Raw genomic sequence first — 141,529 nt, forward strand, 5'->3', positions numbered from 1 at the left:
TATGTTGGCTCTTTTTTTGCCAAATCAACAATCATGTCATGATAAATGGCTCTTACCCTGACTGTTGGATGAACTCTTGCCCAAATTGCAACACACAGTGCCAGAACGCAACTTTCTCAGAGGAGGATCACAAAAACCTAAACATGATTCCATAAAGGCCCTGCAACATGTTTTTTTTTTTTCTGCGAAATCATCTCCCATAAATCACTCCCCTCCCCCATCCCTTAAACCCCCCCTTCTTTGGCGCTTTTCTGAAAACGTGAAAGAGTCATCACATGCATCTCACGTCTGCAAAGTGGTCCTGTGTAAGGTAATAATTAGCCTATTCTGAGCAGTAAACAAATTGAGGTTGCCCTGATACTTGAGAGCTTCATTATTGAGTCTGGTGGCAGGCTGGCCACATTGACCCCGAGTCCCTGATAGATCTGAAGCCTTTACTGCAGTCCAATGAAAACACTGCCCTGTTGTTAACACCAGAGGCATAATGTGTAGCTTGGGAAACTTAATCAAAGGTTTTCATTTTCCTCTGTCTAGCAAACTGGGAAAAGCTTTCTAGAATCTACATAGTTGACCACACTATGGCTGCTGCTAAACCACACAAAGTCGTCAGCATGCACAAGGATTTTAAATTTCCTAAATCACAAGCACACCAGAGGCATTGGCTTATATGGACAGAATCCTGATTACATATGATAGGGCTTCAAAAAGATTAATTAATTCTTTACAAAATGAATACTATAAGTCTAGCCCACAAGCAGCAAATACTTCACTGGTTGGAATTACACCTTGATTCTGATAAAAACAGAAAAACAGAACTTCATGAACCAGAGGAAGGCTAAGAGAGATGTAGGACAAAAGGGAGTGAGGCTTTTCTGTGATCTTCTGTGAATCTTCAATTACAGTATCCCGTATCTTGGCACTAGGGGGCAGATGACTGCAAATAATAGGGAGTACTGCATGCCATTATTATCAATTCTTGAGTAATGTTGCCTGAGACACAATACATATTCTCTCAAAGGACATTTCTTTGGATATTATTTTTTTTGTTTTGTGATTTGAGTAGTGCATTACTGATTAAGAACCAATGTGCTATAAAAGCCCAAATAGTGCTACCAGCTAGTGATCCCTGTAGAGAACCAAATGGCTAAATGGAGTTTCTAGAGTTACTGCCATTCACCAGTAACTCTAGCAACATAAAGCACTGTAATAGTAACATTTAGGACTGTTATTGGTCCTGCATACGCCATTTTTTTCTCCATGAGCTATTTAATAACACTGATGGCGATCCAAGAATGACGTTGGCTACTAATGGTCTTCGGTCAAACCCTATACTGTCCAAACAGTAGCTGAGAAATAAAAGTAAAAAGACATTTGGCTTTCAGATAAAGTACCTTATGAGGGCGTTTCTATACATATTATATATTTAATGGCACAGTAAAAATGTTTAAATGGTACTGTAAATTACGGTTACGCAATCGTATTATCTTTGTATAACGGGGGCTGTGCAGTAGATTATAGAACAGTCAAGGCTACACATTTCAGACAGTCACGTGACATTTCTGCTTGTGTAAGCTGTGAGGGCGAATCAGAGCCAAGAAGCATTATATGAGCCCCGAAAAATGTGTCCTCCGTCCAAAGCGTCTTAGATGTGTCAAATTCCCAGAGATAAATTGGACACATTTGATACAGATAGTGGTCGAAACTGCCAGTGACTCAAGACCCAGTAATCCAGACAAATGCTCAGATGCATCTGTGTAAAAACCAAGACTCGGTTTCACAATCAAGATTTTAAATGAAAATGACTTTCTTGGACTTTGCTAAAAAAATAAATAAAAAAAAAATAAAAAAAAAGTAAGAAAGAAAAAAAGACAGCCTGTTACAAATTTGTTTTCAAATAGAATCATACCAGCTTCAACAAAGAATGTAATTTTCTGTTTTCAAAGAGATGTCCTCAACTGTGAGAGCATTTACTGCAAAAATGAACATCTAGACAGGTTTTTCACATGAGCCATAGCCTATATAACTCATGTACCTTCACAGCATCAAAAGGGAACAGGGATATGCTCACTCTAAACCAGCTATGGATGCACTTAACTCTTGGCCAAGACTGCGTGTGTTTGCTTTGAGGATGACTGGGTTATACTCCTGTGATTCTGCATACCACCGGTTCCTCCGGAGAGTGAAAGTATGTGCACGTGTTCCCGCTGCCTCCGCTCACTTCCACGGAACTCCAGGCAGACAGAACCGGCTGTACTGGGTCACCATTGTTTTTCGCTCGTAATTCATTGAACCCGCTCCATGCAGACTCCAGTTCTCTCCAGCGAGGGCAGTACAGTGTTTCCCCTCAGACAGCGCGAGCCACATCTGCAAGGAATTAGCCCAGTTCTTTTGTCCACGTTGCTGGAATTCTCCCCCGCTTCTGATTTTGGGCACTCGCTGCTCGGCTAGAAGAGCATTTAAATCAGTCCACATCTGAATTGGAGGATGAGGGGAAAAAAGTGACAAACGCCTTCCTGAATAAGAAACTTCATTCAGCCCAAAAAAAAAAAGAAAAGAAAAAGAAAGACCTAGCTGTGCCTCTTCTCATCCTCATCCTTTCATGATGCTAAATTTACCATAAAATCAACCCTGTTTTTCAGTGCCGTCACTGACTCAACATCTGGCAGAGGTTTGCCAGTAACCTAAAGCCTACCCTTAAGCATGAGCAGCAGCCAACTCTGCAGCTTAGGCAGATAGACATTATTATTATAGTGATAGTATATTGTATTAGATATTTTTATAAGCGTAAAGTCTATCGCTGCTCTCGCTGAGAAGCCACATTACTGCAAATTTGGTGGTTTTCTTTTTCTTAATTGAATTGAAAGTTTTCATATTTATGGTGAGTGAGTTCCATGACACTTGAAACCTGAAATGGTCCTTGAAACCTGTTGGTAACCCATAGTACACTTTCAAAAATATATATGTGGTCATTAGTTTGAAAGTAAGCATGCTCAAGTCTTGCTATTTGCAGACGGTGGTTTTCATCCACCAGCACCACATTTTCAGGAGCATGACCTCACCACAGTGAAGCAGGACCACACACACATCCTCCAACACATCTATGGCCCGGCCTGCTTCCGCTTAGCGACTCGGTTAACTCGGTCACTCTTGTCCCCACACTAACACTATCCCATAACATCATACCTTCTCCTAATCCCCCTTTACAATTTGCACGCTCTGAGATGCTCTTAGATTTCCTTCTAGTAATTTGTAATAGTTTCCCCACCCACACACTCAACTCAGCCTTCTCAAATAAGGTCAGGTTCAGCTCAGCTCGAAAAACTACGACAGAAACAGACAGTTCAAATATTTTTTCCTCTTTCATAAATAGTAGGTTTCCATTACTCTAGAAGCAAAGCTTGAGCTACACACACACACACACAGACACACACACACACACACACACACACAGAGTCTGGTGGACTACGTGGCACTCTGCACATGTAGACTCAGCAACCAGGAGGAGGAGCGCTTCACTAAGACACAACCCAGCAGACTTTACATTGCTCAGTGAGTCAGACTTACTTCTCCCACTCCCAGTATCACTCCTCAGCCCTCAGTCACAGGGATGGAAGGGCAGATTCCACACACAAAAAAAACAGAGGTTTATTGAGTCTGCTGCGGCTTGTACCATTGCGTATTATTAATCATTTTCAGTATAGTGATTTATTTCTCTCTCTTTGGCAGGACAATAACAGAATACAGGTGTGGGACACTGTTGTTAGGTGAAAGCCTTGAATCTGAAATTATAATTGATTTTGACTTGAATTGAGCAGCAAAGAGACTTTGATACTGCGCCTGTGGTGGTAGTTGAAATTCAGAATGTTTTGATTTTCATTCAGCCAGTGTAAAGGCCTAATCAGCAGTGACAGCGGACTAACTGGTTGCACCTTTGTCTCCTAACAGCATATTTCCTGGAGTATGTTCTTGTCAACAACATTGAGAAGAGTCTAGTCATGCCTGAATAAAAGACAGATTTTTGTATTAAGCTCAGACTGATTCATGGAGGTTTTTTGGAACCACTGTACATGGCGTGCAGGTTGCTCCATACCTAGATTTGAACTGAAGCATTACATGCTCTTCTGAAACAGAAATTTCATGAACCATAGGCTTATAAAACCCCTACAAAAACCTAAAGACATGCTCATCAATACGCTCAGTGGTTAGTACTGTCGCCTCACAGCAAGAAGGTCCTGGGTTTGAATCTCATCTCATCTCCTGGTCCTTTCTGTGTGGAGTTTGCATGTTCTCCTCATGTTCGCCTTGGTTTCCTCCCACCGTCCAAAGACATGCAGGTCAGATGGATTAGAGACTCTAAATTGCCCATAGGTGTGAATGAAAGAGTGAGTGTGTTTGTCCGTCTGTCTGTGTTCGCCCTGTGATGAACTGACAACCTGTCCAGGGTGTTTCCCTGCCGTCTGCCCAGTGCATGCTGGGATTGGCTCTAGCCCCCTGTAACCCTGAATAAGAATAGACAGGTAAAGAAAATGAATGAATGAATGTTCATCAATAACTACACTAGGCTGTTAATTCTTATATCCTCAAAAGCTGACATGTTTTCCACCAAACAACGGCTCTACAACTCTGCAACTGTACATTTGATGGAAATATTGTCTTTTCAAATACAATGTATTCAAGGCCTAGTTGTCATAAAATCTTTTATAAACACCTGTTGATGTCATTACAGTAGTTCAGTCTCATAAATTTCATTTGTTTAAAACAGAACAATGGCTCCATCTACAGGAGGTATACGTTCAAATTGTTTTTACAGGAGATTACACGTTGGCTAATGTTGCTCCATTTGGATTACTGAGAGCTGTGTCAAAGCAAAGCCAGTTGACCAGGTTCACCCTCTAGTTTGAGTCAAATGAGTCAAAATGTTTCCACAAATCAAAGCATCTAGGCTTGATCCACTTCAGTTCAAACCCTCAGACTGAGAGGAAGGGGGAAGTACTGAGTGAGCAGTTCACTGTGAATGAGCCTGGAGGATTTAACAAAAGGAACTCACTTAGCTAAAAGCATCAGAAGTAACGCCAGGGGAATTAACTGAAGCAAACTGTGTTCATATGTCAGGCTCACATAACAGATCATGTGAGTTCTCATCTAAAAAAACTGATGATGGTCAAACCAGGCACTTTGTTGCAGATGTAGCTTAAAGCTTGAGAAAATCAAGAAGTCATTTTCTTCTGGTAAGTAGATCACAAACATCTCCGCAGCAGATGATAATCTTAACATGCAGTAGTTTTGTATATATTTAAAATGATTTCCCAATTTTTGCACTTCTGCACTTGCCTTCAATGTATTTTTTGCATGGATGGAACTTAAGGCCATAATGCGCTATATCTTTGCTCTGATGTACTTTGATGCTGCCTTGAAACGCTCTTGTTTTTTGGTGTTTCTGGTCTGCATATAAAGCCAAATTTTACACTATGTTCATGTTTGCTTCTGCTTTCTTGTGCTGTTAAATTTTGTTGGCAATTTTCCCCTCTCTCTTTTTGTATTTCAGGGTGGATATGATGTCAACCAGGCAATTCATAATGCCTTGTGAATAAAAGAAATAAAACAAAAAACACCTTTCTTGTTGCTTAGTTTCTTTTTTAATTACTGAGTGCAAAATAAAACAGATTTAGAAAGTTACAGTAATATAAGCCACGCAGACAAAGCATAACGCACAGAATATTCAAGGCATGCCTAAAAATTTTATCAATGCATAAAACGTTTGTTCAAAACAATCGAGTCGAATAAACTATTTCATATAATACTGGTAAATGCCGTCATCAAAGTAGGCCATTACTGCTGAAGTAACTTGATGAAATTTTGGTTCAGTAGACTGCGTGATGTAACAGTGTTCAGTAATTAATATCACAGGTTTGCTACAATGACATTTCATGTTCATTATGTATTCCAAGTGTGACGATTCGTTCATATTCCAGGAAAATGTAAAACATATAAAACGTGTGTACAGCTTTGTGGTTTGCCCTAGTCTGGTCTACTGACTGAAAAAATGATAGCAAATGAAAAAAAAATGAATATCTGATATGACCTGATTCACTGAAAATTAACTAGTTTACAGATCCTAAAGCAGACAGACCACTACTGTGTTGCTGGAGGGAGGGAGGCGGTCCGGAGAGGTAGAGTTTGTGCACACAGAGTCACACAGAGAAGAGCAGGTGTCCAGAGAAGAAGCTGCTGGTGCTCAGGCCGTTGGTCCCTTCGCTGGCCTCCAGCCACACCCTGTCCCCCTGCTCCAGCTGCAGCACTGTGTCTCCCGTTGACGTTTGGCGACCGCCCTGGAAAACCCTGTAGCTGTGCAGCACCAGCTCGCCGTTGCGCCACAGGTCCACGCTTCCCACGGTGATGAAGGACGTGCAGACGAAGCTGAACTGATAGACGCCGGGGATGGCGCAGGTGAACTGCCCCGACCTTGTGCTGTAGTGGTTCTGTCCGTTGTAGATGATCTGACGGAAATGTATGATTTTATCTGAAGAGGGATTGTAATCGCCCAGTCGGACAGAAAAGGCAGAGTGTAGCTGCGTTGCATTGACGGTGGCGGATGCTGGTCCAGGGGGGCCTCTCATTCCTGTGGCACCTGGGGAGAAACACACAGGCAACGTCACATTCAGACTGAAGGATGGATTATGATTTTGTCGTATACTGTTGAATTTGAATCTTTTGGGGGTTTTTTTGGGTGCTTTATATGTTGCGTCTGGTCTGGTTTTTGAAAAATTGAAAAGAAAAAGAAAAAATTGATATAAAAATAAAAAAAATGATGACACAAAGTATAAAAAAAGAAAGATAGATTACAAAAGACTGTTAGAAGTAAGATGCCGTTGTTATGTAAGCTGATGTCATCCCGCCTTTATTACTGTAATGCCCTGTTCTCCTGTCCCAATCAGAAAGCCATAGTACTGACCCAGATTCTACAGTACTCAGATGAAAACTAAAATATAAATCTCTGGACCATATTGCCCCAATTTGTTAGTTTTAGAATTGACTTCACCCCTCGGTCTGGATCCGAGCTATACTGCAGGTCTTTTAACCCCTTCTGAGCTGGAGTGAGCTGATCAGGCCTTTGCTCTCCAGCCCCTCTTTAGCAAAGTGTCATATTTTCACAAATCACCTCTTTTACAGACAGGCTTTTATAGTTTGTTTTTAATCATTTTTCAACTTAGATTCTTTTTGTTGTTTTATTTTTCTTCAACCCTGTGTGATTAATTAACATCTGGCAAATTTCACGTTTCTAAACTTTTGTTTATTATTGTTGTGTTGTCTGTAAAGCACTTCATAGCTCTGTTCTGAAAAATGCTAACAAAATAAAGTTTATTATTATTATTATTCAATATCATCATTCATTCATGTTCAATCTCTGTGACTTCATATCATTTGTATTATTTGGAAGTTTGGAGCCATTTAAAAGACATTCAGTATATGTACAGTGCATATACATCTTTTAAATAGATAAATAAATACTAACATAAATAAAACATAACATATTTGAATTGACTACCTCGTTCTCCTGGGGGTCCTGGTGGTCCTGAGGGTCCTGCTGGTCCAGGAATGAGTTCACAATCTGCATAGCAAGAGGATGCAGAAGTTTAGGTTATTTAACGTCATACTTAAAAGGAATTATATTTAAAAAATAAAAAATGTGCTGGAATGAATGAACCAGTTCTTATTTGGAGCAAAGACACCTTCCACCAAGATGACAGAATTTGAGGAAAACAGAGACTGTATGATTTGAGTGTGTAAATTTGGTCCATTACATGACAATTACCAGTAGGTGTGATTTCATTATTAAATTATTATTAAAAGTTGATCATAGCATTGTACCAATTAGGACCATATAACGTAGAAAAAGCAGCACTGAATCTGACCTCATTTCCACTGACTTCATCACAGTTAGAACCTGGGCCTGCAAGACCAAACACCACATATGAAGCATGATTTTCATACAAGTGATTGGTAAAGAAATCAATTGACCAATTTAGTGAAACATATACTGTGTGAATGTAAAATCAAAATAGTTTCATGCAGTGCTGTTTCACCTGAGTTCTCTGTGCAGGGTCTCTCTCTCCAGGCCGACAGGTCCAGGCGCCGGATGTCGGTGCAGCGGACGCGCCTGTTCCTTCTTGACAAGGCATTGAAGGGGTTTTGGGGGACGTTGTTGATGCCAGTGTTGTCACAGATGATCTTGGACAGGCTGGCGGAGGACAGTGCGGACCTCTGTCTGGGGGTGAAGATGCCTCGGTTCTCATACCACATCCTGCAAAGTGCAAAGAAGAGTAGAGCGGAAAGAGATTAGTGCCAGCAGAGATTGCATGAATGAATTACATACATTTAATTTAGTGATATTGTCACAATTAGAAATTGAATGCGACTTTTAGTGAATTTAACTTTCTAAACTGAATAAAAATTAATTTCAAATTCAGATTTCTCAATTCAGTTTCAGTTTTCTCAATTCAGATTCTGCTTCCGGAGACACACGGCCAACAGCACACACTGCTCACTTAGCCAACCACAAGCCATGTGGCACTGTGGCTTGTTCATCTCCTCAGCCAATGAGTGAGTCTTATTCTCCTCACTTGGTGAAAAACGCTACAAATTGTGTCCTAGCTAATGTACTGGGCAGCAGAGAAGAGTGAGTCAAAACCCAAGGAATAAAGTCCCATGTGTCCGGATGTGTGTCTAATGAGACACAAAAATGAATATTATTCCATAGAGTAGGACTGATAAAATGCATATATTATGTCTGCATGTATGTATTCTCTTTCCCTCTCACACACACAAACACACACACACACACACACACACACACACACACACACACACACACACACACACAGGTTTAATCACCTGTCACCCTGGCGGATCTTCTGGAACTGGGTTCCGATGAGGCAGGCGAACAGAGGCCCGACGCGGCCACCGCGGACGAAAGGCTCCGCTACACCTCCCAGCCAGACGTCGATGTTGGCAGGCGTGCCATAGAGCTGCAGCAGCCTACGGGCCAGGAGTGTGTTGTTCAGGACCCGGCCCAGCTCCGCCTCATTCCTAGGCTCAGACAGCCTGCAGAACTTGCGCCATGCATTGTAGCCTAGTGGAGTAAACAACAAACATTACATAAATATACAACGAAGAAAAGAGATGAAACATCTGGCAGGATTAACAGATGTTTATGCACTGTTAAATGTCTGAGTGAGGCATGTACCAAGCAGGCCATGGTCACGTCCCCTCTGCATGTTGAGAGAGCCCAGGTCCAAAGCCAGGTGCTGGACGAACTCAAAGAGCCGCTCCCTCAGAGCATCGACCATCATGTGATCCTGAGTGTTCAGTTTAGCTGGTCGACCAATCAAACCACGGAGCAGAGGGTCAATGCCACCTACACATGGAGAGACAGAAGAGCATGTTAGGTGACAGTTTTATACTGAGTAACAGAAAGACGTGCAGTTATCACTTTACCACTCACCCTCAAAGACAATTCTCCAGGGGGCGAAGAAGGCCTTGAACAAGGGGACACTGGGAAACTGAGTATTCTCTCTGTAGTTTGCATCCAGACGGGACAACATAGGCTGGATGGCCAAGTGGGCGAAGCGGTATGCTGCTGTTGCAAACACATTGGAAATGCTGGGGTCAACGTTGGGATTATAGCCGGGGTAGCGGCCGAGCTGTGTGCGTATCACTTCGTCGCCCACAATATGCGGCAGATAGTCCCGGAACACAAACACCTAGGGGAAGAGATGTTTTTGGTGTTAAGTCATTAAGGTGCAGTAGTACAGCATCAGACACACATTGGAGATTTAGATGTAAATATGAGTGCTGATAGAGCTGGTTCTGTTACCTGTGTGTAAGCACCCATGATCTTGCGAGCCTCCTGGTAGAGTGTCTCACTGTCCCACTGTGGGTTGAGTCTCCGCAGTTCACGGGCCAAGCGGTTGTGCTCACGCATAAACAGTGTGTGAATAGACGTCAGGGCGATGTTCTCATCCACGCGGACATCACCTGAAAGACGGAAACACACATAAAGCAAACAATGGCAAACAGCTGTTTTCACAAGAAAGCTGCCATCAATCATTACAACCCATTTGCATCCTGCCAACAAGTCAACAATAGTATACTTTATTTGTGGTGTTAATTTCTTCTTCAGATTAAAAGGTTTTATTTTCAATCTCAGGCACAAGCAGAGCTCACACTAACCTGCAATGAAACAGGGCACTTCTTGCGCATTTGAGTTGTTGGTGACTCTTGCGCGTGTGGCGCACATGTTCGCCTGGAGAGTGCTGAAGGGCAGCAGCTCTCGTCCAGAGTCTCTGAACTTCTCGTTGACACGCAGCAGGCCTTCATCGCTGGTGAGATTGCGAAGGTTAAGCGCTAGCTGTTCCTCGGAGCCATACACCTGGCCAAGATCCAGGAAGGCTGTCAGAGCGTTGATCTGCTCCCTCTTGTTGGCCTCTCCACCAAAATTAAAGGCTGAGAATCCGGTTCCACAAACGGGTGCTGATCTGAATGTGGGGATGCAGCTGTCCGGGCCAGTGGGCAAGCGGGGGTCGCCGGGAGGAATCTGTTTGTATAAAAAACAAAAGCCAGAGGTTAGGGACAGGATCTTTTACTGAAAACACAGTGGGGGAACGTAATGGAAAGTGTCTGAGCTTGGCTGTGAGCCGTGTCACCAACCGGAATGGGGAAGCAAGGCTCAGTGCGCTCGCAGCTCTCGTCACAGTTCACACCGTTGCTGAAGGAGCGGATGCTGGGTGAGAAGGGTGTGAAGGTGAGATCGTGGTCGTTCCACTGGCCGAACAGGGTCACCATGTGAGTGAACTCTCCGTCGCTGACCACGCCCGTATCCGTTGTGCTTAGGATGTTGTTGGAGACCTGTCTGACCTGGAGGAGAATTGGTTGGTTATATTCTCGATAGTCAAAATGTATTTTACTCAAGGCGATAGTCAGGTATTTCAAGCGTACCAGGGGGAGCATGAAGTTGTTGAACGTCCGGTTCCTGTCCCACCCTATTGGTTCGGAGATTCCATCATCATACTTTGCAGGCAGCCAGCGGGTGAAAGGGGTGTTGGAGGCTCCAAGACGAGGTTTCTTTCTAAAAGCAAACATGAAAGATCGACATTTGGAAACTTCACTTGAGAAACCTGAGGGAAATGTACACATCTTCTGCGGTGTGTGGCCCAAGATGTTTAGATCTATTGCACAAACATTTCCTCTGATTGTAAGCACCACTCAGCCTCCCTGACTCTCAGTCATGAACAGTGTTGGGGGTAGCGGGTTACATTTCATACGGTACTCAGATTACATTTTTGTGGTAACAGGTAACTTGATGCGTTCATTTTTCAATTTATGCAATCAGTTATGAGTTACCTTCTAAAACTTGCATTTCATTACTTTTATTATCCTTTAAAATGGTTACATTTTCAGGTCAAATCAAAAAGAAAAAAAAATTTAAGTATTGCACTACATGACCAGCAACACAACAATAAACTTCATAACTTGAAATATTTGCATTACTTTGAACTGATCGAAGAAAAGGAACATTAGGAACATTATTGCTAACTGTAAGCTGTGCATTGGAGAATTGAAGTGTGTTGTGTTGTGAGCGCTATCTGCTGTTTAGTTTGAGACCAGGCAAGATCAAGGCTCTGCTTCACTAGTTCATCGTATATCAGTGGTGCCCAAATAAATGAAAGCTCCCTTGCCTTTCAGAGGTTGATGTTTTCTTTAGATAACAATAGATTGTGTACTCAGTTCTGCACAATAAGAGTGAGGTCATCAGCAGAAGGTATTTTAAAGTCACATTTTTAAGTGAGTAACTTGAAAGTACTCCAATAAGTTAGTTTTAATAAAGACTAACTTAGTAAAGTAACTAGTTACTATTTAGGACAAGTAACAAAGTAAAGTAACTAGTTAGTTAGTTTCAAAAGTAACTTTCCCCAACACTAGTCATGAAATAAACAGATTCTAGCCAAGTTTCCATTAATCCAACATGAATTATAATAAAAACACTGCATGCATGTTTAAAAATGTGCTTTTTTTGTTTCCTTTTTTTTTTTTAAATGTGTGCTTGCTTTTTAAAAAAAACTGAAAGTGAGCAAAAGATATTAAAGAAATATTAAGTAAATTCAAATGTAATATACCGCCCAAGAAAGTTAGAATAACGTGCTTGGTCAAAAGGGAGTGTTTTGAGAAAAGGACCACTTTAGATTTCATATTATATAAAAATGCCATAAAAAGTTTTGCTCATTCATCTAAATAAAAGCTATACAGGTTTTCATTGATCAATATGTTGTCCATATAATGAAGCTACTGACGTTATAGGAACAAAATATCAAAAACTGATACTTGGATTAAAAAATCTTAAAAATGTAAGCCTGTCTCATGTCATAATAACATTGTTGCTCTTACAGGTTGTTGCAGACGCTGGTGGCTGTGCGATACTTGTCAAGGTTTTGGGTTGTGCGGCAGGATGGGATCCTGATCCGACCTGCACATCCGGTGATGGTGGTAAGGCTCTTCAGCTGCTCAGCCGTGAGTAAATCTGAACGTGAGAGACAGATTTAGAGGATTCAGTTTGTGCGTGTCTGTTTTCATTTTTATGTCAAGTCAAGTCAGTTTTTATTTGGCTCACACATTACGAAACCGACACCTCCAACCTTTGACCCTCAATGAGAACAAGGAAAAATTCCCACAAAAACAATGTGTGTGTGTCTGCCCCTGAGTGTGTATGTATTATGCTGGTGTGCGCATGCTTGTACTAAATTCACTCCTGACCTGTCGCATTGAGGGAGCGTTTGTGCACGCGGTGGACCTTGTCGTGCAGCAGTCGGAGGGTTTGTGCCATGTAGTCTGCAGACCTCACTGCTGAGCGCGTGTCTCCACGGGGCTGCTTCATGAGACGGAGGATGTCGTGAGGCTTCACCACCTCCCTGCGCACTCTGCTGAGACTCCTGACAGAGGAAGAGTTACATACGTGGACACATGGTTAAGGTCCCAGAAATAGTGGGGGGATTCTTTCTTTTGTTTTTCTGAGAAACTGACACCAGCCTTTTGTGAGCATTTGTTACCAATGCTGGCACAAATCAATTGGCTATGAATGGGTCAAAATTGCATACAAGACCTTTCAAACAGTTCTATTATTCTTGCAATTACTAAAGCTAAGGAATTATACTGATACTATATATACTATGTGGGATGAAGTAAGCTATAAGGTTGACTCACTCTTCTCTGGAGTACTTGTACGCATCATCGACAATTCTCTTTGCTTCCTCAAAACAACTTTTGAGGTAAGGACTGCCGAGAGTTTCCCCTGCAAATGAAAAGAAACAGAGATATGAAGTTGATCATCATATGACAAAAGGATTTGAAACTTTAAAGTTGGGTATGTCATGGTTAAGGTCAAGACCAGAGCAGGTTGATATGCAGTGATATAACTTTACAAATTCAGGCATGATTGGGAATAACAATTTTAGAAACCTGTCAATTGCATAAAGGATGTACCTGATGGTTTGGAGTGACTGGGCACCAGGCAGAGGCCCAGAGTGAGAAGGACACAGAGCAGAAGCTTCATCTCTGAAACATATAATGAAAGATTATTCAGCATCAAAAATCAATTCACTGCATTTGTTGTCAAGAGTTATACAAAAATAACAATTTATCCTAAGTACTATCTAAATGTGCAGCATAACATTTAAAAACCAGAGACTGAAATTAAAAAAAAGAGACAAAGAGAAAGAGAGAAATATAAAAATCTTCTTACCAGTGCCTTTGAAGATTCTCTATGAACTTCAAAATCTGAAGTAGTTGGTGTTGTGCCTGCTGTAAGTGATGCAGGTTATTTATAGACAGCCTGAGGCCTCGCCCCCCAGTGCTGTTGTTCAGGTGAGGCTAATATCAGTAAATAACAGTTCCTACTTCCTTCTCACTGTCCTAAAGGAAATTGGTTGAACTTATCATCTTATCTTTGGTCTACTGATAGGTTTTTTTTTTGGGAGTTTTTTTTTTTTTTTTTTTTTGGGGGGGGGGGGGGGGGTTATTTGGATGACTAATAATAATAATAAATAGTGGTAGTGATAGCAACAGTAGTAATAGTAGCAGCATTAGTGGTATTACTATTATTATTTGAATGAAGAATTTTCTTCAACTTTGGCAGCGATATTGATAAAGTTCATTTGTCTACTCAAAAAATAAACTGTAGAACTAATTTTGTCTCCTGTTTTTTGACATTCATCTTTTATATTTGACAGAAATTGTTTTTTTTTGTCTTTTCTAACTAATTATTGGTGGTGCTTACTGATGTTGCCATGCTCTGGCTGATGGCCTACAGTGTTGCCACACTTAAACTGATGAACTTGAGAAAGCAGCTGTAAAGAGGAAGTGATTTAAACTTATACTGATAAGGAACACTTCAAATTCATTTTGAAAACCAATACTGTTTGATATTGATCAAATAAAAAGTTTGCCTATGTCAGAGAATTCTACATTGTATTTATATAGGAGGGTTTTGGGTAATTCTTGTACTTCCAGGTGACAGGCCATCCCCATATTAACTTAGGGAGTTAGCCACCAATCAATTCATAGTTTGTCTGCAGAGAGGTTTGTACAATAGGGAAAAGAAAGACAAAGTGAAATCCAACATATTTTTTGTCTTGAAACTGACTGTGTGTGTATTTGTGTGTGCATGCATGTGCATGTGTGCACGTGTGTGTGTGTGTGTGTGTGTACAGGTGGTTGGAGGGGGGTTGTCTTTTTTTTTTAGTTACTGCATCATCAAAGAAATGATGTGAAACAATGCAAAACATATACAATGGCTGTTTTGGTGACTTATGGTGGTTCAATGCTCTCAGACATTTCATACTATTGTTCCTTTTATTTTAGGCATCACCTGTGGTTTAGGGCTTTTAGCCAAATGTTTGTCTTTTTTTACGTTTCCAGGAGTAATGTAATATTCCCTGTACGTAATACAAGGAGCAGAAGTGTAAGAAAAGTACATAGGCCTAGTCAATGCGGCTTGCCTTACAGTGGCCAAGTGGCCTTGACTGCCGTGTATATAGTGAATAGCATACTGTATGTTTGTGAAGTTTTACATAAACAGGCTACTTAAATAAAATGAACTTGTATTGTCCAGACATGCAGTTCACTGGGTGTCTGTCAGGTTTTGATCAACTCTCAGTAGACCTAAACCTCAGCTTTCCTCCAGTTATCTTTTTGACCAAGCTGACAACAAGGAAAGTTGAGAGCAGCAAATTATTTAAGTGTTTGAGAAAGTCTGTTTAATTGATTGATTGATTGTTGCTCATCATTTCAAAGCGAGAGTTCAATTTGCCTGCTACTTGCTGAACTTTTGTGACACGTTTCCACCAACACAAAATCTGAGCGGTATATGTTTGCAACACGCACAGGAAAGTTGCATGTCTAGTTCCCCTTAAAGAAAGTCAAAATGCAGAAATTAACAGCATTTGTTGAAACACAGTTAGTCAACACCTTGACACAGCAAGAAAGTGGCATTTCACCAGCGTGATAGTCAGTGGGGATCTCAACTCTGCTTGGGTGCATTGTGGGCTGGCAGCAGAACAGGGTTCAGTTAGGTATTTCCACTTTTACAATCAAGCTAAGATTCTGCATGCGAGTGAGGAGCACAAATATTTAATGATTAAAAACAGACTGAAACTGAAAACCCCATATTGAATTTAGGATCACCCAGTGAACCTGACACCAGCCTCAACAATGCCACATAGTTATTTTAATGATCATTGTAATTCCCCTGCACTCCAGGAAATAGAGCTGTATAGTACAATGCATGACTCATTTATCACATTTGCAGGCAAACCCATATTTATCTCCTCTGGGTGTGAACAATAAGTTACTATACAAGGCAGATTACTGCAGACCTCACCTTTTACCTGCATATAATAAGGAAACACTGTAGTTGGTAATATAGACAATACATTCAAAGAACGGTATATTTTATCGCCTCTTCCCAAACAGCTTACATAAAAGGAATTTGGAACATGCAAACAGTGTCACACACATTTTTATTCACCTTTAAACCCACTTTTATAAATGGGGCACATGCAGATGGCTCAACAGCTTGCACGCACGCACGCACGCACGCACGCACGCACGCACGCACGCACACACACACACACACACACACACGCGGGTTGGTGAGACCTCAGATCTGAAGTTACTACCTTTATTGTTTTTTTTTTTACTGCATTAGTATGAAAGTAATAGCTTCCAGGAAGATTTTAACCTTTGCCAGCAGAAGCACAAAAGTTCATCCAGAGTTTTTGGATGTTTTGCTTCTGGCTGAGCAATTGCCAGACATTGAAGGAATCATTATATAGTTACACTACTTACTCAAGTTATTTACTGAAATGTAAAGTGACTTTTCCAAAGATATCTCACTTATCAGGTTGAAAACTTTACAGTACTCAGGTATAGACACATGGCACTTCTTTGCATCTGAATGAAATTCTATGATAGCTCTATGAATGTATATTTAAGGTAGCATGTTCATAGTCTCTGCACCACCTCAATATAGGCATCTTTATTTTACTTTGAATGAAAAAACGATTTGTATCCGTTTGCTTCTGTGTTTTTGCATGTGTCTAAATGAATGCCACGAGGTCACGTGAAACAAAACCTCAAGCTGAGAATGTTCCTTTCCCATTAATCATAATGATTGTGATAACATTGACACTGAAATACGACAGTAATATGCTACATACATTCTGATCACTGAAAATTATTGGATTTTCCCTGATACTTCAACTTGATATGGCCTTGTTTTTGCAATATAGAAATGATTTGAACTCCTTATGTGCCTATTCAATCTACCATAATTTTACAAAATTGCTAGCACATTGATAAAAGCTTTCTCCTTAGCATGATTAAACATCAAATGATAAATACTTAATACATGTTTAATTGAATTTCATCATAAGTTATATCTTATGAGGTCAAATGACCCGGAGGAGATAAGATAAGATGAAGTGAATAATCCCTGGGGTGAAATTGGGTCACCGCAACAACAAAGAGTAGGACAGTAGATAAGAATACAACCAATAGAACTGAAGATTAAAGATGCAGTGTGTGTCATACTAACACTGAGCTCCTATTGGCTTGGAAGAATTCTCACTACGTTGACTGTTGTCGCCGGACTTCCAGGTTAACAGATGTTTGAAGTTCAGAAAATCAGAATCAGTTTTATTGGCCAGTTAAGTTTGCACATACAAGGAATTCATCTTGGTGGATTGCTCCTGTGGTCACATTAGACAAAGACAACACAAACCTTTAAGTTGAAACAAGTAGTATAAAAAAGCTACATAAAGTATAGAAAACTAAAAATTACTAAACATGCACATGGTTCTGTGTAGGAACCTGACTAATTGCACTGGTGGGATGCTATTGAAGTCGGTGGTAGAGAATAATAATAATAATAGCAAGCAGGAGTGGTCTAGGGAATATTGGGATATACTAGGATATACTGAGTATATATTTATACCTATATATAACTATACAGCCAGAGCAGAACTGAGTAGTAGAGTGCTATTGTCCCTTTGGTGTTGTTGGTCCATTTCGGTGCCATTATCCAGAGTGGCTGTGCAGTGAGTGCAGTTCAGTTGTTGATGAGGGCCACAGAGCAGATGTGCAAATGTTCATCATTAGCCATTCATACTACCAGATTTGATTACTAGATGGTAGTAACATATGTACAGAAATGTGTGCAGAATATCCGCCAGCTTATGTACAATGATCAGATTGTGCCCAGCATGGCAGATGTACAGTGTTGTCCAGAGGTTAAGAACAGAGCAGTAGCCAACAACAATGCATAGGGACATAGAGACAGTGGATGGCAGTCGGCACAACTGGACACTGAGGGCTCATTGGTACACCTCGAAGGGGTCCGGATCCTAAAGATGTTTTGTAGCTGTATGGTATAGTGTAGCAAAGTCATCAACAGGAGGAAGCACATTATATACCAAAGCAATTTCTCAAGCTAAGGAAAGCGAAGAGGAAGAAGTTTAGTTGGAATGTACTAATATGTTGTCACCAAACTCCACCTACTCCCTCACAGCTATGGTAACGGCAGGTACTTGGATCCCTCAACCACACACACACGCACAGATGGTTGCATAAACAGTCCCAACTTTATCAGTTGTCTGTGTCTACTCAGCCCACCCAACTAGGTCTGTGTTTCTTCCCGTAAAAGACTATTACTGCTCCCGACGCCATGCCCAACAGGAAGTACAATTTACTGTTATAAAAGTGCTTGAACAACCCCATAAAAGTAGCAATACAAATCATCCTTGTTCACTCGAAGCTGGTTCATATAATGCAATAATTCAGATACACACACCAGTCTGAAACCTGCTATAGACTTTTGAATTACTAGAATTACTTCATTACTTCTGAATTAAAATCAGCTTATTCTGTGATATTTTCAAGTCAAGAATCAAGTCTCAATGATACAAATGCATTTAAGGTTTCCATTAATATGGGTCAAATTTTAGTAATATTGCAAATATGGTATAATGCAGTTTTTGTAATGTCCTTGATGATCAAATGTAATGCCAAGATTTTTGATAGCAGCACTCAAAATCACACAATTATTCAAAATTAGAGTCGTGTCCTCAAACAGATATTTGTGTCTAGCTGTTCTAGTAACCAACATCTCTGTTTTGTTGGCATTTAGGAGCAGGAAGTTCAGGAAAGTTCAGCTAATGTTTGACTCAGATAAGTACTAGTGAGTTGAGTTGAGTGTCGTGAGAGTAGCAAGGAAAGTTAATGCCAAATTTATGGATAATTTTGTGTGTGGTTTCAGTAAAATGATAAGATCTAAAACCTTAAAGAAATGGTTCAGTGAAATTGTTGTCAGACAGGTAATTGATGAGTTGGTTGACTACAATCCTTTTGAATATTTTGGAAAAAAAGGAGAGGTTTGAAATCCGTCCATAGTTCTTAAGGATAAGCATCACATGCTCTTTAAGGTTCCCCAATGGAAGTTTGCCAAGCAATATTCTTTGTTTTCTTGGCTATAGACTTTATGCATCTAACATGTACACACACACCTATCACACACATGCTCTCCCTCTCTCACACAAAGACACACACACACACACACACCTCTCTCTCTCTCTCTCTCACTCACACACACACGCTTTGATTCCATAATTAAAATACACTTCTGCACAGTTTCCCCCTTCACACACTGATCACAATGCTGATTGAAGAGTGCTTTGTTAGCTTTGTGTGTTATATTGAGTTAATCTCTCTTCTTTCAAGGGGAGAGGCAAAAGGGAAGGAGGTTTAGTTCCAGGCCTGGTGTGGTTTGGTGGGGATCTATGCTACACATTAAGATGATCTCTGAGATTGGCACTTCAAGAGCCTGGCGATGTAAAATTGTGTGAGGTTCCACCCCTTGCAAAATCCTTCAACAGCCCCTCGCCGGCATTTTTCATCCCAGGACTCACTCATTTTATTGAGTTTGTCAATAGTGTGCTGTGTTGAGATGCAGATTCTGAGCCTGGAAAGGCGATAAAACAACCCACTTTATTTTTGCTCCACAGTGATACATAATGAATGCATTGTGGACCAATGGTGCACATATCCTAATTGATCATGCTATGAACAGGATAACACCTGCCATTGCCATTGAGCATTTTGTGGTGATGTTGGAGGGTTTATTGGAGGAGTATGTGCTGACACGTTCCAACAATTTAAGTAATATAGGAGCCCTCTTCTTCCAGTAGACATTGTCCCAGTTAAACACCTGAACAGATACATGTGAAGTATGCTGCAGGACAGAAGACCCTTTTTTTTGTTAACAAGACAGACATTCCTCATCCAGTTCAACACCTAGTTAACTAACAGCTGCTTCAATCATGGCACTTTCATGAGTAACTTTGGCAAGAGGTGTGCCCTGCCGTCCTGTAGGCAAAGTCCAATTTTTTCAAAAGGTCCCTTCAGTATCCTGGTCCTTACATACATTGCAGTGCTGACACTACCCTAAAGGCAAATGCAATATTAGTATACGCCTGTTTGAACAGTTTACACACAACAATACTTAGACACTTACAGATATGAACTTGAATTCTATCATTCACCTACTGTTCAAGTTGTCCTAATCATCATCTGTGCTACACCAGTGCCTTATATTGGTCACTAGGCCAAAGAAAGGATGATGTGTGACTCATGAACTCGTGAACAACATGCCTGCATTATTAAGGACTTTACATGTTATAATAATACCTTGACCAACCTTGACTACCTTGGAAATTGGTTAAGGGATTATTGATCTTATGCTGTCCTGCTGTTGAGAGACAAGACTTGTAGAACTGGTCATCCTGTCTGCCGCTTTAGATGGATACAATTGCAAAAGGCATTTTTGCAAAGAAAATACGTCTTCATCTTGGGGTTTGCCTTCTGATTTCCTTTTTGTCTGCTTTTAAGTAGTTGACAGGGCACATCAAAGATGGGACTTGCCTAATAAGATGCCTTTTTGAACACCCTCTCCACTCATTTTATATCACAAGTTTGCAACAGCAGATACTGATAGCTACCACACATTCCTTGGGTAAGCCGTCGTCATAAGAGACGGGTCCTGTCAGCTCCTCCAAAGCTAAAGCATAGTCTGGCCTCAAACATGCCCTACCAATAAGGTTACGTTTGTTTTTCTTAGAAGAGTATCGCTCCTGGCAGCATCGACAAACATCTCCAACTGAACTCCCTCATTCAGGTCTACGCTCCCTCCCGCTCATGCTCTGCCAAGGAGCGGCGCCTGGTGCTGCCACCACAACAAGGCCCTAAGTCTCTATCCAGACTCTTCTCTTCTGTGGTTCCTTGGTGAGGTTTTGGTAGTTCTTGGTGGTAAGGTGAGAGAAATAATTTTGTCTAGCTAAATTGAATTCTATCATTAATTCCTTCAAATTGGAGCGAAAAGGTGTTTTCTGCACAACAAACATGAATATTGAAATCTCCAAGGATAATACACCTGTCAAATTTGACTGTGATCAATGATAACAATTCTGAGAAATCTGTAATAAAGCTCTTATCAAATTAGGGGGGGTAGTAAAGCACTACACATAAAATGGGATTTTTCCTATCAAAAGAAAAAGACAATGATTCACAAGAATTAAAATCCCCCATTTTGGGGTACTAGTATGAATGACGGCTACAGCACCACCATGCCCACTTACTCTGGCATATGTAGATAGGAGACGCCAGGTGTTGTTGCCTCATTTAGTGCGAAATGGCATTTAAGAGCATTTAGGAACAATCTGTAATATGGACTCTTAGGTAACATCTAATAGCAGCTATAGGAACTACAACAACATCGGCAAACGTGTCCTCCTCCGCAAGTCTTGTTTTGTTATGATTTGGTTCCTCCATGCCCAGAAGAAGATTGGCAGTATCACCCAGGGGTGCCTTCCAGTCTTCTGAGGCACATGTAGGGTTGCTATTGCTAGCTAACGTAAACAGTACTTCTCACTGTGTCTCACTGTCCATTTTCACCACTGTGGTCCTCTGGGGGTTGACCCTGCGTTTTGTTGTACTATAGTAATGTAATCGGTATGGAGTTGTATTAAATGTGGCGATTACGGCCGATCAAGCTGGCAGAAGGCAGGACACATGAACCGGAACCAGAAAGGAAAATGCGGACTAAAGGACGCGATTACAATCTGCACACAGAAGGATTATCTGCTGACAAATGTAAGTGGCTATGATAGTTTCTTTCCCTTCTGTACCCCCACTCTCTGTCGGCAGCCGGCTATGTACCGACTGCAGTGAAGCTAATTTGCTAGGCTAGTTTACATAGCTTAGTAGCTGTACAGACATAACCGCATATATAAACTACACGGGTCCTAAAAAATAGTTAAAAGCTTCGGTAACACAATTTGAGACCCTTATTGATATTTCACTTACATGTGTAGGAGAAAGAAAGCCAGCTGTGTCGGTCTTAAACCTGGAGCTCCGGGTCTCGCGCTGCCCTCCCTCTCCCTATTAGCTCTTTTAGCCTCTTCTGTTATAGGCTTCTTGTTTTGTTTTGTTGCAGAGGGTCCAGCAGTTACAGTCCTGTCTTCCATGTTACCACTATCTGCCATATTGATTAGCTTCACGCTGTTCAATCTAAGGAACTAGTCTGCATTCAAACTGCGTCCGTTTTCTTCCTGGTTTGGTTTGACTTTCTGCCGTAAGTCAGTACGGCACTTCGCGCCAGTTCGTACCCCCGGACACAGAGAATGGACAGACTGAAAGCGACACAACCAATTTTCTCCGCGATGGTCTAATTTTTCTACTGACAAACTTTTATGGTATCAAAATGAATTGGAGGATGATATAATCAGATACAAATTCTACACATAGGGGCTGTAACCATGACCAAAGCCTTTCCCCAACCTTAACCAAGTTGTTTTAGTTGCCTAAACCTTAACCTTAACCCAAACCTTAACCAAAGTTGTTTTAGTTGCCTAAACGTAACTATAACCTTAACCACAGTTGTTTTAGTTGCCTAAACTGTCTGATTACCATTCAGTGGTGCATCAGAAGCTCTGGCAGGGAACTCTAAGGTCTAATTTATTAAAGACGAGATGAAATGAAAAATGCCTTTTTAACCCTTTTAGATCACATCCCCGGTCATACTGTGCACCTATTTAACAATATATGCCAAAAAAAATACAAAAAATCAATTTCATATTCATATTCGTATTCTTATATCAAAATTCAATCATGTTTTCTTCCTGTAAAACAAAATATGCCGTGTGCTTATGTAAGCATGCCCGTAACTAATTTCAACCAATAATATCATGACATCCACCCATCAATCAATCTTCAACTTTTAGCGCACAGAGCTAAGAGGCTAAGATTCATTAGTTAGCTAGCTAGCAACAGCACGGTGCTTCGGTGTGTCTTCGGGTGTTATGACACACCCACTTTTCAACGTTCAAATCAAATTCCTCCCAACGTTATGTCCCGCCTGTCTTTCCTGTTTCACTCGGAAATACGTCACGATACGGAAATTAGATACTCTCGAAATGCCGTTTCATCTCGACTTTAAGGTTCTTTTCTAGACCGGACCTCGCGGACCCGGAATCGCGACCCGTCCACTCTTCAGATTTAGTAGATTCAGAGTCTGGTGTTGCTCTATTCAAAGGCGATTTCTCGATCGGAAAAACGATCGGGCCAATCAGTGCCTTTGTGTTGACTCTAGACTTCATTGGAATGCCCGGAGTTTTGGTTATACAGTCTTGGCAACCACACAATGGTCACACTCCTGATAATTTTGACTTTCTATATTGCCTCTCATGAATGGACCTCCTCTGCCTCACTAGACTAGTAGTACGTTTGATGCCTTGATCACCATGGTCATCAAGGTTTTTAAGGACTGTCCTCTAGACGCTGGATTTGGTGACACCGTCCTAGGACTGTCCTCTAGACACTGGATTTGGTGACACTGTCCTTTAGTCTAATCTTGGCCCACTTCTGCACCACCTTCTTTAATCCTTTACACTCATGTGCTGCCATTTCATGTTTAGATGGAGGTTTTACTCTCAGATCGGCTTTATGCCATAATAGCATTGTGGGCTAGTGGGCATGTGTTTCCTGTTTGCTCTTGAATTTTTAGAAGGGAATTTCCTCGCAGTTCCCGTTCAGATAAAAGATTAGGCCAAGATTGACTGGAAATATATATGGGAGTATCACTGCACGCTGTCACCTCTTGTATCTGATGTTGCTGAAGGCAGTGGTTCTATCACATACAGTTCACTTCGGCTTCAGCCACACATCGTCAGAGCCTACATTTTCCACAGGGATTTCAACAATACCCTGGTGAACAGAAAGCAGAGCCTTAGACACAAAAACACCTACGGGAAGAGGACTCCCAGTTGCACGGGGTTCAAGTAGTACTGAGGGGAGAGTGGCTCTGGCGGTGCAGGGACAGGAAGTGCGAATCCACTTCAAGGAACCGGCACGGACACTGAGCCATGCTGTACACTCCAGAGGGGGCATGCCATAAAACTGTTGGGTGCAGCATGCACCGCAATATAGCACTTTGCTACGGAATGCCTGTGTTGGAGTGTGAGGATGAGGACGATGGAGGCCGACCTCTCCAGACCGGGTGTGGATGGCGTACAAGGGAATGAGTAATTAGTGATTTCTGTCTATATGAGCCTATATGATTTGAAATAAAACTGATCATTGAAATAGTCTGTCTAGTTATCTTTGAGCACAAGGTACTAAAATAGGCTGCAAAAAGGGACTTGGAAGGTAAAATGTGATTGTTCAACATTTAGCTTACACAGAATTCATTAGTGGCTTTTAGTAATTGGTTTTAGCATTTTTTTTTTTTTTTATCGCAAAAGAGGTGAAATTTTCCCCTCTGGCTAACAAATCTTATTTTAGATGTTTTATGCAGGCTACATCTCAAGTTCAATCACAAGTTCAATGAAACAGTTGTTGATCTTCCAATGCACAGTCTTTATTTTTGCATAATTAATTAGCCTATACTGGGCACTGTCATCATTTTCAGCGATTCAGCGATTGTTGAGGGACACACAGAACAGAGATGCAAGATAATTTGTCCCATACCCTGCATCAGAGTATGGTTAGCCTCCCTCTGTGAGGGAGAGCAGGAAAGGACCTAGTCATGGTGGCGAGGTCTCCTGCAAGTTTGTTTTGCATCTCCTCCAGGACCAAAACTTCAATATTTGTGGCTTCATTTACAGGCCTTGCTTTTGGAGGTGAAGAGATAGGTCTGTTTGGAGATGAAGGTGATGATCTCTGTTGTTGAGGACTGGAATCTTGAGCTGAGTCAAGAATCAATGTAAAGATAACGAAGACAAAGATAGATAGAGTATGCTGACACCATGCCCAAAATTAGGTTGGCAGTGAGGTCAGCACAGACTTTTCAAAATGCATGAAGAAGCATTGAGAAGACACTGAGAAGCGTTGTGTGTGTTCATGTATACACAATGCATTAGGCCAAATTGAGAGGAATGTGGCGTTGAGTGTGGCTGGTCTATTAGCTGAAATCGCACACACACACACACACACACACACACACACACACACACACACACACACACCATTGTTGATTGTGAATGACCAGTGTTTAGTGACAGACAGTTGATAGTTATGTGGGCTTAAATGGTGTTGACTGCACAGCTAGGTCTCTGACGTTTGGTGTTACTATTTGAACACATTGCAGGGAGTTAATTAGCCGTAGAGGGTTGCTCCACCTCCATTTGGTAATAATTGACTTGCTCAGCATCTGTTGAGAGAAGGAACAGATAAGCCTGTCAAGAGCAGCCTGATGTTGTAACACACAATCTAAACCACCTGAAGCTCATACCTTTAGAAGACTCATCCAAAATGTTAAGTGTGTTGATCTCCTTCACTGAGTCTGGGGAGCCACCACCAGGAATTGGTGATAGCTTGTTATTAAAAGCCACTTTGTGTTTTCCTTGTTTTAAATCTTGCCATCTCTGTTTTACCTATGCTTTTGTTGCCTTTCATTGCATTTATTTTTGTAAATGGACTGCATTTATATAGCGCTTCTCTAGTCTACCGACCACTCAAAGTGCTTTACAACAATGCCTACATTCACCCATTCATACACCGATGGCATCAAGCTACCACACAGGGTGCTGGCGCAACCATCGGGAGCAATTTGGGGTTCAGTATCTTGCCCAAGGACACTTCGACATGCGGACTGGAGGAGCCGGGATCGAACCACCGACCTTCTGATTAGTGGACGACCCGCTCTAGCTCCTGAGCCACAGCCGCCCCAATAGCAATATTAACCTAAAATGAGGAAGGCATTCAAGGAATTTTTTTTTGCACCAATGTCTATATACTGATCTTGCCCAAAAACATAGCATAGCATGTAATATAGCATGTAAAATTTTTAAGAACAAAATTACAATACAAAAGTTTAAAATGTAGCAAAACAGGACATCAATACTCTACACATCGAAATACAAATGCATCATTCAAAGTTGAATTTGAATGCTTGAACTAATGTTTGAGTAAAATCTAAAAAAGCACTGCACAATAGGCTGGAACTGAAGAACTGAAGCGATAAAGGTGAGACTGCAGGAGTCAATATGTCCATTACGGACAGACAAAATGAAATGACAAGCTGTACAAACGCCTACAAACAAACAAAACATGCAGGAGTCAATATGTCCATTATGGACAGACAAAATATTTAAAATGAAATGACAAGCTGTACAAACGCCTACAAACAAGCACAAAACATTTATGCCATGACAAGGCCTCTCCTGGCCCCCAGCATGTTCTCTTTCTTCTACTTCCTGTCTTCCTTCTGCTTTGTCCTCCTTTCCTCCCTTGTCTGGACTTGGTGCTATTTGTAATTTTTCTGATGCGAGTGTCAGACCATATCCCTTTATGAAATGGAGACATTGCGAGCTTGTAGGAACTTGTCAACCTTTTTTGCCTCATCCACAAGCACTTCTAATTCATTTTGGGAGAACTTTCTTCCTCATAGGTGATACCATTTGAGATGTCAAGTGGCTAGGCGCAATCCCAAGACTTAAAGTCACAATGAAACTGCATTTTGAGAGCATCTTGCTTCCTTGATGTAGGCCTATTTCCTGTTGAGCGAGGATACTGGGGCAGGACATAACACAGGGAGGGATCATGGTGAAATCTGTGATGGTTTTACTGGTTGAAATGTTTATGTACGCCTCCCGGTACACCATTAAGTAACCACTAAAGATTTTCTGTTTTCCAGGGTTAGGCTAAGTAAAAGTAATAAGATTTTGATATAAAAATACATATAATACAAATTTTTGTCATCCAGTTGATAGTAAATCACTTGCTAAACTGGAAACAGTTGCGCCGGTTATTTTTTTCCCAGGCACTACTGATTTGCATGTGTCTGTAAATTTAAGTGTTAGTGTTAATTTATGCTTTTTGCAAAATGTGCAGCATTAGCAGCATCAACAGCAATATGATGCAATTGCAGCCTCTGCGACCATGTGTGTGGGGTCCATTCAGTGTCTGAGCAGAGTCACACACCTCCAAAATCACATTGTGATGATTGGCTGGCTAGCACTATCTGGAATTGCATAGTTGTTCATCGCTATGGTTACAGAATACACACTGAGTTCTTTGAGACCATTGGACTGCATTAATTGCCTGAAATAAAGTATGATCCAGCTATGTAGTGCTCTAGCTGGAATAGCATCCTCTGAAGTATAGGAGGGGTTTTCCCCAAAAGCTTTTGTATGAGTATTTTCCTGCGGTTTGTGGTCAGACTGAACGCCACACTCTGTATGTTTACATTTTGGTGGAGCCTAAGATAAGATAAGATAGCACTTTATTAATCCCCTTGGGGAAATTCAGGTGCCACAGCAGAAACTGGCAGAACAGTGCCTGTTGACAGAAGTAGTAACTGTTCAACAGGATTTGTCTCCAATTCCCATGAATTCTTCCCCATTGCTTTATAGTAACGTTGCCAAGCTACAGAAACAGACCGAGAAACAGGGGAATGTCATCAAGACCAGTTAACTTTGTGCTATTTTTTCATTCTCAAATGTCAAAATAGCTGTCTTATTAAAATTAGAAACGTGGCTAGCACTGAAAATGAATGTTGCATGGAACAAAGCAATACCATTAGAAAAGAGGAAGCTAGTGCTGGACCAAAGACGTCACCAGGAAGCCAAAAGCAGTCTCTCAAGCTGGGCAGGGACAATGAACGAACTGGTAGATGAGTCATATGAGAGGAAGAAGCTTAGATACACTGAGCTGGCAGCCGAGGCTGGAAAGTCAGGGTTTGCTCTGTGGAAGTTTGGTGCCACAAATGTTTAGCCACATCCACTACTGATTTACTCAGGGAAGTAACGATTCGTGATCAGGAAATACCAGGCACAACTCAAAAAGGTTCAAATGTCAAATTAAAGGAACACTTTGCCAATTCTCTATCTATCCGAAATCGGGATATAGTGTGAAAAACAACAACAGGTTTTTTTAATGTTCTCTGTGTCTCTGGGGCGCAGCTTCAAAATCTGTTGTACTTCTGCGAACCAGTGACGTCATTGGTTCTCGGAAGAACAACAGATTTTGAAGCTGCGCCAGCTCACATGGCTGTTATTCGAACTCATTTTTGTGTGCCCGCATCCACGGACAGTCGGATCGAGAGCCATACGAGCCGGCAAAACTCTTCTGCTGGCAAATGAACGGGGAGCTCTCGGTGCAGGCAACATGGAGGGAAGGTTGAAAATCGGCAAAGTGTTCCTTTAATATATACAGTATATATAATAATAATGATAATAATAATAATAATAATAATAATAACTTTATTTGTATAGCACTTTTCTAAAAGCAAAGTTTACAAAGTGCTTTACATACAATAAAAACCCCAAAAAACAATGATGCAGAATTTACCACAATCAAATAAATAAAACAGTTGAATAATAAACATAAATAAATAAAAAATACCAAAAAAAGGAATAAAAGGTAATACAGGGGATAAATGGATACAACTAGAAAACGAACAGACATGCAACTAAACACAGATGCAAACAGATAAAAGTGAACGTGAAGAAGAAACACAATAACAAAATAAACGATAAAAAGGAGATACACTGCCATTCAAAAGTTCAAAAGTTTAAAAATTCCATACCCCCGAAAGGAACCAATGACTCCACCCGCCAAGGCAGCACCAAACCAATCAAAAAAGGCACAGCCAAGACACCGACAATGCCACAAACCACTGCCTCCACTCCAAACAACTGCTCCACTCCCCAAACCCCCCGCCCATCAAGAATACCCCACGCACAGCAATGACAGCCCCGCAGACCCCAGGCACTCCAGCCTCCAAGCCCCCGGGACATCCAGGGGAAGCCCCACCCCATGTCCCCTGCAGCACCCGACACAGGCACAACCGGCCCGCAGGGCAACCCCCACGGGCCCCACGATCAAGCCGCCCCCACAAAAGCCCGACAGGACCCAGATCAGGCAACCGCACTGGCCAATCCACCAGAGCAGAGCCATATACAGCTATGTTTCTCTTCGCTGAAGGAAACATGATTGCACAACTCTCGTCACTTGACCATCAAAGGAAAGGTCAGAATCCAAAAGCACTCCCAAATTACTGGCGGTATGTTTAATGTTGACAGATAAGCTTCCAAGATGACTCTGAGAAAAACTGATGGAATTTGGGGGGCCGATTAAAATGATCTCAGATTTAGCATCATTTAGCTGGAGGAAATTCTGTGTCATCCAGCATTTAATGTCATTGAGACAAGCCATAATTTGGGGTAAGTTACCTGCTTCACCGGGTTTAAGTGGTACATAGAGCTGGGTATCATCTGCATAGCAATGGAACTGGATATTATGATGACGAATAATTTTACCAAGAGGGAGCATGTACATAGAAAACAATAGAGGACCTAAGATTGACCCTTGAGGAACACCACAAGTGAAAGGGGCAACAGAGGAAGAGGCCTCTTCAACTACAACCGAGAAAGTTCTGTCAGAAAGGTATGAGCGAAGCCAATCCAGAGTCAAGTCCCTAATGCCAACCCATTTTTCTAAACGGTTGAGTAAGATGTTATGGTCAACCGTATCAAAAGCCGAGCTCAAATCAAGGAGGATTAAAACTGAACAGGCACCTGAATCAACAGCAAGCAATAGGTCATTAGTGACCTTTACAAGAGCTGTTTCTGTGCTGTGCAGGGCCCGGAAGCCTGACTGAAATTCCTCAAAAATGTCATTTCTATTCATAAAAGTAATCAATTGTGAGGAAACAATCTTTTCAATAATTTTTGATAGAAAGGGTTACTTAGAAATTGGTCTAAAATGTTTTAGAACAAGAGGGTCCAAGGATGATTTCTTTAGTAAGGGTTGAACTATTGCATGTTTCAGGCTGGAGGGGAAAGAACCGGTGGATAGTGAGCTGTTGACAAACGAAAGAATATTAGGGCCGACAGTCTGGAAAACTTCTTTCAAGAACCTAGTAGGGATAATGTCAAGTGAGCAGGAAGAGGATTTCATGCCCACAATGGTTTCCTCTGAGGTCAGCAGAGAGATTTGATTAAAATGGGTCAACAAGGCAGAGGGTTCAAAACAGATACAGTGATCTCTAGGAATAGGGGAAATCTTGAGCCGGATTTCCTCTATTTTATTAATAAAATGGAGAAGAAACTCTTCACATTTTTCCGGAGTGGCCTCAATCGGTTGAGAAGGAGGGGGGCTGATCACTGAATTAATGGTCTGAAATAGGACCCTGGGATTGTGCCCGTTGCTCACTATAAGGTTGGAGAAATAAGAAGTTCTTGCTTCCTTTACTGCACTTTGATAAGCGGACAATGCACCTTTAAGAGCGTCAAAAGACACCTTAAGGTTATCTTTTTTCCATTTGCGTTCTGCTTTCCTGCATTGCCTTTTGATGTATCTGGTATGGTCATTAAGCCAGGGCAAGGCATTGGGTTTGACAAGTTTTTCTTTAAAAGGGGCAATGTCATCCAGAATATTCAGACAAATTCTGTTAAAATCAGAGACTAAGGCGTCAGCAGTAGACTGATGCTGCTCAGAGGTATGGGGAGAGGACGCAGTTAAAAATATAGTAATATACAGTAATAATAATAATATATCTAGTCAAATATGACTGCAAGGTCCAACGGATACTGAAAGCATCCTAACCATAATTCTTCATTTAAACCCCTAGGGTGTTCAGTTTGCAGGTTGTGTATCTGAAATGCCTCTTTGCAGAAGCACTCTATCTCGACCACCTCCCTGTTTCAAAGGCTTCATCAATTCTGTACCTTGAAACCTTAAGGAACAAATCACATATCCTCACAGAATTAAAATGTCTTGCGACTGATTTTACATATTTACTTTTATCATAGCATTACAATTCATACAATTATTGCATGGGAGACTAGACAAGAAATATTGATGATCCACTTGACAATCTGTTCTTACCAAACTGTCCCTCAAATTTCTGGCACATTTATGTGCAAATTGTAAGAAATAAAATGAATACTGTGCCTTTTGTATTAATAATATACTCTGTCCTTTTCTCTTTTGTCCTGCATAGTGGAGTGCCCTTTGTCCTACATACCATAGTGATGTAATCAGTGCCTGTATGTATGCATGTTTACTATATATGGTTATGTGTGGTTTTGAGTGATCCTATAGGTGGACACATATACTGAACAAAAATATAAACGCAACACTTTTGTTTTTGCTCCCATTTTTCATGAGTTGAAATAAAAGATCCAAGACCTTTTCTATGCACACAAAAGGCTTATTTCTCTCAAATTTTGTTCACAAATTTGTTTAAATCCGTGTTAGTGAGCACTTCTCCTTTGCCAATATCATGTTTCTTTGTCTATAAAGAACATGATATTGTACGGCATTGTTCAAACCTTGGAGTGAATCAATACCAATAAACATTCAAATATGATATTTCCCTACCCTAAGAGGAACATAAATGACAGTGTCAGTTTCTCTTTCCATCATTCTCTGGGACCCAGGATGGAAGATCCCTCTCATTAGAAACTGAAAGACAGCAAGAGGGCCACCAACACCCTGGGGACCTCCACTTCAAAAACACATCTATCCAATACACTTATTGCAGCACATATAATGTTAGAACGGCAGATGAATCAAGCCAAGCTGCCTGTGTCAAAACATTTTTACTACATTCAGCTACTGTATCTCATCCCCAGCCCAATAAGGAGTTTACCACCAGTCAGACAGGGACAGACTTTACTACCAAGCGTCTCTGCTTGCCATGTGTAACACGTGAACCACTAAGACATTTTCCAAAGTTGATTGCTTTTTCCATAACGTCAGCCCAAGCGTTAACGACGCGGCATACATTGTTTGTAACATAATACAATACAATGTGGAGATGACGGCCGATCCACGTGGTTAGTTCAAGCATTTTGCTGTGTTTACCCTCGTGTCAGCTGAGTAAATCGAATGTGTATTTTTATCTACAATTGTATGTATCGGCCTGCTTCACTTCCCATGCCTACAAAGTGTTCCTCCGTGAAATTGACACAAGATGTTAATCATTTGCACATTCCACATTTTTGAACTACTTGCTATCAATTCTCTATCAGGTACAGGAGATGTTGATTGTGGAACACATGCTACAATATTGTTTTAATTCATTCATTCATTCTTCTTCCCTCAACAACTTCAAATATAGGCTTAGGATCTGTCTGATGAACCATACTGTTACTTGAATTGTGCACTTTTGTCTACTATCTCTCTCTCTCTCTCTCTGTTGTTTCACACTCCTTGCTGATACACACACACACACACACACACACACACACACACACACACACACACACACACACACACACACACCACTAATGAGTTATTATGTAGTCAACACACTGATATTGTTTAGTTTATTTAATTCATTTTATAATTTTATTTTATTTTACTTTGTTTATTTTATTGATGTGAAGTGCTTTATTATTGCTTTCTTTTGTCTGTCTTGTTTAGGTGAGACGCCCTCACAAGCCACTAGTGTTTTTTTGTTTTATCTCACCTGCACAATTTTTTCACTTGTGTGTTCTGTTTTGTAGAACGAAAATAAAAATGTTTTTGTTGAATAAAGTTCAAAAAATAACACAAAGCCTCTAATCCCTCATGTTGAGGCATGGTAGTGTACAAGCTTGCAGCATCCAGAGTATATAAGAAGTCTTTATCCTGAATATCTTTGATAGCACTGATTTTAATCAAGGAATCAATGGTGTCTCTTAAATAAGAAGGCAACCCAAACTCCAGAGATTTAATATGGCTACCAATCTACCGGGAAATTGGCTTCGTAACAGACTGAATACCAGCCACTAGCCTATTTGGCGCCTGGGGACAGGTTCAACGCATCACTTAGGAATTTTTGGCAATTTGTGTGACCTACTAACTTTTAACATGTTTGTGCTTTTGTATCTGTTTATTCAGATTGGAGGTTTAGGTGGACCTGTGAATATTGTATGGCAAATATGTATTCTCGGGTTCATATATTGTGTGGTAACAGAGAAGGTTGGATATTCAATGCAAGACAGACAATATGTAGATCTGGGTAAATTGCCATATTCACATTGCAGAGATGTCTCATATGTCTCATATGTCATATGTCTATAGGCCGAGGGCTGAAATGCTTTCTTCTGTTGCTACTGCTGTGTTTTAAGAATAAATTAAGAGATATTAGTCCATACACTTGGAGTGCTGGACATTTCTTTTTAAATTCAGGTAGGGATTCATGGCCAGAGAGCTGCAGGCCACAAAGGCAGTTTCTGAAGCAGCCGAAAAGAGCAGCCAGTGGCTCTGACTGAAAAGGATACCAGTTGAAACCGAAAGTATGTAAATCTATCTCATGACTAAGACATAAGTTATATGATGACATGATGACATATCTATGGCAGCAGAGTGATTAGTCATACACCACTCTCAGCTCTTTGTGTAATTGTCTTACATATTCAGGCTTACTATTTGCTATACTATACAATTCAGTTTCTGAACTTACAAAGACAGGACAGGACTATGCCCTTTCAAGCCAGACGGGTCACCTGTCCCGTCAGCCTATTGTTTTTGAGACCAATACAGAGATTAGGAATCATTGTATGTAATGTTGTGAAACAGGTATAAATGCCTCTGTGTAGGTGCATTGTAGGTGAGAATAGTTTTAAATAGTGTTGAGAGAGGGTGTGGAGGCGTGTGGTTTCTTCTGGAGGAAACACCAACTCAGTGTCCTGAGATTTAATCCAGTGGATGCTGTTGGTGGAGAGGGTAATATTATACAGAAAAAAACACTACAGGTATGGATTGAGCTGTGAAGGGAATGAGTCCTTAATGTGGACATCCTGAGCAGCCAAGGCTCTCAGCGGACAATCCCCGCCATATAAAAAAAACTCAAAATATGACTCATTGTTTTACAGATGTAATCAGACAAACTTCAAAGCCCCCAAAGCTTTTTATAAAGTGTGTAAAACTATATTTTGTTGACATGAACCATAACATGCACTTATTGCATATTGTATAATATAGAACTACATCTCAACACACAACTGAGTCTAGCAAATACCCAAAAAGGAATGTGTATTCTTTACACTTTGGAATGAGGAACTAAACACGAAACCTGATAAATGACTAATATTAGCATCCCATTTGATAAAAAAAAACGGTTCTGCTATGCTGAAAACAAATAGCTTATCATACTAGCCTGTGGTTTTCTCTTAAAATCTGATTGGGGTGGGCTATAGGAGGCAGGTGGCCCCTGTCAAATGCATGCTGTACTCTTTGCTTGTCCCACAGTCCTGAGCAGAGAAGTAAAAAGTCTGATGAAAAGACAGCTGATGATGGACCCACTCAAGTTTGCATTGCTTCTCTTCATTGGTCTCCAGAGCTCAGGTAAGACATGGGAAATTGTTTAATGACACATCTTTATGTCGCTTGTTTAGCCTTGCTATTATTCACTTTGCTGTAATGAGCGGATGAAACTAACTGTGCAGCTATTTTCTCTAGTGCACAGTGACATAATCATGTAATGGGATTACAATGATGATTATCCACGTTAATTTTCCTCCGCAGCTTCGACAACGGTTTTTAATGTTGAGGGTTTGCAAAAGGTTCCGGATGCTCTGAGTGCAGTAAGTGATTCATTTTTTTTTTTTAAACCAAACTGTGTTTTCCCTACTAAACATAAACAGAAAACAGGATTACAATGGAGGTTTACAATGCAACATGTTGTATACCCATCAAGAACTCAAGAAGAGCTGTATACAGTAAGACAGAAACAATAGTGTTACAGTTATTATTATGATTACCATGAGACAAAACCATATCAAGATAGCCATCATGACAAACCATAACAACAAATGTTATTACAAGAAACAAATTCATATAAAGCAACTATAGAAACTGTAAACAATATTAGCACCTGAAAGCAAACTAAAGATGAAGTCTAAGCTATCTGACAAATGTAAGGAAAAAAGTGTAAAAAGTGTTAACACATTAATTACAGAGGGAACTGAGAGCTGATTTGAATTCTTCAAAATCAGGAAGAAACACCATCACGCGTGACACCCTAATAAAGTTTAAAATGAAAACTACCCCAAGATTTCACTTCTGTTTTTCTGATGTTTCAGTTTTGACTCCAGTAGAACTGATACAGTCATAAATAAGAGTTTATTCATTATAAAATAAACTCTGGATGTACAATAAACACATTTATTTCAACACAAAAATGATTAACAGGTAACCTACATACATGCACATCATGCGTGTATAACATCAGCTTAGAGTAGATATCTGGTATATGTATGTGTTGTTGTTTTTTTTAAGTCAATATATTAATTTTAATTTCAGTATGTTGCTTAAAGCTTATTCTCTCTTCTATCCAGACTGGGAATAGCTGCCAGGACTGCACCCAAATATTTGAACTCCTCGCTGACCTGCTTTCCAATGCAGACCTCCAGGTGAGCACAACAGTCAGCTGAGCAGCAAACAAAACATTAATTACTGTTTGCCTGTTGATATTATTTGTGTATAACCACATTCGCTCTTCAAGATTACCATTCACACTGCTTTATATGAAGCTCTTTTTAAGATCTGTGCTTCACTTTCAATTCCTGAAAATGACCTGTTATTCTCAGCTGCACTTCTGTCAGTTGAAACACGTGCTTATAGAGATGCAGATGCATGGGTGTAATCACAGACTTGCATACACCCCGACCCCCCACACCCACACACACACCCACACACACACACACACACACACACACACACACACACAGAATGAGGGTTATGGCTGTTTTTGGTTGTGTGCTAAACCACTTCCTACTTTCTCTCTTGTACAAAAGCTGAAATGAAATTTCACAGGCTGTTTCTGACCTCAAAGATCCTCTTTCCTCTGAGCCAGAGTTAACATCTGAGATATTAAAAAAGAACTTGAATTTCTTCATCTCTATCACCTTAATTGGTTACTTTCAAAAACACATCTTTCATTTCACCACTCAGCTGGAGGACTGTTTCGGTGAAGACTGTGGGTAACTGGGACCAGCGATGTAGCGTTTAATAACAAAAGCGGGAAAACTATGACCTCCAGTCAGTGATTATCATAAGGAGAATATCCACCAGTATAAACAAATATCAATTAAACTTTCACAAAAGCATTCATTTATGCTTTTTTCCTGTTAAAAGACTATGTGTACTATGAATTTGGATCATTAAGATTTATATCAGCCTAAATAAACTCTATTCTGCAAATTAAAAGATGAGTAATTTGAATTTACCAAACTACATCGCTGGGTGGAACTCCCTGGAATAGCTGTTTGGCCTCAGCATGACAAGAAAACCAGTCTGCTTTAATGAGACTTGGTCTGAGGTTAATACTAAATATCTAAAATGTATTCCCAAGCTGAAAAGGTTTAAGAACCCCTGCTCTAGATGACAAAACCCAAAACCTGCACCCCTCTATTCCAGAGAAAGATGATGGATGGCCTTGAGAGTCTGTGCGACCGCCTGCCTGGGCCGAGCGGCAAAATCTGCAAAGACGAGGTGGAGAAGATGTTTCCGCTGGCCATCACCTTCCTGACTGCAGCTCTTGTAAGTTGGCGGGCTGGAGTGATTTTCCCCTGGGCTGGGATTCCCAGAGCAATATAAGGAGTTAAATAATCAGTGTTCCTTGTTCTCTGCACTTCCTGCGTGTTTACAACGCTTTTGAGAAGTCTGTCATAAAAAAAGATAAATGGCCCTATTGGTTCAATCTCCTTCTCTATAGAAACCAGGCCAGGTCTGCACCATCCTCGGGCTTTGTGGCTCCCACTCATTTGACAAGCAGGAGGAACAGCTGATCCGATACGTCCAGGAGCGACTTAAGGCCGCTATGGTAGTTCAAGAGGTCAGTTAAGTAGCAGCTGTAAAGAAGAAAAAAAACAGAAAAGGACAATATCGTATATGTGGCATGGCCCCAACTTTCTCCTGCTTTTTTTTTATCTATGTTTTGAATTCAGATAAAATCTTCTGCTGTTGTCTGTCTCTGATCTGTATTTTGTTTCACGATACGTTTATCTCTTCACCTCTGCCCCCGACTCCCACTGCTGCTCGTGCCTGTCAAGCAGGTGCAACCCACATCACAATGTACCTTCTGCATATTTCTCATCAAGACACTGGAGAGCATGCTGCCAAAAGAGAGGACAGAGGTGAGTCATACTCGTACAATGAAGACACACGCAAACAAACAGTGTCTCTTTGTCCCGTTGCACACCCACACAGACACAAACACATAATTGCCACCAGACAGTATTGCGTGTTTGTCACAGACTTGCACGCTCACTGTCCTCCCTACTTTACATCCTGCTGTTTTGCAGAGTGCTGTGATTGAGCTGCTGGAGGAGATCTGTGCCATTTTGCCCTCCTCCTACCGACAGGAGTGTGAGACCGTGATTGACAAGTTTGGTAAGACGCTGCTGGACCAGCTCCTGAGCTACGCCACCCCCAAGACCATCTGTGCCCTCATCCACATGTGTAAGGGGCAGGAAGCGGCTCTCATTGGTGAGTCAGCTCGGCTGCTTCCCCCCCGCTTTCAGACTCTGCCAGTCAAAAGTTTAAACACACCACATTTTACGTTATTTTTACTATTTTCCACATTTTAGAATAATAGTAGAGACATCAAAACTATGAAATAACACAAATTGAATTATGCAGTGGCCAAAAAAGTGTTAAACAAATCAAAACTATCTTGCCTTGATGGAAAGGCAAAGGCTTTGGAAAGAAATTCATATATCAACTTTACTATTTATATTATATTATGTCTTAAAAAAACTAATTTCAAGCATTTAAGCATAAGCCTTTAGATCACAATGGCTTTAAGAAAATGAAAAACAAAGTACATTCAATCAGGTGCATTTAAGAGTCTGTTACAAATAAGCATGAAAAGAACCCCACACATAGTATCGGCACTGTTTCATTCAAACAGCTTTCTTTTTATTTCTTTCTCAGACAAAGCTCTGCAGGACCCTTGCACTTTGACAAACTACAGGTGCAGAGACTTCAAGACGGCCCTCAGGTGCAGGGTAAGCAACAGCAATTTGGTTGTGAAATTGCGTTAAGCTTTAAGAAGTAGCTCAGTAGCAATGGATTTTTTTTTTTACCTATGCCAACTATGTTCTATGCAGACTGTGTCCTACTGTCAGAGATTTGCCTGGAAGGCGCTCCCTGCTTTGAAACTTTAAGGTAGGTGGAATTTGTATGATAGGATTGTGACAAATTAAATCAATGAAATAAATAAAAATGTATGCATTACTATATAAAATAATTTGTTTCCTGAAACTCCTCTTTTTAGGGTGGGAATGAAAAGCCTCAGTGCCCCTGTGGATGACCCAGGACATTCAACATCCAACTGCAAATATTATTCGAGCTGCTCAACATCAGCGGCGTTCTGTCCGATAGCATTTCTTTCACGCTTGAGTTGGTGCTGATTTGATATCAATCTGTCTTTTGTGATTTTGCGTTTGTATACACAGTCTGCCAAGACTGAAGAAAACCAAGAGTTACCTTGAATATATATAATGGGCAAGCAGATAATCTTCAGCTGCAAAAGGAATGCAAAAAAAAATATATATATATATATATCTGAAATCTTTGCCTGTAGGGCTAAAACAATCTGTCTTGGTGAACGTATCTCTGACAAAACAAATTGTGTTTAAATGATTCTTCTGTACGCTTGGTCAGATTTAAACTTATACTTTTTTACTTATACTTATTATTGTGATTATGTAACCTAATTTCATTTCCTTGCTTAAATGTGTAGTCATTACAGAATTATTAAATTGCATCACAACAAGGTTTATATTTCATGTAGAAATAGTTTCCTTTAGATTTAAGGACGTCAACTGTAACATAACCCTTCATGCGTTTGCATACCCACCTTGAGTTACTCGTATTTTGACGCCAAACTCTCATAACTATTTAAGAGGTCATATGACAAGTACATCTCTAGTAGGAGACAGTATCAAATGACAGAAGCGTGTGTCTGGTAAATATACTGAGTCAGTGGAGGACTTGGTGCATCTCCATGTGTGGTATTTATTTACCTAGGAAAGTCAATTAAGAACAAATTCTTGTTTACAGTGTCGGCCTGGAAAGACAAAATGCCTCTTAGGTACGATGGGCCATACTTTATTTTAAAACAACAAAATAAAGTAATAATAATAACTAGAAAATTGAGTGGTCTGAGCACACCTTGAAAAAGAGAACAATAATTCACAGAATACATTTTGTGAATATTTAAATAAAAATGCATCAAGTAGCCAAAGTCTAATAGCATACAATCTGATTACAGATTCAGGAAATTATTTCCCATGACAACCTAGTTGATTCCAAACAAGTTGCTGTTGGACAAACTGAATACATTTAACTTATGCATGAAGTTGGGAGGAAAAACCATATTAACTGTGTTTTGAACCACTGATATTGTTATTGTTACGCAATGCGTCTAACCACTATAGGCTACTGGACAGAAAAAAACAAGGAAAGAGATTGTTGACTTATGGTGTGGAAATTATGGCCTTTGAAAGAAGTGTGATGTAAATCATATTCAAGTCATTCACAATGGATTCACCTATTGTTCTTGACATGGTTAACATGGATGACTTCAGAAAAGACGGGCTGGGCTTCTGCTTGAGAGGCAGATGCTTTCCTTGTTGAGTCAAACCTGACAGCTTCCGTGAGAACAAAAGAACTAAAGGAAGAAACATTGTGATTCTGCAGCCTATGGTTGAAAGGTCTTAAAACTCTAATCGGGTTCCCCATTAATCAATTTCATCGTGGCTTTACAAACATCATCTTGAGAGTATTGACACAGTTATTGATTAGTTTAATGAAGACTGGTCAATCTATATTGAACATTTGACAGTGTGAAGTCATCAGGCCAATTGCAGCTGTACATTTTGATCTACCGTGCGCTCAGTTTTTAAGTTATAACAATTTTTTTGTCTGTTTAGTAATGAAGGTATGACGGTTTCAAAAATTTACTTCAGAACCGGCGTTGGTACCAGTGCTTTTAGATTTATTTTATCTCACTTCAGCTGACATGTCCTGAAAATTGCCGCTCTCTAAGCCAAAGTGTTAAGATTTTCTACCGTATTTTCCATTTTGAGTTTGAAAGGCAATTATAGCGCCACCTTTTGACCAATCACATTCATATTCAATTAATTTGTGTTTTTTGCTATTTTCTAGCTTTAACAAGCTCAGGGGAAACGACTGTGGCGCCCCCTTTTGACCGTTTTTAATGAAACTTTAGGTTTACATGTCTACCGAGTTGCCATGGAGTTCTGGCAAATTTTGTAGTTGGTCACGAATATTTGCAAATTAATTTGTTAGCGGCCAAACGGTTCATGCGATTGGGCTGGTTTATAGTAGGTTTGTGTTATCTCAGTCCCCTGAAGCTGTCTACTGATTTTGGCACAAATAGGACAAAAACTGAAAAAGCTTTGAGGAAAAACTGTTTCACATAAAATACAAAATCATGGAAAATCAAGATGGCTGACATGGGTAGTCCCAATGGCAAAGTTTTAGATCTAGAACTCCCGGACATGTGTAAGACGTTTGGCATCAATTGGACTTGTGGTATGAGAGTTACAAACCAACAGATAAATATATGTATGTTATAGTGCCAACATGGGCTACCTTGCCAGAGAGAGAGAGAGAGAGAGAGAGAGAGAGAGAGAGAGAGAGAGAGAGAGAGAGAGAGAGAGAGAGAGAGAGAGAGAGAGAGAGAGAGAGAGAGAGAGAGAGAGAGAGGTATGTACTCAATGTATTGAGTTCTGAAAAATAGAATTACTTCGCTCTAACACTCCTTTATGCAGCTACAACCCTAACTCTGACATAAAGTACATGTATGGGCAAATAAAAAGAAGAAATCCGAACTTGATGAGGCTTGAATACCAAGCACAAAGCATTGTTGAAGTGCTCTATGACAATTTAACTACTGTGTATGCTTCGTCATGAAGGGTTTAAAAAGAAAAGACAAACAAATCTATAGTCAAAGCATGTGATGTAATTATTCAATAGGACAAATTTAAAACTTTGGGGTAGAATCTTTATTCAAATACTGACCATGTAGGACAGTAATTCAACTTCTGAGTTGTGGCCGAGGAGTTCAGGAGTTTGAAGGAAGTCATACAGCTACTGTAGTTCACAGGTGAGGTAAGTAGGGAAGGAGGCAGGTGAAGGCAGGGGATATGGGAAGGGCAGAAAATTAGAAAAGGCACTTTTACACTTTCAGTAACTGGACTGACAGACCCACTTGTCATGTTTTCTAAATTATTGAGCATAGAGATAATAAATTGAACTGCTCCTCAAAAGGCCCACAGGAGAGCATGTAAACAGGCTGGTTTCTCTGTACAACACCAGCCAAACGTTTGCCCCCATCTGTGGGCAAGCTGGAAGATTCAAACTTATTTTAAAAAATATCTTTTGGGAGGCCCAGTCATGTCACCAGATCATCACCCAAACATGAATACATCTAGGATGCTCTCAGCACCACTCTGTGGCTGCAACCTGAAGTTTTTCTGTATTACACTCTAGGAGCCACAAGGTGATGCCAAGAGAGGCAAACTATAAAAGGAGGGTTATCATTGCTATCCGAGTAAAAAAACATCTCTCTCCATCCAGTTAAATATTGTATGGGGACTTGGCGCCACCTGGCTACGTGATGTGGACAATTCGTTAAGACACACCAGCTGTGCACAGTCCATATAAGGGACAAACTTGCGTAGAAAACCTTGACTGTAACGAGTCTCAGAGCGACGTCAAACTGGAGAGATACTCTCTTCTGGCAGCAAGCAATGGCTACTTCTTAATCTTCTCCACCGCATCAAGACCATCTCTCCACCCAGTTACATAATCCATGTATGCAGGACTCTTAAGGCACAGAGCAAAGAGACTGTGCAGGTCCAGAAGCAAGACAACCATGCATGCCGGTAAATTACAGACAATGACAGCAGGGCACTAGAGCCCATGGCAAATGAGCTGTATAAAATATGCACTGTTTACACACCCTTTGGCTGACAGACACCATGTCTCGTTTGCCCAAGCCTGGGGCCGGACGCTTCAGGCCCCGACGGCTCAGCCAGACACTCAGACAAGCTTGGAAGGAGTGGAAAGGTTGCTCAAATCAGCCCAAAGATGCTAGGCTGCTAGGCAACATTGTCTAGATGTTCCAACTGAGGCTTCTGCGCGCACAGCTACAGACCCAGGAGACGCCTCTAGGGTTCATGTACATGAGGGACAACAGATCTACAGATATTGCTGCCACCATTAGGCTAAGGAGGCAGAGACACAGAGAACTCCTCCTGAGTCCCTCAGATGGCAACGGGAGAGGGAAGACAGAAGGGATTTCTGACGAGAACTCATGTATTCTGGTGTATATTATTTACGCTGCCACTAATGCTAGACTAAATGGTAAATGTTCTCCTTCTTTTGGTGAGCAGTTTGTCAGGCTTATTTCTCACCAAAGCAGCCGCCACACACTGGTAGCACATCTCAGCATCACCCTACAGCAAAAAAGATATATTCCTCTTCTTAAGCTACAAACCCAGCAGTCATAGGAAACTACCTGTAGCACTGCAAGACTAAGAGTCTAACAGCCATCATCCATAGAAAACTACTAACTCCACTGAGAAGACAAATGCAACAATCCAGGGAAGTGCAAACCATGATTTACACTCACAAAGTTGACTGTTCCCTGCCCATTCTCTCAATCTGTGTTGCTCCAATAGCTCTGCTCTTCATTCTCGGCAGGAACATAAAAATGATCGATAATTCTGTACAAGCCGGCCGCTTATATGGGGTGTATGTGAGTCGGTGCACAGCTGGTGTATCTTCTGCGAAAGCTATCCATGTCAAATACACAGGAGAGGTCAGGTCCCTATACATGTGCAACTTGAGTGGAAAGACAGATTTTCAGACACAAAAAGTGACTCATGACTCACATTTTCTCACAGTCGTCCTTCCTTGCTTGTCAAACTTTGTAAGGTCCCAAAAGACAGCCGAACATAACACGTCAATTTCAAGTAAGGTGTTTTCGTGGGATAAAGGCAGCCCCTGCCCAGGAGCAACAGAGCCCGGGTTTCTCTGTAGCTACACCCAGTGTCACCGCCTGAGGAGGGGGAGTGCCTTGCCTTTATCTTGGTCAGTAGAACAAGACAAACTGAACATCATCTGGAACATTCACATGGTGTTTTAACCAACAAAATAAATACTACAGTAACGGAGGTGTCACTTCATTGTGCAGCCCAACATAACCACAAGGTCATTAGCAGCTTCTGACTTCTCTGTAACACGTCAGAAAACCGTGGTCTGGAGGGACGGCACAGATAAGAAAACGACTTAAAAGTATCTTACTTGTCAAGTATTTGCCTAGTTGGACAATTGGCATACTGTATATCATACTCTGATATAAATCAAAAAGTTTTAAGGGGAGGGCAGCTGTGGCTCAGGAGGTAGAGCGGGTCGTCCACTAATCAGAAGGTCGGTGGTTCGATCCCGGCTCCTCCAGTCCACATGTCGAAGTGTCCTTGGGCAAGATACTGAACCCCAAATTGCTCCCGATGGTTGCGCCAGCACCCTGCGCCAGCACCCTGTGTGCTGCCATCGGTGTGTGAATGGGTGAATGTAGGCATATTGTAAAGCGCTTTAGATAAAAGCGCTATATAAATGCAGTCCATTTACCAAGGGGAATAGATTTACATCCTGTTATGTGCAGCGGCTTAAAGCAATCTTCAACCCTATTTGTGCCATTAAATTCTCAAAACAGAGAAAGATAGGGTGAGGTTTGTGGAGAGAATAGAGCTGACATTTCTGTGATGGTAAACCATCATTAACACAAGAAAGTCAGGTAGTGAAAGACTGCAGTTTATATTTAAGGAGAGTGCAAGCCATCAAAGAGAAAGCAACAGAAAATACCAACCACTGAAGACTTCTAAAGCCAATTTCTGTACAGTGATTCTGAATTTAAAAGCTGGAAAGTATTGGAAATATACAGAAATGTCATAAAATGAAGATATAGTCATTTACCTCCAATGTCATTTTGGAAATCTGAGTAATAAATATGGTCTGCAAACATATTGCTTATTATCATTAATTTACCATGGTTAATTATTACGGTAAAAGTAAGTTACCAATGTTGTCAGGAATTTGGAATTACATTAGTGAAAAATGAGACAAGCCGCCTGAATGAAGATCAGTAAAAGCTGGCACGTTCTTTTTGGTTTATGATGATGCATTACATAAGAAAGGAACCATTCCTTCATCTCAGTTGTTATCTTGGCATCTAAGTTTCTGTTGTTTTCTCTTTAAGGATGAGTACAGTACAGGTGGGGAAGGGGCAGGGGAGGACATCTTTCCATTTAGGAGAGGCTGTGGCGGTGTGGGGTGGGGTGGGGTGGGGTGGGGTGGGGGGCACGCAGGTTTCTCTGTAGTACACCTACGGCCCACTGGGAGATTAGATGGGGGGGGGGGTTCAGTATTTGAGCTTCTTGGGCGCCTCCCATGAAAAGACCTCACGGCCGAAGTGGCCATAAGCTGCTGTGCACTGGTAGATGGGCTTCTTCAGGTCAAGCTCCCTGGGGGAGAGAAACAATGACTCAGTGGTAAAATTGGAAAATTGAAACACAAGTTTGTTACCAAAACTGTGAAATTTGATACTGCACGATACCTGACGATGACTCCTGGACGGAGGTCGAAGTTCTTCTTCACAATGTCCAGCAGCTCCCTCTCACTCCTCTGGGACGTCCCATAGTGGAAGATGGAGATAGAGAGGGGATGGGCAACTCCAATGGCATATGACACCTAAAACAATTTTCAAAGTTTATCCACAAACATAATAAAATTTAGGGCTGGGTAAGGGGAAAATAAATAAAAATCAATACACCAACAATTATATCTCCCCACCCCGAACAGAGGAAACATAACCAAGTTGCAAGCCAGCACCATTTGCTTAACACAGTGACATGATCTTTAATCCTCACCTGGACCAGAACCCGCTTGCAGAGCCCAGCTTTCACCAGAGACTTGGCCACCCAGCGGGCAGCATAGGCAGCGGAGCGGTCTACCTTTGTGTAGTCCTTCCCAGAAAACGCTCCCCCACCATGGGCCCCCCACCCCCCGTAAGTATCCACAATGATCTTACGACCCGTCAAACCGGCATCACCCTGTGGGAAGGGAGAGACATATTAAGCAAAGGAGCCAAATATATTTTGCATAATTTTGTTCCTTTTTCATGGTTCAGTGTAAGCATTTTTCCACAGCTCCCTGAACTTTTTTCATGGGAATATAACTTGGTTACAAGAACTCAAAACTCTCAAGTGCTAAGTCCAGTGGTCTTTAGGTAAGGCCCTTAGCGACATGTGTTCACTGGAATTCCAATCCAAATCCCCAAGACTTGTCCGTTATGAAATGTGACCTGTTGAAACTGTAAATCCTCTTGTTGCGACTGCATGGTGTGCAGGGCAATTGAAGTGGAACAGATCTTTGGAAGGGGCTCGGGTCTCACCTGCGGTCCTCCAATGACAAAGCGGCCGCTGGGCTGCAGGTGGTATATGGTGTCATCATCCAGGTAGGCACTGGGAACCACAGCTTTCACCACTTGTTCCTTCAGAGAGTCACGCATCTCGTCCAAACGAACAACCTCATCATGCTGCACAGAGACCACAATGGTGTGCACACGCAAAGGGAGCATGGCGCCGCGATCCTGTCTGTACTGAACAGTCACCTGAAAAAAAAAAGAAGAAACGGGGAAGAGGAGGTTTACTATAATGTCACGTTAAGTAATGTAGACAGACTGGGGCGAGGTGCGGGTGCCGTTTCACTGCCTAACCTGAGTTTTGGAGTCTGGTCGGAGCCATGGCAGCGTTCCATTACGCCGCAATTCGGCCATCTTGGCATTGAGCTTGTGAGCCAGGACAATGGTGAGTGGCATACACTCCTCAGTCTCATCAGTGGCATATCCAAACATCAGACCCTGTCACAGAGATGCAAAACGACCAGTCACAAACCATGTCATGAATAAAGCTCAAACGAAATCACAAACTACGTTACCACCACATTTCTGGCTCCATCACCCAGCAGTGGACCATACACAAATGCAAAATATTCACGACTAAGAACCCTCCGACCTGGTCACCAGCCCCAACATCCTCCTCCTTGCGGTCCAGGTGAACGCCCTGAGCAATGTCAGGGGACTGCTGCTCCAAAGCCACCAGCACATTGCAGGTCTTATAGTCAAAGCCTGTGAATGAGAAGAATTGAGCCTCAGTTAATCTTTTTACAATTACACACCTCACCATGGCATTTTAGCCCCATGCACAGGTAGAACCAATAAGACTGCCGTGTTAAGTTTCCCAGCAGCACTACCTGTTCATACTCTTTGTAACATTTCTGTGTAGAATGCATTCACACATGACACGACGGTCGCGGATAGGTGAGGAGAGGCCGGATGTTGCATTTAAGGTACACCAGGGAAAACATCACTTGTTCATTTTAGAAAAATGGTAAATGAGCAGCTCCTGCGGCCGGGTGCCAGGTTTCTCCTACTATTATTAATGTGCACAGTAATCTCTTCCTCCACTCAGATGGCTAGTAGTTTCCTTGTCTCTCAGAGACTGTCCAATTTCCATACATTTTGGAGAAAAAAATAAATAAAATAAATATCGCTCACTTTACCAGTTTTGGTTCACTCGCTCTACCTGAAAGCGCATTATGTAAGACTGTGCTTGCTTAACCCAGGAATCTTGTGGCTTTTGTTCACAAGATTCCTTGGAATTTCCCTAGGTCTTGATGGGGGAAATTGCCAAATCAATGTTTCTGCAATATTGCCTCGGGCTTCCGTTGACACATCGCCCTGAAACAGACACTTTGCAGAAGATTTCTGGGTGAAGCTGCATTTGTGAAAGGGGATTTAGATGCACATACACTACCAGCTTTACTTGACACAGCCATCGCACAAAGCTCGCGCCCACTCACTGTCATTGCCATACCTTTGGAGGAGTCGTCATAGCCGATGTGCTTGATCGTCTCCCTCACGATCTTCTGGTAGTCAACGTTGGCCCTGGAGGTGACCTCCCCTGCCAGCAGGATCATCCCCGTCTTAGCAACAGTCTCTGAGGACACAGAGACATACAGTGTGACAGGAGTTACAGCTACATGAGAGTAAGGCTGGAGTAGAATTAAACTGAGAATTAAGCACAAGTAGGTGAAAGGGGATTGAGCACACTGGGTGGTACACTGCAAACAACACATTGTAGGTTTTATGTTTTGAATAATAGGATTGAAGACTTTCAAACATTGAAACCGATTAACTGAGCTTTTGTTACAGGGGTTGACAGCATGTGAATTTAAATGTATTTTGAGGCTGTAAGAGGTTGACATTGATAAAGTTTGCAAACATTTACAGCTACAATATGCAATTTTTCGCCTTGAGGCAGGAGTGTATTAGTCCCACCTTCCTCCACCCCAACACCTGTCACTCATCTTGGTAAGCCATCTACTTTGAAACAGCATCTAGCCTGAGGCTGAGGTAACCATCATCTGTAAAGCCCACAACAGGTATTGAAGAAGCAAAAAGTGAACAGAGGCAATCTGCAATTAAAAACAATGTCCATGTTCACCCGTGTTTTCGAACAGGTCTTGTCTGCCGCACGTTTACCTTCGCTGTTCTTTAGTTTCTTACTGCTTTCCACCATCGTTGTTGTTGCTATGATTTCCCTGTTCTTCTACTAACTAACACAACCCAGCTCACCGCTGCCTCATATGACACACACTCACAGAAAATAGTATATGCCAATTTCAGGCAAATGAAATTGGCTCACAAAGGGTCACAGACGGACACAGACTGATCATGTATAATATATCCTATTTATTGATTATTTTCATGTGAAAAAAGTTGCATATTGCAGGTTTTACTACATGACCAGCATTATAAGTTGGTATGGTATTTTCTTCTTTAAAATCATGCTTACCATCTGCTTGTCAGAATCTATGTTAATCTACCCAAACATATCCGAAAATTACAGATTCTGAGTCTGAAGGAGGTATTTCGTACTCTTCACTTTTCAGCAAGACTGAAAAAAGTCTATTAAAATAAAAGTACATAGATATCAACACAGAGCATAAAACCCCTCACTGATTAGTCCACAAAACAGAGTGCACAGTTTATTTAAAGATGGGCCACATCAGCTGCAAAAAATCCTTAGGATAGTTTCTCATCTTAAAAATCCACATACGTACCACATGCTACTTTGGCATCAGGGTCCTGCTTGAGGTGGGCATCCAGCACAGCATCACTGATCTGGTCACAAATCTTATCTGTGGAGTGAAACAAAAGCAGGTTTAATGCATTTTATTTTTCAGAACTCCTACTGTGTTAGAGGCATCGTTTCCACATTTGTAATAAGTCAGAGGACTTGGAAGATAGTATGAGCAGCAGCTGCAAAATACTCGACTGGCAAAATTCCATTTTCACTGTAACACTCACAGCCCCGGGAGTAGTGGCACCAGTGGCCTTACTAGACGCCTCAAACCATGTTACCTTCTACTGTTGCTAATGGACAAACCACAGACTGTAGAATATAATGGATAAAGTGACTGCGACGTCACCCACTGACTTTCGACTGAACTGTTTGACACCCAGGAAGTTTGGTTTCTGGGTGCCGTAATGTTTTATTTTTGGAACCAGAGTTTGCGCAGTGGAGTAAAAGGGTCGAACAGGTGAAGCAGACAACTGCAGACAAGTCAGCCCAATTGGTCCCACAAGATAGGCCCATATAAGTGCCATCTTCTGTTGAGAGAACATCACACCAAACTTCATTCAAAAATCTGGCTATTTAATGTGTTGTTGATTATCTGCAAAGGTACATAGCCCTTAGAATATGACTTAAGACCTTTTCTGACGCATAGGGCCCCACTCTTCAATTTGGCATATAGACACCATGCAGAACTTTATTTCAATCAAATCTCAACTTTTATAACTGGTTCTCACTGCTTGCTAGTGCCCAAGCTATGATTTATTTTGATGTTACCTAACCAGAGTAGCACCAAAATCTGTATTGTACTCTAGTTTACGGCTCTTTATCACAGAGTTGGTTAACGTTAACTTGCTCATGTATTCAATGCCAACAATGCGGACATGCCGGCTTGCATGAACTGAAATTCACAATATCTTCCTAATGGCATAATTATTAAAATAAAAAAAACAAAAAAACACACCATATGCAGGGACATTAGAACAAAATGAAATAAGCTATTCCGAGTGTAACTTCTAGTAGAAAAGAAAAATACTGACTGTATTTCTACATAGAAAGTGGGCCTCGGTCCCACTGACTTGTATTGAGGTGGGTGGAGTTTCAGTTTGTACTGCAGCCAGCCAGTAGGGGGAAAAGAGGGATTGTCTCTCCCTGGACGCATTGGCTTCAAAAAACATAAGAGGGCTTGTTTTGGACCCTTGAGATAAAAATATTCTGAAGTGCCAAGTGTAAATGAACACTTTAAAGCATACCATTAATAGCCTACACTCAGTACTGTACTGGTTTTTAATTTTAGGGCTTGAGGCTAACCAGAGACCGGAATGATTCAAGTGTCCTGAATGTGACTACCTACACTCACAGTTGAAACGCAGCCCCTGCTGTACCTATATTTAGGATGGTGGTAAGCCTATAATCTGTTGTATTGGAGCTGTCCCCACTCGCTACGATGAATAAGACTGAAAACTGCATTGTAATGTACTACAATGTTCCTCAATATTTTCTGTAATCAAATTTGATGCCGTTATCGACCTTTACATGGCAAGGTGCAATTTGTAAGCCCAATTTAACTTTTGTTAAATAGCTTATTTTGAATTACTACTACTACTTACTTTGGCTCACTGTCACTTATTAGGACAATCAATAAACTGAAATATTAATTGCAACTACATCAACTAGCAACCAAGCTTACTGGTTAGCACTTAAAATTCCCATAAATTTTCCAAACCGGCAAAAGATTATTTTGAAATTCCATGCCATTTCCATTTTCACCACAACAATTTTGCTTCCAATTGTCAAACCACCGAGTAGGCTAATGTAATACAGACGACGTTACATTTTGATGTCTTCCCGGGAAACTGGGTCATTCAATACATTACTGGAGATGATGTAACCGAGCGACCAGATAACAACAAACCAAGTCAGACGCTCCTGCACCTGCCGACCACATGTTACAGTAACACGCAAACTGTAATGATGCAACACCGCTAACGGTTTGCTAGCTCACCAACTTGTCTGTGTTTAGGCAACAAAAACAATCATTGCGTTAGCCGTGTTTGTGACTATCTTGTTAGCTACCTAGATATGTAATGTTAATCAGATGTATATGGACGAAACATTCCTCAGTTTTAAAATGCAGCTAAGTTAACAGCCTTCCGTTGGGCTACATTATGTGACTGACAACCATGCGTGGCCTGAGCCTGACGCGTTTAGCAAGCCCGTAATACCATACGGCCGCTCAGTTTGACTAGTTTGACTACAAGACCGGCTTTAAGGGTCTGTTGATGTTAGCATATAAGTTAGTTATGAATCACAAAGGGAAGTGAAGTAGCTATTCTTTAAGCGGAGTTAACAGAGGAACAGGAGGGGAGTGAGGACAGAGACCAGCTGACGGACAGCGGCACGCCGATGCTCTGGTACTACAGTTAGCTAGCTAGTGAGCTAACCTCGCAGAGTAACAAGCCATGACCTTGTATGAGAGGCTAACGTGTGCTGTAAAGCTAATTGTTATGGTCGGGGAAAACAATCTGGCCAAACAGGCACAAAATAAACTCACCTGGATGTCCCTCTCCGACAGATTCAGAAGTAAAGAGGAAACAGTCTTCATCAATGAGCGAGTTATGGAACCCGTTCAACTGGCCGTTCATCTTAACGAATAAAACCGCTGGAGAAGACACTAGCTAGCAAACTAGCCGATTAGTTATGCGATCTCGGTGTGTGCGGCTGATTCAGTTGCCTAACCAGATGTGTGTTTGTGTGTTTGTAAGGCTCCTTTGGATCATAAACAAAGTCACCACGCCGGGGTTGGTTTTTAAGTCGCCAGGTAAAATGCGGACTAAGTGGGACGGCCGATGTTTGGCTGAACTTAATTCAGGCCGTCCAAGTGTTTTCTCTGCAGCCAATGGTCTTGCTGAAGAGAGACCATATGGTGCAGAGGGGAGGGATCTCAAGACACAAGTCCCTGGACCAAATGTATTGTAAATATGCGACCAATGATTATCATAACGTCAGACTTCATTGATACAAAGAGAGGTGTATATTGTTTTTCTTTGCACTAGGTTTCATTGCAACTTATTTGGCGAACACAAGCCCACCAGATGTCTTATTTTCTCCTTATGTCAGTCTGATTTTCGAAAACTTGAGCACACCCAGTTTTGTAATATCAGCAGATCTCAGAGTATAGTCTAAATAATGTGTTGTTCTAGAGGAGAGCCAAACAGCAGGGAAGGGTAATTAGTGAAATTGCAAAGCCTAATAACACTTGGTAAAAATTTGTATGGAGGTTGCCTTGTCTGGTTGTTTGGTGAAGGACCGTGATCTTTATAGTGATATTTCACTTTGGCAGAACATCTACATTTGATTTGTTAGTAGACATACATCAGATAACATATTGCTCCACACTTACCACCAGTTTTCTTGTACCTTCATTTGAAAACCTCATTGTAAAATCATACAGCTAACATATTTACAAACCAGGAAAGGCAGGCCCAGGTAATATAAGTGTGTCAGACTTTCTATGAGGTAATTAGGCCTGTTTCCAATTAACATTGATATGAGGAGGAAACAAAATGCTGCATGCCAGTTGTTACAGTGGATCTGTAATGAAGGAACTGTTGGAGGTCTGCACATGTGCTTTCTGAACAGTGAAGTGGTCTATAAAGCTCTTTAAGGACAGACTGTTTGGGCAGCCAGGGTAACAGAGGCCCAGTACAACTGTTAACTGTTTACAACTGTTTTAGGATCACTATCAGCACTCCTGAATTAAATCAACCAACACAAGACATGTTTACAGTGGTAGATTTGACATTAGATGCCTTATTTTTGGCTGTCAATCAGACTGACAAACTATTACTCTGGTGCTTATTCTACAAGAATATCCTTTCTGTTTGTGCACCTTCTTACGCCTCCACTCGCTTGTGTCTAGCTTTGGTTTTAGAACGGCTTGCTAATCCAAAGAGTAATTATCTTTATTACCAACATCAGGACAACTCCCTATAAGCTGTGTGCACCGATCTGTGTCAAGGTAGAAACCTCAACTATCTACTTTGTCAACACACCCACACAACAATTTATGGGTGTGACATGTAGACTGACTGTTTTTTTTGTTTGTTTGTTTTTTTTATTTGGACTATTGGCAGATTCTATCATGGTATTTGTCTGTATGCAGCACCTCAGCATATCAAGGATTTCCCTGCTGGATAAGCTGCTTTCTATCAGCTCCTGTCCTGTCTCAAATCCACTGCTTATAAAGACTTTTTTTTTTCTCTCTGACAACACTTTCACCCCAGCATGTAGGCCACACACACACACACACACGCACACACACACACACACACACACACACACACACACACACACACACACACACACAAAATATACACTTCTCCCTGCCAGTGTGAGGTGGTGTTCATCCAGTAAACAGGAAATGTTTTTCTGATACTTTGAGGGTTGTTTGTTTTTATTTTGTTCTCACACTCTCACACAATTAAAAGAGCAATGACTGCTTTGAGACCAAAGCAAAACCCGAAACAACCACAATAGTCTAGACATCAACTCACTGAGCTCTATAGACCAGGGGCTGTATTCAAAAAGCTGCTAAGAATAAGAGCACTGATCTAGGATTACTGGTCGAGTCACATGGCCATACACAAACTTTAGGATGACTGCAGTGGTAAAATGGCCTATCACTATTCTTAGATATATTGTTTATTTTATGAATACAGACCGAGAACTATAGAGTGTAAATTTAAAACTCTCACCTGGTCCAAAATGTATGTTTCACACATTTAATTTCAAACATGTTTTTTTACACATAGGGCTACACACACACACACACACACACGCACACACACACACACACACACACAAAACAATAGGTGAACTATGATACCATCAATACTTCTGAGGTGTTACACAACATCGCAGTCCAGGGTCCTGATTTTGATACAAGATTATTTACATGGATCCACTTCTGTCAATAATAACGATAATGTCCATCACAGATTTACTCTGACTTTGGTTTCACATTCAGTATGTTTGTTTACATATGATATAGATTATGAGTCTATAAAAGCACTTGTTGGGAGTCTGGACAAATCTCTGTCTCCAAAGTACACATAGTGTATGAGATGGAGTCACTGATGGTAGTAAGTTCAGAAATAGAGAACCGGCGGGCTACAATGCGGAATGTTGCGGAACTACATTACAAGTCATAAAATGTGCTGCTTCTATGAGCACAGTGACAGTGTGGGGTCAGATCAGCCTCTGGATGCATGGATATTGCCTGAATCATCACCGCCATTGCTGGGAGCGCTCTCATAAACTCGTTTCCCCTGCTCTTCCTATCTGTCTGCTCCCTGTGGGGCTAACCTGAGCTGGTCTGTGTTCACCCAGGATTGCGGCGATCAAGGCCTCGGGGGCCGTCACCCCGCTGCCTGGAGACACGGGGCTGCGGGGACTGAGGGGGCTGATGGAGGGCGACGGGATGGTGTCGGGGGAGACCAGCCGCTCCTTCTTAGCGGCGGAGCAGGGTGAGCGGCTACACGTCTGGCCTTCTTTGGGGCGAGGACAGAGGCTGAGGCCCTGCAGGGAGGGAAGGGGGTTAGAGGAAAGAGCAGGGACGGCGGGGCTGCGGCTGCGCCGGTGGCGGTGGTGCTGTTTTCCGATTTTAGGGCTCGGGCTGCGGGAGCATGGAGCCAGCAGGACCAGGGTGCTGTCATCTTCTGAGCTGACGTCAGAGCTGTCGGAGCGACACACCGTGGGGCTGTGGACTGGAATCTGGATCTGTGGAGGATTTGAGAGGACATGGTCATATGAGAGAGGGCAGTGAAGAGGTATATTCATTCATTGAGACTTCAAAAGTGGGAGTAAGAGTCCTATTTCTTTGGCAGTTGGCAGTTTTTACCTGGATGGGTAATGACACTCCAACAATAGTGTTCATGTTATTACTGTAGTAACCCAGGATGTATTCCCCATCATCCCTTGGCAAGTCCTCTTCTGTAAATGTCACCTGAGAGGAGAGAGGAAGAGAAAGAAATGAACTGTGAGTTGTGGCACAAAATAGAGAAAGACCTTCTGAATTTGTGAAAGAGTATCCGGCACACCTGTGTCACATGCTCTCCCTTGGCCCACACATATGCTACATAATCCTTGTGATGTCTGAATCCAACCTGCGTAGACAGATGACAGATGGCAATAATTATGAATATTGATACTGGCCACCAAATGATAAGAATTCATCAGGAGGGTGTTGAGCTAATCTAAAGCAAATCGCCCTGCAGATGTGAATTCTGTCTACAACAAAATCAGAATTACCTTGTATATTGCTACCCAGTCCCATGAGCTGCGCTGATAGGTTGATGCCACAGTGAATCTGACTGTAGCGTCGGAGACTTTAGTCCATTCCTTGGTTATCTGCAGTTCCACCAGGGGCATATCCACCTTGAATGGGAACTAGAGGAAAGAACGGAAAAGATAAGTAAAACCTAAGAAAACAAACCAAGCAAACAGAGAGGTGTCAACATATAAGACACTGGGTTACAGTGTGATAGACACTGTAAATGAAAATTAATTGATATTAAACTCACATGCAGTGAAAACAGGGCAGAAACAGGCTTATGGTCACTGATAGTGTAGCCCATGTGACTGCGGTATGCATGCTGTGTCACTTTAGTTGCCCCACCCAACCATGAGGTCAGACCACGCTGCAGCGCTGCATTGTGGGTAGGAACCGGGGAGCCGGTGCGACGATGGCGCCAGAGAATGCGATCTGTCCAGGCAGGCTTCCTCTTCTTAGTGCTAACCGAAAAAGAAGTGAACGGGACAGACAGAAGTCATGGTAAGCAACAGTTCTACAGGTTTAAAGCCTCCTGGAAAAATCTCTTAAAACAGCGTTGTCATGGAGATAACTGGACAAACCTGGTGTCATATGTGTGAGTGCCCACATCAAACTTATAAGTAGGTGGGAATTTGAGCGGGCCTTCTATGAAGCCATCCAGGATGGACTCTGTGATTTTAGCCATGTTGAGCTGTTGAGTAGACAAATGATGGGGGGAAAAAAAAGAGGACACATGCCTGGATGAGTTTCATACAACCTGACAGAAGGAAGGGTTCATTTTGTGTTAAAGCGCCCTCTGTTGGCACTGATGGTGATCAAGAGGCGAGCAGGTAAAAGACTTCCATTAGGCTAATGTGCATAGGTAAATGATGAGATGCAAAAGCTGCCTCACCTGGTCTCGCTCCCACAGCAGAGGCAGCTTATTGCTGTCGATGGCGCATTTCACCACATGGATGTCGTAGTCTTCGATACGGAAATTTAGATCCCCAAACCAAAACACTACACTGGGGGGACAGAGGAAAGACAGGCGTTTCATTTACTCTAGGATGACAAAAAGGAGTCAACAACTGCTAATCTAAGTGGATACGATTACGACACTGAAAATCATGTCACCCACTCGTGGTCCAGCACGCCGGTGGCAGTCCCTCCCTCAAATTGCTGCTGCTGCAGAATGCTCTCAAAGTCCTCCATCCGTTGCTCCAGGTTCCTCATGTGAGCTGGCAGGTGACAGTTGAGAAAGCACACTGGGTGGCCGAACACTGTCATCCTCGCGCTGACACCCCCTTTATTCCCCTTGGAGCGAGCGGAAAAGGAAAGGGCAAGGAGAGAACACAGTGTGAAATGGATTCCTGGCGCATAATGTTTGCATGTGACGTTAAAAACCGGCGCGGAGGCACGTATCGGCCGTAACGCCGCGCAGGACAAGAGGACGGTGTTTTGAAGCCAGTGAGTCACAGAACCAGAAAGCCAGACAGCCCCGCTGCTGCACTGACCTCAAAGAGAAGGAGACTGCACCAGCAGCAGCCAGGGGTGATGCTGACATCAACATGCACGGGAAGGTCACACACTCACATATGCACACACACCCACGCACGCACGCGCCTGCTGGCAGGGAGCACACACCACCCCTCACCACCCACACAGACACAAACACACCCCCGTTTCACAAGGTGTTTAGTCTCTGCGTCTGCACTCTACAATGCGTGGCACATACCCAGTAGCCGCCAAGTCCTGTGCGTGTGCTTTCTGTCTGCACACCTCTCAGAAATGGAAGGTGGCAGAATTTAGAGAACACCAGCAGTAGCACTCCCTGCATTCGCTGGGACGCCACCTATAGGGATGGAATGGAAGAAAAACAACATGTAGGTTATTGATTAAACTATAGTCAGTTTATTTGCACATTTGTTATGATAAAAAAAAGGACAATACAACTATAAAATGAATTTAGTCATATAAAACATTCACATAAAATATATATACTGTACATACCAATATTATCAATTATTAACATCCCAACATCAGTCATTAAATGTTATTATGACACAATAATAATAAAAGATAGCAGTACCATGCACTGAAAAATCAGCATGAGGGATAAAAGCCTCCACAAATAATTCACAAGAGTCTAACGTGTATCAAGAGATTTTTAACTCCTTACTGACCAGTACATATCCAAACGGACTGAGCGTGTCCATGCAAAGCTCACTCCACTGGTCCGTGAACAGAGCATCTTTCAGCCGCTTGTTTATCATGGAGTTAACTTCCTGCAGACTGGAGGGTGCCAGAAAGTACAAAAATATAATTACCCAGAGAAAAGGGAACAATACGAATAATAGAATAATAAGGATTGTGTGGAGAGCGGTAGGTAGTAGGAGAGGACAGATCAAAATGGACACAGAGATATGACTCAGTGGACGCAGTGGGCTGATTCTCTGGCACGGAGTTTGGCGGAAACGCTTGCTTACCCAATGATAAACATGTCAACGCTGCCATCAGAGACATTTGGTCCAAACAGGGAGGTGATGTCATCTGGAGGAACAGCCGATCCCACGTTCCATGTGACTATGTACACCCTGTCAAAGGATAGCAGAGCCAGGAATGACACATTACATTAAAATATATAGATATAATCCATGGAGGTGTGTGTGTGTGTGTGTGTGTGTGTGCGTGTGTGCGTGCGTGCGTGTGTGCGTGTGTGTGTGCGTGTGTGTGTGTGTGTGTGTGTGCGTGTGTGACAGGAGCACTGGAAAAAAACAAAAAAAGACAGAAAATTAAGTTCAAACCACGCTTTTGCCCCTGTTAGTCTGCCTGTCTGACTGCCAGCAGGATATCTATCTCATATCATATCATATCTCATATAAACTTATGAATGGATTTCCCTGAGCCAAAGAACAATTCATTAGATTTTAGTGGTGGTGATCCAGATCTGTGATTTCAACCTCTAGACGATTATCATTTTTCAGCCATAACTATGAAACTAACGGAGATAGAGACTTTATTCCAAATCCTAACGGTATGTCTACAGGATCAAGAAATCATTTTAACTCAAAACTGAAGTGATAGGAATGATGTCTTTGGGTGTAATAGCAAGTTTGAGAATTGTTCAATGTTGGAGGAGGTTTGCACTATCCGAGTTTAATGCAGTATTATAATCTGAAGATCATTTGGCGTATCTTATCCATTATAAACACAGTTTTAGAAATTTAAACTGAGTTTTTACGAGCAGCCTTTGTTTATGGGAGAAGAACACAAAAGGAAATGTTTCTGGGAACTCTGCCAAGAGAATGTGCTTGTGTCTCTCTGTCAGGTTCGTAAAGCTCTCAGTGAAATACACGGCTTCTGATTCATGTGACATGCTCTGGCACACGTCAGCTTTCTTACAGCCACCGACTGCAGTCACAGAGGTTTGTTTCTGCAGCTGTATTTAGACATAACAGGGAACAATATCCACCAAGGCAAGAACAGAATCTGAACCGGTGTAGAAAAGACAGAGGCCGACTAATCTGAACACAGTGTTCTTCAAAGGCATCATTATTATGTGTCTCACCTGTAGTCATTGGTCTCTCCCCCTGACTGCATCTGTGTTTGGCTCTCTGCTGTGCTCCCGGGTGAAGGGGTCCTCTGAGGCTGAGGACCCAGGCTGGATTTGGGGCTGAGGCTGGAAGGCAGGCTGGGGTTGGGCTGAGGCGGGTGCAGGTTGGGATGGGGGCTCAGGTAAGGCTGGCCGGTGTAAGGCTGAGGGCTGTGAGGAGACTGAGGGCTGTGAAGAGAGAAAGAGGACTCTGTGGGGGACTGCGGCAGGGTGTTGGCACTCTGGGGTCTTGGGATGCAAACTGGAATTGAATGCATATCCTTGGAGGGGTCCTCTGAGACTCTGGTTGGCTTCAGAGCAGGTTTGGTTCCCAGAGCAGTTGGCCTGGGCCGGCTAATGCTAGCTAGCGTTGCCGGACTGGACCCAGACCTGGTGTGGCCTGACTGCATCTGGTCTGTCAGTTTAGTGGGTGCACCAGCAGCCTGCACCGGGCTCAGTCCAGGCGATCTCTTGTGCGCTCCTGAGGGGCTGATGAGAGGGGATTCCTGCACCGCCAGCTGTGACGGTAATCCTGGACTGGTCTCTGTGAACGCATGGTGTCCGGGTTGCACTCTGGGCCGGGCCGGGTCGGTGCCGATTTGTTTCTGCTGCATCCGATCCATCAACCTGCAGGGTGCAGCATATGGATAATTATAACAAAAGGGATAATAAGAGGTTAAACGAGGGGACGATGTTGTGAGATAAAAATAAGACAGCGTAGGTTGCAGGGAGACAACAGACGATCCCAGAGGAGAACGACATGAGGGACCTTTGTGTTTTTTGCCCTTCACCACCTCTGCACTTGTCTTCTCTTGGGTCACAGATCCTCTACATCAATCAGAAAGTCCTTGGTAGACGGGTGAAAGAGAAACAGATTGACCTACAGTGAATGGAAGGAGGACGGATCAAGCTTAAACTGAGCGCCTGTCCACCTCGTGGTCCCCAGGCATCACTGATGATGTCATCGTTGGCAGGATATTGGGCTGAGGAACTAACTTTGGACCCGCATCCTGGACTACATCCCTGTTGCTTAGCAACATTCATTAGCCCCTGACCCTCTTCCTATGCAAAAAACAGGATGGGGGTGGTAGGGTGGGAGTTTAAAGTGCTTTGTGGTTCAAAGCCTTCCACTCTTCATCTCTCTCTCTCTCTCGCTCTCTCTCCCTCCCCACCTGTTAAGAAACCAGGAACCATAATCTCAGACACAGTGTCTGCATGAGATGGGACACACACCACAGCTGCAGATAATGGAGCACAGCACATCAAACAATGTCAACAGATAGGTCACAAGATAGATGATGCCTGACAAGAGCTTGCCTCACTCCAGCCTCTAGGAGGACAGTATCAGGCACAGATGGGCCTCATACCATTTTGTTTATCTCCCCTCCCACACAGAAATTATACACCGCCTTTACTTATTCATGAAATGCAAATCTGTTGGTAACTGAAAATTGCATGTGACCACAGTAGTAACCTGCAAAAGACAGCTTTGTGCAGTGGTGACCAGATAGGCTTGCATCAAATCCACTTTAAAAAGTAAAAAGGTAACTTTGAGTGCTGAAATGGCATAAATCGGCCTTACTGATAGAGTCTATAAGCCTGTAAGTCTGAACGACCTGAGTGAAAGTATTACCAGCTCAATTATCAATATAGCATCTTCTATTCTATTCTTCTATTCTACTTCATTTTTGACAGGACTCATGAAAAATGTCTAGACCACAAAACACAATTTTGCATGCAACAACAACAACAACATAAACAACATACATCTGCAGAGATATCACACAGAGGCTCTGTCTGTGTTACACAGACAAAACATCGTTCTGTTACCTTTCATGCGTTTTCCAAGGTGAACCGCAAAGTGAGCTCACAAATTCAGAGAGGGCAAGGCATCAGTTTCCTTGTCTCGCACGCCAGTCAAGGTACAGGCTACCATACGTGGAGAGCAAGGTCGATTCGTGTGTATACTGACTCAATCAGCCCGCAGGAGCGATGCAACCCGACGGTACCGTGGACAGCGAATGTATCCGTCACGTTCCAGACCGCGCGCCGAGCTGTCACGAGAGGAAGTGGTCACGCTCGATGTGTCTGGATCCATACGCTTGCATGTTGATGTTGGCTACAATATAGCGCGATTATTGATAACGTCATACCCTACTAGCTATTGCGCAGCTCAGCTGACCGGAGCAGCTGTGCAAATCACAACTGTAACTGTAACTAGCGGCACCTGCTCTGCCCCGGCCGAACCGAGACATCACACACATGCAGCAGCACCTTGTTCTGCGCACCCGCCGCGAGAGGTGTGACAGCAGTAGAATCAAAACAAAATCTGCTGCCCGAGTGCAACTCTTTGCCCTAACCCTAATGTATAGTCTGCTATAAATAACTGAGCATCTGTCCTATCAATGACGCACTAATCCCAGAACTTAGCCGCACCGGCGTGTCGAGAATTAAATGTCAGGCTGGCAGGCTGTGTACCTATCTGAGCGCACGAGCCCGTTAATGACATCTTTTTCACACGGCGCTGCGCAAGAGCACTCCAGCTGGACCAGCGAGGTTATGTTTGTAAGGCTGTTCCAATAGGTCATTCACCAAGGAGTACTACTGATTGACCCAGTATAACGACTGGCAAGATGTGAAGCAAAAGAATGGCCCTGTTCAAGATGATGTTTGATGATGATGATGATGATGATTACTATAAGGCTGACTTTACACAATGCAATTAGTTGCAGGTTTCCATGTCAACAAACGCATCCTCATCCAAATGATGATACAAACCTATTTCATACGTTTTATTTTTATTGGATGGTTCTCCTACTAACTGTAACACAATTAAGTTGCATGGAGCTGAAGTTGCAATCAAGTTGCACCATGTAAAGTCAGCTTATATTACTTACACACAGTCACACAAATCATTCAGCAGCTGAACTGTGCATTGTATCAGTGGGCCTGTAAAAAAGTGAATTGGTGCAATTAATTCAACCAAACCTCATTATCTACATCCTTAGAACACACAGCACAAATTTAAACCACGGATACCAAAGTAGGCTACTGCTCAAATAGTTTGCAATAAAACATGTAGAGTGGTTGAATATGGTCTCAGGCCTCTTCTGCTATGCAATTTTCTGTCACTGCTCTCTCCCCAGCATGGTGTGGCCTGTGATGTCCTGATTAGACTGAAGTATGAATTGTTAATATCAATAGCCTACTTTGACAGAAAATTATTTGATACCTGGCATTTTAGATGTGGTCAGTTACAGTTATGATTTGCCAAGAATTCCCTTTATTTCTGAAAATGGCATAGAACCTGAATAATATCTGTTTATCATGCAATATCTGATATTCCAGTACAAAAACGTAGGGAGGCTTTCTAGTTCCTCAGGCCTCAGTCACTGCAACCACAGATATCTTTAAACACAAGCTCAAGACCTGTCTCTGCACCCTTGATTTTTCATAGGAACTGATATTTTGTTTTTAATCTTTTATTTTTCCTTTTTATTCTAGCAATTCATTTTCTAGTTTATATTACCTTTTAGATTTTATTATTCCTTTATAATTTTATGGTCTCTCATTTTATTGTCAATTTCCATTTTATCTCTTTTTCATGCTTTTCATTTTATTTCTTATGCAATTTATTTTTATTGCTAATGTGAAGCACATTGCATTTGATTGTACAAAATGTGCAACATAACACTGATTGATTCATTGATTGATGGATTGATTTATTAAATGTGTCTTTAATACTTATACACTGGTTTTTAGCGAGGACAGGCCCCACACAGCATCACCATAAAAGCCATTCCCAGATTCTCTATGGCTTTGACTGAGATTAATGCAGATGTGTAATCTCAGTGGAATGTACTGATCCTAAGTGCCAGCTGTCCGCTGAGAACACATAGACACCGATAAACACACAAACCAATACAAATACTACACATAAGGCACTGTGCATTAAAATTCAAACGATGCTCTAACTACACACATCAAACTGTAAACTACTCAATCTTTTACTACATGGGAGGCATATGATCAGAGACAAAACGTAAATATTATGTTGCAAAAAAGTGCATAACACTATGTGTCTGACCTCAGCTTGTGCTAATGTGTGTTCTAGTCTGTGAAGTTTCCTTAGTTTTACTGTGACTTATCAAGTTTCAGTCTGTGAAGCACTTTGTGTTGCATTTGTTCGTATGAAAAGTGCTATACAAAAATAAAGTCTGATTGATTGATTGATATCATTTGTTAGATTGATATGACAGACAATTACGGAAGCTTGTTTCTGACATGTCAGAGTCTAGGGTCGCTTTTTAGTTTTGACCAGGCCTTTTTCCACCAGGCATCGGTAGAACTCCTGGATGTATGTGTACACGCACTTCCAGTCCGGCTCAGCCATCCGGAGTAAGTCATCAACGTCCAGCAGAGGGGGGCAATCTGCCAGCCTCCTGCAGTTGCGAGAGAGAGAGAGAGAGAGAGAGAGAGAGAGAGAGAGAGAGAGAGAGAGAGACAGAGAGAGATCAACAGAGGGAGAGCCACCGATAATGACTTGAGACACAGGACAACAAAGAAACTGTTTTGTCAGAGCCATTCAGCAGCTTTGCTCCTATCTGCAACGCACCGTTTCACAGCCTGTTTCAGACACGATACATCTGCACCTTCATATTAGGAATGAGAACTCACTCTGCAGTGCTGAAAGCCAGCTGGAAGTTGTCCCTGCGCTTGTTGGGGTTGAGGATGGAGTATTCAAAGGCGTCAGGGAAGAATCGGTGCACCAAGGCGCAGAAGGCTATGCCGTCACTCCAACTTGAGGAGAAGTTGTGGATTTCTACCCCCTGTATCACACCGAAAGAGAATCCGTTTTTAAAAGAGGGAAACAATGTGAGGAAGAATGTGGACCATGAATGAGACAGGGGGAGACAGCGCTATATATAGCTCCAGAGAGCAGTAATTCAGAGATGAAGAGAGTCAGTGCACATTTACCTCATATGGCTCTGTTTTGGCTCTGCACCAATCTAGTAGCATCTGTTTGACATTTTTAGTATTGGGTGCTGCAGCGGCAGGGCATTTCTGGGCCGGGGCTACAGTGGGAGTGGCGTTGCTGAAGAAAAGATACAGGAGACATACTGAATGCATAGAAAGTAGACTTACTTCTGCTCTTTACTGGGCAAATGTTGTTCATAAGAAAAGCTTTCTTTATGTTTTTAGTGGACATGTTCTATAAACATAAGAGACCTATAATGCAGAACACTGTCACATCTGGCTTCAAACAGCTTTAGAAGCAGAGGTGGAAAGTAACTAAGTACTCAAGTACTGTACTTGAGTACAGTTTTGAGGTACTGGCACTTGGGTATTTCCATTTTGTGAGACTTTTTACTTTTACTCCACTACATTTCAGAGGGAACATTGTACTTTTTACTACATTTATCTGGCTGTACCTATGATGGCTGTACCTAGTAGTTACTTTGCAGAATAAGGTTTTACATGCAAAACATACAATAAGCTCATAAAATATGATGCATAGAGTTTATACTACACAACAGTATATGTAGCAGTTAGACCTACAACATTAAAATACTTCTTACAGGTTAATGCATCAATGATTTAACACCCTGAAAGGGACCGTTCTTCAGAAGTAGTACTTTTACTTTTAATACTTAAGGACATTTTACTGCTAATGCTTCTATACTTTTACTTAAGTAAACTTTTGAATTGAGGACTTTTACTTTTAATGGAGTATTTTTCCACTACGGTATTGCTTCTTTTACTTAAGTAAAGAAGAAGAACTTCTGATTAGAAGTCAAGACTCACCTGGCTGTTGTCTTGGAGGGTGATGGAGAGAACTGGCTGGTCGGCTCTAAGGAGAAGCAAATAATAAGAGACATATCAACAAAAGAGGTAAAAAAATAGAAATAAAGCATTAAAACATTAAATACTATGTGTTTTCAAATGCCAGGCACACTCACTGTGTGATGACGGCTGGTTCATGGAGGCCCTTCCTATACTCGTGATCCCGCCTGTTGTTCCTCCTTTGCTTAAGCCCTGCTGCCTCAAGTCCTGCTGCCTGGACCCTCGCTCCTTCTCCCGCTTATCTGATGAGAGGCGATCGAAGGTTGGACAATAAGCATCAGAGAAAGAGAATGTGTAGATGTTGATGTGACAACAGATAGTGGTCTGATGGATGTGTGGTCGCTTCATGTCAGGGCTAATTGTTGCATGTAAGCCAATGTTTTCCTCAGTGTTTACCTCTCTTCTTCTTGAGCAGTTCCCTTAATGCGGCTCGTAGCATTCGTCTCTCTTCAAAATCCACTGCCTTGTCCAGCTGTCAAAGGCAAACCCCAGATTAAAAAAAGAAAAAAGAAAAAAGAGATGAAAAGGTCACACTAAATTCACCTTTTTTAAGAGATATGTTAGTTGAACATTTTCACTTTTTAGTTCACATATTGAAAGGCCAACCACCAATATTGTGCACTCTAGGGATCTGTAACCATCATCACTTAGGTCCCTTCATTTGGAACACTTTGTTTATAAATAATACTTCCAACACATAAACAAGACAGTGAAGCCAACTGATGTCACTTCCTATCACTCTGCTTAAGGTCGCGTCATTTTCAAAAATGAGAACTGAGATAAAACTCGATGACAGCAAATCTTCAAGGCAGCAAATACTGGTTTTCCCATTAATGTTTATGAAGGTCTGCAAAAGTGAACAAAAAAAGAGACAATGCTCTTTTTGCACTGTGTCAAGCTCCCTTCCAAATGCTGTTTGATGGTATATGATTATGTGATTTGATATGTTTCTTTTTCAAACCATCTCTGTAAACCAAATTTCCCTTACAGGACAATAATAGCCTTCTCCTCTCCTCTCTGGCTCACCATCTTATTGAGAACCTCCTCATCCTCAATTGCAGTCAGTTCCTGGCTGGTCAGCGAGCCTGACGGACTGTCAGACACTGCTGGTCCACTGTCAGCCTTTGCCTCCATCTCCAGACCGCTGGATAGTACAGAAACACAGCTCTAATGACACATACTTTAGATATATGTGACAAAAATGGACACAATTGCATGATTATATAGTGTATCTTACAGGCCAACGACAAGAACTGAAAAACATTGCAAGTAAACACACAGGCACACTCTCACTCGCTCTCACACAACAGACACACCTGAAACTGAGACATCTGAATAAAGTTGGAGTTATAGAAGCTGTCAGATGTTTGAAGAGGTGACCATATAACAACATGCAATCATAATAATCAAAAGTTTATCATTCACATAGGACTACAAATGTCTGAATTAGTGAGCATGAATAAACAGACCAGATACGGCTCTTACTTTAAGCTAAAAATGTGCAAAAGTCATGAATAAAGGGAAGAGACTGTTCCATTTGCAGTCTGTTGAGTAATCTGAATATAAACAGAGTGTGTGAGCCTTAACAGACACAAACCATGCAGCCGTGCAGGAAAGGTATTTGTTTTTTTCTCAAGGACCCTTCTCTGTGTCTCAGCTACTGGCTCAGCGCAGCCCAGAAATGGCTAAAACGTGGACAAATATAGTAACGTGTACAAATATAGTAATGTAGTGGAGCAAGGCCATTACTGAAAGCATCTGATAACAGCCTAAAACTATGTGGTCGGGCTCGGGCAAAGAGGGGTTGTAGTTAAGCTCATACACACCAATAACACAAGGTGCACAACATAGAGTAATTAATTCAGAAAAAATAAATTGAGAATGGGGATGGGTGCTGTTCAGGAGAGGTGTCACCTACCTGTTCTCAGGATGCAATCTCCTGTGTCTTGAGGAACAACAGCTGCTGGCAGTGTGTGCGCCCTTCTTACAAGTGTTCAGTATCCTCCTTTCCCCTCCTCTTCCCTTCTTTAAAACTTGTAGAGAGAACTGCTTGAGCCCAGCCCCGGCATCACATCACACCCCACACCACAGCGCTTCATAAGGATGCATGTTTGGGGAGTTAGTGGAGGTTGCTTACATGAACCACCCAAGATGGGAAGGAGGAGGGAGAACGTGTGCTCGGTCTCGGCCTATCTGCCTTCCTGTCCCTCAACACCTTGCTTCAGCACTCGTCAACTAAAACCTCGGATGATGTCATGTGAAACTTTATGGGACATTTCCTCGGGGCGCACTCTGTCTTCTTTAATAACTATTTCTACTCGCTGAGGATTCATTCAGCGCGGCACACAAATCATTTGGTGGGAAAGCGAAGGGTTAAAAGAAGAAAAAAAATGTGAGCAGCACTGCCTTATTGAGGCAAAAGGCTGATGGGTTGCCCAGCAACACCCTGTTTACAGGAAGTAGTGGAATCTCATCTGTAAGGGAGGACAGGACACATATTCCTACGTGCGCACGGATGCAAACACTCATGCACACGCACACAGGCATTCGCACACACACACACCGAAATTAGGCAGAAGACAAAGTAAGCAAAATACACTCAACTCTGAATATGAGGTTTTCATGCTTTTAAGACGGACTGACTGTGGAGTCCTAACTCCACCAAGTGGTCAACACAAGCACATGCTGTATAATCCCTCACAATATAGGATAGCATAAGGCAGTGGTTCTCAAACTGGGGGTCGGGACACCACAAGGGGTTGAGAAATAATTTTGGGGGGTCGTGAGATGATTTATGGAATAGGAAAAAAACAGATTTCTACTACACAAATGTATTATCATGTGTATTTTTTCATCTTTTTCTCAAATTTTTGCTGAATAGTAATACTGAATAGTTCTCAGCCTCCAGGCCTCCAGACCTGAAAGGGAAAATCATTCTTTGGTTGAACTGTTCACCACTCTGCATAGCAGCCTGTGACTGGGGGCAAGGAGGCGTCACTTTGTTTTAAGGGGTCATGAGCCAGAAAGGTTGACAACCACTGGCATAAGGTTCAGTTCCTGGTCTTAATCAAACTCCTGCTAGTGGGAAGCCACTTAAATTTATTTGACCATCTAAATTTGTAATATATTAACATATGTTACTGAAAAAATTCCCTTGTACTTAGAAAATAAGGTTTTATTTGAACTACTTACCCTTGTGTCTAGAAATTCCAACCTTTTTCAGCCAAATTCTAACCTTTTTCAGCTTTTAGTGTGACTTAAGTGTGACATGATAAAATTAGACTTGGATAGTCTCAAAACAAATTTCCCTACAGGACAATTAAGATTTGAATTGACGTGAATTGAAATGTGTGGGGGCGTCACACTGGATTTCCATGCTTTAATGTGGGTGACAACTCTGACTCAGTAATGAGGTGATTGGGTTTGTTATGCTTTATTGGATCAGTCCATTTATTTTTAATCAAGCAGTTGCAGATCACGTTTATATGAATTGCCTATGTCATTGCCCCTAAACAGCAGCACCTACGGCCACTGTTGGCATTCAAATTATTTACCAAACAATTTGACAAAATGACAAATCAAATCACTCCTTGCTGGACCTTGCTGTTAAAGGCGCATTCAGCAAAACACACAAACTGCAAAAAATTCAGTATTTTTCTAGAAATGTCACTGTCATTTGTCTACAGTATGTCCAAATAAGGCATGAGGCAATCGTTTCATTCTTGAACCAGTATATTTTAACCAGCCATTCACGACTGTAAAATACATAAATATAATAAAATAACTATTTACATCCAACTAACTTTGCAAACAATCAAAACCAGTATGTACACAGGAACCATAGGCTTTGAAGGCAGCATCTTCATACCTCGTCAGTGCAATATGCGCTTCGTCCCTCCATCACAACCTGCCAAACACAACACCATGAGAACAAGCAGCCATGCCCGTCAAACTGCCATAGACTGGGATAGTTGAACAACCAAACCAAGAGTCTACAACTGGAGAGGCCTACTGTGGCTAGTGATGTATCCTTAACATAGGCCTTCATATGCCTATGTATCAAAAGTCTTGTCAAATATGATACATCTTTGCAGTCCTTTTCCACTGATGGATTACTGTCTATCACACATGAGCAGTTGACATATCTTGGAAGTTGAGAGGCTATCAGCTGCTTGATCTCACTCCAACATCTATTTACTTTATCAATTAATAACAGAGCATAACAAGCCCTATTTAACAATTGAGGTATTCAATAATGTAAAACCAATAACAGGATCCTCTGTACATGACCTTTAAACTTGTAACTGAGGATTGTTGACGATGCCAGTTATTCGACGTGTTCTAATAACAAAAGCCATTTCACCAACTGCAACATTGTTTTATTACTCCTCAGCACAGTCCATATCTTTCTTGTAGTGATTTCTACTGATTGAGGGCTTATGAAAGACATCTTGGGTTAATCCCGGCCATGTATTCACCCTCAGTGTGATATGATGCTCAGGTCACAATGCTGCCATTGTATCTAAACTATAGATGGCAGCCTAAAAAGATCAAATAAGACAATTGGCATTTCCTCCGTTTCCTTCCCAATCAAAGACACATCAAGTGAAGTCTTTCAACATTCAATCCTGCCTACTGCTGTGCTTATGGCAAAATACAGAGAAAATGTGGCAGATGTTAGTAAATAAAATATCTCTAACTCTCTAACTATGGATGGCTTAGTTGTTTTTTGTCTTGTGAGAAGCTAAACTGAATCTCAGCAATGAGACTGAGACTGAGACTGATCACGTCCGGTCACTGACAGGACCAAACAGCATAACTAAAGATCAGGCTTTCAGAAGTCAACATTTGGCATACATCAGATGAAGGAGGGAATAACAGAGACATCCTGTATCATTTAAAATCCTTACAGGAGCGCTGGCATGCAATCCCATGCCGAAATAAAAGAGTTACACCAGACCTCTCTAAGAGAGAGCAGGCAGCTAAGAAAGGTGCAGGACAGACCGGTGGCTTCTACTGACCTCTAATAGATCAGTAATATTATATATTCGCGTGCAAGGCGTTTTGATCCTCAACAGGACTGTTTTAAAACCTGAAAATGTAATTCTAATTCAAGGACCAAAATCTACAGCATTACAAAGCCTCTGATTGCTATGGCCATTCAAAAACAAATTAAATATTTTCTTCTTCACAAATATTAAAAGGGGCATAAAATATGTTTTGTGACTAAATAAAAGGTCATTAAAATGCATTGTAAATACTGAGAGAAAACAAAATAACACTGCCCAGCAGAAGTCAGTTTTCAAGATGTGCTGGTTAACCAATTTTTTTAAAAGTGGCACCCACCGAAGGGATACATGAAACCTACCAGATGACATTGGTTAGACTCTCGGACGCAACCTGAAAGGAAAGCTCAGTCTTTTTTTTCTCAGCATTTCCACAGGGAAAAGACTGCTAAAGTTGGGTGACACTCCTTAGAGAGTGTGTGAAGCTAATAATAGAGGTATGCTGCAGTGAGCGCACTATTGTAAAAGATGGAAGTAATTGGACTAATTCTAGAGAGACCTTTTTTTTTAAGCTGGTATGGGAAAAAATCTAGGCCTTAAGTGGGAAGCCACGCTGAGGTTCATAGGGGAGGACAGAAGACGGGGCTCGGGCCTCCTCTTAGATAGACGTGTGCTTCGGTAGATAAAATACATATCTGACTAGAACTGAATTAGTGCCATGCCATTACACAGAAATGTTGGCTTGTAAAATCCATCTAGACAAAAGCTCTAGCACTACAACAAATGCAGCGTCCTCATTTAATGAGCTTCCCCCTCGCACACAAACAAAAAGCTGCCAGAAAACCCAGTCCCCTCCCATGGTAGGACCAGGCGAAAGTCAGGTAACAGTACCATGAATATATATATATATTGTTTTTTTTTAGTTTTTTTTTTTTTACAAATTGTGCCCATTCATTTGAGGTGGAGTGTTCTCTGCCCCCCCCTCCACCCCCACGCCGTAACATTAGGCTCTCTGCAGCCTACAATATCCACAACAGCCACCCGAAACCTCTATTAGAGCCCTCTGCAAATGAGAACATTTTCACAGTGGAGTAGTATGAGTGACAGTGCGGATACCTCATGAGGTATCAAACTGTTTAGTGTGCTCATGCATGCATATACCACTATAGGCTATGTATGAGTGATGTACAGGTAAAAGGAGAGAATTTAACTGTCACTGTCATGAAGGCAACCGTTTTCTAAGTCAGTCCCCCTTTGCAGACTCCTGTTCCATGAGACCACAGGAGAAATAAATAAATTGGCACAGTGAAGAAGTAAAAAAAACAGACTGAACTGTAGAAGCTCAGTCGCGTCATCAGTGACAATGAGGTCATGCTCCTTCTGTTGCTTTTGACCCCTGTTCAACTTAAAACACAACTACAACCGGGGTTTCTATCACTTTTATCTTTCCACTTTCCTATTCCCTCCTTCAGCCTTTCATTTCAGTCTATCTTGTCTTCCTGTTTCCCATCCGCTCTCTGCTGATGATACGGTGGGGTCAGTTCAGATGCACTAGTGTTGTCCATGTCCTCCCCGCTCCCATCGTGGAACGCCCCCTGTCCCGACCCCTTAGCTTTGGCTCTGCGTGCGTCCAGGTAGCTGGCGATAAACTCGGAGTTCTGATAGATGAGCATGCCGGACAGCGTGAGCACCACGCCGGCGCAGCTGAGGGCGGACAGCTCGCTGCCGAAGAGCAGCTGAGAGAGCAGCAGGTTTCCCACCACGCTCAGGTTGCCGAGGATGTGCAGAGTGACAGCGGAGGTGAGCGTGATGACGCAGCAGCTGGCCAGGTTGTACATGACGGAGCCCAGGCAGCTGAGCAGGATGAAGACCCACAGGTGGCGGTCGTAGTGGAGCGGAGACTCCAGCATAGCCCAGTTCTCCAAGGCCAGAGCCGCCACGGCCAGGATGCAGAAACTAGGAATGGACATCAGGTAGAGCAGGAACACAGAGTTGATTTTCTCCTCCTGAAGCAAAATACCTGAGTAGAGAGAGAAATATAAGAGCTGGTGCAAACTTGAGTTTAACACAAAAGACAGACGTCACAAAAGAACATTCCTACGATGTTGAAATGTCCTCCTCTCCAAATACCCTATACATAATAACAGAGTATTAAATATCCTTGGAGGAGGCGACCTGTTCGCTTAAATAAAAAGACATGTGCAACACTTAAGTGTGTCAGAGAAAAGTAAACATATGACGGTCACCATTACGACCACAAGAGAGAGAGAGAGGATGAAAATAGCTTGTTGAAACTTGAGACAACATCGTCCGGTGGGTTTGGCATTTCAGGATGGACTCAAACCTTCAGTCGTGATTAAAAATAAAATAGTTATGTGCTACAACTTCCATCTGTTGAACCTAGCACCAGTGGTTTACAAGTAGCCAGTGGTTTACTTCTCCTGCTGTATACTTATTTACCCGTATTTAACAAGGCAAGTTGGCCAACACGTTGAACAGCAGCAGCCTGGGGGAAGAGAGGCAGACTGAGGGAAAATAACAAGTACAAACACTGTGGAGATTTTCAACACATCCACAGTCCTGTACTGTTGGTCACTGAGCGGCTACAGCGGAGCATTTGGGGGTGAAATGCCTTGATCGTGTGTGTGCTTCCATGTCTGTTGCTTTGTGTGTACCTACATGTCTGCTACTGTGTGTGTATTTGCTCACATATCTGCTGCTAATTCAGCATGTTTGTGTGTAGATTACCTCACATTTGTTGCTATGTGTATGCATGTTGGGGGTGTGCCAGCTTGTGTGCATGTAGACTGCCTCATATTTGTCCTGTCTGTCTATCTGTACTTTACCTGTAATCTGTACAAATGATTACATGTTGTTGTGTTTTTATATGTATTTTTTTAACTACAGTTTCTGGCTAATAACATCTGGCCACAGGGACTACAGTTGAAAATTAGCCAGTTGGCTGACACTGGCACATTTACACTCGGGTCGATTAATGTGCACTGTTCCTGTTTAAGAAATAAATAATTAAATGAAACGGGCACCTCGATGACAGCTGTTGGAGAAAAGAAGGTGTCTTATTGACTTTCCCCACCGAGACATCATCAGTTGGCCCGGGGATTTGAACTGATGACTTTCCGGTCACAAGCCTGCCTCTCTAACCACTGGGGTTACAGCTGCTGCTCCTCGTACAAAGCATGAAGCCTTAAGTCCCTCTGAGCAAAACACAGTATCTGATTTTTTGTTATGTAAGAAATTAAGACAAGGCCTTAAAGTATTTTAAGAAACTCTACTTTCTGAGGCTTCTTTCTTCCCTGACAATTACCATACTATGTAGACTAATGACGTTAGAAAGCCTAATCCACCACACAAAACACACTGATCCGTGGTGGATACAGTTTTCAGAAACCACCATTACAGTAATTCCTAGGACAAATGCTTCCTGAGCCGAGAACATGAGCTAAATGACTGTAGTGAGGTTACTACTTAACATAACACAGCCCATCTGACATGAATTCAAGAGAGGAATCCGTCTATTTTCCAGGACATGTTTGATCAAACTGCACACCTATATTCAGTCTTAAATGATACTGGCTGTTAAAAGTTAATTTACATGCATTGGCAGCATTTCACAGATCATTTGCATTGGCAAATGCTCCCCCATGAAGATATGTTTTTTAATAGGCCTACGTGTCCTTTAAATGTTCATTTCTAAACACATGGAGAGAAAGAATTGGAAACGCTTGATTTTCTAGGACCCTCAAAAGGTTTCCACATTTTATTCACTTTCTCAAATTTGAAGCAGGATGCATTAAAGCGAAAATAATCTATTTTTCCAGGATGTGGAGAACCCTGCCCATTCTACCCTATAGACACTTCTTGGTATTTATAGCACATGGACTAATGGGGGTGAAGAAACCAGAAAATTCCACCTTAAGGTATGGGTGTGTTACTGGACTGAGGAGTGAGTCACTGAGTCACTAAAAAGTTCCAGGACTGCAGACTGCTGCGGTGTAGGAGGGAAACGCCAACATACACCCCGCTGTCAGTGGCATGAGACATGATTTCCATTTTCACAAGGAGGCGAGGATTTCACATTCCTCCTCAGGAAGATTATCTATTATTTTATTTTTTTTTAAATTTATTTATTTATTTGTTCCGCTCATGGTAATGCACAGCTCCAGAAAAGAAAAAAAAGCAATTCACAATCAAAACACAACTCAATTTACACATTCCATGACCGAAAAGGAGCAGGGAGAAGAAAATCTACAATAGTTACGACAGTTTAACACATCAAAACAAAATGTTTACAGTTTGAGGTGACAACAAGCATGGATCATGATGAAAGACTGTTGTACTTACTCTGCTGAATGGTCTTGACACCCCTCAACATAGTCGCTGCGAATACAAAGAAACAGCCGGTCTGATCAAACTGGACCTCGCCCATGATGCTGAAGGAGGCTCCCAAGCAGATGGGCATCATGGCTGTGTATTTGAGGATATGATGCTGCTTGCCCAGGATCAGCGTAGAGATGGCCAGAGTAAAGAGCGGGGTGGTGGTGTAGATCATTTGTGCAAATGACAGCTGGACATAGTTCAGACCCACGTTGCCGAAGGCGATACTGGCACAAAATGTCAAACTCAACAGGAACACCTTGCACTTAGCGCTGGGGGTCAGGTCCTGCTCCCCGACTCCTTTGTGGCGGATCACTCTCAGCTTGATCAGCCCATAGTCCACAACAATAGCCGTCAGCATGTGCAGGGCCGATAACAGTAGAGGGTACCTGAAGTTGTACACAGCGAATATCCATTTGTTGAGACTGGAGATGGTTGTCCCCGTCACCAGCCACACGATGACAGCGGAGAGGAGATGGAGCATCTCTGCGGGTGGCCTTCTGCCCGTCTCTCGCCGAGTCGCCTCGCATTTTGAGAAGCCATCGGCGTTGATCATGTTCGGATCATCGTCGTCTCTGTAAGGAAAACACATACTGACTTGGCAACGCAGCCGCACGCTCATCTCCACATGCACACCGACTCTGCTCGGGGCGACAACATGATCACCAAGTTATAAAACCCGAAAATACTCTGCGATGTGACTGGTTTTTCTCCGCGGCGTGGCTGCCACAGTCTTGCTCTTTGTTGTCTAGTAAACCTGCATTTTCTGTACCGCCTATGGACACGTGCTTCTATTTTGCACTGAGGACTGGTTGTGTAACCCACCCCGTACAAGCAAAAAAAAAAAAAAAAAGAGAAAGAAATGACAGATGCTAGACCAGGAAGGCAGAGGGGGAGAGGAGAGCTACTCGGGGCGGGCTGGAGAGCAGTAGACGCGCCTTCTCCACGACGGGGACTGGTGTGATTGGTTATTATCTAGAAATGCAGCCATGAACTGATGATGACGACTCGGTTTGATGCAAAAAAAAAAGGTTTGTGAGATGACAGCAGTGCGGTACACACCACGGGAGAGCCCACTGATCCGCCTGTAACTCAATATTATTATTCGAAATGCCAGAAAGCGCGGTTCGACATGCGTATCCTACCCGCACCTCATGGGTGTTTTGTGAACATGCTTGTTTTAAAATAGACGCTTACTTCATGGCTGCCGAGATCTTGTGATTCCCTCGCCACCGGAGCAAAGGGAAATCCTGTGCTTCAGCCAGCTCGGGCTGAGTGAGAAACGGTGCTGTTCACAAATAATAACACAGTAAAAACACGAACGGTTACGCTTCACGACGATGCACAACTCTGATTTAACGTCGATTCGTGTCAAAGTAAGATCGGTAAGCTAGGTAAGCAAGTGGGCCAGCCTGGACGATATCTGATAATATAAAAGGTACAAGGTGGGTTAGTTAGCTAACAATAACCGTTGCTGTCACTTGACACCGGGAGCTCGATGTGTCTGGCCTTGGCTTGTGTTGTCATGCTAAAATCACTCCAGCTAGCTAAGTTAGCCAACCTGTCTAATAACTGTAAAGAGGCTCGGTTAGCTAACGTTAAAACACGGGCTAGCTCGACGAGTCGACCGGCAACTCGGTGATGTTCGCTGTCGAAATCTGTTCGTAAAGTTACACGATGACAGCACATTTACTCATTTGTGTTTCATCTTTACCTTGTTCTCTGTGTACCTTTGGTTTGACAGCATCCCAGTATCCCCGTCGGTCGCCGTGCACGCTCATCCCAGCCGAGGGGGACGCGCTCTGGTGTCATTGGGTAGTTCATTTAAAGGGCAATGCCACTCATTTAAGCCTGGCTTTACATGGTGCAACCTGAACGCAACTTCTGTGCAGTGTTGGACTCACTGAAAACTCACTGAAAAGCGCAGAAAATATCATGGAAATGATGATTTACTTTTCCTTGAAACCTCAGGAACTGTACATACTGTAACACACCAGTGTTATACAGAAGGAAAACATGTATTCTCCAATGGGCAATGAGTACAACTACTGAGCACAGTAGCAAAGTCAACCTCACACAGTAAAGTCCAATTAAAATGTACTGAAGAACCTGATATCAGATGTATTAACAAGTAGGCAGAAAAGGAAATTAATCAGGCACTTGCTTAAAACTTGACACAAAGTTTGAGCAGTGTATCTACATGCATTGTTTATCAGCATTAGGCCTACTCATCTTTTGTAAATCTGTTATGGCCAATCAAAAAAGTTGTCAGTTCCGTCTGGTTACTTCTTATAGCTGCAAGAAGTAAACACATTTATATTACCTTGAGCTATATTTCTTAAGGTGCTCCTTAGAGGCACACCTCTCAAAAAATACAATGTAAACATTAAATCTGAACATGCAACAGTGAACACATTTTTGCCAGTTAGGCAATTTAGCTCAGAAGAAACTAAGAAGATGGATACTTCTCCTTTTGGATTACTTTTTTTTGTTATACTTTCAAATAATGATGTAATATGCTTTTCATAGAAATCAGAGGGAAAAAGTAAAAATAAGCTGTTGCCATATGTGGCAGCCTGTTTCATCGCATTATTGCCAACAGTTCAACAGAACTCATAACATAATGTACATGAACATAAATGAAACGGTCTTGTAAAAATTAAATGCTAATAAGATGGCCGGTCTGTCTCTCCTTAAATTGGTTGCCGGACAGTTTTAGAATTGATGTCAAGATTTTATTTACGACAACAAGTTGTCTTGGCCCTGGCCTATGACTTGGACTCTGACCTTTTAACCCCTTATGTGCAACCTGAGTGCATCATCCTTTACATCACTTCTCAAAACCCATTTGTACAAAAAGGCCTTTTCATAATTTTTTTTTGTCCTGCTTTTTTTTCTTGTCACTGCTGCTGGTTTTCTGTTTCTTTTTGTTCCCTGTTTGTTAAGCAGTTTGTAACATCTGTTTTGAAAAGTATGATATAAATAAAGGTATTATTATTATTACTGTTGTTAATATTGTAAAGTTCTTGAGAAAAGGCAGCAGCCTGGTGTCCACAGAGGGTGTCCCTTGTACAACTCAACCAAACAGTTTTTATTAATGGCTCTTTTAACTACTTATATATATATATATATATATATATATATATATATATATATATGTATACAATATATATAACACTGTGTCATGATGGAGTACAATTATGACTTCAAATGCTTTGGTAGCCTAGACTACATATCCAATTTTGCTTTAGTACATTTTGAAACAGAGGCTTAAACCTGAGCCAGGAAACCTTTTATGTATTGCCGGATGATACATTTCTGAGTGTCCTTCTTCTGTTGCACAGCTGACATTCATCCTCCACCGGGCCAGAGAAGCTGTCCCGAGGGAAATTTACTGTTCGCCTCGAGTCATCATCACAGGAGACACTGTTTTCTCTTGAGGTCCTCTATCGTTAATCCCTCATGGGTAAAATAAAATCCACATTGTGATGTGATTGTGAAGAAGTGCACAGTGACAGTTTTACATTTTTATTTGAGCTCAAAAATGTAAAATTTCCGAGGTCATTGGGCACAAAAGGTGAGTTCACATCATGTTCAGTGAGAGTCTACAAACAATTATCTATGTGAGGAGGCTTCTCTCTAGAGCAGTGCCTAAGCACTCTAAAACCATGCATAGCTACTGAATATGTGGCCATGAAAACTGAGTATGTAGCATGTTGCAGTACCTGCAGGTAAACATAATGATGTACATTGTTTGAACAACACCTTAATTGCATCATCAGCATTATATAGCGTTATAATTTCATATTCCTAATTTAATTTCCCAACATTTCATGAACTGGTATACAATCTTGAATCCATTTAAGATTATACAAATAGAATTTGAATACTGACCAGAATATGTATGTTCAAGTCATCTGAAAACAATACAGTATCTTTTTCCAGTGATCATACATGAGGTAATTCTATTTCTATTATACTTTTGCTATATACAGGCCAAAAATAAAAGTGCCTTTTACAGAACCAGGCAGTCATACATGTGCTTTATGCCCTGTAAAAATGCACAGTAAGCTCAAAACTATGAAAGAACAGGTTATTAATCTTTAATATGGGAATGTACAGTATATTGCCACTAATGTACATCAGTGCTTCGTTGCATACAAAAACCTTAGCAAGTTGTATTGCTAAGCCTTTCACCAATGGTTATCTTGTCCTTGACTGAGGTGCATAACTCTGCTTTCTTTACATCCCTATCTTGCAGCTAAGGGGATACTGTTATTAAAACATTATCCTTTTTGTGTTGCATAAAACACCTTAGGAGTATTTACTTTCCTTGTGCATAAAGCACCCTGGGAGTATTTCCTTATAATACCTCAAGTGATTGTGCAGTTGCGTTATTGCTGACACTTCCAAATAAATCAACACAATTTTTAAAAAGTGGAATGTTTTGTGTGCAGCATTCAACCAGCTAGCCTGCTACTTTTCAAGATAGAAACACTATTCACAGAGCTAGCTGTCTCTGTTTTCTTTTGTAAACTAGGGGTCAAAAGGTTGTTGCTACTAGCCAATAAGATAAACCATGACATTGCTTTATGTCAAAAATCCATAATTCACTGCAGCTTGAAGTGTACATGTCAGCCCCAAAATAACTGCACTGTCTGCCACTTGGCAGACAGTGCAGTTTGGTTGCAATGCAAGAGTGTGGTTGCAATGCTTACTAGGGACTTCACTGCAGTATTATAAACTCTTGGTTAAGGAAATCCCCAAGGAAAATAAAATACTTAAACGAGACTCTTATGGTGGAAACCCAAGATATTTTATGCAACCGGACATAACTTTAAAATCATGTAGAAAGCGATGTTTATTCTCTATACAACAGCATGGTGTGCTCAGTCACTAATCCATCCAAAGGGATTGACATCTACCTTGGTTAGTATTGGCCTAGTGGCTGCTCTTAAGAGGCCAGTCAGAGTGGGCTATGTCTCCTTAAAGATGCAGTTTGTGTTGATTTTAAGAAATAGAATACGAAAAATCCCCATGAATCAAGAGGGATCAATAAATGAGGCTCTACTGTGAAAAGCCTTTTAACATAGAAGGCTGCTTTGTCCTGCCACAGTCCAAGTGTGGAGTCAGGAGAAACATTTTGTTCCAGCTTTGAGAAGAACAGGACGTCCCATACTCGCAACCAAACAGCAGCATCGCCTGCCCTCCTCACCTCCAAAAGGATCACCATATACACTCTGTGAAACAAGTGTGTTCCAATGCAGGAATTATTTATCTGTAAACCATATCATAATCTTACACACACACACACACACACACTCTCTCTCTCTCTCTCTCTCTCTCTCTCTCTCACACACACACACACACACACACACACACAAACACTATCTACTCTCATAAATAGTTCTCTCTATAACGTTGGATGAGCGCACACACAGCAGACACAAACTAAGTGAGGCCATGCATTGTATAATAGAGCAAGTTTGATCAGAATAGAGAGTAGTTAGTGGAAGCAAGAGCTCGTTTTCTATATAAGTCCTTGAAGTTGTGGAAGTGGGGGCTGCTTTCTACAGACACACTTACACACACACACTTAAAGAACACACACACACACACACACTCACACACACAAAAAGAACTGTCCATAACTCGTGTTGTTTGCAGCATGAGGAACCTCTCTGCTTGCTCATCGGGCCTGTCCGCTGTCCGAGAGGAACGGCCCTAGAAGATTTCGGGGCATTGGCTCCAGTCCTGTCTGTCTTTGGCCTCCCAGTAGCCGCCCCTGTAGACATAGGTGCTGTCCCCTGTTGCATCGTCCGTCCTCTTCTCAAACCACAGCGGCTGGTAGCCCTCGATGTCCTGGCCTACGGGGCGACACACATGCACAAGTTTCTTAACACATCCTTTAAGCATACAGTCATAGCCACTTTATTAGGTACGCCTATCTAGTACTGGCTGTTTATCTGTTGCTACAGCCCATTTACCATAAGAGCCAAAAACTTGTGTGTTGTGAGATGCCCTTCTGCACCCCACTATTGTAAAGAGCTGTTATTGGAGCATTTGCGGCCTTTCTGTTAGCTTGAACCAGTCTGCCCATTCTCCTCTGACCTCTCTCATTAACAAGCTGTTTTCAGCCACAGAACTGACGCTCACTGGATGGTTTTTGTTTTTCGCACCATTCTCTGTAAACTCTAGAGACTGTAGTGTGTGAAAATCCCAGGAGGGCAGCTGCTGAACCGCCACGTCTGGCACCAACAATCACACCACATTCAAAGTCGCTTAGATCACGCACCTTGTCCATTCTAATGTTTGGTCAAACAAAAAAATAAACCACTTCACCATGGCTGATTATCAAATCCAGGAATGCCAAGTCGATACTTGTGTCCTTGTGGATAAAGTTCTTCCCGAGTTGTCTTGGGGAGAACGATCTTCTTATGAAAGTAAGCACAGAGAAGCTTCCTTACAGTTTGAGATGGACTGTGTGCTTCACGTTGCACGCGTGATCAATTAAGACACACAGCTGTTAATTTTCCCACCTGTTAACCGACTCTGTACTGTAGACTACAGCGTTGCTCAGACGTGATGTCGCAATGAATCTTGGGGCTTTCAATTCGTTCTCATCCGTCAAGTCACCATCCGATGCATCCTTGATATTTTGAGGTTGCCAAGGAAACTTCCGGGTTTTCTATGCGTCGTCCGTCCTGTCGTTCTTTTGTTTGGAATCGTGCTTTGGCGGTTAGATATTACGTAAAACATGTCACGTCATGGAGGACACAAGAGCGCAAATTGATAATCAGCCCATGTCTGCATGCTTTACATATTGAGTTGCTGCCACATGATTAGCTGTTTAGAGGAGCAGATTATGTGTGTACCTAATAAAGTGGCCGGTGTATTTCCAAAATATCACAAGCTCTTTGCCCTTTGAGAGGTACCAGGCAGTATCTATCTCTATCATCTTTATTCCTCTTTCTTGCTCTTGTTCCTCTCCCTCTACTCACCTTCCTCCAGGGCCTGGTTGGCCTGTGCCTCCCTCCGTTTCCTCTCCAGCCTCTGTCGCTCCTCTAGACGCTGTTTCTGGGCATTCGCTTCATCCCACAGTCCCGCCTCCATCAGCCGCTGGTCCGGCCTCAGACGGCTGTCAGTGGGCGCCACACCTTCTTCTGGCTCATTCAGGGTCAGAGCGAGCGAGGAGAAAAAGTGCATGTTCTCTGCGTTATCCCTGGAGAATGAAAGACAGAAGACACACAACTTATTGAGACACAGGTCAGAGATATAGGAGGGGAAGGGGAAACATTAAAGAAGATGAACACTGATCAAGGAGGGGGGGGTGGGGGCTAGTTTGAAATTCCCATACGCAATCTTTAAGATGAGGTGGAAATGAGGTGGACACGATGTACTTACGGGAGAGGATATTTCTTCCACAACAGTTTGGGTGGCAGAGTCTGATAAACAGTCTTTTGTTTGCCTTCAGACCCTCCGCACCCTTGGCTGCTGTCCACTATTTTGGCACTCTCCATCTTGTCGTCCCAGGTTCCCGACAGGATATAATGGGCTGTGCCCTCTCTGTCCTCTACCACACCTGTCACCTGCAGAGAAGACAGCAGACAGGAGAATATGAGTTACCTGTATCCTCTGAAAGCTGCGTACTGACACGCTCACAGCTGGATACTATTTTAGATCTTTTTTTTGGACTGTTCCAATGAATGTTAATAGTTTATAGTATACTTTACAGAGAGGGAAAGTCATAGTGTCATGTCATGTTTGGTGGTTATATTCAAAACTTAGTGAGAAAAGCTTTGTTTGATTTAAAATTATATTACAGAGTACACTGAATTAAAAATGACAGGATTCCATTTCCACGCAAAACCAATATTTCTTTATTGTTTGTAATTACCTGGGCAGCTAAAGACAAAATATACTTTTTGCAATGTTATAGTGCAATAAACATTATTGTAGGTTATAGTTTATAACCTTATCTATTCAAAAACAACTGCTCTGCTGAAGTTCTCATAGTTCTCAAAGTATTGCTAGTACTTTACATATTTAAATTATATGAATGAGGATTTAATTTGAAAAAACAATGTTCTACACCCCATGTTTTTTCACTTACAGTTAAAAAATGATCAAAACTGATGATATGATAGTGTTCAAAAAATTACATCAGCATATTCAAGTGAAATGATGGAATTAATTCCATTACTGCCTGCAGTCAAATGTGGTCCTTTTCATGTTACAGTGTAACACCACAAATGCAGATATCTGGGAGTATCTTCTAAACATTGCAAGTTAATTTTCTTTTCGATAATCCAAAAATATGACAAAAAAAAACATCGGAGTTGATCATCCAAACAAATTCAGTAAAGTATACCCCTTTTTGAGTGAACAAAAAACAAATGTCTTATAGCTTACATATTACTACATTATTAAGATGGCACTAAAAATGTATATATACATATATATATATGTATATATATATATATATATATATATATATATTTAGACCACTAAAGAAACCTGTCCACATCTGAATGCCAAATACACATTGTAGATCTATAGATTTGTTTTTTTCTTGCTTTAAATTGCCACAGAAGAAACATAAAGTTATTACTACAGGAATTTCTGACATGCCATTACTTTCAACAAGGACCCCTGCCTCTTAGCAACATGAACACATGTAAATGCTTGCCTTTCTGGCAAATGTAAAAAACATGGGTGAATTTCTTAGGAATAAACAGTCAGCAGAGATACCAGTTGTCACTTTCCCTCCCCAAACTCCCTCCACTACAGAATGAAACAGTCCAACAGACTTACTTTACGTGGGACTTCTCTGGAGAAGTAGCTATAGGGGGAGAACTTGAGGTGGCAGGTGTCCTTGGTGGTGTTGTTGACTACTTCAATGTCTCCAGACTACAGACAGCAAGAGAGAGACAAACAGAAGAAGAAATGCATATGTGACTGAAGAGAAGTGTCTGATGAACCAAAGTGCTTTCCCTCAGTAACACAACACACCCTTTCTCTCTCTTTCTCATTTGGAAAACATGTACACACACACACACACACACACACACACACACAGAGAGACATGCACAGGGACAGACACACACACACACACACACACACACACACACACACGCACATGCACATGCACAGGGACACACTTTCTTTCAGAGACACACACTAGTATCACATGCACTTTAATTTGATTTCCTTTGTTACCTGAGTTTGTTACCTGTTGATTTGTTTTCATTTGTGTTTCTTTTGAGGTGAAATGTTTTTATGAGCGCTGTAGTTTTTTACATGTCAAATTTCTACTGTGTTTTGTCATTTAAATGTGCAAGTAAATAAACTAGTCTAAAAACACAAGCACACACACACAATTTAGATAGAACAAATCTGATATCACATTAAAAATCCCATTATTAACCATGAGACTGACGCAAGAAAAGTGATTGGTTGTGTTTCACAAAACTCTGAACATAAATAGAGCAGGATCATAAAAATTCTATCTTCCATTCAACAGACACTGTACACACAGCAGGGGAAGACCAGGGGAGCACACATCCCCACACACACACACTGCACTGAGTATGAGAGAGTAACACACCTGATCAATCCACAGCTTCCCTACGATAATGTTGTGTACCGTTGAGGTGACTTTGCCCCACACATAGTGGTTTCCACTGGAGTGGAACTGCAGGTGAATGTATCCTACAGTGAAGGAAAAGAAGACACACAGTTTTCAAAAATGTGCAAAACACAATTCTGTTCTCACTTAAAAATGGTAAATGTTCTTCATGTTCTAACAGATATTTCATGTGGATTGCAAAGATTATATTTGGATGGCCGTTTGGCAGGACCTTGTACCGCATGCCAAGCTTTGCATGTTTCTTGTATGACGTATGTCAGTAAGTCCTGTATTACTTGTACCCAGAGGGGGAAATTAACACCAGCCACCAGTCAGATGCTCGTAAATTTTGCCTGTGGCTGGTAATATAATAATAATAAACTCTATTTCTATAGGACTTTTCAAAACAGAGTTACAAAGTGCTTTACAAGTATGAACCAAAATAAAAAACAAACAATAGAATAAAAACAATTCAGCACTGAAATAAAACACAATAAATAAAATACAGAATACAATAAAATAAGGGGGGGGGGGGGGGGGGGGTTACAAAAGTGTGGTGGTAACGTTACCTAATCAACCCACAACATTTGGAATTTATAATCTATTTTAAAAAATTAGTTGGCTTGTGAAATAATTCAAATAGTCAGTGACTGCTGGAAGAAAGCTCAGTTTCCTACCCTGTTTTTAATTCGTATTTGTGATCTATTGATTGTCAGCATTAATTGCATCAAGGTTAATTCCTGAGTGATTGTGATTCTTACCCAGCGGCATGACAGAAATATATTTCCCACGGAACTTGCTATCAATAGTGATCTCCTGCCATAGGGTCCATCCGCGCTGTGACGTCACATGGTGGGCGGCAGCGGGGGGGTGATGACTGACCTGAGGGCGAACGGGATCAGCTGGCATCAGCAGAAGCATTTACCCGCAGCTGTCATCTATTTTCATGCAAAGAATGATCCACCAAATCTATGTATGTGTTTGTTCTTCACTGTGTTTTTGTCTATATATGTGTATGTGAGTCTATGTGTCTGTAAGGGGGAACAGCAAGTGTCTGTGTGTGTGTGTGTGTGTGTGTGTGTGAAAGTAGGCTTGACAGGATGTGTGTGTATGTGTGCGTCTGTGTACATACAGTATACAGGTGTGTACCGTATGTGTGTCTGTCTTTGTGTCACCTGCTCAGAGATGGAGCGATAGCCATACTCCTCCAGGCGGTCCAGCTCGTAGGTCTCCCCCAGGAGAGGGTTGAAGGGCTTGGCCGTGCGATGGACCGTGGTGGAGTAGGAGGAGACAGAAAAGGCGGCCACCAGGCACATCTGCTCCAGGGAGGAGTCACAGCGAGCCGCCCGGTCCAGAAGCTCGCTATACTCTAGATCCTCAGTCAAGCGCTGCAGCATTGACAAAGGCTCATTGAAGTTTACCTGCAGATACAGACACAAGAACAAACAACAACAGTTCAACAATTATAATATCCATCCACTCACAATTCAAATGTCACAAAAACTATATTACAACCAGATTATAAGGTTTGCATTTACAGGCATGGGTATCTTGGACAGCTCTTTGCCAATACAGTTCTTCATGATGCTCCACAGGTTGAGGGAGTAATTGGGTTTGTCAGGAATACGGCTGCGCCTTGTTCTTCGTAGCTGCATGTGGTTTGTGCCTGAGGAGTCCTGAAAAAAAGGATAACAGCACAAAATATGAGTTAACAAGTTCAGGTTTTTGTAAGAGCTGGAACACACAAAGAGATAGTAGTCTATTCTTGTTAATATATAGGTAAGAAAAGCCTGATTACGTTTAAATCAAGTTTTTTAGTGTGTGGGTGCATATGGGTGTATGTGTGTGCGGCAACAGCAACATTATGTGCCTAATAGCTGGTTCTTGGCAGATAAAAGTGAGTAAAAGGTTACATTTACTTGATCAAGATCAGCATGCCGAGGACCTACATTCTCATTGTGGGTCCAGTCATTCGGCATTCCTCCACTCATCATACTCTGATTACTTCCTGAGCGCCTGAGAGAAAGCAACAGACTGTAATTACAGTTATCACAGGAATAGTGCTACAGGCTCAACCAAAATACAGAGATGAGGTCTCACTTGTGCTGTATGTGGTCACTCGCAGTCACAGTTATGAATGCAGGGGATTCCTCCATGGCATCGAAGAACTCTGCGTCCTCATTCTCATCACTGGCGTCGCCCTCCTGAGTCCTCTCCACACCTACTGCGACAGACACGCGACGACGAGACGGTTTCGCTTTTGTGTTCCAGTTACACATGAATCTATGCATAACACAGCTATAAATAAATGTACTATAAATCGAGACATTTTAAAGTCAAAATGAGCCAGACCACAGTGACATCAGTGCATCGCTACAACTGACCAGAAGAGGGCCATATTCCTATTCTCTGATATCATACCCACAACACCGCTCTGAGGAGCAGGGAGGAGAAAGAGAGAGTGGGAGAGAAGCGTCTCACCTGTATACGTGCTGGGATTCTCCCTCCAGGCTCTCTCTAAGCTGTTGTGCTGTTTGGCTAGCTGCTCAATGGTCTCCTCCAAATGATGACGCTGTTCCCTCTCATACTGCAGGCTCTTTTGCCACCTCCGGCTGTGTGTTTCTGCGATGTCCAGAAAGTCACGACACGCCTGAGGTGTGAACATCAAAAGATCCATGCGGAAAAGTGACAACTGCAGTTATCAGTCTCCCCATTACAGTGATTATTGCTGTATCAACCAGAGCAGCAGAGTGGCTCACATTTGAGTAAACTCACATTGATCATAGCATTGGAGGTGATGCGGAACAGAGTAGCACGCTCATTAACAGCTTTCAGTTTGTCTGTGCTGTCGGTGGATCCGCGCAGGTCCTCGAGTTCACTGAGGGAGCGCTGGAGGGCGGCGCCGTGCTTGCCTATCAGCTCATTACAGGTGCTCAGGTCATCCAGTTTACTGGCCAGAGTCTTGAGCACCCCTTGGGTCAGGGCACGGTCCTCCTGCGGCACGGGACCCTCATCTCCTGAGTCATCTTCTCACAAAATTGAAGGAGAAAGGTAGGTCATCCATCCAGTGCTCAATCACATTCAATTTTACATTCTGTACAACCAACTCAGTCACACGCACATAAATTACAAGTGACGCATAATTATACTGTACGCCATACTGTCCCAAGTTATTTTTCAGGTACGTAACAGACATACCATTATAGATGTTTATGGTGGTGAAAAACAGATACAGTATAAGGGAAGTTAGTGTCTCATCAGATTCAGAAAGATGCAAAGACATTTGAAATAATCTCATTTCGGATTGAAACTAATTGAGAGTGTCAGTGGAGAATGGAGGGAGAAAGATAATAACTCTTCACACCCTGATCCCCCTACTCCCCCCTTATACTAGCAGAAAGCTGTGAATGAACACGGTTGCCCTGGAAACGTAGGCCTGTGCAATTGGGAGGCCAGGCTATTTTTAGCAGCAGAGAAAAAAGATGACGCACTACCCTTTTCCTCCTCTCGCTCTCCCATGTTGGCATGAGCTGAGCCATCAGTCTCAGGCATTTGAGAGGGAGGGCAGGGAGACTGGCCTAATAGCCAGGCACCAGAAAAGACATATTCCATCAGAGAAATTACTACATTAACTTGAGGCGCCTTAATAGAAGGGATGCTGTAGCACACAGAATGGCTTTGAGACAGACTCTCAGGGTAAGGGGACATTGGTGTGAAAGATCACCTTTTGGATTTAGCCACCTGGAATAGTGACAGTAATTTGAAAATTATGAACTCGGTGTGAAAGATGTTAGTACACACATAGGCCATGCCTGGTTCCTGACTCTGGGCAGCTGTAAATGTCAACATAAGTACTTTAAAATGCTGCTGACTCCATCTTATGTAATCACACAGTTCTAGGTCAAAACCATACATCCTTGTTTCTTGTCTGCTTCAGGAAACACTTAGTTGTGTTGATGTGTAAACTGAAATCTCCCAAGCAGGTTGGCTGAATCTAGACCAGTGACAGCATTGCCTTTGAGCCCCAAAGCAAGGAGAGCAACTTCCATGCTGTATAAGAGGGAAATAGGGAAATAAAAACAATCAGGGCAAACTGGATTAGTAAAGTCTCAGGAGGAGAAGATTAAAATGAGAGTGAAAACTCCTTCAGGCATCTATAATGGTTTCATGACCTATATACAGGAGAGAGAGAGACCTTTCTTGACTTGTAGATAGTGTTCAAGGTATTATGGCACTAGGTTATGTATTAGAAATCTGGGTCCAGCTGCCATCAAACATGTTTTCATGGAAGTACACCACTTCCAAGGGAAATAAGTATGCTGCTACCAGACCCATAATATCCACTCATGGAATAATGTAGATACAGGGGAAAGGCATGCTGGTATTTGTGAGTTATATTGTAAACAGGACCAGGGAGAGTCTGAGACAAACTGGTGACTCATCCTTGAATCACTGAAACACACCCACAGTTGATGGAGGGAGAATCAATATGGAGAGAGAGAGAGCGAGAATGGGAATATGGAAAGATAAATTGAAAGTCAAAATAATTAGGAGATGCAGAGTAAGCTTCTGCAATACAGATGTAGCAATCAAAGTCCTGCTTTTACCGCAAGCTTGCTGCAGCACAGCCTCTGCTAGCAGATTTATTTGGATTCACCCTCACACACTCATTAGTTCACTTTTCACCTTCCAGTGGAATGGTCTGGTGACAAGCTGTTGGAGAGACTTGAGTTTTGCCTTACAATATGCCTATTCCCTATCGTTACTCCAAAGCATTTGAAAGAAGATAACCTGTAGTGGCTACAGAATTTACTATTGCACGATGGAAAGCGGATACATGGCTGATAACTTCTAAAACATCTACTTGATTACTGTTGTTCCGATCCAATTTAGCCAATCAATATGCCCACTTCACCAAAACACGTATTTGTGTGTGCGCATGCACAGACAAACCCAAATCAGTAAACCTGTGGAAACCTGTAGGGAGAAGACTGTAAAGTAACAATCTTTGTTACTAATTTGGAAACCAAAATAAAAAAATAAAATATACACTTCCTTGGTCAGATTATAAATCTATGATTAAAGTCATTATACAGTCAAGCCAAAACATAACAGTCAAATAAGTAGGCTGCTCTAACAAAAACAATCAATACACCATCTACAACCACTGGGACTTCAGTACTGCAAACACTCTTTCTGAACCGTGGGAAACCTCAGCAAGAGAGGAAGGCTAAGTAAAACCTTCTAAATGGTCTCACCCATTTAAATCCTGTTTAGTGTCTTAGCTTTAATCACTACTAGTGTCTGGTAAGGCAAAGTCCAGTGCTATACAAAGAAACAGACATACACTTCACACAACACGCATGCTCCTCATTTGGCTTTAGCAACACGGACAGAATTACAGAGATCTTTAAAATTGATTTGCATATTGCAGGTGCAAACCTTTTAGACAGCGTAAGAGGCACTGAGCACTTACAGACACATCCCTCTTATGGATGATGCCTCCAGTAGCTGGGTCATATTCTCTTAATTATGATAAAAAAGTATGATTCAAATCAGTCAGAGGCAAAAGAGAGAAATATGACACTTTCAATTAAAAGAGAGACTCACACAAAACAGTAGGGAACTGATAAGAGCTAGAGCTTCATTTTGTTCTGTTGTTCTGCAGTCACTTTGTGAATTATGGTCCCATGTTTTTAAAAATCTACTGCAATTCTGTCATAAGAGAAATCTAATCAGCATTACTACACAGACCTTTGCACAGAATACTGTAATAAGTCACTGCCAAACTTATTTAACTCCATAAACACACACACACACTGCAACATTTACAAACACACGCACGTGCACGCATACACACACACACACACACACACACACACACACACTAATTTCTATTGAAGCTTACTTCTCACTTTGCTCTTAGTAAAATTACAGGGAATAAATAGGTTACTTACAAGGTGAAACTCATTAAAAAGGCTGCTAATCTCTCCCTATTGTCCGTAGACTGTATGCAGAGATATATTTTCATAAGAATCTTTTCCCTCTTCACACCCTCTTGCTCTCTCTCTACCCCTCCTGTTACCAGAATGGGAGGAGGAGTCTAAAGGAAGGTCATTTCATTCAGCTCTGACTGTCGTCATACTGAAAGAAAGAGGGTGGGAGAAGGGAAACAGTGGGTGGGAGGTGGGGGGGTTGTGTGTGTGTGTGTGTGTGTGTGTGTGTATTGGTATGCATGCACATGTTTGCAAGAGAGGGAGAGAGAGCGAGAGACAGAAACAACCCACTGCACACCTTGCATCATCTTTGCTCTTGGTTGTCTATTTTAAACATCCCTGAAGAGAAAATGAGGCTAGACAGTCGCAAGCAGAAAATGTCTGCCAGATGAGACCATGGATAGCAGCCGCTCACAAGGACACTGCAGAATCAAGAAATTATATATTATATGATATGATATATGTTATGTTATGATATATTATGTTACATTATTTTGTTATGAAATGACATGATATGATATGATGTTATGATATATGATATTATACATTATGTTATATGATATGATATACTGTATGTCATGATATTATATATTATGCTATGCTATGTTATGTTATATTGTATTGTATTGAATTGTATTATATTCTATTATAGTATAGTATGAGGGGGAGGGGGACAAGGGAAGGTATGTTGTAAAAATTATGACTATAACTAACTGAATAAATTAATCAGTAGACCTAGAACTAAGTAGCATGATGATTAAATGCTAATTTGTCACACACAGGCCCCAATGATCCATAATATCTTGAACACCACTACCCTCTTGTGGCCTGTTGTTTACATAACACTCATCGCTTTGGGGATGAAAAAGTGCAGACGTGCATTCAGGTAGTGGTTCTTGGTTGCATTAGCATGTATTGAGTACTTGATATTGTATTCTTTCTTGAATTCAGAGCTGGCTTTGTAATACGTTTTGAGTTGATATTATATTTAGTCAACCTCAAACTTTATAGCCATCTATTCCCAAGTGAACTATGTTGTTCCTCTGGAGCGCTGTGATTTAAACATTACTTATTCTGGGACTTGCTGCAAGTTGTCAAAATTATTGCCTGAAAGGAACAAGGACAAGGACAATCTATTACAAATAATGATGACACTGATTAGTTTGCATGCATTAATTAGGGATTGGATTTACAAGAATGTCTGTCAACACTGGCATATTTGTTAGAGTTAAAATTGATTAGGATCACGTAAGCAGAGGAACTTAAAGTAGAGTGCCACCCATTTTAAGAATTCACGGGGCGTCCTGGTGGTTCAGTGGTGTAAGGCGCATACCAAATAACTGTGACGTCCTGGGTTTGAATCCGACCCAAGACTTTTGTTGCATGTCACCCCCCTCTCTCCCAATCTTTCCTGTCTCTCTCTACTTTGAACTATCAAGGCGAAAATGCCAAAAATTCATTTCATTTGGGTGCAAGAACCCACACTATACATCTTATGGGTCAACAAAGGCACTGTCCTATTCATTGTCTATGGAGCAGTGCCAGATTTTACATCCCACTGAAATCACAAATTTAAGGGATCTCTCTCTATCTTTAGGAAAGAGCAGTGCAATTTCACAAACACTGACTGAAATGTCCTGGGGCACAGGAATAACATCTGTGAATTCTTAAAATGGTTGCCCCTTTAAAGCCATAACTGATCAAAAATCACCACGAGACAGACAACACAGAGACAAAATAAGGTAAAACCGATTGATCAGGTAAAACAAGATTTCTTCACAACTGAATTTAGATTTGAAAAAAACCCTTGATATCCCAACTGTCTACAACATGTGGGTCACACAGAAGTATCAACAAGCTGTCTTCACCTGAGTGATGCATCAAGTGAGTGGCATTGGCCTTGGCCTGCTGCAGGGCTGAGACCCAGCGCTGACACTCTCCATCCGAGGTGGCCTTCAGGTGGTAGCTCCGCCCCCCGCTGGTCAACACCAAGTGGCAGGTGTCACCCACCTCAATGTGTGCTGTTGCCATGGGAATGGTGCCACGGCAAGTGTGTGCCATCTCTGCCTGAGTCCTACAGGACACAAACATACGGAGAGGGAGAATAAACTGACCTAAATAAAGACTAGCCCTTAATAGAAATGTGTGGTAGCAGAAGATAAACTATTAAGCCACTCTGTTAAGTTCCATGCTGTTGTGCTCACTTGCTGTGTCATGGCTCCAAAGCTACTGAGTGTTAGGAAATGAGAATACAGCATCCTTCCCTTTTTTAAAAAAAAAAAATTCTGCTCCACCACATGTTTATTATACAAATAACGTTTCGACCTGAATTGTCGATGTTCAATTTATCATAACATACCACTGACCCAAGAATCTCATGTGCAAAAACCATAACATCAATACAATATACAAAGGTACCATAGGCAAAAAATAAAATAAAAAATAAAAAAATAGGCCTACAAACTTGTAGTTTTTACAAACTAAAAAGTGCTATTTTTCCATATTAGGGAGCCAAGGCACCAAGGCATATTAAAGCACATCAACACTGATTCAACCCAGGAGATAAAGTCAAAGAGGTAAAAAATTATATAAAAGGGGTGATGTCATATACAGTTAGTCATCATTGAAAGGTTTGTCAGGTGCTGTGTTTGTGACAATGACGTATAGGTATACTATTTAAATGGCATTGTCATTAATGAATAATGCACCTTAGGAGAAACCAACCCAGGTCGAAACGTTGTTTGTATAATAAACTTTGGGTGGGGTAGAACTCTTGTCTGCGGATCTAACTTAGGCCTACTTTAAAATCATTGCGACTTTTCTTGTCCAGCACCAGTTGAAAAAACTGGATGTGCGTATCACAAGACATCTGAGTAAAAATACAGCCCTCTGTCCAGTCTTGTCTCTCTTTCTGTTTGAATGATATAGCAGAAAATAGGTAGGCCCAATGCACACGCACTTCTCCAGCGATGTGGAGGCGAGAAAAGCTTATTATCCGATGGCAAAATTATGATTAGCTAGGCTGCGGAGTCAGGTGAGAAAGAGCGCAAAAAGTAAACAACACTACATGAGTTAACAAATGTTGCCACTAAAACCGTCGATTATTACCAACAAAAAAAAAACGTGGATAACAAATTTCATTATCACAAACTTTTCTGTCAATTTCTGTCATATTAAACGACTAAATGTAGCGTTAATGTTCGACCATCGAACAGTTAACGTTAGCCGTGACGACAAAAGGATAAACTACAGTAAAGTTAACCGTTACCTGTAATATGACAGGAGGCCGTTGCTAAGGACGAACCATCGCCGCTGGTAGCCCTTCAGGTAGTTGGTCCATTTAAAGAGCCAGCCTTTGCAGGTGTCCAAGCCAGGTAGACGGATCCCTGAGAGAGTCGGGGAGGGCAAACTCCTCACCAGCTCGTTCATTTGCTCCTCGTTATCAGCGGCGCTCCAACGGGGGATGGAGTCGGTGCAGTTGTTGAGTCGACAACAGCTGTACAGTTAGCTAGCTACGTGCTACGTGCCATACACTGGATGACTGCTGGAGGAGGATTCTGCTAAGCTAGCTTGCGGTACTGAGTGAGTGGGGTATCTGTCAGTTCCGTAGCTATGTGTGGAAAAAGAAATGCAGCCAGCCCCTTCGTCTCTTATACTTCTGATAACAAGGGATGGTAAGAGTGAGGTACTTCGAAATCTAACGCTCCGGCGCAGTTACAATGTTAGGATAACATAACTAGCCATATCATTAGGCTACATAAAGGATACGACGAATGAGCGTGGACTTTAACTGCGTTTAACAGAATGTGTCGATGTTGAGGAGGGGAGAGCATGATGACGTGCAGCTGAGTCCCTCATCACACTGGCAGGATGGGTGCAGGTCTGGTTTGAGAGTTTGAGGTGGAGGGTGCGGTGGGGTGGTTGCCCCAGGTTATGGCGTTTACTGCTTAATCAACATCATTTCACATGACTCAGCACTGTTTTTAATATTTATTTATTTTTTTAATTATGGCAAGGGTACAAACATCAATCATACAGTTACAGTTATTACAGTTACTATTAATCCAAAAATCCCCAATTTAATATCCCACCCACTCCCTCCCTCTCCATACCCCTGCACCCAAAAAAGAAAAAGACCCCTAGAAGAAGGACCAATAGGTATATAAAATAATTGCAATAAAAAAAAGAGACTATCATTTCACAAATTGTGAACTGGGTGAAGGCAGGTGTAAGGCTGATGTTACTGACACTGGGCAAAGTAGCAGTATTGTTCAAGGGACAAGTTTCGTCAAGGATTGCCAGGTAGAGTCCTAAGTTTGATCATATATGAAAGCATTGTTTTTAATATTAGAGAATCCATGGCCGCAAGTACTTGAGGAAATGCATAAGCAGTGCCAAAATGACCCTTATTGTTATTAAATACGTGTTCATTCTTCAACTTTATCTTCAACTCTACGAATTAAATTATGCATTTGATGTTACAAAGCTGTTATAATGTTGAAAATATATTTGTCCCATCAACTAAATAAAATTTAATGCATTAACTCCCTACTTTGCTATTGTGCAGTATGCATTGTGATTTTCTATTTGAATGCATTATTTCGTTATAATGGTGATCTCAGATTTGAGCTGAATAAAACCTCTGAAGGATTATATGGTTGCAATGTGTGTTTTGGTATTGCATCAAATTCAGAGTCTTTGGCACTAGGCTACAATCTTTAATATATGAATTAATCTTGAATTAATTGTTGTTAACCTCCTTTTTATGCTTTATGTTTCTTGCCTTGCACATGTCTTCCTTGTTTTCAGTGGTTTTGCTGTTGAGTTTTTGTTTTTAAGTGTTATCTGAATAAAGCTTATTTATTACAGTTGGTGAACCTGAAGTTGTAACTACTCACCAGCGGTTGGATCTATGAGCAAAGCCAGAGAGCATATCTGACACAGATTTGCTACTGAGATATTTTCCAAATTGTACCTCAGTAGATCATGTCAGTCTGCATAGAAAATGCTTCTCCACCATTTCCAAATTAAGAGAGGGAAGAAAAACCAATACCAAACAACATTTGATTCCATCCCATGAAGATTGAGAACGAGGCCTTTCAAGTAAAGTTTGAGCCATCTAAGGCCAGCCGTCCCAGGTGAAGATGGCTTGCAGCAATAGAAGAAACGATTTGCACTATATTCACTCCATGAGAAACAATCAGAATCTATAGAACATTTAATACATTTATCCAGATGCATAATATTACAACAGATTTAACATTTGGCCAAGATAAATGCAAAAAGACATTAAAAGAATCAGAAAATAAACACTTTAATGAGACCAAGCAATTTGACTTATGTGTAAAAGAAATGATATAATTTAAACTTCCAAGAGAGATGTTAAACAAGAGAGCCTCAAATGCCTCAGTATCACAGTTAGGACTGTTATGGTCTATGCAAGCAACACATGTAACAAGATAATGGGCAACACAAGGGGCAATTCTTGTGTCCTTGCGTAGTAAAATGTGCAGTCCAAATTTTGTAATGTGGCGCTAATGCATATTGCAATGTCATGTGTTTCAGGTAGAGGCGCTAAATGCATATACTGCTAAATAAACTATAAACAAATAAGTAAAACATACCAACAACTGTACTAGAGTCCTATAGGCCTACTTAACTAGCTGCCAATGCCTGTACCTCATGGTAATTGCACACCACACATGATTTTACGAGACGAACAGTTCACCTCTTTTCATTATCAATGAGAGGCAAGTAAACACTTAATGACGGGACAGGTGGTCTCCCAGTCATTAAATTCTTGTTCCTAGTTCCACTTTGAATGGAAGATAGAAGATGGCTGTGTCAGAGATTCCTGAATTTATGACCCATGTCTGTCAGCATATAAAGATCTTGACAAGCAACATACTGTAGTATGAAGGAAAGTGACAGAGATTGATGTTCTTCCTGGTGTGTAACATTACGTTACCTGAAGTAGCGTCAAATATTTTGGCTGCTAAGTGAGAAAATGTCATGACAAATGGAGTCATGTGAACTTGTCCCCGCAAAAGAAACTAATTTTGGCCAGAAGAAATGGTCATTTGAGAACTGCCACCACAGAAACAAAATCAGGAGGTTCTGTATGACATTAGCGATTGAGGGGATCATCAGTGTCACAAAGCTGTTGAAGGTCTTGAGGACAGTTATGAAAAACCTGACAGGCAAGACAACAAAAAGGCTGCCAAGCAAGTCCCCCAGCAGCAAGGGAATATGAAGTACATATCTGAAGTAAATTGTATGGACATAAGGACAACATGGTTTGGGTAAATGAGATTTAGGATTAGATACAATTCAGCTTCAAACTCTCCTACTCCTGCTGCAGAGATTCAATTTGGGATGTAGAACCTCAGTAGTACCTCCAGCCAGTATTACGTATGCAAGGACAACAATAGATTAGTAAATGTGTTGCCTCTATCTATTTTTCCTCTCATTCCTTTCAATAGACCAGTGACAGCAGCTGTGGAGATGGGAACATTTGCATGCTGGATGCATGATGAGGAAGGAGGTTATCTGCACTGCAGCAGCATTATTCATATGGTAAGGTTCAGCACCAGCAGGGGCACTGGGCATATGGGAGTCTAGGAAGTACTGCTTAAAGGAAAATGGCCAAAGGATTAATATCGCTTTCTGGAATGACCTCACCCTGTACTTTCACAATGTTACATCTGTTTTATCCAGTTGGCCAGCTGAAAATGACCTGTGAAATCTAAAACGTTCAGGCACAGCTCTAGCAGTCCAGTCCTCAGGGATCCTCCTGGGCTCTTGGCTGGGCTTTGGACCGCCTCATCAATAACTCAGCCTACTGCCAGACTCTGTTCATTGACTGAAAAAAACAACAGGAACAAATGAGACTCAAACATGACATAGATTTAATTGATTTTGCAAAGTCAGTGGACAGTCGCATTTCACTTAGCTAGCCACATTATAAGAATTTTGCAAAAACAACAATTTATACATAGGCCAACAAATTTGTTAACAGCACAGCACCAGTAATGTTGTGCAGTGCGTGCCATAGCATATGCCTCAGTTTTGGCCCACTCTCTCTGCCGCTACCTGTCTCATCAACATCAACATTATTGTTGCATTGGTGTTGCTGGGTGCGAGCTTGTTTGCACATGAAACATTTTGGTTTGTTTAGAACATTTTACTGCATCTTTTTGTAGTGTCTTTATTTTTAATAGTAATGCCATATTGTGATGTCAAGTGTTCATTGTGATGTGTTGTCATGCTTAATGGTACTGTCATCTAGAGGCCTGTGCTTCATGTGTTTCCATGCTGTACTGTGTGATCTTCCCTGTGCTTTGAATGTTGGATTGCTGGGTGTCGGGCTCCTTGTCTCTGTGCTCCCATGCGCTTATGGCTGCTTGTAATGCTTCTTGTTAGTGCTTGCATAGTTTTTACTTATTTGACTGTGCTATGTGTTGTGTATATTCTTTCATGTTCCTTTAAACCACCAACTTGCCCAGGGACTACAGATGAAAATTTGCCTGTATGGCTAAATCTGGCACATTTACATGGTGCATCTAAATTCTTATGTTTACTAATGTGCACTGTCCGTTTCTTAGATAAAAAACGTAAACTTTTAATCCTTGCATTTTCATCCCCTCCCCCCACCCCCCGTAGAGCTTGAATTTAGTCATCATGGCATGAGTTAACCAATCACAATGTAAAACAAACATGGGGTTGACAGTGCTAATCCATGTTATGAACAGTCCGTCTCTAAGAGGATTCTGTTGTGTTTTTGGAAGGGTGTGCCAGTAGCAGTGTGTGTATGTATGAGTGCCACTGCCAGTCAGGCACACAGAGAAAAGGAGACCCTACATCAGACCACCAAATCACCTTAGTTCATAAAATTATTGCATACCGACGATCCAACTGGCCCACACAGTCACAGGCCCACCAGGGTTCCTCCCAGTTCTCATGATTAGCCACCCTGTGTATGATGGACAGCTGAAGTGTTGAGAAAAGTTTTGTCAACATAGTACTTACACCAGGGCACAGCCTGGAGCAATCAGATTCACAAGTACCAGTAAGTCACTTGGATGCATTCCATTTGGCCAAAATGCGTCCTCTCCTCCATCCTCGCGGCCTCGTCTCCTCGCTGACCTGGCATCCAAAAATGAGCCGCCATCATTAATAAATTACAAATGGGATGTTCATGTTTTCAGTTTAATTTTGTGCCCGGTAATGTCATGATCTGCCCCTGTCTGCCATGATCTGCCCCTCTCAGCCCCAGCCCTTGTGTCTGCCATGATCTGCCCCTGTCTGCCCCTGTGTCCTGGTCTACCACTCCTTTCACTCCCCAGTCCTGCCATCCTCCCACCAGCCACCAGATGTCCTCGGACTTTCCTCCCTTCTGTGCTCCTTCCCTCCACACCTGCCCTGCATCACCCTCGTTAGCCCTGTTACCTTGTTCCCCCCTTCACCAGCCTGCTTTCCACCTATCAGCTCCCGGACTCTTTCCCCTCCTGCCAGCTGCTCCTCGTTTCTCCGTTAGTCTGTGTGTGTCTGTGTTCCATGGAGTGGTGTCAGTTCGTCTGTTGTGTTTCCCCGTGTTACCTGCTTCGCCTTCTGCTCTGTACCCTGTGTTTCATGTGGAAATCTGCTTGCCTTGTTACCAGCCAGGTTTGGTTTTTGTCTTCCTTTGTTTGCCAGCCTGTTGCGGTTTTTTGCTTTTTGGATTTCCTGTTTTGTACTCTGCCTAAGTTTCAGCTATTAAAGCTTCTTGCTTCAGAAAAGCTCTCTGCCTTGACTGTCTGCATTTGGGTCCTAATCCCTGCCCCTGACAGGTAATGTCTTCTAGTTCCAGTTAAATGTTGTTTCACCAACCTACTGTTCTGACTTGGCATTTCAATTAGAGTATTCTAATCTGATTTGGTACATCAATAACATAAATTACAGCAATTAACTTTGTGTACTTAATATTCATCAACCTGTAGTTGAAGCTTTGCGCCGTCCTCCACGTCTCCCTCTTGGGGCTGTGTGGAGTGTCCGCTCCAGAGCGTTCACGTTTCCTCGCCTCAGCTGCCTTCTGTGTATAAGAGAAAAGTCTTCAAAAACTGAAAGGCATTGAAACTTAAATTCCATTACAAACTGAAAGAGTTATATAAAACCACTAACCCTGGCTTCAGCAAGGATGTGGTCATACTTCAATCCAAGGGCAGCATGTCTCCCCTCTTGGTAGTGGGGGTCAAGGGGGGCAACGGTATATTTTGTAGCCATTTACAGACTGACGGATACAGACGAGATAGATAGATGGATGGATTCATGTTGGCTCTTAAAAGAGCCTTTGGGTTTCAGAAATTTCTCAATGAATGGAGCAAACTGGCTGGCTTAACTGGAGCTGCAGGGAGAAAAGGAAAAATAATCACTTAAGACAAATTGTCCATGTGTAACTGTAAGTTAGCTATTAATTACAGCAATGTACAGTACAGCAGTCTATAATGTATGTATGCACCAACATGACTTAAACACAATGGCAGAGTGTAGCTCATCTAATTAAATTCATTTTAAAAATGATGTGTTTTATTTCATTATTAATCATTTGGGTAAACCTGCACTATGCTGCCCTTAAGTATGACGGCAAACTGCATTAATCATAAAATTTCATGCAAAACTAGCAGTTAATTTGTGCCACGACTTACCAGAACAATGGTTAGATCACACTTATTTGTTTGTTTTAGGCATATGAACACAAACAAACATTATCAACTCAATACAGCCTAGGTAATCAATCTAGGTAATTTATGCGCACAAAGTTTAATTTCGTTTATTAGGATCCCCATTAGCTGTCACCAAGCTAGTCTGAATTGGAATCCCACCTACTAAATGTGCTGTCTACAAGTTTTTGCTGAGCAAACTTTCAGAAGAGAAAAATGGAGGCAAATAAAGAAGAAAATTCAACCAGTAAACAACACTGCATTTTTGACTCTTCAAAGTCCATGCCATGTTACACTCTATCAAGCATTAGAGCTCTTCTCGTTCTCCTTTCTTCTCATCCATTCTCCCCTTCCACCATCCCTATCAGGGGCAGCTGAAGCCATCTTTTAATGGTAGAATCTCTTGGTCCGTGGCACCAGACGCTTATGTCTCACAGCAGCTAAAACACACACACACACATACACAAATAAATGCGTAAAATCACTCAGTACAGTGCATCAGTGATACACTGACACAAACAATCCAATGAGGTTCTGAAGTGGATAACATGTAACAAGTGGGGGAGGGACTTCCTTTCAGGAAGAGCAACAGGAGCTCATGGTCTGGCGAAAAGGTATGTTAAATTTAAGTATTTTAGCTAATTTAGATAAAGATAATATGTTAATGTGCATGAAGCTTTAAGATGAATAATATAGTTGTTTTTGGTTTTTTTTTAAATTTTGTGCTTTGCTTTTTTGCTTGTTGTTTTGTGGTGCTGATCCTTCCTTGTTTTTGAAATAAAAAGATATTAACAGAGAGAAAAAGTGAAAAGCTATATTTCTGTTTTGCAAAGTGCAAAAGGCACATTGCAGATTTTTTTCCAAGAGAGAGCTGTGCCTTCTGGGTCGGTCCAGGAGGGGACAAGATGTTGTTGAGTCACGGTTCCAATACGTCAGCAGAGGTCGCCATATACTTCAGCAACTGTCCAGGGAGTGGAGTCACCTAGATTGAATTGCTGTGGTGCTTAATGTGGACGGAGCAGTCTTTATTTTGGTCAATATTCATGGTTACAAGAGTAGTAATGTTAACTAAACATAATTACAAATGACAGGGGTTATTACAGATCTAGAAGCTATGCATCTAACTTTTTTATTTTTGTGGGAGGAGATTTTAGTTTTGCTCATGATGCATGGCTCTACTCCACTGACTGTGTATGGGTGTATGGAGAGATCTGCATCCAGAAGTAAGACAATTCTCATGGGTGAAAACGAATGTAAATTGTAAATCCAGAACAGATTCTTGGCTAATAACTCAAGAATTTCTTAGATGTGTGACAGATCCTACGACAGATCATTGTCTCACTTCATTATATTTAAAACATAACTGGAAGGACTACAGTGTATGAGGAGAGTAAAAGGAGTTGGTCAATTTACTATGTTACATAATGGAATTAGCAGTTCAGTATCACTTCTGCATGGTACTAAAGACATTCGAGGTAAATCACTGCATACGCCAGGGAAATCCCGCTAACCCACATCTGTTCATCATGGCTGTGGAATAGCTTGCTATTTATACCAAGCAGAAAGAGGACATCCAGCAACTTAATGTGTATTTTTTTTCTGGGTTACATTTAAATTTGGAAGAGTGAGTTGATGGCCATTCATGATCACCTTTGGGTGTCTTTACATGACATTACACTTCAGAATGTCAACAGGAGATTTCTATTTTTGGAATGGTCAAATGTTTGAGATTAAACATAATGTCTGACTCCGCCCCATTCTGCAGCAAGATATACAGTGTAAGGATTCAGGATCCCTCCCCATTTTAGTCTTAACATGGAACAGCACCACCTGCTAAACTAAATTGCTTTTTCCGAATTTAAAGACATGTCTGGATCTAACACCAAGACCTTAAACTTTATGCTGTTTTGCCTAAATCAAACAAACGCAGAAAAAGATATTTGTCTCAATGTGATACTCTCTCATTGACTTCCAGTTAGTTGGGAGGAATATCTTGATATTCCTATCCCATGAAGCAGGGTTTTTACCTCAACATCTTATGATACATTCCAGTTTGCATTCCAAAATTCCTCTCCAAAATTTTGCCTTCAAAAATGCTGTAATATGTAACCAATTTTCCTGATGGTGGCATTATACAAAGTGCCCAAAGTTTTAAACTTCAAAAATTACATTAAAACACATTAAAACCACCAAGACCAACCAACACCAAACCATCTTATTGAGCATTAATGCTTTATTTGCTCACATTTCTTGCAACCTTATTCAACACATTAAAATGGTAAAATAAGATTAGATTCTCATACAGACAATAATTTAAATAAATACCATAATCAATTATCATCAACAAATGCGATAAGCAGTATCATTGAACAAAGGCCTAAGGCTTCTTGACTTTTTCTGGAGCATTTGACTTTTTTCTATCCATTACAGGGGAGGCTATGTTTAAATATGCATCAATAAGTAAATAAGTAAACAGTTAACAGCTGATTATTTTCTTTTGGCATCATCACAGTCATTCGTGAAAACTACATTTTTATCGTACAATCATTTCTGCAAAGTGCTTTGTGACAATATGCCTCACAAAAAGGTTGTAATGTCTTTTTATAGTCTTTCTTTCTTCAATAAAAGAAAAACACAATTTACCTTTGAGATGTTTGCCTACAGCTCTGCCTTCATCACATGGATGAGCTGTTTGAAAAACTGCACAGCCCCAAAGACATCCCCCTTATCGTCATCAGAAACAAATCTGTATGGCACTACATCAGGATGCTTGATATGATCTTCGGTACGTGTTGTTGTAACATTTTTGCACTTTACATTGCACTGGATAACTGTTCATCTTAAATACCATGTAGTAAATAATACAAAACTATTTTACACAGCACAATGCGAATAAAATATTTAAATTCACCCAATTGGCGTGACAAGTAGTGTTTAGCAATATCTCACCTACAAAATTAAATCGGTAACAGATTAAGAATTTTGAACCCCTGCGTATTCAGAGGTTTGCTGGATATGGTGGTAAGGCAGTCAGTGCAGCCGATATTATTTTAAAAATTGTCATGGTGAAAAACGTTGCTACAACAGTGAGTTTCAATCCGTTGTCTTGAAGGTTTGTTGTCGTTATCACAGTGTGAATTGTTCCAACTTCCAGCATCCTTCACAGACAAAGTCTGCTCAGCACTCCCACATCCGATATATCAGAGTCCCTTTTGTTACAGCAAGCCATCTTGTTCAAAAATGGAGGGCAGAAGTGAGAAGTCGAAGGGGACAAACTTGACGCCTGTCCCATGGTAGAATTTGTTCTGGAACTCGACCCTGAAATGGAGTGTTCATGTAAGCAACGGCACTCTAATGATGGCAGAATAAACGATTAACAAGGTGAGTGCGATTAGGAGATTGAAGACATTAAAATAGTAATAAAAGTAAGTGAAGAATAGTTCATAGGTGCAGCTGTGACTCACCAGTGGAGGCGGAGAGCATGGAGGAAGGCGGATAGGCCCTCCATGACCAGCAGGATGGACACGGTGAGCATGGCGAAGAGGCCGAACACAGGAACCAGAACCACCACTCCTAGTCTGGTGGTGATCCTCAGACCGAGGCGCATCACCATGCCCCACAACACCTCTGACAGCTCTAAAAAGAATAAAAACACAATACGCATTGGAACACATATAATGCATGCACGTGCACAAACACACACACACACACATTCATGAAATACAAAATAGAAGGTAGTAGAAACAGACTGCACTTACGGGCATGAGCCAAGCTGAGGGCCCAGAGACGCAGGTAGGAGGCAGTATTGGAAATGCAGCCCAAGCAGTACTCTATGGTATGGATGGCCTGGTGCAGGAGCACATCCGCAAAGTCAAACTGCAAGACAAAATAATACATAACATACCCCGCTTAATTGATATTGATCGGTGATTAAAAATCAGGCACATCAGAATGGCTTTTCTGTTTTAATACAGCATTAAGTTTAGGTAGTGATCACACTTAAAGCTACAATATGCAACTTTCCACCTTGAGGCTGGCTAGTCCCGCCCTCCTCCTCCTCAGCCAGGCAGGTTTACACTCCAACACTTCTCACTCATCTTCAAAAGCCATCTACTTTAAAATGGCATCTAGCCCGAGGCTGAAGGAACCGGCATCAGAAGAAGCGGATGGGAAACACATGAAATTTGCACTTATGTTTTTAACTTTTGACATTGGTCTTGTCTGCTTTGTGCCATTGTTGCTGTAGCTATGATTTCGCTGTGGCTGCTTACCTCACCTTGACCGCCACAACCCAGCTCACCGCTGGCCGTGCCTACAACACACATCCACAGCAAAGGGTATACACACCCCAAAACATCCCAAATTTAAAAGCCTATTTCAGGCAAATGGTGGGATTTAGGCATGTATACACTGGGTCACAGACAGAGGTAATGTAACATATATTCTAATTTCTTGTTATTTTAAGGTGAAAATAGTTGCATATTGCAGCTTTAAATGCAATATTTGACATCTAAAGAGAGGACACCTCTTTGGGAATTGCGTCTCTGCTGGTCATTTCATCAAGTCCCTCCTCTTCATCGTCTTCATACGGCGGCGCTGTGGAGTTGTCGTCCTCACTTACACGCCTCACCCTCTCATAACCCTGAGGTGAGACGACAGCGTTAATTAAGTATCGAACAATGTATCAATGACTGCTCAAGCAGAAAACATGCTCAGATATTACATCACACTCACTCTGCGTCTGCGCAGGCCTTTGCCTCCGCGGTACAGCCAATAGAGGTAAAGAGGTTTTCCTAACAGCAGCACAGGAACTGACAGCATGGCTACCACAACTAGGAAGATCTGTAGCCCAGTCTGTGGAATCAAGATAACACACACACACATGCACACACACACAAAGGTCAAACAAGTGCAGAGCTGATAAACAGATAATATTTCAGACGATGTCATTAAGACATACCTGTCCTGGGTAGAGAGGAGTGACATCGGCTCCCTGCATGAGGAACATGTTGATGAAGTGGATGAGGATGCTGGGGGCCAGGCAAGAGTCGCGCGCACTGAACGCCACCCACTTGTAGAGAATCATGCAGACCAGGTAGCCAAAGAGACAGAGCAGGAAGAGCAGCTCAGGGAGAAATAGCAGATAGACATTAAATTTCTGTCGGAAGTGCCTGAAGGGAGAGAACAAGGTGTGGGAAGAAAGAAGGTGGTGATTATAATGACTGGAGCCTCTCAACACTAACCTAAACAACTGTGGGGAGAGAGTATGCTACAGAATAAATAAACAGTGTTATTTTAAAATCACAGTAATACTGATACAAGTACCATCAAAAAACTTCAATTTTGGTTGGCTACTCATGTTGATTTCCAAATATACCAAACAGATTGACACTGATGGATGCCCATGCTGAGCAAACATTAAAGTCCCCATGAAATGAACTCCCATTACTTTTAGTTCGGTTTAGTTTTGTGCTGTTTCATGGTTTTTTTTAACAAGGGTGACATAATGACACTGCCAGGGACTTCGGGCTCTAGTCACTCACAGGTGGTTGAAGACACTGAGCACCACTCCAAAGCTCATGTGTATGACACCAATAATGACAGACATCTTCATCTTGTAAGAGTTCAGGAAGGACAGGCGATTCACTGCCATGTTCCATATCTGTCAGAAGATTAGAAAGCATCTCAGTGAAGATTATATGACAAAAAGAGTCAGTAAGACTGTATTGTGAGGTGCAGTATCATCTGAGTTACTCACAGGATCGATGCCAAATGGGTAGGGTCCACTGAACACACCACTGATATTAGGGTCTAACGTGAGCAAAGCGTTTGTTTGGAGGGTTTCATTTCTGCAACGTAAACATGTAGGTATCAATTAGAAAAAAACTGAAGCACATAAAGCCCATTAAGACTCAGCGTTTGTATTGATGACTCACGTCCACTGCTGATTTATGAACATAGCCCGGACACTCCAGCCAGAGCCAAATATGTTGATGGACTTGGAGAAACAGTCGTTGTAGATCAGCCCAGTGTACACAGAGAAAAGCCCCATCATTAGGATGATGTAGCGCCCCTCGAAGAACATCATCCAGATCTGAGGGCAACAGAAACACGATAGCTGTCAGTGAGAAAGAAATTAAAAACAACAACAAAACACCACATTACAGATGAGAGGGGAAAGCAGTTCCTGCCTCGTTACTGGACCGTTTCTTCCTCTGCTTCTTCTCTGTCAGCACCATCCACAGGGCGAAGAACGTCATTACCGCCCCGTGCCCAAGGTCACCGAACATCACGGCGAACAGAAAGGGGAATGTGATGATGGTGTAGGGAGCTGTCAAAGAGAGAAACATGTTGAACACACTTGCTTCTGAACTGCTCCAAACCTGCGCTCAACAAAGTTTCAAGTTTGTTTATCTATACAGCCCTTTATCACATCAGTCTCAAAGGACTTTACAGAGAATGGGCCTAACTAGATCTAACTGATCAACAATCAACCATAGAACAGAATGATACAGGACAAGCATCAGGAAAAGCACAAGACACACAAGAGCAGATTTTATCAAGACAGAACAGCCTACCTATTCGACATAGCCTAATCTACCCAGCTTTAGACCCTCGAAGCATACAAGGAAAAACCTCCAAGAAAACCTTGTTAGGGAAAAAAAACCCAGAAGAAACCTTGGGCAGGCCAAATCAAAGAGGGAACCCCCAAAAACAAGACAAGATATAGAGCAGATAGCCTCATCAGCGTATCTGTTCTCACCTGGACTCGCCTCCCGGTAGTCTCCGACCCCGTAAGCCTCCACAATGCTCTGAAACCCACACGTGAACTTGTTGGTTCTTAACAGGGTGGGCGGAGTGTCGTTACTTGGGATGCGGTTTACGAAGGACGGTACGGTGGCGTCACCTTTTCTCTGATAAAACGGAAACAAAAACATAAAGGATGATTATAAAACTGGTACTAACTTTACACACCTGGTTCATATTCTACAGACTTCTCACTCACCGAGCCCTCTTCCAGCGCCCCCCGCAGGTTGGCCAGGTCACTGACAGGACACCACACCTCCGCAATTAGACACTTGTTGGTGACGTCGAAGCTGCAGAGGTTGAGGATATGGTAGATAGCCTTCATCTTTTTCACCTGCACAACCCAGGTGAAGGCCGACTCGGAGGCCTTCTGCAGAACCTGCCTCAGGTAGTCCTCAGTGCGGTGCAGCACCTGGAGGGGAGACACTTCATTATAAACTATGCAAGTGTTTGAATGTTACAGTTACATGTTATTCCTGTCTGGACTAACTGTATTTAGGCCCTGGCAAGAGATTTATCAGTCCTACATTGTTAAGGTCTTGGATGCGTGTCCTTAGGCTGTCCATCACATCCGCTCTCTCCTCATCATTCTCAGGGTGCGGATAAAGATGGCAGTGGTAACTGAGAGACACCAAAGCAGACGAATATGATGACAGAGTTACACCAGGCAGGTTAAGATATGATAACAACAAACTGTGCTCAGATTAAGTCGGCGTATGATGATGGAAAACTTACCAATCACAGATCTTTTGAACTTTCTGTCCAATCTGGTCACCCCAGAATGAGATGAGAAACACAACACTTTTGTTGATCTCACCCTGAAATAACACAGATTAGGCATGTTATTATTATTATATCTTACCACGCTGCCATGCAAAGCCAAAGAGTAAATGAGTAAAAAATGACATTAAAATGTATCCCCTGTCCCAGTAATCATCTTTTGTTGGCACAAAAGGGGACAGACTATATATCATTTAATAGCATTTAGGGATATCATTTTTACTGATATGGTTGTGGCATTTTTCTTCTAAAACACAAAAAAGTAGTTCGACTTTACAAAAAGTTTGACTTTACAAGGCAGAATGGATACCACACAGATTTCTCTCATCTCCATCATAAAGAATGTAAATTCAGCTCACAGTGTCCAGATCGGCCAGGCTCTCATCCACTTCTGCGTAGCTGAGGATGGTGTAGCCCTTACACACTCTCCACAGCATGCGCTCAAAGGCCTCCACCTTCACCCGCTGGATAAGACCTGACACAAACCTGCGGCCCGGGACAGAGTTCAGCTTTAGGATCTAAACCTTAATCATGTTGACGACATCTTGTTGTGTAACTGAATGATACATATTAAAGCTCACCCCAGCTTGGCTCCGAGTCTTTGCATACTGGTGCATCCTGTCACAGAGTCTGTCTCCATAGTGGGGAATTCTTCATACTGGGGGCCAAGAGCCTCGTGCTAAATGTATAAAGGAACACGTTTTATTCATGAGAGCTTGCATTAACCGTTTCTGCTTTGCTGTGCTGTGCTTTTAATATCCGCAAACCCACTGTGCCATTTCCACTTTGGAATGCGATGTTTATTTTCTCGAACGCTTGTCTGGAATAAACATCATTGTTGCCTTCCCTGTATCCCTTTTTTAAAACGGCAGTCTGTATGAGTCAGGTGCTGCTTGTAATTCCTGCATTGCACTTCTACCTCTGTCACCCTAGGAAACAAATCACAGAGTGACAGGAAAACAGGATGTTGGGGGGACTGGAAAACGGGAGCGTACGACAGACGGTTGGTGTGTAGGATACATGAGTCACACAGTGGCTGAATAAACACACTCACTCTTGAGCGGCTGTGTATGAAGGTCCGTGTGATCTTCAACATGTGTGTGTACTCTGTGAGCTCCAACAGGTTCCTCTGCAGCTTCTCTTTGTTCCTGGCCACCTCGCTGAGCTCCATCTCCAGCCTCTGCAGCTGCTCCTGAACATCACACAGATTCACCACCAGCTTAACTCTTCATTCTCCAGCTGGATAACCTGCTCAGGGTCACTTGAGCTGCTAAAATTCAACACCGCACATTGTTAACCGATAGCACAATGTGGCCTCATAAACCTCATATTATCACCACTGATGCTAGACAGTGCTTAAAACGTATTCATAGATAAATTACATGAGAAATCATCAATCACAATTAAGCAATATCACATGAGAGGGAGTGCTGTTATACTAAATATCACAGAGGATTTGATTCGGTCGTAGGCATGAGGCCACAGGACGAGTGCCAAAGATAATTACAGCCGTGCCGATACACAGTATAACAGCACAACCTCGAGTGTGACATTGCTTTTATACAACAGTTCCATTAAACAAAGCTAATTATCAAGTAATTTGAGACAACAGATTATGATTTTTGCCTTTTATTCGTCTCCGCCAACAAAAACAGTTCCCTCAGGATTCCACTACCAAGTGTTGCCAAGCAACACATAAATTGTTTTGTAAAGCAGAGTGATACATATAGTAAGATGTCCCAGTGCTGTTATACTGTCTATCAGCACTCACGGAATGCCTCCTGTCCAATCAAATTATCCGACCGGAACTAACTGTTGTATAAAACACAATGACACAACACGCAGCAAACTTACCATGATCTCAAGGACTTGTTTGGGTGGAGGGGCGACTGGACTTTCATCTTCTTCTGGAACGGCTATATTGGCCTTTTGGATCTCTCTCAAAAGGTATCCTGTCCACAGAAAAAGTAGCAAACCTCCTATTACGATAACTGAATAATGAAACATCAGAGCAAGTTAAAGCTACAATGTTCCCACTAGTGATCTCTAGTGAACTCAGTATCTCACAGATGCCAAACTGTTTTACTTATAGCCAAATTAACAACATCTAGTTCTCTGGGCTTTTTGCAGAACTGAATCAGCCCATCAGCTGTCCGCGGTCCAGATGACATTTTGTCCAGGTGTACACCCACGTGATGCGTCCCCAGCTGCTGTGCTGTCTTACCCAGAATTCTCTCCATCTCCTCACATCTCTTGATTTCGCTGACGAAGCGCCGCTGGAATGAGCTGACACTTGGGTTGAGCTGAAACCAGAGGAGCATTACGGTCAGGTGGCTGCAGATAACGGCACCGGTCACTGCATGTGCCCTAAGGTTATAAAATGTGATGTCATGCTTTAAATAAGACCAATAACACTGTTGAAAAAGTGAATGTTGTAGTCTTCTGGTATGAAAACAAATAGGGAATTTTGTTCTGCTCTGCAAACTAGCTTCACTCAGTGTTTTGGCTCTACATTTCACCCAATTCATCCCCATATGGAGTGTATTGGAATATTTAGGCCCAATTCTTTGTTGTCTTCTCTGTCTCTCTGTCTCTCTCACCCACTCACTCAATGACTCGCACCACAACCACACACACACACACACACACACACACACAGAGAGAGAAAGAGAGCGAGAGGAGAGAGAGAGGGTCAGAGTATGTAGGCTACCACACATTTATTCTATCTATTGCTTGGAAAACACAAAACACAGAGACTTTAAAACGGGTCGTTAAGTAGAGAATAAATGGAAAATGTGTTTTGTGCATCGTCGGTTATCATTCCGTAGCCTACTTACATCTCGGAACTCGACCAGTCCCATCTCTCCGAGCTCACTAATGCAGTCATATTCCGACCCGGACTGCAGAAACAATTGCGCCAAGCACATCTCCTCACTTCGGAACACCATCTTATCTGCCACCAAATCTCCTCCACTTTCCGGCCTTATAATTTGGCTTTACTCTGCCTGGACAACGAGCGGTTCACTGCAAATAACAACCTACGACATCACACTTTACCGAGTCTGTGGCTCTAAACCCCTTAACCAATTAACGTTCGCCGAGGATTAATTATTGTCCATTAATAATGACGATTTTCAGAAAGGAAATTATGCCATTGTTGGTCTAGATGTCGCGCCGTGTAAAGGTAGCGCGTGCTCCCTCAAAAGGCGTTTGATGTCTATTGCATAGATATGAAAACAAAGACCGAAACCTCCCTATTGCACCTATTGCATCGAGCGATCTCCACGAAAGGCGTCATCCTGTAGACCAGGCTACCTTGAACACCTGTCACTGTGTTGCAAAAAGACGGTAGCAACGCAACGCCGGTCGGTCCAAACTGAGCAACAGTCAAACTAAACGATTTATCATCCACCCGCCATATAGGCTACAAGACAAACGGAGCTAAAGATACCCTCGCACGTTAAAAAAGCGATAGTCAGAAATAGGCTACGGCCTTTATTCGCATTACGTCGCCCGGCAATTGACACAGATTGCGTCTTTGGGTTGCCAGATATTCCCACAGCCTCTGAAATAAGCAGCGTCTTGGTTTGGAAAAGGAAAGGTGTTGCAATAAGCTCACAAGAGGTTTTATTTGACGGTAAGGTGTGGGCTATAGCTAATAGCGCGAGGAAGTCACATTAATGTAGCCATTAATGTACACTGACATAATTTAACAGAAACGGATTTGCCCTGTTTGTCGTCATTTGACCTGGGGATGTTTCACACCCTGCCATATGATCAACATCAACATCAATAATTTGTTGTAATTTGTTCAATACACTGAATATTTCACAGCGCACAATAATGTATGTGTGTTACTAATGTTACAGTAATATGACTCTGATCATTAGTAGCCTACATCTCACACAAAAGGCCTATTTAGGCAGATATATTGAGAAAGGCTGGATATGAGGGAAGTGATTGATGTAGGCCTAATACTAGCCCAGAACATACACGAAATTACAAACAGTTATATTTCAAAATGCCATATATCTATTTTGGAAGATCAGAAAGTCATCATTCAATAGCCTATCTCTAAAATAAAGAGCACACAGTCTGTAAAAGTGTTATCATTTTGTCATCGAAGGACTTCAGTCAACCTTTAAAAAGTAGCCTTCTATCATTTGTTTTGATTTTGTGCCGTCAGTCATTTTTTCATATGGTGGATATCTAATTTTGGAATGAAACCCTCAATATATTTTTACCTTTGGATTGGATACAATAGCCCAATAGCCTGTTCTAATGTCCTTTTCAAATTATGATCTTGAGAAAGAATGCGAAACCTAAAAAGGGGGTGAATGTCAAAACTGGCAACCAGCGCATCCTCTTATTTGCTCTGTTCCATCATTGAAACCGGGTCGACCATCTGCCCTTTCTTTGTGTGAAAGCCTGGATTTGGGGAGGTGACTGATTCGGATACAATTCAGCAGTTTTCAAATAAAATATTCATAAGCAATAAATACCTGGACAATCTTACGGGCATCTTCCCGGAGTCTGTCTACATGTGCAACGAATCCAGGCAAGCACTAATATCATCAGTGCACTCAGATCCAAATTCAGATGGGGATGATGTTGTTCAATGGACATTCTTTTAATTGAGCAATTTACAAACACGAAAGCATATTTGTGTTCATTGTAGGCCTATAATCTGGTTCAAAAGACCGAGCACAATAAAGTAACACACAATAAAATAATGTTATGGGTTTAATTAAAAGAGACGAAGTAAAAATAAATCATAAAACGATGTAGATAGTGTAATATATAGGGGTCTTCAATTAGAGTTTCTTTGCAATTTAGCTTTTCATATAGGCCTATTCCAAGGAGGTGAAGGTGTGTTGGGTATTGGGTACTGGGTATTTCAAACGCGTATAATCAACACTAAGACGACCGTTTCCCGATAAAGCCAATGGACAAAGATTATTTTATAAAGCTACGATGCCTTTGGGAAACCGCGGCTTTATTTAATAAAAGTGGATAATACCATCACACGCAAAAATAATAACAATAGGCCTACTACTACTAATGATAATAATAACATTATTATCATGATTATTATCATTATTATTAATAATAATACTTAATAATAATAATAATAATAATAAAGGACAATCTCTTACTCACGATTTTACCAGTCTGTCAGTTGTTGTTGTTTTTTTTAATTTTTGTTTTGTTTTTTCCATTATAGAATACATTTTGTCAATGATCTGTCAAAATCTAAACGAAAAACCAGCATAAACCTGCATATCCCCAACTTCCAATAAAGACATGAAACTGAACTGAAAAAGTAGCCCTACACACAGAATAGTTCTGGTTCAGTGGTTCTTTGAAGTGGATAGTGGTGCTATCACAGAACTTTAGGACTAGGACTAGGAGGACTAGGACTCTTCCTAGTGTATCATGGTAATTTCCTTCGGCACATCTAACATGGCGTCCATACAATAAGAGCTTTTTTTATTTGTTTAGGCTACATGAGACTCAGAAAGTTAGAACGTTCATCACAACTGTCACTGGAATCTTCATCCAAATGATGCTGTTGCCATGGTAACACATCAGCTTTCAGAGTCTCATGCACAAGGAGGTTTTATATTAAAAATTCATGCACCTAATCAACATTGATTTTGTTTGTTCCCTTGCCAATAATCGTGGAAAATCACACTAGTTAACATCGTCCAGTGGTCAACATTAACAACTCTGAACTTCCTTTCTCCCTGTCGCTTTAAAAATAAAAGTCTCTAGTCTCACCCCTCAAAAGACATGCTTTATCATGCAGCCAGAATCGAAGATTTCATCTTTGGTCAGTAGATTCATTAGCTATTAACTATCCCATTGCTCGTACATAACAGTGGAAAATCTTATTCCGCTTTGTCTTCCTTCAAGATTCAAAATAAGTCTCTCATTTCATTCCCTCAGAATAGTTCATGAAATATATTATTAAATAATCATAATGATAATTGTGATAATATAGGTGGTAATATATTGGTTTCATTTATATGGCAAATGTATATGACAATATGCAAACATGAACAAACTGCATCAGCAGAGAGATGGCCGCAAGTAAAAGCTCACCGATTTTTATTTATGAATTTAAAATTCACCATAAAACAACTGCAGCAGACATTACTCAATTCTCATGAGTGGAGCTGATTGTATTACTGTGAATAGCCTATGGTATTTTTTATCTTAGACTGCTGACATTGGTGGATTCACTGCAGTGTTTGCCACCTGTGTCGACACACTTCTGCAATTTGTGACTCCAAGTGGGAGACATCAGAGCCCACATATCCTACTTGTAAGTACCACTACGAGGCTGTCGTGAAAGTTTTTTCCCAGTTGGCAGCTCATATTTACTGTACATCTGATATGAATTGAATGCGGCAACAGAGAGCAAAGCAGATTTCCACCTCCTTCATCCTTCAAAGGCCTGGAGGCTTTCCTTCTTTAAGAGGAGTCCGCTGTCCCACTACACAGAGTTCAGGATTTATATAACAGCAATGCAAGGAGAACAAAGCTGTTCTGTCCTACTCCTTATTGGGTATTTAATCATCATATATTTGGTGTTTTTTTCATTCGGCCACCCCCTGTACATTTATTCTTTGCTCCCTTGAACATCTTACGTCTTCTGTGACACAACTAAGAAATAAATAAACCCACTCACAGTAGAGAAAATTACCATAAATAGTTTTAGTAGTAATGGAAATATGTTACTGTCAAAGTACAAGAATGGGAAATGTACAGATTTTGTTTCATTTACAAATGTGTACATTACCAGTGGGCTAGAAGCCTACAAATTTCACAAGGTAGCTGTAGTACCTTGTGTAGTAGCTGTAGTACCCCGCCCACCCATAATGGCACTGCTTTAGTTCTGCAACTGATCATCTTTTCATGAGAACTTGAATCAGATTAGGATGCTGACTGCCTAGTGTTCACTGATACAGGCGATACAAATGTAGCAGACTTGTCTTGGAAAATGCAAACATTTCCTGCCTTCCTGAGCAACGTGTGCAGCAAAAATTGAACTGAATATGTACACATTTACCAGAGTTTGTAAATGTACACTTTTACAGATAATTGTGTACATTTACAATTCTCCCATATTTACTGTAACATATGTCCATCAGCCTTCCACTGCCTGTATGTCTCTGTCACACATCTTTTTGAGTGTTATGTCCTGAGACTCTGAGCCAGTCTGTTGAGCTCCTGTGAGAGAGCAGTGACAGTATCCAGAATCCTCTGCCTGTCCTTCTCCTCCAGCCGGGCCTCACATCGCTGGGCAAACTTATCTGGGTGCCACAGCGCTTGCTGCTGCCGGACCACTTTCCGAAACACTGGCACGTCCTTCCGGTCAACACCGTGCAGCATCACATCCACCATTTCCTGCACCGTGCCCCGTGGGGCCGGCCAGGGAATGTCACCGTAACTCAGCTTTGTGGCGGCTGCTGACGAGCTGCTTTGGAACGTAGCTGCACATCTCTCATCATAGTGACGCTTCTTGCCCTTGCGAGTCTCTTCCTCTTTACGCGCCGCACGAGCCAGATACTCTGCGTGTTCCCTCTGCAGCCTCTCATGCAGCTCCTTGTGGCTTTGCTCTTCCTGTTCTCTCTCTTGCTTACTCTTCCTCCTCTTCCATCCAGAAGACGATGCTGCCAGTCTTTGACTTTCAGCATTCTTCTTATCAAAATATTCTTTTCTGATACGGTCAGCCCAGTCCCCGAAGTCTTGCTCGTCGTCATCAACCGGAAGGAAATCATCAGCTGTAACACAGAGACGGCAATATTACCAGTGGATTTGGTCAAAGTAAAACTCAGTATTAAAAAGTGAGTTTGAACTTTACCATCATATACTCCAAAGGTGTCACAGAATTCATCCTCGCATTCCCCAAAGAGCTTCTCCATCCACTCTTTCTCTGGGTCGGCTGCAGGTGGGTTGCTCATGTTCGCTGCAGGCTTTAAGGGACACAAAGAAATGACATGTAAATGTGAGTCTGACACCAATGATGAACCACCATAATAGAAAATTTGTTCTGTTTATAACTATCAGTATCACATGGAATAGTATGCCTAACTAAAACACGCACTGTATGTGTATTTCCTCGGACCTATTCTCAAATGAAAATTGAGTCTAGCCTGCTTTATTTTATTTGCACACTGATAAAACGTGGAAGCAAAGTAATGACAATGACATGATAGAGAGCAATGACTCAGAGAAAAATAGGAGTGATGATTAAAGCACACAACATGGTAAATCACATACACATTATCATCCAAATTCATACAGGCTACCTCCGTATCTTTCATCCACTTCAGCAGGTCCTCAGGTGTAACTCCAGCTTTGTTGTGTGCATTCATAGCTTCTGGGCAGCTCTTTCTGAGAGGCACAACCAGGTCATCATATGCTGATGTGTAAAAAAAACAAAAGGTAAAATGGAATAAATTGGAGGCCATTAATTACCTAGTAATAACTGGAAATAACTAAGTCATATCCAAGTAAAATGTGTGATGTAATAATTAGATATAGCATTAGAATGACTGATAATTACTGAGTAATACACAAGTAAAAAAAAAAAAAAAGGTGCTTTTTACCGGGCTAGACCCGTTCTGGGGTTTTTCTTGTTCTCTGTTATTTGTATACCTATGTGAATATTAAATAGTCAGTAACGTTACTGGTATGTCTTCTAATGCTCTAACTAGTAAAGGGTTAATGGTAAAACAAAAGCAGATTGAGAATCATTTAACAACACCCTGTTTCCCTTCCCTAGCATCCCTCAGTCTCCTCACCTCTTCTGCCGTGTTTCAGCGCCCTGTTGGCCGCGATGTGTAGCGGTGTGTCCCCTTTACGGTCCTGCTGAAGAGTGTCGGCTCCGTGTTTGAGCAGCAGCCGCAGGACAGCGTCGTCGCCCAGCGAGCAGGCCAGGTGCAGCGGGCTCCTCTGCTTCCTGCCCTGGGAGAAGTTGACGTCCAGGTCCGAGTGTTTCCGCAAATACGACTTCAACTTCAACAAACTGCCCTCCTCCACGTACTTCCACACTCGCTTCTGTTTGTGAGACACCATACTGTCTGTCGGCTACAAATACACCTGACTATGACGCTAACGAGCTTTGTTTTGTTTGTTTTTTGTACGCTAACCGTGACATAACAAGAAATTCGGCGAACACTCGTATCCTGTCCTGTTGGTTTATAGTTCCGCCAGTAACGGCTCACAAACGTTCCGGGAAGTATCGTTCCGGTGTTGTCGCTAGGTGTCAGTATTGGCATTATCTTGGTAAAGCAGGCATTGGAAAAGTAAAGTTGTGTTTTATGTCACTCGTATTGACACTATGCAATACGTTTCAACAACGCACAGCAGATAGACAGGAGGCTGTGATGTGTAGCTTTTATTCCCTACTTTTCTGAATCTGACGAGCAAACAAACAGTTCTTCTTTTCATCTAATACAATTCCTGCTTACATGAACTGGGAGAGTGAACAGTTTGGCACCACAGTGGTGTTTTTCATACTTTTAGACTTCCAGTGCCATCTTTTACGTGGCTAATTGCTCAGTATTCATAATGCCTTCCTCTTCTCTGTGGGTTTCTTTGCCCTGGAAGTCTTTTCAACATGCCACCTGTCAGGAAGAGGTAATGTAAAGGGATCATCTGTGTGTGTGTGTGTGTGTGTGTGTGTGTGTGTGTGTGTGTGTGTGTGTGTGTGTGTGTGGACGTGCAGACAGTTTGAGTAGCAAGCCTCAACTGTGCAATTAAAAAGGTGTGGTTACAATTTTCAATTGGTCCATGTTGACACTTTTGCACCGCTATCCACAAAACAAAACCCACTAACATAAATAAATAAAATAAATTACAGCAAAGCATCTGTAAAGATAAGCTCCCTTATAAGCACAGAACCTCGCAAAATCATCCAAGTCCCTTTGTGCCAAATAATATTCAAAGTCCAGTTTGAGTCTTGCTCTTACCAGTTGCTTAAAACAGACAGAGAGACATGTTTCTATTGTTCTGTTCTTGTTGCTGCTTTTATTGAATGTCACTGTTTTGCTTTGGCAACAGATACTGAAGTATTTAATGCCAATAAAGCTCATTTGAATTTCAATGAGAGAGAGAGAGAGAGAGAGAGAGAGAGAGAGAGAGAGAGAGAGAGAGAGAGAGAGAGAGGAGGGAGAGAGGTGTGGCAGGCAGCAGATTGTTGTTACAGGGAGCTGCAATATCTATGACTGCAATAACAAAGCACAGTTGCAAAGCAATTTGGTATTTGGTGTGTGTATGTGTGTGTGTGTGTGTGTGTGTGTGTGTGTCACTAACAAAATTCCCCCAAATCTGCTAAGCCTTAAATTACCCAGTGCAGTTTAATCTGTTGTTAGCCTGTGGCTACAGTTTAGGCCTTCAAAATTTCATTTGTGATCTGCACCTCAGTTATTAATTGAATGAATGAAAGATCTGCCACTGCTGCCCTGGATCTTGTACTCGCTTGATCGCTCGCTTGCATGTCTGCTCGTGTATGCAGCTATCTTTACCTGTGATGCTCAAACAAGTGCAGCTGAGCCTCTGAACTGGCTCAGTCCTGGGGCTGATGACAGGGCGTCCATTTAGGCCTGTGATGAGCCCGAGGGAGGGAAGGGTGTCCTGTTTAGGGCGCACAATGGAGAGGATAGAGCAGGGAATGAAGGGACACTTTGTGATCCGCTCTGAGACTCGCATAACCGAAGATCCGGAGTCACCCAGAGCACGGGCACTTCCACTCCTGCTGCTGTCGGAAACGACGTGTCCCCACTAACGATACCCCTCTTGTGTGAATGCCTTTGAAATGTCTGCCATTTCAAAGAGAGAGAGAGAGAGAGAGAGAGAGAGAGAGAGTGAGAGAGAGAGAGAGAGAGAGACAGAGAGAGAGAGAGAGGTCAGATTCGTCACCTCAGGTGTTTGTGTCACATGTCCACTGCTAACTCTGAGTTTCTGTAGGTTCTCTTACTCATCATAGTATAACTCTTCTTTGTCACACACTCTCAGAAAGCATTATGTTTCACGTCACATGGGGAAGTATTTTGCTACACACCCAACACAAGAGAGCGACTCAAACGAGCACCCTCGTCTCCCAAGGGGTCAGGTGGAGCATGCAGCTCTTGCAGGGGGGGGGGGGGGCCGAAGCAGAAAGATGCTTCTGAAAGACAGGATATCCCCGGACAGGAACCCCTACCTCGCCCGCCCGCCCCTTGCCTTTCCTGCCTGGCCTGCTGACTCTATCCTGTCCATGAGGTCCGCCGTCCTCCCGGGATGCCGCGGGGAGGAGGAGAGTTCAAGACTGGCAGCAGGAAGCCGAGGGTCCTCCAAGACATTCCAGGGGTCATTGGGCCATCCTACCGCGGCACGCTCAGGCCAGGCTCCAGGTCCGGTCTGCTGGCCGCGCCGCGCCGCCCCCATTGTTCAGCCAGAGGTGAAACGTGAACACACTTCCTCTGTCTATTTTCTGCATGACCTGGTTTATCGGGTTCTGATTTATGACAGCTGGACATGCGCTTCTCACATCGGCCTTGCCACAGGCCTTTTTTTAAAACAAAACAATGGCAAGTGCTATTCGTCACCCATTGATATGCTGATGAAGGAGTCAAAGTGGGCTCCACACCTACCGAAACCTCTGTCAACGCCTATTCGCCTTTGCCTTTTATTCCTATTGATAGGCATCGTCCTGTGAACAAACATCCAATCTAGCAAAGAAAGTAACCTTTACGCAGTCCACATTGTGCTGTGTTTACAAAACACTTGTGGAGGATCAGAGAGAGCCAGAGAGGTTTTCTTTGGCTTTGGTATCCGTCTCTGTCCAGTCTGAACAGGTTTCTTCATTTCGTTTCTTCATATAGGACAGCTAAGTAAGGATTTCTTAGAAGGTGACATTGACCACTAAGCATGCTATTTCTCTTGTGCTGAATTTTCTTCAAAGTGAAACAGATTTATGTCGTTTGAAGTCATTTGTAAAAAACTTCTATCAGATAATGACCTTTTTGCAGTTGTTGTGTATTGCATTATGTGTTTATAGCTTATATAGCTGTTCTGTTGCAGTGTCAACAAGATACTGCTGATGATGAATTAGTAGCATGAGTTTGTTTCCTGTTATTGTTTTATGAAACTGACCTTTTTCCCATCAGTGTTTTCAGGCAATGTTGATGCTTCTCTTTGCCCAGATGAAACGACTGTTGCCTTCTTGTAGTGGAGGTGGTTAAAGATGCAAATTACCAACACAGTGTAAGAACATGTGCATCTCATGATCAAAATAATCAACACACAACACAATGTTCCTTTTAGAGTCTGACTGCAGCAGTGATCTGTCTGGATAACTGTTTTGTTTGTCATTTCTTAGACAAGAAAAATGAGACAGTTTCTACCCTGGGGATTCCCCTTGGCCAGGCTGCTTCTGACTATAGACACGCTTAATTTTCACACTCTGTTATTACAGAGGAATGAAAACATTTGCGTAATCATTTTTCAACCGTCATCTCAGACAAACAAGCAGCCCAGTGGGTCAAAGGGGGTAAATCACATTTCTCTCATAAACACTGACGCTTTCTTTCTTAGCTTTAAATAATTCTCCTTGGCACACTCAAGGTTCATACCATGAAATCCCTGTAACATGATCACATTACCTTCATAAAACTTGAAAACCCATGAACATAATCTATCCAGATTATCTTTCACAATGTTCTTTGACTTTGGCGCTGACAGGTGGAGGAGAAGGTGAAAAGTCCACAAGTCGTCTTGTGAGAATAGTTGGGTTAGTTGAAGTACCACTGCACAGTATTTTCAAATGTACTGTATGCTGTTTCACTAATGAAACCATTTTGTTGTGTATAATACTTTGTGTGAAAGTGCATCAATTGTGCCACACTGTTTGTTTCATGTACTGTTGTTGTCTACAGCTTTAAAGTTTTAAATGTACTTTCAGAAAGACTATGATTTTAAGTGAAGTCACCTACAGATACAGAAAGGAATTGGATTTTGTGAAACTCCCAGTCTGTTAAATAAACTAATACTACATTTTCAGGCTAAATTCAGAGATCTGTTTTACAAAGATTTTGTTTACATGTCTGTGTTTGTGTCTTGACCCTGATGAGATTATGGGGCTGAGACTCGGTGATGAAGGAGGCAGAGTGAATGTGCCTGCAGCTGTTGGATTCCTTAACGCTCCATGACAAGGAGTTTCAACTGTAGAGGACATCACCTGTCCAAGATTAGAGACAGGGACGAGGCTTTCCACCTCGGAGGTGTTCAGCTTTGTTGACTTTCAGAACACTGAAATAATGAGACAGAAAGGTCACAGTTATCCCTAAAGTCACACGCAGCATAGTGTAATTGTAACTGATTTAGACTAAGCCATCATCTCCCATTATTCCATGGTGATAACAGGAACAAATACTCCCACGAGAAATGAGTAACCCAGGATTAGGAGTCCAGTCCTTCTGTCTCCCTGCTGTTGCTGATTATGTCCCGTAAAAAGCTCATTACAGCCAAATTAGTTAATCATTGGAGTCTAACTTAAAGGTCAACAACCTGCTCTACGTATGGTATTTGTTTGCAAAAGACTTTTGACAATACTTAGTGGCTTAAACTGGCCACAGAGAACAGTACGCCTTCAGAGATCATGATAGACTATCTGTGGTGATAACTTGGGAATTAAAAGACACATTAGATGCATAGATGCATTTGGAAAATTGGTATTCATTTAACACAAAACAAGTTTAGGGTGAGTCTTGAAGGCAAAATGTCCAATTTAGAAACCTTTGTACTTACTGAACATGTGTGTGAGGGAACTGTAAGAGACCAAGAAACAAATGCACTGGAGGAGGGAAATAGAAGTCGAACATGCATTTCCTGCAGACATGTGCTTTGATTTTGGCCCCGTGAAACACAATGGGAGGGAGACTGCCTCCCCTCAGCAATGTACTAACAGGAAGAAGCACATTCACTGAATAGGAGTAAATACATTCCAACAAGACTTAACAAGCAATTGTACGGAAGAGGATTAGGGCCACGTGAAAAATGTATTTGATTAAAGTCAGAATTCTGAGAATAAAGTCAGAATTCTGAGTTTAAAGTCAGAATTCTCAGAATTCTGAGAATAAAGTCAGAATTCTGACATTCTCAGGATTCTGAGTTTATTCTCAGAATTCTGAGAATAAAGTCAGAATTCTGACATTCTCAGAATTCTGAGTTTATTCTCAGAATTCTGAGAATAAAGTCAAAATTCTGACATTCTCAGAATTCTGAGTTTATTCTCAGAATTCTGACTTTATTCTCAGAACTCAAATACATTTTTCACATGTGGCCCTAATCCTCTTCCGTACAATCACGAGTCACAGACTGAGACAGAGTGAGAATCCTTTTGGTTCAAAGCACCTTTTTATTACAAATCATAGACATGAACTCAAAATAATGCGTATTCACAATATGTTTACACACATTTGTCAGTAACAAATTCATTGTCATTCTTACACTCACACAAACACATACATACTCATTCCTTCACACACACACACACACACACACACACACGCATGCAAACACAGACACACACACACACACACACACACGCACTGGCAGACTGTCAAAGCAGTCACCTTTTAATTGGGCCCTCTACCCGCCTGAAAACATTTGTCAGCTGCCATCTGTCTGTCTGTCTGGGACTCCCACCCCCTTCCACCATGTCCCCGTCTCTCCTTACAACACTCTTATCAGACTCCAACACCTCTTACTGACTCACACCCCCTCCCTACGCACACACACACACACACACACACTCACACACACATAACACTGTTGGCTGTGGTGCAGATAATACAGATTGAGTTGGACAACGGGTAGTCTATTAGATATCGCACCTCAAGTGCTTACGAATGAAAACAAGAACAGCATGGGGCAAATGCATGAGCAATACACTTCACCATGATTGGATGACAGGGCTTCAGAGTTCAAAGCTCCAGACTTTACATAAAGTCTACAGGAGACCAAGAGAAACATATGGGCACGTGGTCCATTTAACATACATTCCACTCCTTCCAAAAATGTCTGCTTTGCATTTTCCTGCAGCTTGGTCCCTTGTGTTAAGTTCAGTTCAGTTTTGCTCCAAACGTCCCAGTCACTGAAAGTGAGGTTGGCTGTGGTCAGACATAAACACCACCAGCCTGACTGGTTTCTTCAGTCGCACAGAGCAGACGGGACTCGCTGTGCTTACACACCTAGTCCACAGAGTCAGAGGGAAGCAGAGGTGACCCCCCTGAAGACTGACCTGTGATCATCCACTGCTAAATGCTTCGATTTACCTGCATTGTTCAGGTGAAGACAAAACAGGGTCACTGATCACCTGTCCCCCAGCATGCCTCTGTCACACCTTTGTGGCCAGAGACTGCGCCTCTGTCTTCTGAGAGGACAGGGAGCTGGCCGGGCTGGCATGCAAGGACTTCTTCAGGTTGAGCAGGCACAGGCACTGGGATCGAAAGCGCAGGTCAAAGAAGGCGTAAAGGAACGGGTTGAGGCAGCTGTTGACGTAGGCCAGGCAGGTGGCGTAGGGGTGAGCTAGCAGGAGGAACCGCAGGAAGGCGCAGGTGGCAGGAGCCAGGTTCAGGTACGAGAGGGCATCAGCGCTCTTCAGCACATGGAAGGGCACCCAACAGGCAGCGAACACCACCACCAGAGTGGTGATGATCTTCAGCAGCCTCCGCTTGCGTTGGTCCTCCTTGCGCAGACTGTTGAAGTGGCGGGTGACCGTGCAGCCGATGAAGCCGTAACACACCATCATGGCCAGGAAGGGCAGAAGAAAGCCCAGGGCCGAGGAGGAGATGCTGAGACCGGCGACCCACAGGTTCTCCTGCTCCTTATCCGTCACCACCAGGCTGAAGTCCATGGCACAGGAGGTGCGGTTGCTGGTTAAGTCATGTTTGGTGGTGCGGAAGATGAGAGTGGGGGCGGCCAGCAGACCAGACAGCAGCCAGATAGCTGTCAGCGAGGCCCGCATGTGGCCGCGGGTGCGCAGCTGGTTGCTGGACAAAGAGTGGACAATGGCCAGGTAGCGGTCGAAACTCATGCAGGTGAGGCAGAAGACGCTGGCGTACATGTTGAGCAGGACCACGTAGCTGCTGATCTTGCAGAGGGCGACTCCAAAGGGCCAGTGGTAGCCCAATGCCGTGTAGACCGCCCACAGAGGCAGAGTGACCACAAACGTCAGGTCAGCTAACGCCAGGTTGCCTATGTAGACATCAGCGGCCCGCCGCTTGCCCTGGGCTCGCCACACAGTGAAGATGACCACCCCGTTTCCAGAGAGGCCGAGGATGAAAATAAGCATGTAGAGCACTGGAATGACGGAGTACGAAGGCTCCCACTCAGAATAGTCACACATGGTGGAGTTTTCTGTCTCCTCGTAGTCGTAGTAGTCATACGGGCTTTCACTCGGCAGCTCCATCTCCATTCTCTTCTCTCTGAGTATCCCTTGTGTGAAGAAGCAAAAAGTTTGGTACAGATAGCTCCACAGTAGATGAGAGCACTCTGAAGTCTGTTGCTACATGTGAAAACTGTCGCCCTTTATATACCTCCCAGCCCCTTGTGCCCTCCCAGGACTTCCCCCCCGCCCCCCCCCCTCCCTCTCCCCTCCTCCTCTCTGCACTGCACACGCCCACCACTCTCCCCATTCATTTGATATGTGCCAGATTGTCTAATGCAGGGTCAAGAACATTTTATAACAGGCCTAGGTGACAAGTTCAAATGAGTTGAAATACCAACAGTAATGTGTACATGTAAAGCCGCATAATTATTTGGTCATGTTGGTCATAAGTCATGTTGCAAATGATTACTTAAGGCAAAATGAAACTCAGTGTCCATAGTAACAATACTTTTAGTAACAATGCTTTTATTTTTTTTCTCCCCTGCCATACAGAAAACTTATTATTTCAAAGAATAAAAGTTAATTAAACATGTTTGGACAGCAGCCCATGAGTCAAGCCTGGGCATGTCATGCTTCATGAAGTAGACAATTATAATGTCAATTCAGAGTCGTTCTGGCACTGGAGCACTCTGCTGAAATTTGAATAGGCAACACTATTTCCATTTCAATGTCGGTTTCTTCTTGGCTGTACATGCTCAAACATGTATAAAACCACAAAATAAAGACATCTTGAGCTCAAATGAACTGCAGGGTAGATATACAAAGCCTAAACCTTTACTAGAAAGTATAGGAAATAGAGTGATACCAAACCTTGCAACACTAAGAAAAAATGCCTAGAGAAATGTCTTGCAGCCTTGGCTTAAGATATTAAATTGGAATTTGCATTCCATCACAATTTTTGAAAGACAATTTTATAAGGTAAAATTTCAGTAAAGGTCAGTCGAGATTTTGTGTTAATAATGACGTAATAATAATAACTTTATTTGTTTCGCACCTTTATAAAACTTTTACAAAGTGCTTTACATACAATAAAACCCAAAGAGACAAATAAATAAAAAAAATAATAAAAAAAATACTCTGTATTAATAATGTGTCAATGCAACAAGAATACTAATACTAATAATAACACTACTAATACTAATACTACTGCTATCATAATCATCATCATATGCTTGGGTATCAGTGCATATACAACACCCTTCAAAACAGTTTTACAGTGCACAATACACAATAAAATGGTAATAAATACAAACCAGTTAGACAATAAAAATGCCAGACATTAATTAAAAGCATGGTGGCATAAGAATTAAACAAATACAGCAATAAAATAAAAGATCTGAGATGAAGCTGTTGAAGAGACCTGGCTGAGTCTCAAAAGAAATCATGTAAATCTTAAAATCAGATTTAAAAATCAAAAGGCATCCGCAGGGCAGAGAAACTAAAATAGGGCCAATATAATGTCATGATGTGTGTTTTAGATTTTGTCATTAAACTGGCATTTCTGCATATTCAGGAGTCATGCCATGACTTGTCGATTGACACACGGGTATTACCGTAGTGAAGGAGTGATATTCAGTGGTAGAAAAGGTGCTCAAATCCCTTTCTTAAGTATCAATACTATAATGGAAAAAAAAACTTCGTTAAAAGTAAAAGTTCTGCATTCAAAAGTTTACTTAAGTAAAAGTATAGAAGTATTAGCAGTAAAATATACTTAACTATCAAAAGTAAAAGTACTCATTCTGAAGAATGCTCCCTTTCATAGTGTTAAATTATTGATGCATTAACCTGTAAGAAGTATTTTAATGTCGAAGATCTAACTACTCCATATACTGTTGGGTAGTTTACACTCTAACAATGCATCATATTTAATGAGATTATTGTATGTTTTGCATGTAAAACCTTATTCTGCAAAGTAACTGGTAACTACAGCTGTCAGATAAATGTAGTGGAGTAAAAAGTGCAATATTTCCCTCTGAAATGTAGTGGAGGAAAAGTATAAAGTCTCACAAAATGGAAATACTCAAGTAAAGTGGCAGAACCTCAAAACCGTACTCTACTGTACTTGAGTAAATGTACTTAGTTATTTCCCACCTCTGGTGATGTTGTAAAGTCTCTCAGTATAAGTCTCTCAGTATCTTTAAAAGACAAGACCAATCTAATGCTTGCATTCCATTGCCGATTAAGTGCATAAGACACCTCAGCAGCTTATCAAACAAACAAGCAGCCCGTCTCTCTCTCTCTCTCTCTCTCGTGTGCCGTCTCTCTCTGCAGGGACGTGTCTGTCTGCAGCGGCCCAGGTGGGAGTGCTCACTCTGCAGCCTGCTCCGTCTCTCAGCAGAGTGGCAGCGGTGGCGCCAGGGCACCGACCGTCTCAGACACAACTACTGTATCACTCAACAATCTTTTCCTCCGCTGATCCCCTTCCTCCGCTCTCCCATCCCAGCCTCCTCGATCCCTCTCCTTTGCTCTCCACTCATCTTACTATTCCTCTGAATATGAGTCGGGGGGGGGGGCAGATTATTCCCGTCTGCTCAGGTTTTTCACCAACGTCATTTACTCTCAGAGACCTGTTTGTTTTTGCCAGTTACTGTGATGCAAGGTTGTGGTATTTGGTAATTAAACGGATGTGATTGTGTTTGTGTGTCTCCACCCAACCGCTGTCCTCTCCTGCTCCCCTCCTAATTGTCCGTCCAGCTCTTTGTCCTCCCGGCTTCTTTGTCCGTCCGCCCCTCTCTTGCAGGACGTTTGGCAGAACAGGAAAAGAGCAGAGCGAACTGAATCAAAGCAAGCTTCCTATCTGTGTTCTGGTGGGACTGGGGTTTTGTTTTTAACAGCGCTGGCTGACAGGACTGTGAATCGACAGCTAAATAAAACATCAGGCCTTCAGTGATTAAAGTGAATCCACCCACTCACTTTTCCAACATCCCCTCAATCATCCCTTAAAGAGCAGGTCAGGAAATTCTGCAGAGATATAAGAAGCATATGGTTCTTCTACACATATAAGAAATGGTGAAATTAAACCTACTACAGACGCCATGGAAAAAGAGATTTTTGTGAATCTGGGTGGATGTTTGCATCTTATAAGGCATTGCAGCATAACAGCAGTACTGATAGTTAGTTAAAATCACTCCAAGTTCTTCCCATTTTATGTCTTTAAAAAGAGTGACAAGTTCCAATAGGACAGATGCACTCCAGCTTGAACCCTGCTTTTTATTTCTTTCTTGAAGATACGCCATCTTTTCACTCAGCACACCAGCAACCCTGTTTCCACAACATTCAGTTCATGTTTTTTCTCTTAATTGCCCACCTGTGTTTCGAATCGATTGTTTTTGTTCGTACTGTTTACCCTGCGTTTCTTGTGTGGCCTTGTGCTGTAAACCACACACCCTGAAGACACCGAGATGCTTCTCATGTCTTCTATCTACGGCCTTCATTCGACTGCCATCCATCATCGATGAGTCAGTAACAGAAGGCATATCCGGGGGACATAGAAGGGGATGAACACTGGGACCACAAACATAAACAAAGAGACAGACACACACACACACACATGCTACAGTGAGAGACAGAGGCGCGCTGTCTGTCTGCAGGGCAGCAGAAGCTCCCTTTCATCCTTTAATGTGACCTTGTGTGTTAGTTTATGAGCCTGTTTTTTGTGGTATCTGAAGTGCCAAAAGAGTATGAGGTGTGTGTTCTTGTTGTATAGGCGTGTGTGTGTGTGTGTGTGTGTGTGAGAGAGAGAGAGAGAGAGAGAGAGGGGGGTCTGACAGTTGTTTGATGTGTGTGTTAAGCTGTCAGAGACCACATGCATTGGCCCCCTGTCCTGTGACAGCTGGTTCTGCAAGGCTTGATTTGCGAACTGACCAACGCTGAACCAGAGCCAGTCATCGCGGATCTTCATATCACACGTCTGACACCGACGCGCGATAACAACGTGACAGCCCACATAACCTCTGGCAAATATTGAGCCATCAGCACCAGTATCACCAATTACAGCAACAGTCTGATCTGCTGTTTTAATTATCTGAGTGGCATCAAAGCTGACACCTCCAGCACCCCTGGCAAGTGCGAACATTTGGGTGTCGTTACCGCCTATTCCAGTCCGCCATCCTCCCCCTCCTCCTTTCAGCAAAGACGATCAGATGATTGACACCAGCTTGTTAAGCACCAAGGCCACCAAGATGGATGAGGTTGACACCTCTTAGGAGCCCAGCGTTGCAGTACAATGGACTAATGTGGAGTTTACAGCATTTTACATGACTCACAATGTAAAAAAAAAATCTAAAGTTATAAACTAGTCTTTTAAATGTGACTAATGTGTTTTTTGTGCTGACGTGCTGAAAACGTCAGAACAATATTATGACTGCTTGGGGCCAGTTGGCTGTCTCACATGTCTGGGAATCATGAAAGCGAACACGCAAATTCTGAAAACACAGTGCGTCATGAATATTATTTACCCTTTTTATCCTCTTAAATCACAGATTCACCCGTTACCCTTCTCCACTGAGCCTTTCCTTTGTCACTGACACACAGTGCTGGGAGGGAAAGCATGTTACAAGTTACAAGCACACAGTTACAGAGATTAGCTTTTTTTTTTTTTTTAAAGGTTTTTTTGTTGGGCTTTTTGCCTTTATTGTTTTACAGTTTTAAAGTAGAGATAGACAGGAAAGACTAGGAGAGAGAGGGGGACGACATGGGCCGCATCCGAACCCAGGACGTCGTGTTTACATGGTACAGACCCCAGACCACAAAGATTATCTTAATATCAGTTATATTAATATATAATATATATATATATATTATCATATTATATATCACCTTTTACAGCATGTCTACCTATTTTATGTGGTGCAACAAGTCTGCAAGCCATTTGGCCGGTAGGTTTGCACCCCGACTTGCCCCCCCCCCCCAACTCCCTTCCTATGGACCGCTTTGAACAGTCAGGAAGCTTCCATTGTATAATCCCCTTGCTGAGTTTGTATCTATGATAACACTACACCCTCTTGACCCCGTTCAGCACATGAAGAGGGGGTCACAAGGTGTTTTCATGACCTCACGGCCGTCATGACCCCACTGCGGTCCCTCAGTCAACCAGAGCAGCAGCAGCTATCCCGGACCGGGCGCTGACCTGCGACAGACGCACGGCCGTCCCACCTCTGTTTGTGGGTCAGTCCTGCCGGGCCGCTGTGTTGACATGAACCTTCCCCCTCTCACCCTGTTGTTGTCTTCTGAACCAGGAGCTGCTCAACAGAAATATTTATCGGTTACAAGTGTAACAACAGGAGAGGGAAATCCCAAACAATTTTTACAGAAAGGTATAAATAGCTCAGAGCTGCAGTCAGGGTCACCAGTGAAAATATAACCATCATCCAGGGGCGGGGCGCCTCCTTGTCTCTTACGCAGGACAGCGAAGAGTTTATATCAGAGGGAACAAAGGCAGAGGCTCAGCTCAGTGTTTATAGAAACAATGAAGTGCCGCTTCTGCAACTCATTTCAATTGCCCATCTGTGGTTTGTTTGCATTGACAAAGAGTTGTATCGGTGTTTCTGGTCAGTGTTCACTTCCTCTCTGACACAGGATAGGGACCAATAAGTTCCAGGAGGTGTGTGTGAGTGTGTGTATGTGTGTGTGTGTGTGTTGGGGTTGCTTTCTATTGTGGGAAATGAGGATTACCATACATTAAGACGATATGCTTGACCAAATCTTAGACATGAAAGGAGACAATGTCGACAAGCACCACGCCACTTTCTTTTGAAAGATGCCAAACTATCAGACTACGAGCTTTGATCTTGAGCTTGCTTCATCTCATGGCCTTAATGATTATGAGTCTGCTCAGTCCACTGTGAAGTTTTTATTACTATCAAGCACTGTTTATGGAGCTAACTCTAATCTGATTTGACAACTGTTGCTGTCAAGTCAGTGTTATTTATTATTATTTAGTGGTGTTTGCACATCTTCAGTACTATTTCATCCAACTCAGTGCAACTATCTCATGGTTTGTTTTTCCAATGCACTGCTGGACTCTCACCTACAACTCCAACCTACTGCATGTCGCACTCTGTGAAAGTATCTAGTTATAGTATGCTTTATTACATATATATATATATATATGTAGAGTGATATATATAATTCACAGTCTGTTGAATGCCCTGCATTGTCTCCTTCGGGGGGCTGAAATAGAGGATGCATGCTCAGCAAACTTCCCCGGGAAAGATAAAGGTTAAAAATAATGTTAGAGATGTTGATCCAAACCAATTGTGAAGAACAGAGATAAGGTCTAGAGCCTTGCCACCCTGCTGTCTAAACACCAGGGAGCTGCCATAAAACCAGTACCCACGTTTTCCTCTTCCTGCAGAGAATGTCCAGCAGACCAGGACCTTCCTCCGGCGCTCCTCTCCTCTCCTGGACTGGTCTTATTCACAAACACCATGTGAAGGAGCGACAGGGCCGGAGTGCAATACTCTAAATGCATGGTGGGATTTAGTCGCTTTTGTGGCTTTTATCCTTCACATGTAACATGAACCATTTTATAGATTTTTACGGCTGTCCAAACTTCACAGCGTTTTTGAAACACAAGTCTTCAATTTAGTTCAAGGTCTAGAGATTCTCACACACATACACACACACACTACACACACACATACACATGTGAACATGCACTCACATGCACGCAAACACACTCACAATCCTACATATTCACACACACACACACACGCACACACTATGTAACACCCATGACTACACTGGTTGCAATACAATAAGCTATTGTAACCTCAAACCAAAGGTCTTGACGCCCATATGGTTTTGTCATTAGTCTCAATTATAACAGGCTATGAGGTCACTTTCTGCTCTATGTATTAACACATTCATCCCTCACAAAGTCTCTCTCTCTCTCTCTCTCTCTCTCTCTCTCTCTCTCTCACCCCCCCTCCACACACACACACACACACACACACACACACACACACACACACACACACACACAAAATGTGTGCAAGCCTGCAGAGTATGACCATGTGACCATTTAAATATTGGTAAACTTGTGCTCTTGACTTGACAACATGTGTGACTCGTGACATGTGTGTGAGGACCTTAGTAGAGAAACCTCCCATTCAGCTCTCTGTTGGTCTGTCTATCTGCTGGACTCTTCTGTCGCTTTGTTATCACGGCCTGCTTGTGTTTCTTCTGCTCCCTCTCAGTATCAGCACAAGTCTGGCCCAAGTTTATCAGGGCCAGAGCAGGGTTCTCCCCCCCCCCCCCACCCCTCTCTTTCTCATGCACACACACACACACACACACACATGTACACACGCCCCCCCCTCTTTGTGTATCCTCTTTGAGCCCCCGGTTTCCTTGCCGGGGAAAGAGAGGACTAGATGGACGGGAAGAGAGAAGACAGTGGGGATGTGACACAACAATGGCAGGAAGTGACTTCAGATCAATGCAGATTACTGCAAAACACACCAACAGATAAACACCTAGCTAACAAACTTCCCCGCTGAACAGATAAACAAGAAACACACTCGTTGCCAGATAAATGTTCCAAGGCCCTGAACACCTCACGCAAAGCTCCTAATGTGTTATAGGACAACATTAACAAATGAAACGTCTCACTCAAATCACATCCTGTTACAGTAAATATATAATTGCATATTATATATTACATTGTAAATAGTCCATGTGACCACAACTTGACTTTTCAAGTCTTCTTTTCAATCTGTGCAAACATGTTAAAACCAAAATGGTTAAGCCTAACACAAACAACACACACACACACACACACACACACACACACACACACACACACACACACACACACACACACACAGCATAAATAGATACAGATAGAGACCTGCAGCTGTTTAATTTCTCTGCATTTCAGATTGTAGTATGCTGATTGATGATACTTCATGATTTGACAGCTTTCACAGCAACAACTAAGAAGCCCGACTATCCAATTCAATAACATGCTGAACAATGCTACACTGTCTGACTGCTACTCCACTTTGCTGTGTTTTGTAACTGGTTCCAACTGTACAGCCAATGATTTATTCTGGAGCTGACCAAAGTGCTGCACAAAGTCAATACATATATAAAAAATCACACTAAACATAATGCATCAACATAGCACTGCTAGAAAAACACAAGATAATACACATATTACCAGACAAATGAAGAGGACTTAAAAGGTAGAGAATAAAAGGGACTTGAAAGAGTCAACAGAAGCTGCAGATCTGATGGAGGGGAAGACCTGAGTGGCCTGGAGGTTGCACAGGGGTTGATAAGGTCTGACGTATAAACATGGGCTTGCCCGCTAGGGCTTTAAAAACAAAACAAAACGTTAAAATCAATGATGTGGTCCATTTTCCTGGAACATGTCAGAAGCCTAGCCTTAGTGATGTGGAAGAGTTGCAGGTTGGACCAGGACCGGCCAACACGTGCATACAGGAAGTTGCAATAATCTAAGCGTGAGGAGATGAAGACATGTATAACTTTCCCCAGATATTTGAATGAGAGGAAAGACTTGATTTAATTATTCTAAGTTGGAAGACTTGTTTGTCAAATTTAAGGGCAGAGTCATAGATCACACCAAGCTTCTTGGCATAACACTTAACACAGGTGGACAGCAGGTACAAAGTGATTTTATTTAGTCAAGAGAGCCAAAGAGGACAACATCAGTTTTGCTCCCATTCAGCTGAAGAAAATTTTGTGCCATTCAACAATTTGCTGAACAGGGTGAGAGAGGGAAGGTTTATGTCAACACAGCGGCCTGGCAGGACTGACCCACAAACAGAGGTTGGACACCCGTGCATCTGTCTTAGGTCAACACCAGGTCCAGGCTGCTGCTGCTCTGGTTGACTGCGGGACCGCAGTGGGGTCATGAGGGCCATGAGGTCATGAAAACACCTTGTGACCCCCTGTTCATGTGCTGACACAGTTCAGGTTACGGGTCATTTGGTGTCAGAGGGAGAATGAGCCGAGTATCATGTTCGTGGCAACGGGGGGAGATTCTGAATGACTTGATTTGTCACAGCGGGAGCACATAGATGGAGAAGTGGATAGGACCTAAGATGGAACCTTGTGGGACTCCACTGGAGAGACTGGCCAGGGAGGAAGAGAAATACACTATATTATTATATTGCTGAGACAGGAAATAAAACAGTGTGTTTGATACGGTCAATCAGAATGGCATGACTGACTGTTTCAAAGGCAGCACTGAGGTCCAGTATTAGGACTAGGACAGCACAATCACCAGAATCAGCCATTCAGGTCATTGGTCACTTTAGGGCAGACTCAGTACTATAGGAAACCCTTATCCATCACTGGATTTTTTTCCATTATGTGTTTTTTCTAGGGCTGCCCCCTAATAGTCGACCAAACCGTTAGTCGATGAGAAGAGTCTTAGTTGATCAAGTTTTCATTGGTCAGTTAGTCGCAGGGAAAAAAAAACAAATAAAAAAAACAACCTCAAACTCCATTCGGGAGCTGCGCCTTGTCGTTAAAAAGTTATTAGACCAGGGTTGCCAACTTTGGGTACCTGGCTGGAGTGAGATTTTGATGCCATCAAACTACAAAGCAAGGAATCTCTGTCTGTCTGTATGTGTGTGTGTGTGTGTGTGTGTGTCCTTTGCATATCTCAACAACTGTTTGTCCGATCTACTTCACACTTGGCGGGTGTATTGCTGGGGATCCAAGGACGTGCAGTGTCGGATTTGGTGCAATTTGGACACGCGACACGTTCAATATTAATAAACTTTGAATAAACAAGCGAACAGCGCTCTGTGCAGCAGCGGGGCTCAAAGCAAGCGACTGATAGCCTACCCCTATTGTGTGGGTTTTTTTTTGTGAACCACAGTGTATTTCACCGGTGTTTCTGACCGTGAGTAGCCGCGACTTGGGTGTGTTTTTTCCCGTGAACCAGAGTGTACTTCACCAGTGTTTCTGACCACGAGAAGCCGTGACTTGGGTGTGTTTTTTTCCCGTGAACCAGAGTGTACTTCACCAGTGTTTCTGACCGCGAGAAGCCGTGACTTGGGTGTGTTTTTTTCCCGTGAACCAGAGTGTACTTCACCAGTGTTTCTGACCGCGAGAAGCCGCGACTTGGGTGTGTTTTTTCCCTTGAACCAGAGTGTATTTCACCAATGTTTCTGACTGCGAGTAGCCGTGACTTGGGTGTGTTTTTTCAAAAAATATATATTTAAATAATTAAATTAATATCATAAACGTGCGACGACTAGTCGACTAATGGCTTGAACTAACGACTACTAGTCGACTATAGGAAAATCTTTGGTCGGGGGCAGCCCTAGTTTTTTCTCCCAAGAAAAGGCAACAGTTGGCAAGAATGATCTTTTAGGGACAGGGACCGAGGACCTTAGATGGGAACTGTAGTTTGTGCCTGAAGTTGCTAGGCACTGAGGAGTCTAAATTGGGCTCATGGTGACTCATAAGAAAGCCAATTGTGACTTTCCTATAAAGGAGATCTAGGCTATCTCCCGGTGGAACCAAACAGGTGTGCATGATCATTTCCTATTGCAAACCTAGTGTCAAAAAAAAGCTGATGGAAGTGAGTCCATCAGGGCTACAAGTCAAGCTACTGTTATCTGGGAGGACAACCATAAAAGGACACACACGCTTCCTCTCCACCATCCACTGACAGAGTGTCTGTCTGACCCCTTACCCCTTCCACTCCCAAACGGCTTCCTGTCCCACACGTGCAGGTTGACTACTAGAAACTGTTCATCAAAGCCTACTCCCCTCCAAACATGGGAAAGTCCCAAATGAAAGTGTCCATGAGGTCTCGATCATACATGCATGCATGTGTGTGTGTACATGCACACACACACACACACACACACACACTGAGAACTGAGTGAATATTATTTTGTGGAGACAGTAAACATCATTCACAAATAGACACACACAAAATGCACACACACACTAACTACTGCCTCATTGCCATATGTTGCCGTTCAACTTACCTATTCAAACTCATTCCCAGCGAGTCATACTTGTGTTTTTTCTAATCCCCGCTGGGCAGAGGGCAGTAAGGGGGGCAGCAGGCAGGGGATAACGGTGTAGACCCTCAGCACTTGTTACCAAAAAGCTTTACAGGAGCTTTACAGCTCATGAAGCCAGACTATAATCTCCCAGACGCTTCACACATATGGCCCCATGAGATCATCCAGACCACATTATGCCCCCCCCCAAATACATTGTTGCAGTGCATTAACACATATCAAATAAAAAAGATGATTAAAAGATGATTTTTCCCTTAAGAATACCCACGGTGAAAACACCCTGTGTGTTGATCTGTTTGGGGTCCAGGGCTACAGTGTGTGTTTATGTATGTGTGTGTGTGTGTGTGTGTGTGTGTGTGTATGTGTGTGTTGTAGATATGGTTGGTTATGGGGGCATGTCTGGGTCACTTCTCCTCCTCCTCTCCAGATTAGCTGTAAAGCCAGTCTCCCATTACACCCTCTAGTCTCGGCCCTGGTCTAACGAATGTCACTGAGCACCAGCAGAGAGAGGTAGTTGGGGGTGGGGTGGGTGGAAGGTGGGTGGGGGTGGAGGTGGGGGTGCAGACAGGCCAACATTGTTTACAGATAGAAGAAGGCACAAAAGTACGGAAGAGGATTAGGGGCACATGTGAAAAATGTATTTGAGTTCTGAGTTTAAAGTCAGAATTCTGAGAATAAACTCAGAATTCTGAGAATAAACTCAGAATTCTGACTTGAATTCTGACTTTAATCTCAGAATTCTGACTTTAAACTCAGAACTCAAATACATTTTTCACATGTGCCCCTAATCCTCTTCTGTACAAAAGAGATGATGGGAGGAGGAAGAAATACAAAATATTGTAATGACAGGCATCCTCAGACAAAAGACGCAGACAATCCTACATGGAAATAGAAAACCACTGTGATTGCTGTGAGGGAGACTCAGGAATGTGAAATGTGGAACGCTGTGAATACGGCACACTGTATCTACCATCTAATCTGATTGTCCTACGCCATCTTCTGTCTCTTGTGGAAGACCGGATCATCTTCCTCTGGGTGTAATAAATTAAAACCCTTTCCTTCATCTTCACCACTGAGCATGTCCTCCAGGGCCCTCGAGTGTCTCTTCTTACAAAGGATCGGAAGTATGGAGACACCATGAAATTAGAAAAAAGGCATGTTTCAGTTCCAACACAGCAGCAGGACTGCCATAAGAAAAACAATCAGTTGACAATAGAAGTGCAATCATGTCCAAGGGACTTATCTTGTACAAAAGTCGATGGAACAGAGTTAAAAAGGTGTTGGTTTTTTGCTGGTTGGGTGAATTAAAATGTAGAGGGTTTTCTTGGCTGTCATGTTCTTGGACTGCAGCCTAACCTTGTCAGAGAAGAAGGCCTGTATACATGCAGAAGACTCCATTCAGAGACTAAAGGCAAATGGTTGGGTGAGGCGCATTTGGATGGTGTTGTGGGAATTTGCCTTATTTGAGATGCAAATTCCACCAAAGAGCTGAAAGACCCGGAGAAACAGGTGTCCGAGGAAGTGTGCTACTGTGTGGGTGTGTGAGGGAGGGTGCGGGGGTGCTGCGGTGGTTGTGGGGTGTTGAATGATAACACTGGGTGTATTGAGTCCCACTTGTTTGGTCCTGTGTGGCATTTCTCCTCTCCGATCATTGTCTTGTTTCATGTGTTTAATGCTACATGTAAGCAAAAACACAGGAAATGTGTTATCGGTGTGCAATGGGGAAAGAGGACACATTTGAAATATTTCCAAGAGTATCAAATTTTATTGATTTAAATGTAATTTGGTACAAAAAACAGCTTGTAGATATGAGGATGCTTTTGTAGTCTAATTAGCAAAGAGAAGGGAGGTAAAGCACTATATACCCATGAACATAGCATAAGTTGACAGATTTAACTTAATGTTTTCTTTAAGTATACATTCCTCAGTGATTAGCAGTAAGCAGCATCTCTCCAAAGTATTGGTGTCCATAATGTTGAAGCACTGAGGGTAAAACAGAGTCTTTGAAAATCATCCTATGAAACTTTGTCTCCACCACTTCTATTCATATATCACAATTTATTTACCCTCCTGGACTTTGGGCCCTGGTTTAATCCATTAAAACTGAATGAATGGGCACCGCACTTTTGACAGGAATGAAGTTTTCCAATCCTAGGACAAAGCTCAATGGCACCATCTACATGATAGCATGGAAAACTCCAACTGATTCATGTTGGTTAAATGTGCTTTGTGTGCATGCTTAAAAGTTAGAAAATCCCAATGGAAATAGACTAGAGTGGCAATAAAATCATACTGCCCAGCTGACTGTCGCACATTTAACAATTCACATTTAACAATTCACTTGCATTTCAGAGATCAGATACGGCGGATTATGCACACGTAGCCAATATCTTCTTCAACTGGAAAAATATACAAATTGTACTAAATGCGAATATAAAAGCTTCATTGTTCCTTCTTATGAATCTTGGCAGGTAAACAGTGCCTCCTAATGGATAAAAATAAACCCGTGGCATCTCTTCTGCCTCCACAGTGTGTAAAAATCAATACATACATACCACAAATTTTCCTTACAATAAAAAAAACTTAACAGGAAATAATCTGATGCTTGGTTACACATATAATTGTTGATTAAACAAGTTCCTGGATTGGGACGGTTTCATGTTGATAGCATATCAATTAATGAACAATTTCTTCACTTAAAACATCTCAGATATAAAACTAGTACATCAACATATACAGTCATGAGTCCCTTGACCTTCTTTTAGTTATATTTTGTTGCACAACAAAGTTATTTATAAGTGGAATTATTTTGGCATTTTTGTCTGACATCTACACAAAATAATCTTCTATGAAAGTGAAAAGAAATTTCAAAAAAAAATCATGTGAAGGTATGAATTTCAAATAACAGCGAAACCTAGTGTGCAGCAATAGTATATACTGTACATCCTCATTTAATTTTGGGCTAAATGGTGTCACCAGAAAATATTTGTTCAATATTTTGTATTAGATGTTGCTCAGACTTCATATTTAGTTTGTAGATTGCACTGGAGTCCAGTTTCTGAGGTTTCAAGGGGAAAAATACAGTAAAATACAGTAAAAATATATATGCAAAAATATACAAGCTGCATTTTCAGTAGACTTTCTCCTGTCCAGTTCTAAGAAAACTTAAGAGGTCAAGGGATCCACAAACCTTTGAGCATGATTGTACACAAATAGTTTCGAATTAGTGTTCTTCAAATTGCCATTCTCCCATATTTCATTCACAACATAAATATACACCCTATGCTCTCCCAAACTGAAAAGAGGATCAAATATGACAATATGATTGAATAAACTGCTTGGATCTTAAAAACATGCATTCAAAATCTTTGGCTTGGTGGCACAAATTTCCCTGCACACTTCTTCCTTCATTTGAGAGTCAAACAGCTAGAATCTACTGTTGCTGTCACAAGGCTGCTGTTGGCTGATCTGAGGACGCCCTCAAGTGTTCAACAACAGCAAACAAAAAGTCATGGACGCACTACACCAGTCAAGAGACCATTCTAAATAGACACATCTAGTATTTAGTATGAATGATTGAGTCTAGCGAAGCAGGATAAACATGAATATCTGCACTGGCAACATAGTGACTAATGTAGAAGAAGAGGAAGACTATCAAAGGCAAAGTGCTCTACAAAAGATCTCATCAATTAAGACAAAACCAGACTTCATTTATAACAAAGGAGTATTCAAGATAATCACAGCACTGCTTTTTTAGAGGCAAATAGCAGCCCTAACTGTTGTTAGTGAGTGAGTGTGTGTCCCTACATGCCCAACAGTACGAAGCTAAAAACTGCACTCTCCATACTCCCAAAGGCTAAAATCTCATTTACATGTGCAAAACAGTGTACATGGTCCCCATCTGCTGTTGCTCCCTGGCAACTACTCATTTAACACAAACCTGTCTCATGCAGTCACTGATATGGATACACTGGGCTGTGGGTAGTAGGTGGTACAGAGTTTGTTGTGACACTGAAAATTGTGATGATTGTCACCATGTTGTTAAGTTAGTAAAGCTTGGATGGAATGATTTATGTGTAAACTGGTGAAGAAGTCCTCCTCGCCTCCGCCCTGCTACAGGTAGGTGTCATGCTCTGCGCTGCTCAGACTCTCTCTGGACCCTTGTACGGTCATGTGTTTGAGGAGAGGTGAAGGGTCGCCGGCAGCCGGGTACAGATTGGCCGTCTCCTGCGGCGGTGGGATTGTCTTCTTCTGTATTTCCTCTTTAGTCATTTTACTTTCCTTGGTCTCCTCTCCTCCCTCCCCATCGCTCTTGGTCGCCAGAGGAGATTCCACTATGATGGTGGGCTTCTGCCTCAGGTCCTGCCGGCTGGGCGGCTCGGCCCTCATGATGGCCTTGGCGCCGTGCATCCTGGGAGGAGACTTGCAGTGTAGATCGCCACGGGTCTCCTTCCAGCGTCGCAGCTGAGCGAGGTGTTCCTTCTCAATGTCTCTCTCAGACACTGGTAACTCAATAATCTGAAACACAGAGAGAGAAAGAGTGGAGAAACTTGTAGCAAACACCGTGAAGTCTGGACTGACTGCTACAACTGTGAGGCATCAGAAAAGCTTTTCGGGTTTTTCCAATGATGATCGTCTATTAATAGGGATTACAAAGCTGCTAAACAATCATCGTCACATTTTTAACTGTTTACTATATGTGGTTGAAAAACAACACAACCTTGACAACAACACTGTCCTGTAGATGTGTTTATCTGTTGAATGTTTTTATTCAGTGAGGTTCTTGTTAGTGGCTGCCTGGGTATTACTCTACCTCCCGTGCCAGGAAGCCTTCCTGCATGTAGTGTGGGTCTATGGCCCGCAGCAGCTCCATTGTCTCATACAGGCCTTGACAGGACTTCAGTTTCTCGTGGGAGCCCAGCATGCATTTCAAGAGAACCAGGCCGACTCGGAAGATGATCTTCACTCCTGAGAACAGCATCACATCAGACAACAAGTTAGTGAACAGCAGTTCCCACTAACTTTTGGATGGGAGGCCCAATCTGGGAGCCGCACATAATTGTTCGTTCTGGTAGAAAGGAGTGATATTCTTCTATATCCCAAATGTTTCTGTTTCCAATCTTTTTACCCTTTCATGCCTGCAGAATAGTAAAGATTCATTTTTGCTTTTCAAGGGTGATTTCATTATTTGCTGTAATGCTTAAGTTTGCAAAGATGACAGGCTAGTTCACATTACGACTGAAGAGAAGGATAATGTCTGAGTCAAGGCTGACTGATTATATGATAAATATGATGAATATGATTAATCATTTTGAGTAAGTGAGACAGTGTTGATCAGCTGGATTTGACCTTTTGACCTTTTAAGTTCTCATATTCCTTATTACAAACAGAAATAGAAATAATAGGTAGGCTACATGTGTTCGGCATTTCCTTTGATATTTTAAAGGTAACTGCTGTAATCTTGCTTTCACATTTTTAGGGTTTAGCTGTGGTCATGCTAACCTAAATCCACAATAGCAGGCACAAGTATCATTTAAACAGCAAAGACAAGTAAACAGCTACGTAACATAAAACTTTTGGCCAATCTGCTGGCCAAATGTGAAGTTTGCTTGATTTGGGACTCTATTTCCTGGAATTAAACTTTGTAATGTTTTGAACACAGCTTCATTAAATGCGCAATTAACTGTTTTAAATTCTCACATCTCACTTTATTCTCACCACTCCTGGGTGATCTACCTGTTTCAGGCAGACCAGGGCGTGGTTGCTTGGTGTGAAGCCAAATTCGAGTGGGACATTCTCACCTTCACCACCAAACAAGGCTGATGTTCAAGTACTCAAAGTAACAATTTCACTTCTGATTTTGACCAATGAAACACATTATAGGTGACCTGCATCCATACCATCATTTTCAGAGTGACTTGCTAAGGTCGGAGTAACCGTGTTTGATGCATGTTTTTCAATTCATCATGTAAAAACACGTCAGTAGATGATTTTGCTCTTGTGATATCTCACCCTCACAAAGGAACATGTCCCAGACGCGCAGAACGGAGGCCCACGGCAGAGTCCTGGAGAAGGCACACATGAACCACTCCGTCATGTACAGGATGGGCTCCAGCTTGTGCTTCTTCAGGTGGTAGTGCGCCACTGGAGACACCCGCCGCAGCAGAGCGTACAGGATCTCCCCATCCAGCTGGATTGCCTCCTGTGGGGACGGCAGGGGACAGCAGTCAGCAGAGAGAGAGGGAGAGAGAGATGGGTGGGGTGGGGTGGGGCGGGTGTGACCGACAGAGAGAGAGAGCAAACGAGAGTGAGAGTGAGAGAGAGAATAGACTCCTTTCTATTTGCTTAATCCGATTGTCCGATTATCTCATCCTTATTGCCTGGTCACCTGCTCATGTTATTAAGTCATTAGCTCATCAGTGTCAAGCTAGAGACACACTAGCCTTTGAAGTCCAGCACCAGCCAGTGAATCAAGTCAAACAGTTAAGAGATTTTTGTATATCTCCACACTGAAGTTACTTGCCAAAAAATATTCTCTATTTCATTTTTCTGAAAATGTTTACTGTTCTGTTGGACTGCTGTTATCACATTCAAGACCTTTCAATCCGGAGGTTTTTTGTTGGGCAGTGTGATCTCTGGAAACTATATGTGAGGTCAAAGTACAGAGATCCCACTCTTGTAATGTAGCTGAGAATTTGTCTTCTAAAGCACAGTGTTTTTGGAGATTGCTACAATACCTTTAGGATAAGTGAATAATAATTGGATTATCAGATTCACAAAGTAAAATGATCAGAAGTTTAACTTTATTTTGGGTGTATTTTTCCTTTGGTTTACCAATATTTCTTTAATATTTATCCTGGACAATTATTAACATGCTGAGCACTGTGAATATGTAATCTTATTTTAAAGTCAGCTCTGCTCTGACATTATCAAGCACTTCCTCTGATCTTTGAACCCACTTTCTATACTCTCTCAAAAAGATTGTATGTGTGTCTGTCGGCAGCCTTACCAGTCCTGCACTGTAGTATCCAGGAAGGTACTTCTCACAAATCTGGACAAGACCCCAGAAGGCATCCTACGAAAAAGAAAGGAAATATGGCTTTGGTATTTAAAGAAATATTGCTACATGGATAACCAATGAATGAATGTATTATGTATGTTTTACATGTGTGTGCGTTTGAGTGCATGTAGGGCTGACAAATCATTTAAAGTAAGCCATACTGACAGAGAAACGGTGCCTTCATGAATAACACAAGACAATTTTGATGCCCTGTATTTCATTCTAACATGTTTAGAAATTCATTCATTCATTTTCTTTACCCGCTTCAAGTTCATGGTGGGCTGGAGTATATCCCAGCATGCAACAGGCAAGAAGCAAAAAACCCTAGACAGGTTGCCAGTCACATCACAGGGACTAGGGACTAGGGATTTGCTCACCCCTGGTCAGTGTGTGTGTGTGTGTGTGTGTGTGTTCACCTCTGCCGGCATGTGCATCAGGAGTACAGCAGCAATGGGAGCCTGAGCCTGGCAGTAGCCCTCTTCTGGACGATGCAGGGTGTAGGCCTTCAGCACACGCAACAAGTCCTGCTGCCTGCACACATGCAAAACACACACACCCGCTTCAGTCGCATTAACACACAGATGGGCATTGTCAAAAGGCCTCCAGAGGGCTGCTTACC

At 42.1% G+C, this 141,529-nt stretch overlaps 11 protein-coding genes across 17 annotated transcripts in view; 1 reads left to right on the forward strand and 10 right to left on the reverse strand.

Annotated features, from left to right (window-relative positions):
• Nucleotides 1-5,623: 5,623 nt before the first annotated feature.
• On the reverse strand, nucleotides 5,624-13,839 carry mpx (myeloid-specific peroxidase). 2 transcript variants are annotated; one of them, XM_071913494.2, is made up of 16 exons: nucleotides 13,793-13,839; nucleotides 13,534-13,605; nucleotides 13,255-13,342; nucleotides 12,808-12,983; nucleotides 12,442-12,574; nucleotides 10,996-11,125; nucleotides 10,708-10,914; nucleotides 10,231-10,594; nucleotides 9,875-10,035; nucleotides 9,503-9,761; nucleotides 9,245-9,415; nucleotides 8,893-9,130; nucleotides 8,085-8,302; nucleotides 7,914-7,951; nucleotides 7,547-7,609; nucleotides 6,470-6,628 (listed from the first exon to the last, which is right to left on the reverse strand). In XM_071913494.2, exons 2-16 carry the CDS (start codon nucleotides 13,601-13,603, stop codon nucleotides 6,614-6,616), a joined length of 2,331 nt encoding a protein of 776 aa, XP_071769595.2. In that variant the 5' UTR covers nucleotides 13,604-13,605; nucleotides 13,793-13,839; the 3' UTR covers nucleotides 6,470-6,613. The 2 variants fall into 2 exon arrangements, with proteins under 2 accessions (XP_078142497.1, XP_071769595.2); XM_078286371.1 differs by lacking the exon at nucleotides 7,914-7,951 and having other exon boundaries at nucleotides 5,624-6,628; nucleotides 7,547-7,612; nucleotides 8,106-8,302.
• Nucleotides 13,840-34,211: 20,372 nt separating this feature from the next.
• Nucleotides 34,212-39,565, forward strand: sftpba (surfactant protein Ba). Of its 2 annotated transcripts, none has more exons than XM_078288188.1 (10): nucleotides 34,212-34,437; nucleotides 34,618-34,676; nucleotides 35,430-35,504; nucleotides 36,511-36,633; nucleotides 36,809-36,928; nucleotides 37,146-37,229; nucleotides 37,398-37,581; nucleotides 38,029-38,102; nucleotides 38,205-38,262; nucleotides 38,372-39,565. In XM_078288188.1, the coding sequence occupies exons 1-9, from the start codon at nucleotides 34,311-34,313 to the stop codon at nucleotides 38,259-38,261; spliced, it is 903 nt and encodes a 300-aa protein (XP_078144314.1). In that variant the 5' UTR covers nucleotides 34,212-34,310; the 3' UTR covers nucleotide 38,262; nucleotides 38,372-39,565. The 2 variants fall into 2 exon arrangements, with proteins under 2 accessions (XP_078144314.1, XP_078144321.1); XM_078288195.1 differs by having other exon boundaries at nucleotides 34,214-34,437; nucleotides 37,149-37,229; nucleotides 38,372-39,564.
• Nucleotides 39,566-43,762: 4,197 nt separating this feature from the next.
• On the reverse strand, nucleotides 43,763-51,135 carry mat2aa (methionine adenosyltransferase 2Aa). 2 transcript variants are annotated; one of them, XM_071913514.2, is made up of 9 exons: nucleotides 50,884-51,135; nucleotides 48,316-48,393; nucleotides 47,067-47,189; nucleotides 46,206-46,318; nucleotides 45,908-46,051; nucleotides 45,584-45,802; nucleotides 45,060-45,242; nucleotides 44,747-44,880; nucleotides 43,763-44,654 (listed from the first exon to the last, which is right to left on the reverse strand). In XM_071913514.2, the coding sequence occupies exons 1-9, from the start codon at nucleotides 50,972-50,974 to the stop codon at nucleotides 44,552-44,554; spliced, it is 1,188 nt and encodes a 395-aa protein (XP_071769615.1). In that variant the 5' UTR covers nucleotides 50,975-51,135; the 3' UTR covers nucleotides 43,763-44,551. The 2 variants fall into 2 exon arrangements, with proteins under 2 accessions (XP_071769615.1, XP_071769616.1); XM_071913515.2 differs by lacking the exon at nucleotides 50,884-51,135 and having other exon boundaries at nucleotides 47,067-47,187.
• A 2,507-nt stretch (nucleotides 51,136-53,642) lies between these two features.
• inpp5ja (inositol polyphosphate-5-phosphatase Ja) lies at nucleotides 53,643-58,857 on the reverse strand. Its single transcript, XM_071913525.2, has 12 exons — nucleotides 58,211-58,857; nucleotides 57,129-57,236; nucleotides 56,826-56,934; nucleotides 56,378-56,494; nucleotides 55,781-55,956; nucleotides 55,556-55,667; nucleotides 55,245-55,354; nucleotides 54,914-55,124; nucleotides 54,642-54,779; nucleotides 54,431-54,496; nucleotides 54,232-54,336; nucleotides 53,643-54,110 (listed from the first exon to the last, which is right to left on the reverse strand). Exons 1-12 carry the CDS (start codon nucleotides 58,855-58,857, stop codon nucleotides 53,643-53,645), a joined length of 2,367 nt encoding a protein of 788 aa, XP_071769626.2.
• Nucleotides 58,858-61,950: 3,093 nt separating this feature from the next.
• Nucleotides 61,951-66,124, reverse strand: smtna (smoothelin a). Its single transcript, XM_071913524.2, has 8 exons — nucleotides 65,997-66,124; nucleotides 65,105-65,222; nucleotides 64,475-64,550; nucleotides 64,195-64,320; nucleotides 64,040-64,085; nucleotides 63,212-63,329; nucleotides 62,912-63,063; nucleotides 61,951-62,676 (listed from the first exon to the last, which is right to left on the reverse strand). Exons 2-8 carry the CDS (start codon nucleotides 65,210-65,212, stop codon nucleotides 62,529-62,531), a joined length of 774 nt encoding a protein of 257 aa, XP_071769625.1. The 5' UTR covers nucleotides 65,213-65,222; nucleotides 65,997-66,124; the 3' UTR covers nucleotides 61,951-62,528.
• Nucleotides 66,125-67,792: 1,668 nt separating this feature from the next.
• slc35e4 (solute carrier family 35 member E4) lies at nucleotides 67,793-75,257 on the reverse strand. 3 transcript variants are annotated; one of them, XM_071913545.2, is made up of 3 exons: nucleotides 75,194-75,257; nucleotides 73,447-74,054; nucleotides 67,793-71,104 (listed from the first exon to the last, which is right to left on the reverse strand). In XM_071913545.2, exons 2-3 carry the CDS (start codon nucleotides 74,033-74,035, stop codon nucleotides 70,566-70,568), a joined length of 1,128 nt encoding a protein of 375 aa, XP_071769646.1. In that variant the 5' UTR covers nucleotides 74,036-74,054; nucleotides 75,194-75,257; the 3' UTR covers nucleotides 67,793-70,565. The 3 variants fall into 3 exon arrangements, with proteins under 3 accessions (XP_071769646.1, XP_071769645.1, XP_071769644.1); XM_071913544.2 differs by lacking the exon at nucleotides 75,194-75,257 and adding an exon at nucleotides 74,677-75,168; XM_071913543.2 differs by lacking the exon at nucleotides 75,194-75,257 and having other exon boundaries at nucleotides 73,447-74,352.
• A 3,772-nt stretch (nucleotides 75,258-79,029) lies between these two features.
• Nucleotides 79,030-92,532, reverse strand: osbp2a (oxysterol binding protein 2a). 2 transcript variants are annotated; one of them, XM_071913521.1, is made up of 14 exons: nucleotides 92,372-92,532; nucleotides 90,972-91,177; nucleotides 85,883-86,133; nucleotides 85,589-85,757; nucleotides 85,208-85,328; nucleotides 85,057-85,123; nucleotides 84,646-84,783; nucleotides 84,283-84,528; nucleotides 83,869-83,989; nucleotides 83,087-83,190; nucleotides 82,294-82,389; nucleotides 80,884-81,068; nucleotides 80,481-80,701; nucleotides 79,030-79,346 (listed from the first exon to the last, which is right to left on the reverse strand). In XM_071913521.1, the coding sequence occupies exons 1-14, from the start codon at nucleotides 92,530-92,532 to the stop codon at nucleotides 79,204-79,206; spliced, it is 2,229 nt and encodes a 742-aa protein (XP_071769622.1). In that variant the 3' UTR covers nucleotides 79,030-79,203. The 2 variants fall into 2 exon arrangements, with proteins under 2 accessions (XP_071769622.1, XP_071769623.1); XM_071913522.1 differs by having other exon boundaries at nucleotides 85,208-85,331.
• An 8,849-nt stretch (nucleotides 92,533-101,381) lies between these two features.
• atp6v0a2a (ATPase H+ transporting V0 subunit a2a) lies at nucleotides 101,382-109,336 on the reverse strand. Its single transcript, XM_071913578.2, has 20 exons — nucleotides 109,226-109,336; nucleotides 108,613-108,691; nucleotides 108,243-108,340; nucleotides 107,443-107,580; nucleotides 106,970-107,067; nucleotides 106,748-106,874; nucleotides 106,344-106,426; nucleotides 106,136-106,229; nucleotides 105,808-106,020; nucleotides 105,565-105,715; nucleotides 104,993-105,132; nucleotides 104,738-104,895; nucleotides 104,560-104,650; nucleotides 104,345-104,463; nucleotides 103,762-103,972; nucleotides 103,536-103,655; nucleotides 103,327-103,443; nucleotides 102,560-102,677; nucleotides 102,266-102,437; nucleotides 101,382-102,119 (listed from the first exon to the last, which is right to left on the reverse strand). The coding sequence occupies exons 1-20, from the start codon at nucleotides 109,334-109,336 to the stop codon at nucleotides 102,017-102,019; spliced, it is 2,541 nt and encodes an 846-aa protein (XP_071769679.2). The 3' UTR covers nucleotides 101,382-102,016.
• A 3,201-nt stretch (nucleotides 109,337-112,537) lies between these two features.
• nfkbil1 (nuclear factor of kappa light polypeptide gene enhancer in B-cells inhibitor-like 1) lies at nucleotides 112,538-115,566 on the reverse strand. Its single transcript, XM_071913569.2, has 4 exons — nucleotides 115,202-115,566; nucleotides 114,707-114,819; nucleotides 114,259-114,370; nucleotides 112,538-114,178 (listed from the first exon to the last, which is right to left on the reverse strand). The coding sequence occupies exons 1-4, from the start codon at nucleotides 115,473-115,475 to the stop codon at nucleotides 113,589-113,591; spliced, it is 1,089 nt and encodes a 362-aa protein (XP_071769670.2). The 5' UTR covers nucleotides 115,476-115,566; the 3' UTR covers nucleotides 112,538-113,588.
• A 5,235-nt stretch (nucleotides 115,567-120,801) lies between these two features.
• Nucleotides 120,802-122,919, reverse strand: LOC139922915 (apelin receptor B-like). The gene has a single exon (XM_078287806.1). It carries the CDS (start codon nucleotides 122,857-122,859, stop codon nucleotides 121,780-121,782), a length of 1,080 nt encoding a protein of 359 aa, XP_078143932.1. The 5' UTR covers nucleotides 122,860-122,919; the 3' UTR covers nucleotides 120,802-121,779.
• Nucleotides 122,920-135,602: 12,683 nt separating this feature from the next.
• LOC139922877 (TBC1 domain family member 10A) overlaps nucleotides 135,603-141,529 on the reverse strand; it is a 10,321-nt gene continuing 4,394 nt past the window's right edge. Inside the window, exons 4-9 of the mRNA XM_071913505.2 lie at nucleotide 141,529; nucleotides 141,327-141,441; nucleotides 140,860-140,925; nucleotides 139,863-140,052; nucleotides 138,664-138,818; nucleotides 135,603-138,368 (exon numbers count right to left, since the gene is read on the reverse strand). The exon at nucleotide 141,529 is cut by the window's right edge and continues 106 nt beyond it. Coding sequence (XP_071769606.1) covers nucleotides 137,964-138,368; nucleotides 138,664-138,818; nucleotides 139,863-140,052; nucleotides 140,860-140,925; nucleotides 141,327-141,441; nucleotide 141,529 — 932 coding nt within the window. The 3' untranslated portion in view covers nucleotides 135,603-137,963. The remainder of the gene's footprint in view (nucleotides 138,369-138,663; nucleotides 138,819-139,862; nucleotides 140,053-140,859; nucleotides 140,926-141,326; nucleotides 141,442-141,528) is intronic.

This window comes from Centroberyx gerrardi, chromosome 2 (genome assembly GCF_048128805.1).
Source record: "Centroberyx gerrardi isolate f3 chromosome 2, fCenGer3.hap1.cur.20231027, whole genome shotgun sequence".
Classification (NCBI taxonomy): Eukaryota; Metazoa; Chordata; class Actinopteri; order Beryciformes; family Berycidae; genus Centroberyx; species Centroberyx gerrardi.

Bases quoted from the DNA above. Each gene is read 5' to 3' on its own strand.
- atp6v0a2a (XM_071913578.2), bottom strand. From the start codon at position 109,336: ATGGTGTTCCGAAGTGAGGAGATGTGCTTGGCGCAATTGTTTCTGCAG. The intron at 104,896-104,992 runs GCAGGAACTGCT...TGTTGCCCTCAG, and splicing joins AGAAACGGTCCAGTAACGAG to ATCTGGATGATGTTCTTCGA. The intron at 102,678-103,326 runs GTGTCCTCTCTT...TTTGTCTTGCAG, and splicing joins GAGACGCAATTCCCAAAGAG to TTTGACTTTGCGGATGTGCT.
- slc35e4 (XM_071913543.2), bottom strand. From the start codon at position 74,101: ATGAGCGTGCGGCTGCGTTGCCAAGTCAGTATGTGTTTTCCTTACAGA. The intron at 71,105-73,446 runs GTAAGTACAACA...CTCTCTACTCAG, and splicing joins TGTCAAGACCATTCAGCAGA to GTATTTTGCTTCAGGAGGAG.
- osbp2a (XM_071913522.1), bottom strand. From the start codon at position 92,532: ATGAACGAGCTGGTGAGGAGTTTGCCCTCCCCGACTCTCTCAGGGATC. The intron at 85,332-85,588 runs GTGAGACGCTTC...TGTCTGTCGCAG, and splicing joins GAATCCCAGCACGTATACAG to TAGGTGTGGAGAGGACTCAG. The intron at 79,347-80,480 runs GTGAGTAGAGGG...GTCGCCCCGTAG, and splicing joins CAACCAGGCCCTGGAGGAAG to GCCAGGACATCGAGGGCTAC.
- mat2aa (XM_071913514.2), bottom strand. From the start codon at position 50,974: ATGAACGGCCAGTTGAACGGGTTCCATAACTCGCTCATTGATGAAGAC. The intron at 45,803-45,907 runs GTTAGGCAGTGA...TTTTTTTTTCAG, and splicing joins GACCAGACTCCAAAACTCAG to GTGACTGTTCAGTACAGACA. The intron at 44,881-45,059 runs GTGAGGATTAAA...AAATTGTTTTAG, and splicing joins GCAAGCGGGTTCTGGTCCAG to GTGTCATATGCCATTGGAGT.
- mpx (XM_078286371.1), bottom strand. From the start codon at position 13,603: ATGAAGCTTCTGCTCTGTGTCCTTCTCACTCTGGGCCTCTGCCTGGTG. The intron at 12,575-12,807 runs GTCAGGAGTGAA...TCTCACGTTCAG, and splicing joins ACGCTCCCTCAATGCGACAG to ATTTACTCACGGCTGAGCAG. The intron at 10,036-10,230 runs GTTAGTGTGAGC...TCCGTCTTTCAG, and splicing joins AGTGCCCTGTTTCATTGCAG to GTGATGTCCGCGTGGATGAG.
- sftpba (XM_078288188.1), top strand. From the start codon at position 34,311: ATGCATGCTGTACTCTTTGCTTGTCCCACAGTCCTGAGCAGAGAAGTA. The intron at 37,230-37,397 runs GTGAGTCATACT...GCTGTTTTGCAG, and splicing joins TGCCAAAAGAGAGGACAGAG to AGTGCTGTGATTGAGCTGCT. The intron at 38,103-38,204 runs GTAAGCAACAGC...TGTTCTATGCAG, and splicing joins AGACGGCCCTCAGGTGCAGG to ACTGTGTCCTACTGTCAGAG.
- smtna (XM_071913524.2), bottom strand. From the start codon at position 65,212: ATGGAGGCAAAGGCTGACAGTGGACCAGCAGTGTCTGACAGTCCGTCA. The intron at 63,330-64,039 runs GTGAGTCTTGAC...TCTTTTCTTCAG, and splicing joins CCCTCCAAGACAACAGCCAG to CAACGCCACTCCCACTGTAG. The intron at 63,064-63,211 runs GTAAATGTGCAC...GGTGTGATACAG, and splicing joins CCAAAACAGAGCCATATGAG to GGGGTAGAAATCCACAACTT.
- LOC139922915 (XM_078287806.1), bottom strand. From the start codon at position 122,859: ATGGAGATGGAGCTGCCGAGTGAAAGCCCGTATGACTACTACGACTAC.
- inpp5ja (XM_071913525.2), bottom strand. From the start codon at position 58,857: ATGGATCGGATGCAGCAGAAACAAATCGGCACCGACCCGGCCCGGCCC. The intron at 56,495-56,825 runs GTCAGTAAGGAG...CCATCCCTATAG, and splicing joins GTCCGTTTGGATATGTACTG to GTGGCGTCCCAGCGAATGCA. The intron at 55,355-55,555 runs GTGAGGCAGCTT...TCTACTCAACAG, and splicing joins TGCTGTGGGAGCGAGACCAG to CTCAACATGGCTAAAATCAC.
- nfkbil1 (XM_071913569.2), bottom strand. From the start codon at position 115,475: ATGGTGTCTCACAAACAGAAGCGAGTGTGGAAGTACGTGGAGGAGGGC. The intron at 114,371-114,706 runs GTAGCCTGTATG...TGTCCCTTAAAG, and splicing joins AGTGGATGAAAGATACGGAG to CCTGCAGCGAACATGAGCAA. The intron at 114,179-114,258 runs GTAAAGTTCAAA...TCTGTGTTACAG, and splicing joins CACCTTTGGAGTATATGATG to CTGATGATTTCCTTCCGGTT.